Raw genomic sequence first — 138,250 nt, 5'->3', positions numbered from 1 at the left:
GTAGAGCTTCTTGAATTTGGAGCGGCGGTTCTGGAACCAGATTTTCACCTGCGCCAGAGAAGAAAGGGGGAGCGAATTAGCCTCTCAACATGCTGGGTGAAAACCCCCACAGGGAACCCAGCTACAGAGGGCAAGGCCAGCGCCCAATGTCACACAACAAGACCCAGACAAAACCCAGGCATCATGACTTCCAGGCCAGCATCTTTTTGCTATCTGGGATAGAACTGTGGCTAGGATCCTTCAACCACCTGGGTCCAAATTGCACTCTGCCACCTTGGGCGTTACTTAACCTCTCTGGTTCTTGCCTTTCTCATCTGCAAAATGGGGATGATGGCAGCACTATTACCTACCTCCTAAGGTCATTATGACACTCAAAGACTTTAAGACAGCCAAAGAACTTAGAACAGCCTGGTATGTAGTACGCACTCAATAAAAGGCAGCCCAGTGGGGGCTAGGCAGTTTATGGCATTTTGTTCACATTAGAAACCCATAAGCAGAGGCGCCCAGATACACAGAGACAAACACACACCCACATAAGCATCTCCATGCGCAGGAACGTACCCACTCACAGCCTCACACACACACGCTGAACTATAAAGATACATACATGCATGCACAGATACACCCAGATAAACACCCCACAAACATGAGCACCGGCATTCACACACACTAGGGTATGGAGGAGCCCTCCAGGGCTGGCTAATGGGGGTGACCTGGGGACTCAGGAACAGGTGAGCCATGATCCCCAAATTTCCCTTGGGGTATCTCCCCCTCCTCCTGCCACTCCCCATCCCATGACTGGTACAAACAATGAATCAGCTCCTCACCGGCTGACCCAGATTCCCGGCGGACCGGGCCCCACGCAGCCGCAACCCAGGCTTGCCTGTCAACACCTGTGGGGAGCCAGGCGTCCACCACTCCTCCTCTGAGCAGTGACAGGCTGCTGGGGACTTAAGGGACAGGCTGAGGGTGGGAGTGGGGCTCCCACCTCTGAGTCCCTATCCTCCTCTTGGCTGGGGGCAGAGGAAGGGGTGGAGCGTTTGAGTGCTGGGCAGGAATGTGGTGCTTTGATACAGGCACAAATTTGTGTACATGCACCCAAGAGCGTGCAAAGTCACGGACGTGTGCCCCTCCATCTATAAACACAGTGACCTTTGAAAGGTCGCACTCCTTATGTGAGCATTGCCACGTGTCCACAGACCTATTAGCATGTGAACAAACACACATGTGTATACATGTGTGTATACACCTCTACACACACACACGCCTAGCCAGGGCTGGGGGGTGGGGGCGTATGACACGTTGTGGACTTCTACTAAGTGAGTGACCAGCACTGTTGGGGGTCAGTGGGAGTTGGGGACTCTGGGCCAGAGGGAGGAGGACACCTCTCCTTGTGACAGACATACACAGGGGCACGGGTTCACAAATATGCACGCCTGTACACGTGCTAATGCAGAGATTTCCAACAGAAAGGGAGACTTTGGGGTTCCCTGCCCACAGGCAAGGTTTTCAGGGACTTGCAGGGACTTTAAAAGGCCAGCCAGGCTCGGCTCAGCGGCGCCGGGAGAGCCCCGGGGTCCCGCGCGGCCCCCCCACCGCCCCACACTGACCTGCGTCTGCGTGAGGCCCAGCTGCGCGGCCAGCTCGGCGCGCTCGGGCAGCGCCAGGTACTGGGCCTTCTGGAAGCGGCGCTGCAGGGCGGCCAGCTGATAGCTGGAGTAGATCGTGCGCGGCTTTCGGACCTTCTTGGGCTTCCCGTTCACCATGCGCACCTCGGCTTCCGGCTCCTCCTTCACGGAAACTGCGGACAACACACCGGGCGGGGGACGGCTCAGCCTCGGCCTGCGGCTCTGCGCCCCCCAGGGCCCGGCGGGACGTCCCCCACCTCCAGCCCACCGACTCGCCCCTGGATTTCCCGGCTGTGCGCCCGCGGGAGGGAGCCGCGGCGACAGAGCCGGACCGGCGGCGCCCAAGACCCGGCGCTCCCGGCTCCCAGCTCCGCGCCCGGCCCCGGAGCGCGGGCCCCGGCGCCAGCAACCGCCCGGGCGGGGACGGCGGAGGCTCCGCTCACGACGCCTCCCGGGTCACCTCCCAGCCTCGCAGCTCCTCGCCCCCCGGCTGCTGGCCGCCCCCTTCTCACCCCCACCTTGCCCGCAGTCGCTTTTCTCGCTCTTTCCCGTCCGTTCTTCCTTCCCTTTTTTTTTTTAACTTTTTATTTTAGAATAGTTTTACATTTTCAGAAAAGTTGCAAGGATAGTACAGACTCCTTCCCTCCTTCTTTCCTCTTTCCATCCTTCTTTCTTTCCGTCCGTTCCTCTGTTCCTTTCTTCTCTCCTTCCTCTCACTTTGTCCCTCCACATTTCTCTTTTGCTGCGTCTCCACTTTTCTCTTTCAGCTTCTTTACTTCTCAGTCGCTGCTTCCCTGTTTTCCCGTAATTCTGTGGGTCTCTCTCCATGTCGCCCTCACCATTTCCCCCCTCCCCAGCCCAGATCCAGAGGGTCCCTGGAGCTCCCGGTCCCCGCTGCCTACCCGAAAGCCCGGTGCAACCCGATGGAGGCCCCCTTGCTGAAGTGCCCGCGAAAGCACCTCGATTAGGAAGTTCCCTGACAGCCACAGCCCTCTCCTCCCTCGCCCGGTTCACCGCGATCCTCGCCCGAGACCACCGCGCCCCGAACGCGTGCAGTCTCAGGACTGGAAGGTCATCTGTCCCCTCTGGGGGTCATCTAGCCCACCTTCTCTAACTCCACACAGTACTTTTCTTACCCTTGACGCGCCCCTAGATTTCAGCTTCCGTTCCCTGCCTTTCTCTCCCTCGGCATCTTCCAGCGTCTCCCACCCTTCCGCGACCCCGTGGTCCTCACCTGGGTCCTGGGCGGGCAGCGGCTGCTCCCGGTACGCTCCGTATTGCCGGTAGGAGGCTCCATAGGTATATTCCGACTTGGGCGAGTAAGCGCCCGTGCCTGCAAGCCCGTTGAGATTGAACTGGTGGTGGTAGGTGTAGGGGTTCACGGTCTGGCCGTAGGGCTGGCCCGAGTAGTAGTCGTGCTGAGGAGCGCTGTAGTAGCCCAGATCAGTGACCGAAGACTCGGGCAGGGTGGGCGAGTCCTTCGAGCCCGCATGGCAGCTAAGCGAGCTGGAGATATCGGTGAGGATGCTGCTGAGTTTGCGATCGAAGGAGCCACTCATCCTGGCGGGCGCCGGGCCACCCCGGGGTTGGCCTCGGCCGCAGAGCGGAGCGCAGAAGCCGGCAGAAGCGCGGGGGAGGCGGAGGAGACGAGGCAGGGGTGTGTGTCCGGATGGCGAGGGGAGGGCCCGGCAGAGTCTCGGGGGAGGGGAGGCCGACGGGCGCTTAGACCATCGCCGGCCTTCAGGCAGTCGCTGCGCGCCTCTCGTCGCGTCCCAAGCCACAGTCAAATGCTGCCAGCTCCGCCCGGCCAGCCGGTTATAGACTCAATAGTAGAGTCGCCGAGGGAGGCTCCAACGCTCTGATTGGCTGCAAGTCTTGCCTTCGAGGCAAAACATGCTCTTTCGCTCTGTCGTTCTTTCTCTCCCTCTCTCTCTCTCTCCCCCCTCACTCTCCCCCATTCTTTGTTGTTACCCAAAACACACACACACACACACACACACACACACACACCCTCATTCCTCCTCCTGTCGCTCCCTCCCCCAGCCCAGATAAAACCCCCAGTGTCTCCGAAGGAAGGGGATGGGGGAGGGTGGTTTTGCAGAGCCCTCGGGATCTGTCAGTCTGTCTGTCTCCCCGGCTGGGGGTGGGAGGTGGGCTTAGGTGCAATGGGAAAGGAGAGGAATTTGCCATTGGGTGTTTGTGGAGGGAGGTGGTCCATGGTGGGATGTGTGTGTGTGTGAGCCAGCGCTGTGCAAATGACAGGCAGACAAACGTGCCTAACGTGGGGAGGACCCAGGGCCCAGGAAAATGTTTTAATTTCTTTTAAAATCATAAGAAAAGAAATTTTGAAGAAAATATTTGAATATATGATAATCCATTGTCTTTACCTCAATGCACTCATAAAATGTAATTTAAATTATTATTTTTTTTAATAGACGAGGGGGCCCATCAGGCAGAAGTGCCTTGGGCTTATGAAAGTCATAACTGGGTCCACGGAGGGTCCTGTTGGAGGGGGCTGAGGGGGGGCAGATATGTGTGGATTTCCGGGCTTCTGGGGAGGGTAGGGTTGCACTGCCTGCGGGTGGTGATATTGGAGTTGTTTCTGTAACTATGTGTGTGCAGTTTCAGAGATGGCCCAGGCTTGCTGGACGGTGCAGGGGACCTGGGGTCCCCATGGGGTTGGATGGGATACAGCCTGGCTCTCTGACTGTGTGCTTCAGTAAGTTTGGGGCAGAGTCTGTGCTTTGGGGACAGCACTGGGGGATTGTGGGCGTTTTTAAAGATCAGGTATATGGGATGGGTGTGCTAGGGTGTGTGATGTGAGGATTTCCCATGTTGCACAGTATACAGAGATGTACCTGAGTGCAGGAATGCATGTGTGAGAGTGCAGCAGTGTGTGTGGGTGTGTAAGCAGTGTGAGTGGAGGGCCGTGGGACGGTGTGTCTGTGTGTGAATGGGTAGTTGTATGCAGATGTGTGTAAAACTCTCAGGACCTTCCCAATCTCCAGTAGCTGGGAACCATGATGCGCCATTGAACCCTGTCTCCCCAAGAAGGCCCTGAAGAAGAGGTTTCCCTTGCTGGGGACCCCCAGCTCCTAATCCTGTCTGGCTCACAAGGCCAGGCTTCTGGGTCATTCAAGTTGTTCCCAACGTCTAGCCCACTTCACCCTTCTACCACCAATTCTGCTCTCCGCCTTTTCCCTGGGGATCGGGGAGCTCCTTCAAATCTCAGTTCCTAGCTGCATACAACCTTCATACAGGCTGCCGCGTCAATTCTCCTCCTGTCCGCTTCCCCTGCCTGGCGTCCCGGGACACGCAGTGCCAGCGCGCCACCTTGTGGTCACTCCTGGGCTCTGCGGCCTCCCCAAGTCTCGCCAAGCACTGAGCGGGGTCGAGGGCGGGGGTGGAGGGGGGGGTCTCCTTCGTGGACTCTGTCAGGGAGACAAGTGTGCTGGGGGCTCTGTGCCTCTTTCCAAAGTCAGATCCCCGGTGCAGGCTTCCAGCGACTCCAAGGGCTTTGAGAGCTGCAGGTGGTGGAGACAGAGGGCCACGGTTAGCAGGCCGAGGGGCAGGAGTGCCCGCCAAGTCTGAGCGGCTCCGGGGAGGCGAGGTGTGGGAAAGGTGGGGGCGGGGGCCGGGCGAGGGGAGCGCTATCTGTCTGTCTATCTCCGCGTCCCCCCAGCGCCTATCGCCCGCCGCTCCGAGCCCATGGCGGGGCGAGTTGCCACCCGCTCTGGATGCCCTCTGTTCTGTTGCCAAGAGGGCGCCTAGGGAGCCCGCGGCATTGGGGGCAGGAAGGGCACTGGGCGGGCCAGCTCCCCCTCCCAGGATGGGAGCGGGAGAGACCAGCAGGGCCTGCTTTGGAGTACCCAGCTCTCCACAGAGAAGGGACAGCGTCGGGCAAGCCCCTTCTCAGAGGTTCGTTTATTCATTCATCAACCTAGACCCAGAAGGGCCGGGAGATTGAGAGATGGCAGAGAGTCTGTCTTCCTCCTGAGGTCCTCACAGAAGCCTCACTCCTGTCCCTCCTCACCGGCACCGCAACCTGCAGGCTCCTGAGTAAAGAGAATGAGCAAGGGACTGGGAGTCTGGAATCCTGAAATCATGACAATATGGTGGTGGGTTATTTAGGATAATTTCTATGCTCCATTCTGCTCTGAAAAAATCTAAGAGTTTTAGAAACGGACTAAAACTGCAGCATTAGGGACATAAGTTAGTGATTAAACAATTGCTCAGTAATGCGAAGTTAACATCTGGTCCCCCATTGCACTGCATCCTCCAAGACACCGGGAGCTGTATCTGTCCACTTCTCAACCACCTTCCAGATACCTAGGGCCAATCCTGACACACACAACCTCAGTGCTTACTAGATGTTTGTTGAATGAATAAATGAGACTCTGTAATACTGGAGAAGGGCTGGATCATCTTGGCTGAGCACGCTTGCAGGATTAGGAAAAGGGGAGGCATGGAGCAGGCGCCAGCATCGAGGTGTCCCACTCCAGGGTGGGAGCAGGAGCAGCTTTCCAGATGGGGCCATGAGTCGCCTCAGAGGGGCCCGTCAGGCCAGCAGGACTGGTGCCACCAGCTGCTGGGCGGGCACCTGCTGGCTCAGGGTAGTGGGGTTGCCGGAGGATGCAATGGGACCAGTGCCACCCACTGCACCTTGCCTGGGCCAACAAGATGAGCAGGTGTCAGCCTGGCCAGATCCTGCCCCGGGGTGGAGGGGTGATGCAGGCCAGAATGTCAAGAGCCTCTGGGAGGCTGGCAGTGCTGGCCAATGACCAGGTCACAGTCCATTGCTCACCCTCTCCTGGCAGGAGAAAAGGCACCCTGTTGAAGCAAGCTGTTCCCTGGAGCCCGAGTATCATGCCAGCTGAGCACAGCCACAGCCACTGGGCTCACAGAGCGCTGGGTCTGAGGGGAGGAACTGGGAAGGAGGCTGGAACCACAGGGTGAGCCGGGAGCATTTGCTTTCCCCGTTGCCTGGGGAACTGACGCCATCTAGTGGTCAATGTAAGGAGGCCAGAGTCCAGCTCCACTGGGGAGACCTGGGAAGTGGGCCAAGTGCAGGGGCGGGGCCATCATACCCAGAAGGAATATTATCTGTATTATTTTAGGAGCCCTATCAGCACTAAATATTCACTTTTCATCATCACTTACTCTGCAGCTACCATCTCTTCCTCCTCCCACCCATCCTTGTCCAGCCAGTGGCTCCTTCCCTTAGGTTTCTCATTTGTAAATCAGAAAGTGGATTATTAGCTGGCCTCTGAGGTCCCTTCAAGCTCTGATGTTCTGTGATTCTAAATTCTAGGACTCTGGTCCCTCGAGGGGAACTCCCCTCTACCTTCTCGCCAGCTCTCTTGGAGACAAATCCCGGGCGTCCAGCACTTTGCAGCCTGGACAGCTTCTGCAGTCCTTCATCCATCCAAAAAATCTTTCCTGAGCCTCTCCTATACTAGGTGCTTGGGATGGAGTGATGAACAAGACAGGCAGCATGCCTTCCACCATGGAGCCCGAGGTCCAGTGGGGAAGTGGACACCTAAGCAGCCTGTTTCACTATGGTGTGATGTGTATTAGGATGGGGCAGCACATGCTGCTGTGACAGCCCAAGGAGGCCTGGACCCATCACAGAAGCAGGAGGATATCTGAGCCGAGGCCTGAAGGATGTGTGGGTCTTGGCCAGGAAAGGCAGGGATGAGGGGAAGGAGGGGGTTCCCAGCTGTGGCTCATAGGACTGCCTGGGGCAAAGCACTGGGGGAGGGGTGGCTAAGGGTAAAGAAGGAGTGGAGTCTGGGTGGGACCCAGAACACAGAGCCCCTGGAACCCCAAAGCAGGAGAATGAACTTTATCTAGAGGCTATAGGGAACCCCTGAAAGATTTTAATCAGGGGAGAGACGTGAGTGGATTTTCATTCTAGAAGGGTCCCTCTGGCTGCTGTGTGGGGATGAATCAGAGTGGACAAGATTGGAGGCTGGGAGGCTACTGAAGAAGTCCAAGCAAGAGAGGAATTGGGTCTGGGTTGAGAAGAGTCAGCGAGGGTGGAGAGAAGTGAGTGGACTTGAGAGATAGTAAGGAGGTCGGAGTGATAGCATTTGGGAATAGATTGGATGTGAGTGATAAGGAAAGGAGCCCAGTGGGGAAATACCCCCAAGCTTCTGACTTGGGCAACTGAGTGGGAAGTTGAGACTATTCTCTGAGAGAGAAAGAACACCAGGGAGAGGGGGCACTTGATGGGGAAGAGGATGCGTCCTGTTTTGTTTTGTTTTAATTTTTCATTGGAGTATAACATATGGGCAGAAAAGTGCGTAAATCATAATCAATGAATTTGCACAAGCCAAACACAGCTGTGTAACTAGCACCCAGGTGAGAAGCAGGTTGAGAAACAACATCACCAGCACTGAGAAGCCCCCTCATCCTCCCTTCCAGTTACTACTCCCCAAGGGTGAGCACTGTCTTAACTCCTCGCACCACTGTGCAGTTTTGGATATTGTTGACTTTTAAATACGTGGAAGTATACGGGGTGTGCATATGTTCAGCTTTAGAAGATGCCACCGAATAGTTCTCCAAAGTGGTTGTGCCATTGGCTCCATTTTGATCATGTCAAATTTGAGTGTCTTTGAGACATCTAGGAGGAGCTGTCCAGCAGGCAATTGCTACATGGATCTGAAAAGTCAATAAAGAAGCTGGAATTGGAGACGTAAATTGGGGATATTGGCATCTTGTGTTAAGTGAAGCCACAGGTGTGGGTAAGATGGTTCAAGAAGAGAGGGAGAGAAGAGAGGGCCAAGGAGGGCCCCAGGGCAACACCTGTGAGACCCGGGTCAGAGAGGTGTGAGGCAATGCTGAGGGAGGTGGCCCTGAGGTGAGGGGGGCTGGGAGAGCATTTCAAGGAGGAGGGAGCGGTCAACGAGGTCAAATCCTGCTGTGGACGTGTGGTCCGCAAAGGATGAGAACTGAGATATGCCCCCTGGATGACGTCTCAGTGCTATCAGGAAGAGCAGGTTTGGTGGAGGGGAAGCTGAAAGGCTGTTTACAGCCACTGAGGGGTGAGTGGGAGGGGAGGAAATGGAAGGACAAGTGCAGGCAATTCTGTCCTGAAGTTTGGCTATGAAAGGCAGTAGGGAGCAGAGAGGGCGGTAGCTGGAGGGTATCTGGCATATTGAGAGGGGTGTGTGTGTGTTTTAAAAGAGAGCAAGGCTGTTTGATGTCAATTCTAGCAGCCGGTAGAGAGGTGTTAATCAGGAGTGCCATTCCTGAGTAGGTGGGAGGGGAAGAATCTGGAACTCTGCCCAAGGGGTTAACCTTACAGCAGATTCTCTCATCGGCTGAGTCAAGAGGGAAGATGAACCGATAAGAGCTGGCTTTCACTGAGCACTCACTATGTGCCCTGCACAGTGGGAAACATTCTGCACATATGTTCCTTCACTCCCCGGCCCCCACCCTATGGGGTGGGCATCTCATTTCCAGCTTTTGACAGCAGGGGAAACTGAAGCACAGAGAGGATAAGTAAGTGGTGGATTCAAGATTTAATCCCAGGCAGTCTGACCCTTAACTTCTATGGGGTGGGCAGGTATGTTTGCAAGTTTGGGGTCAGAAGGTAATTTGACACCATTAGGTACAGGACACGTGGGTGTTTGCTCTTCCAGTGTCTGTACTTTTCTGGATGTTTGAAACATTTCAGAGTAAAAAGAATTTTTCAGGTATTTGGGGGTTAGTATGAGTGTGTATGGGAAGTAGATGTGAAGTGAATAGCTGGGGGGAGAGGAAGTAATGGGACCAGAGGTTTAAGGAGAGTGGAGAAAGGTGAGCAAGTCTAAAGGGTAGCTGTTGCCGTGGGAACCAGGAAGAACACTGACCAGGGGACATGGAAGAATTTCTGTGGTGGGAGCCCATGAGGTTCTAGGGACCCCAAGAGGCGTGGTGGGGGCCTCCTTGGTGGTGGGCTGCCCTCCAGCCGGGCTCAGCAGCAGGCTTCGGGCAGAGAGTTGGGTTGACCAGGTTGGAGTTTGGCTTGGCAAGCAAGAGAGGAGCAGACACTAGCGAGAGTTGCTCAAGTGGCTTCTAGAGGAATCTAAGTTGAGCAAGGAAAGACTTGAAGAGTGGAGTGATTGGCAGAGAAGTAGAGAAGAAGGCCAGGCTGGAGGTCCCCATAAGGCCAGAGGGAAGGATAAGGGGATCCTGGAGGGAGTGCTTTTGGGGTCAGAGAGTGGGAATTTGAAATTTATTCAAACTGCAGGAAACCAAATAAAAAGAGAAAGTCTTGAATGAAGCTAGAGAGGGGAAAAATACCTTCTTTACAGAGGAACAAATATAAGAATTACATGAGGCTTCTCAGAAACCATGCAAGCAAGAACAGAGTGGAGAGAAATCTTTAACAGTTTGAAAGGAAAAACAAACCCAACACAGAATTCTGTATTCAGTGAAATTATCCTTCAAAAGTGAATATAAATAAGTAAAGACTTTGTCAGAAAAACAAAAACTGAGACAAGTTGTTGCCAGTAGACCTGGCTTGGAGGAAATGTTAAAATAAACTCTTCAGACAGAAGGAAAATGATAAAGATCAAAATCTCAGTTCTATATGAAAAGAGAAGCATCAGAGAAGGAATAAATGAAAGGAAATAAGATATTTTCTTTTTCTTATTCTTAATTGATCTAATAGAAAACTGTTCATATAATAATAGCCATAATGTATTGGGTGATTATAGCTTATGGACCAGTGAAATGAATTACAGCAAAGTTATAAGGGATGGAAGGAAGGAACAGAGAATGCTCTGTTATGAGGTACTTGTCCGAGCTGTGAAGCAGAATAGTGTTATTTAAAAACGGACTTAGACCAGTTTAAATGTATATCATAGACTAGGGCAACCACTAAAAGCATTTTTAAAGAAGTATAATTGATATGCTAAGAGAGAAGAGAGAACAGAATCATAAAATGTTCAACTAAAGCCAGAGAAGGTAGAAAAAGAGGGATGGGTTTTAAAAAAAAAGAAAAAAGAATAAAGACAAGTAAAATAAATAGAAAACAGCCACAGATATGGTAGATGTCAATTCAGCTGTATCAATAATCATTTAAATGTTAATGGTATAAATACACCAATTAAAAGACAGAGACTGACAGAGTGGATAAAAAGCAAATCAAAACTCAACTATATGTTGTCTACAAGAAACCCACTTTAAGTATAAAGTACAATAGATTAAAAGTAAAGGAATGGGGGCCAGCCCAGTGGCATAGCGGTTAAGTGCACACATTCCACTTTAGCAGCCCGGGGTTTGCTGGTTTGGATTCTGGGTGCGGACACAGCACCTCTTGGCAAGCCATCCTGTGGTAGGCATCCCACATATAAAGTAGAGGAAGATGGGCATGGATGTTAGCTCAGGGCCAGCCTTCCTCAGCAAAACGAAAGAGGAAGATTGGCAGCAGATGTTAGCTCAGGGCTAATCTTCCTTGAAAAAAAAAAAGAGGTAAAGCAATGGAGAAAGATATACTATACTAACACTAATCAAAAGAAAGCTGGAATCACTATATTAATTTCAGACAAAACAGACTTCAGAACAAGGAAAATTATCAGGGATAAAGAAGGACAGTATATAATGATAAAGGGGTTAATTCTCCAGGAAGACACAACAATCCTTGATGTGTGTGCACCTAACAAGAGTGTCAAAATATGTGAAGCAAAAAATAATTGAACTACAAGGAGAAATAGACAAATCTACTATTATAGTTGGAGACACACCTCCCATTAGTAATTGAGTTTGAATTAGTAATAGGTTTGAATTACTAATGGGTTTGAAGAGCAGGAAGGAGGCCATTGTGGCTGGAGAGAGAGTGAGGGAGAATGTCAGAGATGAAGTCAGAAAGGTGATGTGGCAGGGGTTAGGGGACTATCTGGGCCTTACAGGGTATCACAAGGACTTTGCATTTTACTCTAAGTGGGATGAGGAGGGATTGCAGAATTTTGAGCAGAGGAGTGACATAGTCTAACTTGTTTTTCATTAGAATGTGCCTCAGTTTGGATTTTTCCAAGTTTACCCTGCTTGGAGTTCTTTGAGCTTCTTGGATGTGTGGATTCGTGTATTTCATCAAATTTGGGACATTTTTGGCTGTTGTTTCTTCAAATATTCTTTCTGTCCCCTTCTCCTCCTGGGACTTCCATAATGCCTATGTTGGTATTTTTGATGGTGTCCCACAGGTCTCTTAGGCTCTGTTCATTTTTCTTTGTTTTTTTCTTTCTGTCCTTCAAGCTGGATAATTTCAACTGACGTTCATTCATGGACTCTTCTGCTTGCTTAAATCTACTGTTGAACCCCTCTAGTGAATTTTTCATTTCAGGTATTGTCCTCAGCTCCAGAATTTCTATTTGGTTCTGTTGTATAATTTCTATCTCTATTGATATTTTCTATTTGTTCAGACATCATTCTCTTGGTTTCCTTTAGTTCTTTGTCCGTTCTTTAGCTCTTTGGGCATATTTTTAAAACAGTTCATTTAAAGTCTTTTTCTGCTAAGTCCAATGTCTATACTTCCTTAGGGATGGTATCTGTCAATTTCTTTTCCTGTGAATGGTGGCCATATTTTTGGTTTCTTTATATGCCTTGTAATTTTTGGGTTGAAAACTAGACATTTTGAATTTTATAATGTGGTGACTCTGGAAATCAGATTTTTCCTCTTCCCCAGGGTTTGCTGTTGTTGCTTGCTGAGGGATGTGGTTATCCATTTTTTTACTGACTTTTCCAAAGTGTTTTTGCCAAGACCATACTCCTTGTCCTGTGTGGTCACTGAGGCTTCTGCTCTAATATCTCAGTGACCAGTCAGTGGCCTGATCTTAAATGTCAAAATTCAGCAGCTCCTTTCTTCATTATGCATTCCTCTGGTAGCTGTAACTTTTTAATTAGATTTCAGAGTTCAAAAAAAGTTGATTCTGTCAATTGCCAGCTTAATGATTGTTCAGTGAAAAAGCTGAATTTTTTTTTTTGAGGAAGATTAGCCCTGAGGTAGCTACTGCCGATCCTCCTCTTTTTGCTGAGGAAACCTGGCCCTGAGCTAACATCTGTGCCCATCTTCCTCTACTTTATATGGGGGACGCCTACCACAGCATGGTGTGCCAAGCAGTGCCATGTCTGCACCTGGCATCTGAACCAGCAAACCCTGGGCCACCAAGAAGCGGAATGTGCAAACTTAACTGCTGCACCACCGGGCCGGCCCATGAAAAAGCTGATTCTTGGAGCATCCAATTCAACCATTTGCCATGATGTCATCCCTGACTTTTTTTGAAGCTCACTCTCTTCAAGATATATTAAGTAAAAAAATCAAGATGGAGAGAAATGTCTATGGTATGTTACCAGTCATCTAAAAAGGGGGATATATTTGCTTATAAACAGTGAAAGGGTAAGCCACAGAATTTAAAAAGAATAGTTACCCAGTACACATCAATTCCTAATGAATATAGATACAAAAATCTTTATCAAAATATTAGCAAATAGAATTCAGCATTACATAAAAACAATTATATACCATGACCAGGTGGGATGTATTCCAAGGATATAAGGATGATTAAATATTTGAAAATCAATGTAGTCCACCATATTAATAGGCTAAAGGAGGAAAATCACATGATCATATCAATTGATGCAGAAAAAGGCATCTGACAAAATTCAATAGATTCATGATGAAAATTCTCAGCAAACTAGGAGTAGAGGAATTTCCTCAACTCGATAAAGAGCATCTACCAAAAATCTGCGGCTGACATCATACTTAATGGTGAAAGACTGCATATCTTATCCTTAAGATCAGGAACAAAGCAAGGAGGTGCCCTCCATCACTGCCACTCGATGTAATGCTGGAAGTCCTAGCCAGCTCAGCAAGGCAAGAAAAGGAATTGAAAATAAGCACAGATCAGAAGGGAAGAAATCAAGCTGTTCTTATACTTCTAGATGCTAGCAATGAGCACATGGAAACTGAAATTTAAAAGTACCGTTTATAATTGCTCAAGAAAAAAAGAAATACTTAACCTGTAAATCTAACAAACATGTACAGGACCGCTGACGCTGTCAGCTGTGATACGGGGTACACACTCATGGAGCATCATCATGGCGGCACCTGAGCGACAGCACCTCAGTGTGCAATTTAAGTGACTTGTAATTTGAGTGTTACCAGCCCTTGACATGGCCTGTGGATCGGGAGGGAAATAGTCTAATCTTTTAACATTGTGAATATTGTGACCATGTTTTCTACGAGTTCAGATCATGAAAAGGAGACTGATTATAATACAATACCAATGGCATCACAGGGGGGAAAAGGCTAAATGACTGTGTTATTTGAATGACAGATGGAAGGATATATAACGACTGGATTGGGGAGGTCAATAACCAAAACAGCGGACTGCATGATGTGCAGAAAAGAATGTGGGCACCTTGAAGAAGGGGCTCTGAAGAATAGGTAGAATCTCACAAATTCGGGATAAGCTAGGCAAGCACTTCTAAATCAATCAAAAGTTTTCCATCATCCAAAAAGACACCAATCCTCAGTTAAAAATAGTGCCTGCTGGATTAGCCAGGGCCTACCGCACGAATGAGCACACATTCTCATTATTCCCTCAATTGCTTTATGAACCTGAGGGAAGATACAGTCCCTGATTCAGACTTACAACTAAAATGTCCTATGGTCGAACAAAAGGGGAAGTTTTGATAACACCTGTCTTGGCCCCTGATAGGGCTGATTTGGTCAATCTTAGCAACGATTGTACTTTCTACAATATATCACATTTGAATCCAGGCAACAAAAAGATTTTCCCCGGGCTGGCCTGGTGGCATAGCAGTTAAGTTCGCACGTTCCACTTCTCGGCGGCCCGGGGTTCGCTGGTTTGGACCCCAGGTGTGGACATGGCACTGCCTGGCATGCCATGCTGTGGCAGGCGTCCCACATATAGAGTGGAGGAAGATGGGCATGGATGTGAGCTCAGGGCCAGTCTTCCTCAGCAAAGAGGAGGATTTGCGGCAGAAGTTAGCTCAGGGCTAATCTTCCTCAAAAAAAAAAAAAAGAAAGAAAGAAAGAAAGAAAGACAGAAAAGAAAAGATCTTACCTGCTAAATGGCCTGCACATCCTGTGCACACTGCTGCTGAAAGGAGTACGACTTACTTATCAGTGGTACTGAGGCTTTTGTAATGAATGTTTTTAGTCACTTTCAGTTTCCTCAAAGTGTGCAGAAGCACTTAATGAGATTATGGACTTGACAGAAATGGAAGGAGATCCTCCTTAGACAGCTGCCTACAAGACGGCTATCAGTGTTGCTGTCCATGGCAGAGATGTAAGAACGCTGACCTGCTGTGAAATCATATTTAAAGGGTGAGATAAAAAGAACATCCTTCTCTAGTTTGGAAGTACGTTAGAGATGAGAATGGAGAAGGGGATTACAGTAAAACAGAAACTTACACGTTATTTCTCCGAAACTGTTTGATGATCTTTGGAGAGGCCATAAGGAACCTAGAAAAGGATGGAGTGCCTGCATCTAAGTTGTTCAATGTCATGTGTAGGCTGTGAAAAAAACTCATACAGCAAAAAAAAAGGCGTATTTTGGAAATAAGACTGCTTCAGAACTCAAGGAAAAAAATATCATCAGAAAAGCACAGCCAAGTTAAACAAGACTTCCTTAATTTCCTTACTAAAACTATAATTTATTTGACATCTGCATCGGTCTGGGTTCCCCAGAGAAACAGAATCAATGGGAGATTAGCTAGATAGACAGATATAGATAGATATGGATATCTATAAATTTCTACCTGTATGTATTTATTACAAGGAATTGGCTTACGTGGTTACGGAGGTTGAAAAATCCCAATATCTGTAGCCAGCAAGCTGAAGGAAGACCCAAGAGAGCTGATGGTATAGTTCCAGTCTGATATTCAGGCCTCCAAAGGATTGGATGAGGCCCCCCCCAACACTGGGGAGGGCGATCGCTTTGCTCAGTCTACAGATCCAGATGTTAATCTCCTTCAGAAACAGCCTCACAGACACATCCAGAATAATGTTTAACTGAATATCTGGGCACCTCATGACACAATCCAGCTGATACATAAAATTAACCATCACAGAATCCAACTTCAATTTCACACGTTCAAATCACCTCTGTGCTTGAAAACCGTTTCTCTGAGAACGTCAAACTTCTGATGACATCCGAGTATTTAAAACTGATGAACGTTTTAGACGTGGATAGTCTATGTGATGAATGTATAGATGCAAAGGACCCGACTGATAAACAGCTGGTCTACCAAAACAAGCTGGTAGGTACAACATAGATGGACATTTTTGAAGAGCTGTAAACTAATGTCCACAAGTCTGAAAACCTGCTGTTGCCAGTAAGTAAAATCCTAAGTATTCCATGCTCAAATATTTCCGCGGAGAGGACATTTGGTTCAATGTCACTGCATTGGGCATGAAGAATCAGTGGGCTTGATAAGGGCAGACGCTAGGTGAAAGTGAATTTTACCTTTGACTGGCTGCAGTTTCACAGCGACGTAAAAGGAGAGAAAGCTGTCTGAAATAAAGGCCACAGGCACTTCAGAGGGTGGCACTGGAACAGAAAACAGAACGAGCCCAATTATCCTACCACGTCACAGGACAGAAAGGAACACGTCATTGCTCTTTTTAAAAATTAAATATGGGTAGTACCTGTTTAATTTGTTCTATTATATTTATGTTCTTTTAAAAAGTCTTACATTTATGTATCTAAGAATACACAATAATACAGTCCACAAATTTAAATATCAATAAAGAGTTTTAAAGAGTTAAAATAAATTTATAAAATTATATCAGAGGACAAAAAGAGATGTTATCAAAATGTTATGATTTTTATCACGCATTATTTGTTTAATTGGTCCTACCATCAATTAGTACTAATTGCCTCTTTTAACTAATCCTATTGTTTTCTTTGTTTAGATAACAGCATTTATGGACCAGAAAAGTAAATAATAAAGAATAACATATACTTTCAAATAAATACCTATTTTCATATTTTTATGTTAGTCATAAAACGTATATATATATATATATATATATTTTTTTTTTTTAGGAAGATCAGCCCTGAGCTAACCACCGCCAATCCTCCTCTTTTTGCTGAGGAAGACTGGCCCTGAGCTCACATCCGTGCCCATCTTCCTCTACTTTGTACGGAGGACGCCCATCACAGCATGGCTTTTCGCCAAGCGGTGCTATGTCCACACCCGGGATCCGAACTGGTGAACCCCAGGCCACTGAGAAGCGGAACGTGCGGACTTAACCGCTGCTCCACTGGGCCGGCCCCTAAAATGTGTATATATTATATATGATATTATTGTTTTTATTTCTTGTCCAATATGGCTGTTTCCCAGGTTGGCCCTCCCAAAAGTGGGTCCCGGCAGGTGAGGGGATTTGCTGCCTTCTGAAAGCCAGGGCCTGGGCAGAGCTCACCTCACAGATCTCAAAAGATGTCACCCGGTCCTCTCTGTCTGCTTTCCATGGTCCCCCCTCCCCAGACTGCACTTCCGTTGTGCTCACTCAGCAATCCCAGCCAGGAAGGCGCTTCCCGGACACATTCCTGGATTGACTCTCAGCAGGTGCCCTTGGGTCTCTAGCCCATCCCTGAACCACTTGCTGTGTCCAAAAGGAGTGGGTCCTAGGTCCTGCGCTCACCCCAGAGTGGGAAGGAGGCTGAAGGGAGCCAGCTCCCTCTCACACAAGCTGAGAGGGTGGAGAAGTGGTTCCCTAAAGGGAAACCGAGGGGTTCTTACCAGAAGAGGGAATAGATGCTGTGCAGGCAGAAGCATCCTCAGCTGCCCATTACTCTGTCGGCAGGGAGCCAAAGTGCTTTCCGCTACGTTGTTTTGGGCCAGATCCCTGGAGCCAAACAAACACGCATCCATTTCATCACTTACCATATGATATTGAGATGGTCTATCCATGTGGCTCTCTCACTGACTGGACGGCGAGTTTCACAAGGACAAAGACCACGTCTGACTCCTGCTGGGTCCCCAGCGCCTCGCACTCAGCCAGGTGCATAATAGGTGCCTTGGGTCCTGCCCTGGGTCCTGCTCTGGCTTCTGTTCTCAGCTCACAGTTCACACATTCCTTGCACCATCTCTTCCACTCCTACAGCCTTCAAATCTCGGGCTCCGGCATGGACCCTTCCCCCGAGTCCAGAGCTGGGCATCCTCCTGTCTTCTGGACGCTCTCACTTGGATGTCCCACAGGCGGCTCCAACTCCCTCTGTTGGAAACTGAACTTGCCATCTTCATCCCTAAGCATTCTCCTCCACTGCTCCCCTTCTAGCAATGGCACCATCAGTTACTCCATTTACTATGCTCTCTGCCGCAATCAGTCGATCCCCAAGTGTTATTGATCCCACCTCCCAAATACCTTCAATCCCCCACCCTCCCCATCCCACTGCCCCACCCTGCCCAGGCCTCAGTGTCCCTCCCCAGGCCTCAGCATCCCTCCCAGGCCTCAGCATCCCTCCCAGGCCTCAGCATCCCTCCCCTGATGCTGATGATGCAACAGGTGCCCCGCACCAGGCCTCCCTCGGTTTGCCCCTCCTCAGTGCTCCAGCTCTCAGCCCTTCGGTGCTTCTCTCTCACCGTCAAGCCCGCAGCAACAGCACTTCGGCCCTGCAGGCTCTGGTCCTGCTGCTCTGCCCATGCTCCGGGGCTCCAGCCCTGCCAGGAGCCGTGCGTTCCTCGGGGGCCTGCCTTGGAGAACACCACTCTCCTAGTGTCTACCCTCCATCTTCAAGTGCTAAATCCTTCTTATCCTTGAAGACCAAGCTTACCTCCAAGAAGCCCTCCATGATACACAGCCCAGTCCCCCAGCTGAGAGCCCCGCCTCTGGGCTCCTGTGGCTCTGTGCTTTTGTCTTCCCTCCCTTGCAGCACCTTGTACTCATTCATTCCTCTTCTCAGTGGTGCCCTTGATTGCGTGTCTACTATCGTACTTGATGGCAATTTGGCATCCTGGGGTAAAGCCTCTGTGCTTAGACAGATGGTCTCTCTACTTGCCAGTCTCTCCCTCTGGACTGGGAGTGTCAAGAGGGTGGGCATGCTGTCCCTGATCTCCGTGACTTTAGCCACAGGGCTGGCCCTTCATAGGTGCTCCTCAATTGTGAAACGAATGACTCGGCAGACCAGCCACAGCAGAGGTGGGCAAACTTTGTAAAGGGCCAGATAGAAAATATTTAGCCTTTGCAGGCCGTGTGGTCTCTGATACACCAAGAAAGCAGCTGTGGATAACATGTAAAATAATTTACTTACAAAATCAGGTGGTTGGCTGGCTGTAGCTGTGGACTGTAGTTTACCAGCTCCTGAACTACAGGAACGAACTTCCCCCAGCACTCAGGGACAACTGCCACCCTCGCTTTCATCCCCAGAGAGACCTGCTCCTGCTTTCGGTTCTGACCAGTCTCCCTTCTCAGCCCAGGCCCCATGGCCCTTCCTCCGCCCTCCAGTCTCACGCTCCCACCCCATTCCCAGGACGCTCTCCATGCCTCGACTCCCCCTTTAGGCTCACAGCTACCATGGATCAGAATCCAGCCTCTTTCATCCCAGCCACGGGGACTCCTCATCACTTCCCAGCCCTTTGGGCCAAGAAACAATAAGAACTTACTAGGAATAGCACTTCCTTAGCAGATCAGAAGCACTTTAGTTTGCAAAACACACTTACCCACATTATTCTACCCGTGTCTGCCCTGCCTCTCTGTAGCTGGGCTCCCTGAGGCCTTTTCCCTAGAGGCTCGGCCCTCCTGGTCCCTGCCCTGGCAGATCCGCCAGGTGTCAATCAGCAGCTTTGGTGCCCTGGAAGATGGACACTTGGAGGAGGTTAATTGCCTCCCCAGAAAACCGGAGAGTGGTGGGTAGAACAAGCATGGGGGGTTTTGTTTCATGATAGGAAGTGGGGAAGAGAGAAGATGATAGCCAAGGTGTTTGCCGCTGCCCAGCCCCAAGGCCAGGGTTTGCGCTCCTGTGGTTAGGCAGGTGGTAGAGCCACTCAGGTGAGAGATTTTGAGCCTCTGAGCCAGGCACAGCTGCTGTGGGGCCCACGTGTCTGAACTGAGCACTGCTCTGGCACCCCAGGCACTGGTGGGGATCACTGGGAGACAGCACCGTGTGAAGGACACTGGCGTACGATGGCCCTTGGCTGGGGGAGAGAGCGGCCTGGGTGCAGCCTGGCACCTGCTGCTAAGGGACAGGCTTGCGGTCGTTCATGAACTTCCCCTTTGAGGGCTCTAGAGACCCCTGCTGCTCCTAATTAAGGTGGGGAGGAATGGGAGAATGGATGTCAGGGGTAGGCAACCAATGATTTTGCCACACCTGGGATGCTCTTTACAGGGACCAAAAGAAGGAGACATCTGAGAAGTCACCATTTGTTCTGTGGCTGGCCCTGGAAGGTGAAGAGGAGGACAGAGGAGTGGAAAGCGTTGAGGCAACTGTGGAAACTGGGCCTATGGGTGGAGGAAAGAAATGCTGTGGACGTCAGCCAGGCATGGAGAGGCAGAACCACAGGCACCCCCAATTATACAGCTGGGGAAACTGAGGCCAAGAGAGGGGCCATGACCTGCCCAACATCACACAGCAAAGACTCCTGCCTCCAGGCCAGACATTTCCCCATATTAGACCTGCTGAGTTCACTGCAGGCCCTGGTGGGTCCCCACAGCATCCTGCTCTGTGGGGTGAATGGGAGAGTGTGGCTCTGGGCCCTGGCGCCCACTGGGGCGGCCCAGGCCCCTGAAAGCAGCCTGGAATCAGCCCTCCTTCCTCTGAAGAGAAAGAGGCCAAGTCTCCTCGTGTGAATTGAGACGCAGGAGCGAACGACCCATCCTGGCACAAAGCAACCAAGTTAGTATATTTAGAAGTAGGGGAAGAGACAGACAGACAGACAGACAGACAGAATTCCTGCCAGTCCAGGGCCTGGCCCCTCCTCAGGCTGACCTTCCTGTCGGGGTGAGGGGAGGGGTGTCCTCTCATCCTCTCTCCGTCTTGAGGACAAGAGGGCGTAGGAAGAAAACAGGAAGGTCAGACCACAGGTAGGATTTTCCAAGGAGCAAAGGTGAGGGAGGACTCTCTTTCCTCAGAGGTTTTTAAAAATAAGAGAAAACTTGCTGAGGGTGCTGGTGTGGCCGCGAGGCAGGAGGAGGGACAAGGTGGCCCCTGGATCAATCTTTTTTTTTTCTTTTTTTAGGAAGATTAGCCCTGAGGTAACATCCGCTGCCAATCCTCCTCTTTTTGCTGAGGAAGACTGGCCCTGAGCTAACATCCGTGCCCATCTTCCTCTAGTTTATATGTGGGATGCCTACCACAGCATGGCTTGCCAAGCAGTGCCATGTCTGCACCTGGGATCCAAACCGGTGAACCCCAGGCCACGGAAGCGGAACGTGCGCACTTAACCGCTGCGCCACCGGGCCGGCGCCTGGATCAGTCTTAACGGTTACATCCAGGGTTCAATCCAGGTCCGTTGTACCAGTGGGTACAATGCAGGCCTTTTGGAGAAGGGCGGTGCTGGGCCCTGACCCTGGGCTGCAGTTACCTCAATTGCCACCAGGTGGCAGGCCCGCCCATTTCTAACAAGGAGGACTCTGGCTGCTGGGAGCTCAGATTGGTTGACAGATTTGTTTATTCATCCATCATTTATCCATTCATGGTTTTTATTCCCCAAGCACTTGGACTCCTCATATGTGCCAGCAGGCACTGTGCTTGGTGTGCAGAGGAAACAAGTGGGCAAGACAAGGTCTGTGTCCTAGGCACCTAGCACAACGCCTGTCTACTCAGATGGAAAGTCCACATTGGCAGCCACGTGTCTGTGGGGCAGGCTGCTGCCTGGGTGGGTTCCCACTGCAGCGACATGGGATGGTGCCCCTTGCCCTCTGTTCTGCAGCACGAGCCAACGGGCAGTGGGCCCTGAGCGAGGTTTGGACCGCCTCCCGCCTCGGTCTCAGGTCACCCGCAGCGGGTCTCAGGTGCAGCCGCACAGTGGCCCTTGGGGCTGAGGTTTTCTCCCTCTCTGTTCCTCCTCCAACCAGGCCCAACCTCAAACCACCAGTCTCTCCCCCTCCCCCTCTTCCTCCCTTCCCTCTGCTCTGTTCTGGCAGCTTTTCTCAGAAATGTCCACCCAGAGAGCACAAAGTAGGTGCCTGGACAGGCCCAGGTCCTGGGGGCCTTGGGGTTGCTGTACCCCTCTGCCTTCCTCAAGCCTTGCTCCTGCCCCTACCCTGGGCTCCCCGTGCCAGTGTTCACCTCCGGAGCACTGGGCTCCCATGTGCTGGAAGCATCGATGTCTTGGCTGCTTACTCTGTCCCCACCTGAGGTACAGCCTCAGAAGGGCAGGGACATTGGCTTGCTCACTGTTGAAGCCCCAGGACCTTGCACAGTGCCTGACACACAGTGGGTCTCAACAAGTGTGGGTGAGTCACTCAGTGCAGGTGAGTGAATACAGCTATGCAAAGACTTTAAGGTCTCTGGAGGGAGGCCCCACAGATCCACGGGAAAGCAGGGCGGTCAGGGGAAAGCTTGGATGCTAAGAACACATCTGAGAGGGGCCATGTGCCCAAGTAACCGCCCTGAATTCGATCAGAGTACCCCCTGGACCCACCTCAAAGAGGACCACAGGAGCCTGTCTGCTCCTTGTGCACTGGGATACCAGACCCAGCCGGGGTGGGTGGGGTAGCATCCACTTTGGTCACTCTTTGTACAGGGCCCCCAGATGGCTTCCTCAGCCATCAGCCATGGAGCACTAGCTGCTGGAGGCATGCCAGCCACTGTTCTGCCTTGCTTCCATCTCCCTTCTCCTCCTCCCCGGCTTCCCTGGCAACTGGGAACCCCCTCCCTCAACCCAGGCCCCGTGCCTTCTGACTCACGGTGCAGCTCAGCTGGAAAGCATCTGGCCATGCTCATGGCCCTGGCATCCGGCCCGTTGGCCCTGCGTGAGGGGCACCCCTCCCTCAGACCTTCCACGCAGTTCCTCCATTAGGATTATATCCGTTGAAAACTTCCCCAGCCCCAAGAAAACCCCCTCTGATAAGTAACCCCACCACCAGTACTCCATGCCAGGTGGAGTGGGAGTCCCGATCTTAGCAGCTCATCACATTCCAAACATTCTCGGGGGCGGGGGGAGGGGGGTGCGAGGGGAGCAGAAGAGGAGAATGCTGCTTGACTTCAATATCCTGTGTCTCATTTGCTCCAGATCCTCTCCCCGCCCCCACCCCTGACCCAGGCTCAGGTCCCCTGTGGACCTCCCAGGCCCTCACACCTTGGACCTCGTGTCTAGTTCCTTATCCTTTCTGGTCTCTTCTGTCCTTATTTTCCCTCCAATTTCCCTTCTCTCTCTCAGCCTCTTCTCTCTGCCATTCCTGGAGTTTGTGGTAGGAGGTGGGGGGACCAGGCCGGGGTTTTCTGCAGGGCCTTTGTTCCTGTTCTCCTAGGCATCCAAGATCTCTGGGTTTGGTCTGGCCCTGGCTCTGCACCATCTCCCTGTGTATTTTGAGTCCAGGACTTGCCCTCTCTGGCCATGGGCGCCTCCCACCCCTCAGAGCACTGGGATCCTGGGGTTCGAGTCCTTGGGCTCTAAAGCACTCCCAGGCTGATGGTCCAGGCCTGCCCTGGCAGGGAGCTCCCCAAAGCCTCCTTCTGACCGCACAGGACTGGAAGCGCGGGCCAGCTCCTCCACTGCCTCCTGCCTCCCCCAGCCCTGGGCCCCCTTCCTCTCTTGCTGGAGGAGGGGCTCTTTGCCCACCTTCTTTAGACGGCATCTGTGGGTGTTGGGCCCAGTACTTGGACAAAGTTGTCCTGTTCCTAAAACACTTACATGCATATCCCTCTGTCCTCTGGCCACCTCCCAAATCCTCACCATACAGCAGCAGCTGGAAGGGGGCTAGAATCCAGGAAACTCGAGTTCTAATTCTGGCTCTGCCACTAACTTGCTGTGTGACCTGAGGCTAGTCAGTAACCTACTCTGAGCTTCAGTTTTCCCGAGGAATGACAGGAATAGACAGGTGGTTCCAGTGACCTTCTAGACTAGACTAAAGTTTTGACCAGGTTTTGCTGGAAGACATGGAGGAGAGTCATCACGGACTTGTTCCCCCTTGGGAGACAAGTCTGTTTTGTTTTTTGAGAGAGGAGCAGACCACAACCAGGTCTTCCCACAGTGTTCCCCACCCCAGGCCCTCAACCATTCTCTTATTAGAAAAATGTGTCCAAAAAAGTAGTACTATAAAGAGAATCTCCAAACACACACACACACACACATAAACAGAGCCAACATCAAACTTACTGGTGAAATACTGAAAGCTTTTCTCCTGAGATCAGGAACCAGAAAAGGTTCTCACTATCACCACTTCCATCCAGTAGTACACCAGAGGTCCTGGACAGAGCAATAAGACAAGAAAAAAAAAAAAAAGAATTGTAAAGGAAGAAATAAAACTGCCAATATTTATATGACATAATAGTACACAGAGAAAATCCAAAAAATATACAAACTATTAGAATAAATGAGTGAATTTAGCCAGGTCACTGCATCCAAGATCTGTATAAGAAATCAGATGTTCTTCAATATACTACCAATGCACAATTAGGGAAAGGAATTAAAAAGACAATACCATTTATATGCCATAAAAATATCAACTACCTACCTAGAAATAAATCTAACCAAAAAAGTACAAGATCACTCAATACACAGAAAACTACAAAACATTTTTGAGAGAAACTTCTTTTTTTTTGGTGAGAAAGATTCACTGTGAGTTAACATCTGCTGCCAATCCTCCTCTCCTTTTGTTTTGCTTGAGGAAGTTTAGCCCTGATCCAACATCTGTACCAATCTTCCTCCATTTTGTATTGTGGGATGCCTCCACAGCATGGCTGATGAGTGGGGTAGGTCTGTACCCAGGATCTGAACCCACGAACCCAGGTAACAAAAGTGGAGCACGTGGAACTTTAACCACTTGGCCACGGGGCCAGTCGTAAGAGAAACTTCAAAATATCTAAATTAATGGAGAGATATACCATGTTCATGGATTGGAAGATTCACTATCGTGAAGGTGTTCATTCTCCCCAATCAATCTATACAGTCAACACAATCCCAATAAAAATCCTAGCAGGAATGTGGTATGTGTGTGTGTGTGTGTGTGTGTGTATGTGTGTGTTTGGAGATTCTCTATATAGCACTACTTTTTTGCTGTTAAAATTTCTATGGAGATGTAAAAGACCAAGAATGGCCAAAACACTCTTGAAGAAGAGCAAACTGGAGAACTTCTAGCATCAGCTATTAAGACAGTGTGGTATTAGCGCAAGGATAGACCAGTAGAACAAAACAGAGAGCCCTGAAACAGAACCACACATAAATGGCTACTTGATTTTTGACACAGATGATACTGCTGTGTTATACTGGGAAAAGGATGGTCCTTTCAACAAGTGGTGCTGGGTCAACTGGACATGCATGTGGAAGAAAAAGTATCTTGATTCCTACTTCACACCATACCAAAAAACAAATTCCAGGAAAATGTAGATCTAAATATAAAAGGTAAAACAACCAGAAAAAAACATAGAATATCCTCATGACTTTGGAGTAGGCAAAGATTTCTTAAACAGGACACAAAAGTACTAGTCATAAAGGAAAAAACTTGATAAATTATTCTCCACTAAAATGAAGAACTTCTGTTTATCAAAAGTCACCATTAAGAAAGTAAAAGGCTACAGAGTTGGAGAAGATATTTGCAATACAAAAGACTTGTATCCATAATATATAAAGAGCTCTTACAAATCAATAGGAATAAGATGGACAACTCAGTAGAAAATAGGCAAGAGACTTGAACAGGCATTTCACAAATAAGGCTTTCCAAATGGCCTACAAACATATGCGAAGGTGTTCAAAACCATCAGTCACCAGGGAAATGCAAAAACCTCGATGAACTGAAATGAAAAAGACTGATGATACTAAATATTGGCAGGGATGTGACACACGTAGCACTTTCGTACCCAGCCAGTGGGAGTGTAAGCTGGAATGGCCACTTTGGAAAACTTTATGGCAGCATCAACTAAAGCTGAACATATTCAGCCCCCTTGGCCCAGCAATGCCACCTCAGGGCATGATCCAACAGAAAAGCAGACATTATGCTCCAAAAGACATGTATGAGAATGTTCACCGCAGCACGGCTGTCAGCAGCCCCAAACCAGAAAAAACAGAGGTCCATCAGCAGAACGGATAAATAAAGCGTGGCACATTCAGAGGATGGTATACTCGGCAGCAACGTGAAGGAAAAAACTATGACCGCAAGAAACCGCACAGATGAGTCTCACAAGCTTAACGTCCAGCGAAAAAAAGGCAGACGCAAAGAACACCTATCATATGATTCTGTTGATAGGAAGTTCAAAAACAGGCAAAACTAATCTATGGTGGTAGAGGTCAGGATGGCAGTTACCTTCAGCGCAAGAGACTGGGTGGAGGCACAAGGGGGTTTGGGGGATGGGGGAAATATCCTATTTCTCCATCTGGGTTCTGGCTACACAGGTGTGTTGATTTTGTGAGAACCCACACACTTTTCTGTCTGTTACACTTCCATAAAACATTCACATTACAATCAATCACACACCTCTTAGACCGGCAGTTAAAAGTCCTAGGTTGTTTTTCTTGCTTTGTTCCTCACTCTGTAAGGCCCTGGGCAAGTCACTTTCTCTCCTGGGGCTCAGCTTCCCCATCTGTATGGAATGAGAAGAAAAAAAAATCACATTTGTTATTGTAAGAGCCAGCAGCAGAATTCCTCCAAGGGAGAGAGCTCTGCCAGGGGGAACACTTTGCTGGGCTCTCTTTGGACACGAAAGGAGGAGAAGTGTGGCTCCAGCTAATGACCTGGAGCACTCTGGCTTTCAGGAGAGAATTCTTGAAGAGAGATGTCGGGGCAGGGGGGCAGAGAGAGAGACAGAGACTGGGAACCAACAAGATAAGTCGATGTGGGGCAGAGCCTGGGTGAGGTGAGAACACGGCTGTGAGAGGGGAGGGCGGCTGCGGCGCTTGACGGCCAGCGTGTCTGATGTTCGGGGATGGGTGGCAAAGTTGACCTCCTCCCTCCTCCGTCACCCCCACCCCTCAGGAATGACCCCCACCTTCACTGCCTTGGGGAATAGTATTTAGGGACAAATGAAAGGGAGAGAGAGACTGCATTCCGCACCTGGGCTGACAAAGTCCAGAGCCGACAGCTCACAGGTGACAGACAGAGAGGATGTGGAGAATTCCACAAAAGCCGAAAGTCAGAGGGAGAGGGGAGCATCCAGGACCCTCGGGGTGGGGGCTCATCCTTAAAACCCCAGGATGGTTTTTAATGCAAGAGGCGAAGGGTGGGCCTGGAAGTTTCGAGAACCCAAGGTCCTGGGTGACTGACACTTGGGTTGCATGTAAAGCGAGCGGGGAGATTGGATGTGGTGCAGGCCCATGCTGCCCAGCGAGCTTCCCCTCAGCCCCTTCATGCTCTGGTGCAGGGCTGCAGAAGGGCAGTCCCTCTCAGCCAGCACGACACAGCCACGTGGAGAAGAGCAGTGGCCAAAGGCCGAGATGGCTGGGGGAGGCCTTGGGGATTCACCTCACTGACGTTTGGAAGCTTGAAGGAGAGACCCCCCCTTCCGAACTCCCCATCTGGGCCTGTCCTTGGGTGGAAGGACACTGACCCCAAAAAACAAGGAGTTAAATGCAGGCCCCAGGGAGAGAGTCAGCCAGTCCTGAGGAGCTGGAAACAAATGACCCGCTCCCTTGCAAATCAGGGGGCAGCTCTGGGGAGGGTGGGCAGTGGCGGGGGAGGACAGTAGCCCCAATATCTCATTTGCCCTCTCAATTTGGACATGCCAATCCTCTGCACTCTTTGCTCTTGCTGCTTCCCCGTGGGGCTGGCGTTTACGGAGGCCCATGGTACAGGACATCACTTATCCCGGAGCTGTCACCAGCATGACCTCAGCCCATCAGCAGGAAACCGCAGCGTTTTACTATCTCTGTTGCACAGATGAGGCTCGGTCACATACCAGGTACGCTCCTGGGAAGTTATGGGGGTGGGGTGTTTGGAAGGTGGCGGCCGCAGAGAAGAGGCAGCACCCTGGTGAGCTGTCAGTTGGGCAAGGAGCATGCCTTGCTTCTGTGGTTAACGGGGCTCCAGGTTGGTGTGGAGGGAGAGGGGAGCAGGGGCGGCCGTAGCCCCCAAGAGATAGGACCCTCCTCATCAAGGCCCATCTCCAAATGCCACCTCCTCCAGCAAGCCTTCCCGGAAGGCTTCATCAGAGAGGCTGTCCCCACCTTCACCCCCGTCCCCCCAACTTCCCAGAACACAGACCACACCAGCCCCCAAACTTGCGTGGGGGGCCTGCTCTGCCTGTCTCCTCACCTAACGCTGACTGACATCTGAGCCGCAGGGGTGGGGGCTCCTCTGGGTCTCCCCCAAGGTGCCAAATGTGGGCTCTGCGTGGGGTAGGTGCTCACCAGCACTGTCTGAGTCAACCAGAGAAGGGTGAGCTCCACCTGGAAGATCACTTGAGGGAGGGAGCCCTGGAGCTCTGGAGAGGCAGGAGGACCTTCCAGAGGTTGGGGGAGAAGACAGGGGAGGAGCGGAGAGCTGGGAAGGGGAGTTCAGATCTCCTATGAGAGCCACACTTCCCACCACACACCTGAATATAGGGCGGGCCCGCCCTTGCTGTCCTGTCTGGGAACCCCTAAAAGGTGTGGAAGGACCAGCTGGCTCCCCTGACCGGTCCCAGCCAGGGAAGCCAGGTCTGGGGGAGGAGGGGCCGTGACTGGGCCGAGGGCCCCTCCTGCACTGGAGCCCTTTGCCCAGGGGGCCCGGAACCTCTCAGGCCCACAGCCCCTCCCACACTGGCCATGAGGCAGAATGGGGCCTCCCCAGGGGCGGGTGGGGCAGCTGGGAAAGGGGGGCCCTGGAGGAAAGGGGAGCAGGTGTTTACCTGGTCCAGAGACGCTTGGCTGAAGTTCAAGTTTAGCTACTTAAACCACACCAAGAGGGAGAGAGATGCTGTTTGTTCCTAGGTTGCCACCTCAAACCTCCTAGGGCACGGGTGGGGACTGGAAGGGACAGGGAAAGCTGAGGGTCTGGGCCCTCAACACTCAGGGAGGATCCACAACCACTTCTGGCATAGCCCCCCTCCTCCCACCAAACCTCTCTTAGGTGGGCAGCACCTGGATTCCTGTTCCAGCCTGTCTGTGCGGAGAAGAGAGAGGAGGAAAGAGGGGCTGGAGAGACAGAGGGAGACAGAACGAGGGGCCGGAAGTGGGGTGATGGAGGCAAAGGAGGGGGCAAGGGAGAAGGCTCCAGAAAGGACTTGGGCAGCGCCCCTGGGAGTGGAGCAGGGCTGCCCCCGTGTCCTGGCCCAGAGGGAGTTTGCTGCCCAGGGCTGGCCCTGTACTCTGCCTAGAAACAGTATGTGAACTTTCTGGGGGCCCGCCCCAGCCTCTCTGCACCATGGGTAGTTCTGGGTGTGTGTCTAAGGGCTGCTGTATGTGATGTGACAGTGCACTCTGGGAGGTGGCTGCTTGTCGTCGACAGGCCCAGGGCAGCACCCCCACCCCTGTCAAGCTCTTTGATTATTTTTTCCTGCCGACTCTGTCTCCAGGGACTGCCTCCCGCCCAGGATGTAAGGCAGGCAGCAGCTTGTCTGACCCAGCCTGGCCCTGGGCGAGTCCCTGCTCTTAGGGGGCTGGATGGTCTGAGCCAGGGAGACAAGAGACACTGCTCCCATTCCCATCCTGGGAGCCGGCGAGGCCCCCTCCCTTCCTCCAGTTTCCCAACCTCTCTGCTGAGAGCAGACCCGGAGCCCTGGGGAAGCAGCCAGATTCCTGCCAGGCGGGTGGGCCGTGGGAGGGATCAGCAGGCAGCGCTACTGTTCTTCTGCAGCTCCCATCCCCCACGCAGGGTGAGCCAGCCTCCCGCCTCCTCCGGCTTCCCCTCGCAGTGTCCAGGGCCTGCTTGTCCGAGTGAGACAAGAGTAATGGACGCAGACACGGCCTGACCAAAGGGCCTTGGCTCTGGGCCCAGCGCTAGGAATACTGTCCATAAATATTTGGGGAGTGAATGGTGCCTGCCCCTCCCCACACAGCCGCCTCCTTCCTGTAGCCACAGAAGGCTTGCGGGAGAAGGAAGCCATGGTGTCCATCCTCTGCCTCCAAGCTGGGATCAGCATCAAAGATCTTGGGGTCCAGCCTACGGGGCCCTCGACCAGGTCTGGTCACAGACAGGAACCCGCCTTCATTACGCAGGGCAGCACCACTTCAGCCAGCCCCCTGTCTCTAGGCTGGCCAGGGTCAGCTGCAGCCCAGAGATACCAAGCCTTCTCTCTTGGGTCCAGAATCCCTTGCTGGTGGATGTTCCTTTTGAAATCTAGCTTCTGTCCTTCAGGGACCCCTGTACTTGGTAATGAGATGGAAATAAACCTTGTCTGGCCTTTGGAAAATTAACTGCAGTCGTCACCCTGCTCTCCTGTGCCCCCTCCTGGAGAGCTGTCTGCCTGCTGTCACGTTGTCTGGAAGGGCTCAGCCCAGGGTGGATGCTCTGAAACTCCTTGGGGGTCCCCTTCCCTGCCCTACCAGGAGCCTGGCGGGGGACACACAGTCCTCAACGCTCCCCCCTCCTATGGCCTCAGATGGAGACAACAAGGACATCTTTTGAAGGAAGTCTCTGAGCAGTTCCCACAACGGGCAGCTGGGAACTGGAGGTGACCGCCGCCTGCCTGCTGCAGGGGGATGGCTGAAGCAGCCTCAGGGTGCTCCCTTCCCCCACTCCCAGGGCCTCAGGGAGGCTGTGACACAGAAAAGCTGGGGTCAGGGCGGGGAAGAAGGCAGCCGTGTGCGCTCTTCCTGCCTTGCTCCCTTGTCAACAACTTCATATCCAACCTCATTTCAGGAGACTCCCTTGGCCCACTGTCTTATTGAGCAATTTGGGGCAAGTTATTGCAATCCTCCAGGCTAGGTTTCCTCATCCGTAAAATGGGAGTAATAATAGTGCTTACTTCACAGGATCGTTTCAAGGATCAGATTAGATAATGCACGCAGGGCACTTAGCACGGAATAGAGTATACAGTAAATACTCAATAAATGTTAACCATCATGACTAAGACTTTTAAACTGAAAGGCCAGGTTCCCCAAGTCCTCTCAGCCCTGAGTTCTGGGGGTGCTTCTCACGGCCTGAGGGAAGGAAGGTTGTGTAGGCAATAATGTACTTGGGGCCCGACAGACCCCTGCTCCAACCTGCCTGGCGCTGGTCAGGCCAACCTGCTCCCACCTGCTGTTGCCCTCCCCGTTGGGTTCTCATGGGTTCCCGGATCTCGTGCCCTCCCCCGACCCCTTCCAGCCTTGCCAGGCTGGTGCCCATCCCACTTCCAGGAAGCGGGACACAAACACAGCTGGGATGGATAAGAGCCCCCAGCATCCTCCCCGGAAGCCCCAAGGTTGTCTGGGCTCCTGTCTGGGTCAGGGAGGGTCTGGGAATCCCTAGGGCTTGGGTTAGGGAGCCCAGGGTATGGAGACGCACCCCTTCCTGGAACTACGGAGAGAGGGGCAGGGTGGTCTCCCAAAGGCCATGATCAGACTCCTGCCACCCCTGCCTGTATACCTAGTGGCTGTGAAGTGTTGTCTCGTGGTTTTGATTTGCATTTCCCTGATGACTAATGATATTGAGCATCTTTTTAAGTACTTCTTGGCCATTTGTATATCTTCTTTGGAGAAATGTCTATTCAAATGCTTTTTGAAGACCTCGCTGGCACCAAGCCACTAGGCTGTCCTCTCCTCTTCCATCCTCCCCACTGCAGCCTTTCCTCCCTCAGTGCAGCTCTAGCCAGGCTCTTCCCCCGCTTGAAACTTCCGTGGCTCCCCATTGCTGGCAGCCAAGCTTGCCAAACTGTGTTCTGTGGAAAGCGTTTTGGGAGAGGTTCCTCTGAAGAGTTCCACGGTCAGAGTTTGGGGCAATGCTGCATGCTCGAACCCACTCCAGGAGTTGCCAACACATGTCGGCCCAGAGACCTCCCAAAGCAAACCATCTCCTCCTTAACCCAGCATTTCCCAAGCGAATTGGATGATAGATTCACATCCCTCCTTGCGTTTTCTTTTTACAGCTTTATTGAGATGCAATTCGCGTATCACACAACTCAGTCATTTAAAGTGTAGAATTCAATGGTTTTTCGTATATTCACAGAATTGTGCAACCATCACCACAGTCAATTTTGGAACATTTTCGTCATCCCCAAAAGAAACCCCATACCCTTTAGTTATTACTCCCAACCTGCCCCCCCTCATTCCTCCTCCTCAACTCTAGGCGGCTACTAATCTAATTTCTGTTTCTATATTTGCCCATTCTGGACATTTCACACAAACAGAATCAGACTATATGCAGCCTTTTGTGACTGGCCTCTTCCACTCAGCAAAATGTTTTTAAGGCTCTTCCATGTTGTAATGTGTGTCAGTACTCCATTCCTTTATCTGGCCAAATAATAGTCCTTCGTGTGCATAGACTACATTTTGTTCATCCATTCATCAGCCAATGGACGTTTGGGTTGCTCTTACTTTGGGGCTGTTATGAATAATGCTGCTACGGACATTCATGTGCAAGTTTTTGTGTGGACATATGTTTTCATTTCTCTTGGGTATACACCTAGGAATGGAATCCTGGGTCAAGTGGGAACTCTATGTTTAACAATTTGAGGAAATTCTGGACTATATTTGGGAGCAATTGCATCATATTACGTTCCCAGTACACGAGGGCTCCAATTTTTCTACCTCTTTGCCAACACTTACTGACTTTTTAGTTCTATCCATCCTTGTGGGGGTGAATTGGTATCTCATTGTGGTTCTGATTTGCATTTCCCTAATGATTAATGATGTTGACTATTTTTCACGTGCTTGTTGGCCATTTGTACATTTTCTTTGGCAAAATGTCCATTCAAATCCTTTGTCCATTTTTAAACTGAATTATTTATCTTTTTATTTTTGAGTTGTAAGTGTTCTATATATATTCTAGATACAAATCCCTTATCAGATATACGATTTACAAATATTTTATTCCATTCTATGGGTTACCTTTTCGCTTTCTTGTAGGTGTCCTTTAAAGCACAAAAGTGTTAAATCTTGATGAAGTTAAATCCACTTGGGCTGCCATAAGAAAATACCACAGGCTGGGTGGCTTATAAACAACAGAAGTTTATGTCTCACAGTTCTGGAGGCTGGACCGCCAAGATGAGGGAGACAGCCTGGTCCGTGAGGGCCCTCTTCTGGGTCGCAGACTTCCTGTTGTATCCTCACATGATGGACAGGGCTAGGGAGCATGTGGGGCTTCTTTTATAAGGACACTAATCCCCATCACGAGGGCTTTGCCCTCAGGGCCTAATAACCTCCCAAAGGCCTCACCTCCTAAAACCATTATCTTGGGGATTAGGATTTCAACATATGAATTGTGGGGGGATACAAACATTCAGACTGTAGCATTCCGTTTATCTACTTTTTCTTTTGTATCTTTTTAAAATTTAATTAATTAATTTATTTTTTGAGGAAGATTAGCCCTGAGCTAACGTCAGCTGCCAGTCCTCCTCTTTTTGCTGAGGAAGACTGGCCCTGAGCTCACATCCGTGCCCATCTTCCTCTACTTTATATGTGGGATGCCTACCACAGCATGGCATGCCAAGCGGTGCCGCCATGTCTGCACCAGGGATCCCAACCGGCGAACCCCGGAACCCCGGGTCGCCGAGAAGCAGAATGTGCGAAGTTAACCGCTGCACCACCCCTTTTCTGTTTCTTGCGCTTTTGGTGTTATATCTGAGGATCCATTACCAAATCCAAGACCACAAAGATTTGCCCTATGTTTTCTTCTAAAAGTTTTATAGGTTTAGCTTCTGTATTTAGGTCTTTGACCCATTTTGAGTTAATTTTTGTATATGATCTGAGGTAGGGATCCAACTTCTTTCTTGCATGTGGCTATCCAGTCCTCCTTCCCATCCTCCCCCCCGCCCAACCTTGTATGTTTACAAAACATAGTAGCGTGCCATGGAACTCTCGTGTTCCAGGGAACATCAATTAGAAAATGCCAACCTACCAGATCAGGTCCAAGTTCCTTAGCCTGGCCCAGGGCTCTCACCATCTGCCTGCAACTCGCCTCTTCCCAATTTATCGGGACTAGCCTCTTGCTGTTCCTTAGACTTGCACCGGGTTTTCCGGCCTGCGTGTCTTGGAATATGCTCTTCTGATGCTTCCTCCCACCATATCCCCCCACACAGAGAGGCATGCACACACACCACACATCTCGCCTACTGAAATTCGCTTATCCTCTAAAAGATAATAACAGCACTATAACAGCACATTTACTGGGTGCTTGCTATGTACCAGACATTTTCTTAAGCACTTTATTTGTATAAACTCATTTAATTCTTACACTCGCTCTAGGAGGTATAGACTCCTATTACCCCCATTTTACAGGTGAGGAAACCAACATAGTTAGGTAACTTGCCCAAAGTTACACAGTTAGCAAGTGATGGAGGGAGAATTTGAACCCAGGCCATCCGACTCCAGAGTCACTGCTCTTCACAAATCACTACCCTCGCGTCACCTTTGCTTATCACCGCCACTCTGCCCACCTCTTCTTTGGTACCAAAATATATTTACTGAGCTCTACGATGCATTTCACTGAAATAACAAGTTAGCCAGTGAGTAAAAGAATTAATAAAACTGCATCGTCAGAGCTGGAAGGGACCAAGCGGCCGTGTCCATTCCAGGATGACATCTTAATCTGCTGGATGGGGAGGCTCTGCGACTTGGTCAGCATCACAAGTTGGGGCAGAGACGGTGTCAGGACCAGTTCCGACTCCCACCGGCAGCTTCGACAGCATGCCTCGCTGCGCCTCCATTCAGCACACGTTCATTCAGTCCTGCTCTGTGCCTGGCCCCAACCTGAGGCAAACAGAACTAGACCCAGGGACCCTGCCCTGTCTCTTTCCCCAGAGACAGTGCCTGGCAGGGCTATTCCTGGGCTTCAAGACCCTCCTGGTCCCCCCCTGCCCCCCACACAGGGCCATCCCCTGGGCTCCGGTCCAGCTTTCTCTGTTCCCTTGGAGGGAGCGCCAGGAATGGGAGGCGGCAGGCGGCCAGGGGCACAGGGCGGGCCGGGAGGAAGGGCCCCAGGTCTGGTTCATTTCCTGGCATCCCTGTTTGCCGTGTGCCCCTGGCTTCTGGTGGCTGTTTCCGGCCCGCCCACAGCCTCCCTGGCTGAGTGGGTAGCTGGCCTGGGACTGGAATTCTCCCACTGTCCTCAGTTTCAGCTGTCTGTCAGCTGGGCCCTCCCCTCAGAGCCCAACAGGTCCAGAGGAGAATCCTGCTCCCCCACCGGCTGCATGACCTTGGGCATGTCACTTTGCCAGTCTGGTCCTTCATTTCTTCTTCTGGAAAGGGGATAATGGGACTGATCTCACAGGCTTGTCATGAAGAATAAAGGACATGGTATACATAAAGGGCCTGGCACAATGAGACGCCCAATAAAAACTATTATCCATTTTCTGAGCCAGCTCTCTCCATTTTCCTCCTCCAGGAAGTCTTCCAGGATGCCCACTTTCCCTTGCCTCCCCATCCCTGTGTTGGGCTCCCAGTCTGAACCCTGGGTAAGGCCAACTGGGCTCTTCTGTAATGGGGACGCTATCACAGGCTTCCCCAGGTGCTGACACCTCCACTAGCTCTTGGGTGTCCATTTCTCTGACATAGACACACCCACGTCCCACAGTGAATGGGGCCCAGGGGACCGTCAGGGAGCCTTGTGAGTTTTTCAACGGATGAGATTCAATTTGATGTACATCATTGACCTCCATTCCAAGCAGAGCAGTGTAGTAGGAGCTATTGGCAGGGTGGAGAGAGAGGGGGGTCTAAGCTTGTTTTTCCTGGAGGACAGGCCTGTTGGGGGAGCGAGAGCCACTGCCACCCCCACCCCCACCCCCATCCGAATCAAAAATAACATGTATTGAGCTATTACTTCATGGCAGGCCGTGCAATTCTTATTTACTGCAATTCTTGTTACAGCAATTCAGACTGTGCAAATTCTTATTTACTGTCCACAATGACCGTATGATTAGGGTGCAATTTTTAATTCAATGTTACAGAGAGAGAAACTGAGGCACAGACAGCTTAAGCAGCTTTGCTCAAGCTAATAAGTGACATCTGACCAAACGTGACAAATGCTCTGTTGGAGGGAGAAACACAGTTATGCTGGGACAGAAAGCATCTGTTGAGACCCAGGGAGCCTGGGAAGGTGGTGGATTTCAGTTGGCCTTGAAGGAAGGGGAGCTGTCATTGGGCAGGAGGAAGCTGGAGCAATACTTGCAGGCAAAAGGCCTTGGAAAAAGGGTTGAGCAGGCATTTGGGGAATTAAGATCCGCCCAGCGGGCTGGGGCTGCGTGGCGAGGATGGGAGCTTGGAAGGCACAGGCCGAAGGTCATGGAGGACCTCAAGCCCCAGACCAAAGATCTGGGCTTTGGGTTTGGTTCTGGAAGGGATCCAAGGTTGTATTTGAGTGGGGTCAGATTGGAGGGAAATAGGAGGACCTCCTAGGCCAGGTGACAATTGTCTAGGGGAGGAGAAGGGAAGGGCACAGTGTGTGGCCCGATGCGAGGTGTTCCCCATGTACGATCTCAGTTAGCCTCCCAACCATCCCCAGCATTGGGCATGATCATGACCTCTTTGCAAATAAACTGAGGCTCAGAGCTGACCAGAGGTGAGTTAGAGGGTCATGTGCATTGGGTGGGGGGCCCCAGTGCTTGGGGTGGGGCCAGGGCCCAATCACGTTTGTACATCGGTGGCGAGGGTGGGTGTACAGTGCTCTGCGGTCTTCTCAGGGTACCTATGGGTGTAGAGAGGAGGGTAGGCCTGGAATGAATGAAGTGGGGCCCCTGAGGTTCAACTGGGGTCACCAAAAGAGCTAGAACAATAAAGGGGCTGGAAGGAAGAAAGGGCAGAGCTGAGGGGCTGGAGCCCAGGGGCAGGTGGTGAGAGGCCTGTGGAAGTTGGGTCCTGGGGGTCTATCTTGGGTGAGCTTGCTGTGGGCCCAGACTGACCACGTGCAGCCAGGCTAACATGGCCTGATGGTCATCAAAGCCATGGCTGGTTCTCCTGGGGAAAGGCCTCAAAGAATTTCCCTCTGCTGGTGGGTTTGAGGAACACCACCTCGGGGGCCTTCCTGCGCTCTGGCCTCCTTGTCTATCTCCATCCCTGTCCTGGGGCCTCGGGTAGATTGCCAGCCAGACCTGCACCTCCACCTCAGAGGCTATAGAGGTCCCACAGACTCACTGGCCATCCTTGCTGCTGACCTCTCCCATGTCTCCTGCATCCCGCAGCCACCAGCTCCTGCCCACATCTTTCGCCCAAATATCTCTCAAGTCCTGCTACATCTCTCCAGTTTAAGGCAGACCCTCACTCCTTCTCATTCCCATCCCCTCATCGGCCCCCAATGGGTCTCCTTGACTCCTAACCAGAGGAAGCTTTTAAATCCACAAAGGTGGTCAGCTCACTCCCAGAGTTGGGGTGGGGGGCACAGGGGAGGGTGGGCGTGAACCCATCAGTTCCCTTCAGTTTTCTGTCAGCAGACTGAAGCCCAAACTCCCGCCCCTGGTGCTTTCCTGAGCGTGTCCCTTCCAGCCAGCTGTGCTTGGGACCCCTGCTCCACTGCCCTGCCTACTGCATCTCACACCCCCTTGTGCCCTCTAATGCATCTGACTGGCCTCCCCCATCCCCACCCCAAGCTCCCTTCTCAAGAGTCAGACGGGCTATGCCATCACTCTGCTTGGGATCCACGCCTGTCAGGGTCTCTGCCCAGAGCAGTTCTGACACTGAGGGAATGGCCTTGACATCTCCCAAGCCCCATCAGACTCCTCCCCTCAGAGGAGTCCCTGATGCCCAGGACAAGGTGGGGAAGGGTACCTCCAGAGGGAAAAGGCCAAGACCCCGGAGGATCATTTCACAGGAAAGTGAAATCTCCTTCTTCGCTGCCCCCTCATGCTAACAGTTCCTGTCTGGAACCCCTGCCCACCCCCCCTACCCCGAGTTATTCTTTGTCCCAGCTCTTTCCCCTCCAGCACCCTTTCCCTCCCTCCCCCAGCATTCATGGCTGCTTGAGTCATTTATACCCCAGGGCCCTGGTTTCTGTGGGCGATGCTGTAACATCCTGCCCCATCTCTGCCAAGGAGCGCATGAGCTACCCCGGCAGGTAGGGCTCCCTGCATTTTAAGAGGAACCTTCAGGAGACAAGGCCTTAAGTCATACGGCGGTTGCCCAATGGTGAGAACTTCTGTGATCTGGGCAGGGAAGGAGAGGGCCATTACGAGGAAGGGAACTTGTGCGGCCTCGCACATCAAACTCCACAAGGACACCCAGCCCTGCCTTCACAGCGGACTCGGGTCCTGACAGCAGGGCTTGTGCCTCCCCCAGTCTGCCCTGTAGTCTACTCCTCAGCTCTCGGAAACGTGCAAGCAGATTTCAAATTGGCAGTGACTGGCTCCACCGCTTTTCTCGCTGCTGGCTTCTCAGGGGTGAAGCCCGCAGTGAGAGGCTGGGCGGCTGGGACAGGGGCGAGAGCTGGGGAGAGGCTACAACCTGTGTTACTCAGGGCTCCGGCCCGTCCAAGGCGGGCGGGGAGGAGGAAGTGAGTCAGTGGGCACAGCGATTCATGCCTCAGAATTCTGACTTTCCTTTTCAAGCCACTGAGCCAACACGTTTGTCCCAACAGGATCCCGCGGTGGGGGAGGGGACGGGAGCAAGTGGATATTTACCAGATGGAGCTGGCCTCTCACTCCCCCCAACTAGGTTTCCTTTTTTAGGGCCACAAAGAGTATGTGGCCAACTGAATTCAGCTGGATACACAGTAGTTGAAGACCTACTGTGTGTGAGGGACTGTCACCCATGCTGGAAATACAGGTGTAATCAACATTGAGCACATCTACCACTTAGCAGGCAACTTCTGGGTCCCAGTTCTGCTATTTTTCACCAAACTTGTGAGTCTAGTATGTTAACGTCCAATTTATAGTGAGAAGCTGAGGCTAAGAGAGGTGAAAGGACTTGTCCAACGTCACAGCCCTGCCAGTCTATAATCACACTGCAAGTCCAGGCTACAAGTCAGCGCAAGGCCTGGAAGATTCAAGAGTGACTACGTGTGTGTGCACACGCAGGGGTGAAGGGGGCAAGGGTGAAGGAAGAAAATTCACGAAAGATTTCGAAGAACAAGTGGATATTTTCCAAATGGACAAGGGGGTAAAGGGCATTCCGGGCAGAGGGACCAGCATGTGCAAAGGTCAAGTGGCATGGACCAGCCCCGGTGTGCCCGTGGAATCCTGCCGGGGTCGAGGCACTGAGACAGAGGCCATTACAGGGGAGCAGGCTATAGGGATGAGGGGGAGATGCTGAGCCCGTTCTGGACACTCGGACTCTGAGGGGCCTGTGGGCGGCCAGCTAGAGGTGGTTCGTGAGAGTTGGACCTCAAGCTTGGAGCCTGGAGGAGCTTGGGCCCATGTTCCCAGCATGCAGGAGAATGCTAATGCACAGGGGGTGGTCTGGAGAGACAGAGGGATGAGGAATGTGAACGGAAGCCCAGGGTGGGCTGAGGAGTCTCACCAAGGGGGCAAGGGTGCTGGGAAGGGACAGTCAGGAAGAAGGACCAGGAGAGGGCGCAGAGGAGTTTACAGAGGGCAGTCCACAAGGTAACTGCTGTCACCCTAGAGAGGCCAGGGCCAAAGGACCAAAGACAGCTATTGGGTCTGCCCATCGGAGGAGGCTGGTGCCCACGGAGAGAAGGCTTAAGTGAGAGGGAGGGGGCTTCAGTCTGGTGGGGGAGCTGGAAGGGGCCAGGATGACCCAAGGATGGGATCCTCACTCCAGGGACAGCAGACAGGTGATCCCACTCAGAGGATGTGACTTGTAAGCTGTGGCATCCTGGAAGAACAGAGGCCAAGATGACTGGGGGCACAGGGTGGGTAGGGGGCACGTAGTGGAGGTTGGTCATCTCAGCATTTTCAGCTGTAAAGTGGGAGACAGCTCCACCTCCTTGGACTGTTAGAAGATAACATACACAAAGGGCCAGGCACACAGTAGGTGCTCAGTAAATACGGCTCCCTTTCCACATTCAGATGTACACAAAGCATTTGGAGACATGTCATCACATAGGCAAACATGTGTGAATGCATGCACAAACACACATTCCAACCCACGTATATGCAGGAGCTCTCCAGGGATAACCACACATGGCCCTCCACCCCCAGCAGAGTCTTTAGGGAGTTAGTATGGGTGGGCGGGGGAGGTAGATGAAGCCCCCAATCTGCCTGGATTTCCCACCTGAGCACAGAACCCTGCCAGTAAGAAGGCATCTCCCTAGGAAATAGCAAGGCCCCTGAGGACTGGGGACTCAGCTCAGCTGGGGCTACCACATGGGCCCCCATAGCCTCTCAACCTTGAAGGGGCCACCTTGGCAAGAGATGGAGAACTCTGTAGAGCCCACCAGAGTCCTAATCTCCCAGCCAGGAGGTTAGGGCATGTGCAGCAAGGCCAGGCCACGGGTGGCAGCGAGGGCACTACAGAGACGGTTGGAGGAACTAGAAAGATGGGGGGTTGGGGGGAGGACTGGCTGGCAGGGAAGTTTCCTGATGTTTGAGGCCTGCCCCCTCTGCTCTTTCCCTCTCCCAGCCCTGGCACACCCCACCACACCTGTACTTGGAGTCCAAGTCAAGTCAGTGGCCTGGCTCCTTCTCACTCACCCTCTCCCTCCCTCCCTCTGCCCCTGTCCCTGCTCAGCATACCTCACCCCTTGCCTAAATTATGGTAGCCAAAATATTCTTTCAAACACCCCCATCCCGTGACCACACAAGCACCAGCCCTAGATACAATGCAATGTGGGTTTAGGCTGTTTGAATTTGAGAGCTTTCAGAATGTGAGGCCAGGATGAAACTCCGGCTTCCTGAAGATGCTCTGGTTCATCTCTGACACCCCTGGCGGTTCTCAGCTCTGTGCTGGTACACAGCAGGTTGTCGATGAATGCTTGAGGCTGACAGATTCTGAGCCAGGGAAGTTGCCGGGACCAGGCGCCTGCCTCCGCTGGCCCCGTATCTGGGTCACAGAAGAAAGGAAATCTGATAAACACATTCACACTTCACTGCTTCCCCCCTCCTCCCTCCCTCCTCAGTCATCTGCATTTTCAATTCAAGTCAGAGATAGAGACCTGAGTCTCACTTCAGTTAGCAGTGTTTTGGTCCACCTAGTTCAACAAATATTAGGAGCCCTGGGACACAGGGATGCCGGTAGAGGAGGAACGATGGATTTCCTCCAGCCATTTCATTTCACAGAAGGGGAAATTGAGGCCTGGAGGAGGAAAGTAACCTGCCCAAGGTGAGAGGGCAGAAGATAGCTTGCATTCAACTCCCCTGACACCACAATTCCACGCCATCGCTCTCTCTCCAGCAGCTGCCTGTGCACATCATGTTCACCCGCTGACCTTCCCGTGAGAAGTGAGTGAGCAAGTGGTGTGGTCTGGGGCTCTGGGAGAGCGAGATGCGGTGTGCACTGGGGGAGGCAGGCAGAGGAAGGCTGGTGCGTCCCCAGCCAGAAATGAATAAATGGAAGCTACCTTTATAGAATATTGATGTTGTCATTGTTGCGACCGGGAAAACTTCACCTCAAACCCGGCCCCAATTCTTCCGCTTTCTTCTCTCCCAAAGCTTCCTCTTGCTAGCTGTTTAGCTCCTCTTCCTCCTCCTCCTTCTCCCTTGTCCAGCTACTCCTCCTCCAGGAAGCCTTCCTGATCCTACAGCAGAACCCATAGTTTGCATGTCATCATGGTCATCTGCGGTTTGGTTCAATATCAAGGCTGATGATGCCACACACACACCAAGAGGGTATGAAACGGTTTATTATTTAGATAATTGAGGTCTCTAGGGGAGCAGGGCTGTCCTCTCAAGTGGGTCCAAAATGGCTTGAGAGAGGAAGGAAAGGAGATTGGCCTGGGTTTTTAATGTAGTTAGGGAGTGAGGTCAGGGTGTACACTTGTGCAGGAAGGGGTTTACACGGTTTGAATCTCTCAGGGATGCCAAAGGAGGGTGCCCAGGCTGTCCTGTCAGCTTGTCCAGGTGTGAGGCACACGGGGAAGAGGGAGAGGTGACAGCTTCAAAGCTGTCAGCCATCAAACATCAAAAAACGGACTCAGACTCCTCATTACACATGTTAGTCACACGCCCTTGTTTCTCTGTGTCTACATTTCTAGGTGGGTCCCTTCTCCATGGGGAAGAGTTGACATGATAAAGTCAACTGAGGGATGAGATGAAGCTGCAGATGATAATGTCACTGAAACCAGAGGATTTTGAACCTTTGGCATTAACTTGAGATTTCTCTTTCGGCATCTCTCCAGCCCAGAGACCCTTCCAGTCTCCACGTCTCCCTCTACCCCCGTTCCAACTCCCCCAGATCTGAAACTCCCCCACATTCCTTAGCTTGGGTCCTCCCCCTACCAGGCGCCCCTGCTCCCGCTCCCACATTCCCTCTGGATACTCCCCTGGAGTGGAAAAACCATCCCCCATCCCTTTCCTGCTCCCAGCCCTGGGATCGGACATGCTGGTCATTCCTGTTTGGGATGGCCATAGAGATAGTGCCTGGCATGGAGCCCATCTGTCATCACAGGACTCTCAAAGCTATTTCAGGCAGGACCCCTGCCCACACTGAGTGTCCACCCCGGCCCCTGAGCTCCTAGCCCTGTCTGTCTTTCCTTCTTCTGGAACAAGGTGGAGGACCCAGCAGCCAGCTAGAAGGAGAGCAAGGTGACTTCCATCCAGGTCAGCATCCTGTTCCTTGACCTCAGACATCACCTAACCCCTGGAGGCTCTGGGCCACAAGGTGGACCACGGAGAGAGGCTAGGTGGCTCTGGGGCCACGGCTTGGGAACAAATGTTGTAAAGGCAGACAGGGATGAGTGTCCTCTCCACAAACACCACAGAAAATGCTGTTATCACAGCTGGTTTTGTTTAGGTACGTCTGACTGTCTGACCAACATCTGCCTGGAGTTTGTCCCTTAAAGACACTGCTGTGGTCAGCAGCTTCCAGTCCTAGCTCTGCCGCCTATGAGCTGCGTGACCTGGAACATCCAGGTTCCCTCATAAGTCAAATGAGGATGATAATCTGGACCTCAAAGGGAGGCCAGGAGGATGAAATGAGAGTCTGCACGTGAAATGATTCATCAGCTGTAAAATTTGGCTCAAGTCCCCTTCCAGGCTCTGAGTCTAATTTTGCATGCCTAGTTCTTTATTCTTTTCCTTAAAGAGGGCTCCAAATTGTACAAGCTTCAGGCCTCACCAAGCCTAGATCTGCCCTGAGAATTGTACAAATGTTAATTATTAGCCTAAGTGGTCAGGAAGGGCCCTGGGCATAGCGGTTAAGTTTGTGCACTCTGCTTTGGCGACCCGGGGTTCACCAGTTCGGATCCCAGGTAGGGACCTACGCGCTGCTTATCAAGCCATGCTGTGGCAGGCGTCCCACCCATAAAGTAGAGGAAGATGGGTATGGATGTTAGCTCAGGGCCAGTCTTCCTCAAAAAAAGAAGGTCGCTCGGATCAGATAACACAGGATTAAAATCTGAGCTGTGTGGCTTTCACCAAGTTGCTAAGTTGCTTAACCTCCCTGAGCTTCAGTTTTCTCACCTTAAAACAGAGATAACATCTCAAAGATTGTTCTGAGGATTTAATTTAACATATTTGTAAAGTGCTTAGCATAATTCCTGCTGCAGAAGCACTTACTAAACCACAGTTTTCTTCTTCTTATAAGCTCTCAGAGTTAGGGGCTCTAAACGGAACTTCAAGGGAGTGAACGCTGAGGGCTGAATTCCTGGACCCAAATAAGAAAGCTCCTTTAGCCTAGAGAAAAGAATGCTCAGGGGAAATGGGTCTTCACGCTGCAATAAGGGAAACTTGAGTGAGACGCAAGTGAGTAAATAGTGACCTCTTGAAGTTCCATCCTTCTGCGGGTAACCAGAACCATGGGCCCTGCCCACCTGCCGCCACCTGGTGCCACCTATTACACACCTGTGGGGGCTGACGTCCCCGCCCAGTCTCCAAACACTCAGTGTGAGCCTGGGCGGGAGGAGTGGACCTTTGGAATTCTGCTGGGCTGGGCCCTGAAGGCAAGATCGGATAAGAAATGGGTACAGTCTGGGCCCAGCTCACTGGGGACGCAGTGCACTCTAAGGAGAAAGGACTCACTTTCACATCAAGGGATACCAGAAGGCGCAGCCCTTTGGGGAAAACAGTGTCGTGTTGCTAATTACAATTAGCGATACTTGGTTATCACCACTGTTAAATATGTGCCTGGCTTTGCTGAGGCACCATTACTAGCTTGGATCAGAGTGGGTAGGGGCGGGTGGGCAAGAGAAGCAAATCTCGACAGGGACAGCAAAGGGGCCAGATGCGAGGAAGAACGCCCAGAGACCGCCAGCCGCGTCTCAGGGACTCACAGCGTGGCAGAGGCGAGTCGGGCATTCCAGCCAGCGGTGCGCGAGTGTCGTTCCCAGCCACATGCGACAACGCCGGGGCTCTCGGGCCGGGCCGGCAGAAGTGGCCGCGCCTGTAATGGCCTTTCCAGCAGCAATAGCAGCCGCAGCAAAGCGGCCCGACAAATCCCACCCACGGCCCCGCCCGTCCAATCCATCTTGCTCGATAGGCAACGCTTCTCCGGAGGAGCAAGGGGCGGGGAGAGGAAATACAAGCTTTTGGGGGCTCCCGACAGGTGTTTGGGGGAGAGGGCGGAGTCGGTTTAGGGAGGATGAGGAGGGAGGGGCGCTGCTGCCCCTTTAAGAGGCGGTGGCGGAGCCGGGACCTTTTCTCTTTCCCCGGAAGGAAAGCGGAGCTTGGGCTGGGCGCGCAAGGTGGGGAGGTGCGGGGCTGGGCGTGGGGAGGCGGGGCGCGCGCTGGGGGGGACCCCTCCCTGCTGTCCTCCTTGCGGTCGACCGGTCTGCCTGCTGAGATCCGCGGCTGAGGCCGGATCGAAGGCGACAGTGCGGCCAAGGGGGCGCGGCCGGGACTAGCTGGAGTGCAGGGTGTCCGGGGCGGTGGGGAGGTGACCCGGCAGCAGGGCAGGAGGGAGAATAGACCTGCAGACCTCCAAGGGGAATCTGAAAGCGCAGACCCGGAGCGGACGTGAAACTGACGGGGACTGGGAGCCAGAAACTGGTCAGCGCGGCAGGGCTCAGCGACGCGGCCGGCCCGAGTGTCCTCCGGCGGCGCGGGGAGCAGGTGAACAGGTCCTCACTCCCAGCTCCACGCCCTCACGTGCTCTCGCCCGGGCCCCCGCTCCCGCCTGCAGCCATGGGCCCCGGCCCCAGCCGCGCCGCCCGCGTCCCGCGCCCGATGCTCTGCGCGCTCGCCTTGATGGTGGCCGCCGGCGGCCGCGTCGCCTCCGCCTTCAACCTGGACACCCGATTCCTGGTGGTGAAGGAGGCCCAGAACCCGGGCAGCCTCTTCGGCTACTCGGTCGCCCTCCATCGGCAGACGGAGCTGCAGCATCGCTACCTGTAAGTGAGGCTGCCAGGGGTGGGGTGGGAGAGAGAGTGTGTGTGCAGGGTGCGGATCTGGAGCTGAGTCCCAGCCCCGGGCCCGCTGGCTTCCAGGTCCGCGGGCCGCCGGCTCTTGTGAACGAGGGTTAAGGGGGCGGGGACGTGGGCAACCCTCCTGCTGCTGAGGCTTGGCGGGAAATGGAGGTATTGGGTGTGGGATGGGGGACAGTAATCACTGGCGAGTGCTGACCTGGGCAGAACCTGTCTAGACGCAGGCCCTCAGCTCTTTAAACCTCTCTTGAGAACAGAAGTGGGGTCTGAGCCCCCTCCCATTCTGTGAACCTAATACCTACGGAACCCCTCTTCTCTCCAGGGCTGGGAGCTGGGGAAAGCTGCAAGATAAACACCTAGCGGGTCCCCCTTCCCCCTTTCCTGGGAAGAACCTATAGGCATATGTATTTAAGCCCATTCCAGCCTTTACACCTCGTATTTAGTCTGCAGCCGTGCCAGCCACACCCCATGCAGAGCCAGACTGGAGGGCCTTCTCAACTGCTTGGCAGTTGCTAGTGAAGTGATGGGTGAGTCTGGGCGTTTGGAGCTGTCCAGGCACTCCCACTGACCTCTTGAGGATGGGGGAGTAGAAGAGAGAGGAGGGACTGTCCCAACTCCTGCTTGGTCTCCTGCCCACCCCCAGCCCCCAGCAGTGCTGCCCTCCCACCAGACATCTTCCCTGCATTCCACAGATTCATGTTGAATCTTCAACCCTGAGTGTGTTTGTTTTGGTTTGAAGAGGGAAATGGTGTTTTTCTCTTTCTTCTGTTCTCCTTCCCCAACAGCTGCAAGGAGAAGGAGGGGGAAGAGTTAGGCATGGGGGGAGAGGAGAAGGAGATTGCATCCAGCTGCTGTGTCACAAACCCCACTCCCCCTACCCCCCACCCGTACACACTCATGCCCAGAGGGGCATGTGCAGGTTTCAGAGGCTTCTCTGCCATGGGCTCAGTGTGTTGAGGTCAGCAGGTAGGGGAAGAGAGCAGCTGGGGGAGGTGAGGCTGCCCCAGGAGGGACGGTGGTTAGGACAGGTTAGGCAGGCTCCATCTACCTCTCTGAGCTGAGTGACCTACCATACATGTGCCCCCACCTGGTGTCTACCCCTGCTGAGCAAGAGGACGTGGTCAGATTAATGGTGTGTTGAAACCTTTCCCAACTCTGGCTGGTGCCTGCAGAAACTTGAGGAAGCTTGGAATGTCCAAAGTCCAAACTCTGCCCCAGCCTTGGCCCCTGCCCCGCTGGCCCAGCCCTTGCCCAGTCTACCTACCTACTTGGCCTCAATTCCATCTAGCTTCTGCAGAGGCCAGGGCCACCACGCTCTTCCCAGCCTGACCCCATCAGCTGGGGTCTGGCCTCGGCCAACCCTCCCTCTTTTGGAGACCCTAAGTGGCCATCAGCACAAGTTTCTATATTGGTGCTCTTTCTGCCCCAGCTGAGAAAAAGATCTGCAGATTTTCAATGCTGAGTCTGCATGATATAAGGCAACATAGTGTAAAGAGATCAGAAAAGCAAGCATGCAATAGAAAGCTGGAGTAAATAATGGATTCTGTAACATCCGCCACCCCCTACCCCCTGCTTTGCTATGCAACCTTAAGCAAAATATACCCCTTCTCTGGACCAGTTTTCCCCAAAGGGTTGGACCTGGATCTATATGCTCCTTCCTGCCTCTGTTGGCCTATAAAAGGCAACTTGGCATCATGGAGAGAGGAGAGGCTCCAGAGTCCCATTGCCAGTCTCCCATCTTGGATCTGTCACTAATACCTGCGTCTTAATCGCCTCATGTGTGAGGGGGAGGGCAACACACCCTCTTCATGGAGGGATAGTGGGGCTTTAATGAGATGATGTGTGTGCAATGCTTTGCGTAGGCCTGCTTCTCCAGGGAGCAGCTGAGGGCTCTCGTGCTGAAGCCAGGACCTGCATCCACCCTTACTACCCATGGCCTCACCCAAGATGGCTGAGCAGAGGGCTTCTACTTTCCTTCCTGGGCAGCTAGAGATGGCATTAGGCCTGCTAAGAGTCCAGAAGGTTCTAAAACTAATGAACCTCAGAGGAGCAGGTAGTTCTAGATAGAGTTCTGGGTCATTGTCTTGGGTATCCTCAGTCTTTCCCAGGGGTGGTTCTGTATCTTGGCTTATCTCCTCCTCTCACTGAATCCTGCCCCTTGGCCCTTTGGGAGAGCCAGCTGGGCCAGCTGGGCTTAGCTGCAGCCAGCTGTGTAGCCAGATGTGAACAGCTGCCTGAGTATACAGCTCAGGGTAACCAGCAAGTCAAGTTGTGGTCTTATATTGTCAGCCTCAAAGTCCCTCTGGAAAAGGGGGAGGGTTCATGGTCCTGAACAAACTCTTAGCCCGGGGTTCATAGAAGGTTGTCAGGAGATGCAGGGACCTCTGAAAGTATACGCAAAACCTTGCGTGTTTGTGCATTGTTCTGGGGGCAGGAGGAGGGGAGAGCAATGCTTTCATCTTATTCTCAAAGAAGGTCTTATTTCAGAAATGGTTAAAAACCCAGATGTGGACCCTCTTTGTTCCCCATCCCACACATCTCTGGACTGGAGTTCCCTGTCCACGACGTTGGAGGCTCACCCCAACCCAGGCCCCAGTGTCCAGTCTCTGGAAGTGAGGGGTGAAGAGCAGGGCAGAGGACCAAGGTGTTTTGGCCTTCTTGGTGAGATGCATGCGGAGCCTGGGGAAACAGAGGGACAGTTCCTCTGGGAGATGGCCACTGACCTTCCGGCCCCCAGCACCTGCTCTGTCATTCCCTCCTGGGAATCCAGGTGTTCTGGTCTGGCCTGACCTTGTGGGCCATGGGAGACACCTTCGGGGCCCTCTCTCCCTTTCGCCCTTTCTTGGAAATAAGAGTGTCTGGAAGCCTGGGGCGGAGGTGGCTGCGGCTCCTGGAAGATGAGGTCATACCTGAGGTGGGCAGGAAGCAGGCCTCCCTGCCGTGCTCTCCTAAAACATGTTTCCCCGGGCAGGGCAGGCTCCTGGCAGCCTCCAAGGGTCACGCCAGAGGAAATGGGCATAGCAGCTGTGGATGCAGGCAGAGGACCTGCGTGCCTAGTGTCCTTTTCCTCTGGCTCTCTCCAATGACCAGTCCAGGCCCAGGAGCTTTCAACTGGGCGGGAGGTAGGGGAAGCCTGATGTTGTAGAAAAAGAAGTGAAGGGGCTTGGTCAGAGCTAAACAAAGGAGGAAGAGGATGTCCATTGCAGCAAGAGGGACTGAAGTTAGATGACATGAAGAATGCCCTAAGGGATCAAATATGGAAAAAATACGAAGGAGCCAGGGAGAGGGAGAAGAAATGAGAGAAACCGCCTTGTTCCTTTTTATCAGAGGCATGGGCCGAGGCCTCTTTCTCTCATCCTCTCTCATTCTCTCGCTTCCTCCAGCTTGTTGCCCTGCTTCTAGGGCTGAGTCACCGAGGGCAGAGGGGGCTGGGTGGGCAGCGTGAGGAGAAGTAGGGAGGATGGGGAGGGCTGCAGTGTCAGCTACCACCACAGCAGCCTCTGGGGAGATGGCTAGTTCGGGCAGCAGGATTGGCACAGAGCTGGGATTCAAGCAGCTGAGAGCTGCCCCCGCTCCACCTGGGGGCTCAGAGCTGGAACAGCCCCTCCCCAACCTGCTTCCCGGCCTGAGGTGGGGGAGTAAGTCATGGGGCCCCCCTGGCCCCCTCCAAGTTAACTGAAATCTTCCCATTGGAGCCCCCCCAGCACCTCCCTGAAGAGTCTGGGACATTGAATCTTACAGGCTATTTCTCTGAGCATTACCCCACCCCAGGGGGGCCTCTTCTCTTTAGGGTGAGCCAGCCTGATGCCCTGACAGCCCTGGGCCCCATTCCCCAGCCTCCTCCGACTCTACTGCTTTCTACTTGGCTGTTCCATTAGCTTTGAACTGCCCCCTGGGAAGAGGGATGGGGCAGGGGTGAGGAAGTGCTTTTCCAGAACTTGGAGCTCAGGGGTCTCCCCAGAGGCCAGGAGGAGCTGTTTGACTGGGGCCAAGAGTGAAGAGGCAGCTGTTTGAAAGCACTTGAGAGGTCATTTAACCCATCCTCTACCTCCCAGAGGGGTTCCCTGCCCCATCCACACCTCTCTGCAGCCCAGCTGCTAGGAGGGTGGGCTCAATGGCAGTCTGGGAGGGGTCAGCTTTTGGACTCTCTGATCTGGACCAGACCCAAAAGCAGGGAGCAGAGGTGCTCATTTGCATATTAATTTACATTTAAATTTGCATATTAACTTACATGTAAATTTGCGTATCATTGCGGTCTCTTCCACCCTCTGGATTCTCCCACACCTGGCCAGTGGCTGGAAGCTGGACCTAACCCTTTGCACACCGGCCTTCCCCCATCCACTCACAGTCCTCTGGCTGTAGACCCATTGGATCCTGGGCTGGGAGCCAGAGGTCCTTAAGGGGCCTCTGAGCAGGCCAAGTAAGAGCTAAAAATACTCCAGGGGGGTGGGGGGGGGGCTCCCTGTGGAATCTCTGGGGAGGGAGGGGCGTGGGACGTGGGGCTGGGATTAGGGCGCTGGCCCTGCCTCACCATCCATCAGTGGGCACGTGTGGGGCGAGGGCCTAGAGGGTATAGATGGGAAGGGTATTTATTGCAATCCAATTGCCATTTATACCCAGCTCTGCCATCTCAGTAGGTACCCCAGGAGGCTAAAAGGAAAGATCCATCAGCTCACTCCCTCTGAGATGAGGCCACCCCGCTCCTCAGCCACCTCTTGCCCTGACAACTCGGGCAGGGCAGCAGCTGGGCAGCCACACCTCCATTGCACTGCGTGCCCTGGAATGCAACCTGGGCTCCCCAGGGACCCCTCGCCCACTGAGGCCTGGACTCGCCCTTCAAGGTCATTGTAGCCAACCCCCAGCCTCCACTGCCAGCCAAATCTGAGCTCCCACCTTAGAATGCCTCTAGCTGCCAGAGCCAGAGGGGGGCCCCACCCTCACTTTAGTGATTGCTTGCTATCCTTAGGCCATGGAAATGCTACTTCTGTCCCATCCTGTGCTGCCTCTGAACACTGAACTAGCCTGCTATTTGCCCTCCGCTCCAGGTTCTCTAACCTCATAGGGCAGAAATTCCTGGAGGGAGGCCTGGCAGTGTGCTAGGGCCAGGCCCGCTGCCACGAGAAATCAGAACGACAGTGGTCAGGTGGGCCGTGGCTTCATAGTCAGAAAGGCCTTTTGAAGAAAAACCCATTTGTTCCCCTAACAACCCTGGAGGTTGGTGGGACAGCGGCTGTCCCCATTTTACAGATGAGGCACTCACGGCTCAGAGAGAGCAAGGAAATTGCCCCTTGAAGCAGAACAAACCCTAGACCCAGGCCCTTAGGCTCACCAGGCAGGCATGCCAGGGACAGGCGTCCACAGGTGGTCAGGCAGCGGACTCACCAAGCACCCTCCCCAGCCCAGACAGAGGGTGACTAACTAGGCCTGGCTGCCACACTGGCCCCCTGCCAGGTCCTGCGGGCACTCCTAGGACTGCTCCACATAGAGAAGCTGCACCCCTGCCCCCAGGAACACTTCCCCAGGGTGAGGTCTGAGCTGAGCTGTGAGGCGCAGGCGGAGGTCCCGCCCCACTCCCGGAACCCTCAGGCAGTGCATTCCTGACATCCAGTGGGCGGAGGCACCCCAAGCCCTGGCATGCCCAGGCTCTACCCTGCCCACTCCCTGCAGCCCTCATCACAGGTCCCAGGCAGGAGCTGCAGGTGGGGCCATTGCTCTACACTTTCAGACTCTGGCAGGAGGCCCAGAGCCCAGGTTCTGAGCTGGGAGCCTCAGGGTGAGAGTGTCGCTGGGACCAGATGGAGGGGTACCTAGGAGGTGCCTGCCACCCAGGAGGCCTGGTCCATCAGCATCCAGGAGGAGTTCTTGGCAGGGAGGCTACAGGGAGATGATGCCAGGAGAGCAAGGGGTGGTAGAGCTGGCTTCTCAAATCAGAATGCACGATATTTGGGGTGCATGTTAAATATTCAGATTCCAGGGCTCCATTCCCCAGATTTGATTCCAATGGTCTGTAATGAGCTGAGGAATTTGCCTTTTTAACAAATATCCTGGGGATTTCTGATGCTGGTGGTATAAGGACTGTCTTTTGAGATATTTCAAGGCTGACACCCTGCCTTCTGGTCCTCTAGTCACCTCTCTGGAATGGGATGGGTTGCCAGGGCACTAAGCACACTTGTAGGATCTTGCATTCCATGTCCCTAAAGATGGGCCGGCCGGAGGCAAGGCGATAATCCTTGCCCACCCCCAATCTGATCCAGAACTCTGCCCGAGGGCTGTATTGTCCAGTGTCAGGTACCCAGCTGTACCTCATTCCTTATGTACCTGTGGTGGCAGGGGGTAAACATCACCCAGGTCACTTAGAGGCCCAGGCCTCCCAGATCTAAGTCCTCAGATGGCTTAGAGAGGAAGGACTCAGGCCCTCAACAACAACTCCACCCCATCCATCCGATGTTCTCCCAGAGCCCCCAGAAGTTGGTCCCCGTGCCAGGATTCCTCCAGTCTTGCTCTCTTCCGGTCTACCTTCATCTCAGAGGCCAAAGCATTCCTTCCAAAACCCAGATCTGACCAAGTCACTCCCTTGCTTCAGATCCCTCCGTGGGTCCCCAAGGCCCTCCCCACCCTGCCCTCTTGTCCCTCCCCGAGTTCCTGGACACCAGCGGTACCGAGGGCTGGCTGATCCCTGAGTCACCCTGCTTGCTCATGCTTCCTGGCCCTTGTACATACCGTATTTTTCCCCAAAGTGCCCTTCCTTTCCTTCTTCACCTGGTGAGCCCTGGTCATCATCCTCAGACTCCGCCTGGGGCCCCCTCTTCTGTGGGCCTCCCTGACTGCCCTCCATGCTGAGTCTGGGCTGGTTTGCTCCCTGCTTTCTTCTCATGAGCCGCTGACTACAGGGGTCCGCTTCCTCACCTGCCTTCCTCTGCACTGGGTACTCCTGGCAGGCAGGGGCTAGGATCCACTCATCATCTCCTGATCCCAGAGCCTGGCACAGAGCAGACGCTCAGTAAATGCATGTTGAACAGCAAGTTGTTTGAAGTGGGCTTTGGGGAGTCTGAGCCCAGGCCCCACTACCTCCTTGCCCCCCAGGCTCCTGGCTGGTGCCCCCCGGGACCTCGCCGTGCCTGATGGCTACACCAACCGGACCGGTGCCGTGTACCTGTGTCCACTCACTGCCCACAAGGACGACTGTGAGCGGATGGACATCAAGGAGAAAAGTGAGGGGAAGGTGCTGGGGCTCAGTGCTGGGTCAGGAGCCTGGTGAAGGGGGTAGCACAGAGAGGACCTGGAGGAGATACCAGGCTTGCCTGGGCAGTGTCTAGTCACTTTTTGTCCAGCTGAGAAGAGGGAGCTGTAGAGTAGAGTGGGACCATATGGGATTCAGGGAGCTCAGATGAACGGTGGGCTAGAGAAGGGGAGAAGGGAGGGCTGCCCTGCTGGAGTGGAGGGTCCAAGGGGGACCAACCCCTGCCCTCTGGAGTATCTGGGCACTGGGAAGATGGGGTGAGATGCCCTGGCTCATGACCCCTCCCATGCCCACAGGTGACCCTACCCATCACATTATTGAGGACATGTGGCTTGGAGTGACTGTGGCCAGCCAGGGCCCTGCAGGCAGAGTCCTGGTAAGTGGGCACTCACTGTTGGCTCCCCCGCCAGCCCTCTCCTTCGTCTCCCAGGAGCTGGGGAGGGAAGCAGAGCGCAGGAGAGGAGTCCTCAGTATGTGAGCTGGGACCTTGCAAATGGCCATTTCTGTGGCTGTCTCCACAGACATGTGTGTCCCTTGGTCCTGCCCTCGGGGGGCAGGGTGTTGTTGTCCTCCCAAGGCCCAGCATGGCCTGGGTCCTGTTGAATCATCCACTTCCTCCTGGCCCCATGCCCCCCTCCTCCTGGCTGCTCACCCTTCGTGGGAACAGCCGAGGGAACTGGAGGAGGAAAGGGCAGAGAGTGCCTCGGGCGGGCGTGCGGCCTGGGCTGCTCCTTCCTGGGAGGCTGGCTGGCGGAAGAGGCGCAGCCCTGCTGACCCCAGCTTACCCGGCTTGGGTTTGGGGGCCACTCCCTGCTGACAATTGTCACTTCCTTCCCACATTTTTCAGTTCTGGCCCCTGGTGTCTCAATTTCTGAGTCCCAGATGGACAATATTTTTAAAAATGTTTTGAATTGATGTAAAATTTACATACAGCAAAATGTACAGATTTTAAATTTCAACAAGTTTTGAGAAATTATACACCTGTGTAGCCAACACCCATTAAAGAAATAGCATATTTGCATCACTCCAGAAAGTGTGCCCGCTTCCAATCAATCGTCACCCCCATGGTCATCACCGTTGTGACTTCTGTTACCTTTGAACACTGTTTTAAGCTCTGGGTTTACACCAGTTCACTGAAACATGTTTTCTAGAGCCCTGTTATGGATGGTACGGGTCTAGGATTCCATTGAAGGCGGTTCTAGATCCTTCCACAGCTCTCTCATTGTTCATTCAAGTTTTTTGTGAGCACCTACTCTGTGCCATGTACCTACTGTGTGCCACACATTTTTTGTGAGCACCTACTATGTGCCACGTACTGTGGTAGCACTAGAAACTTAGCAGTGACTCAGGACAGGCTTGACCCAGGGCTAGTGGGGCTCACAGCTGGAAGGGACACAAAAAGCAATCCAACAAGAACTCAGCCTGGTTCTGGGTTTCACCTGGCCCCTGGCTGTTTTACAAACACCCTATTCTGATGGATTTGCCAACTAACTATTTATCGAGACCTCCCATGTGCTGGAGAAGCTACAAGAGGGAGCGCAGCCTAGTGCTAGAGAGTTCAGACTCTGGAGCCAACAGCCTTGGTTTGAATATTCTTTGCCTCTCTCTAGATGTGAGAGCTTACTCAAAGACAAGGTTCTCTGGGCCTCAGTTTCCTTATCTAAAATGGGGGAAATAATTGTCCCTGCTCCATAGGGTTGCTAAGAGGCTTAAAAGAGTTAGTATGTGAAGAGCTTAGAGCTGTGTCTGGCTAACGGCAAGCACTCAGTGTTAGCTGCTGCTACTGTTATTGCTGTTGTTATTTTAATAACCTCTTCATTATGAGGACAGGGCCTCTGTGAACAGCAGAGGAGCAAGTCCCTTAATCTGCTCTGTATCTAACTCTTTTTAGACTTGAGAGCCTGAACCCTACATCCCCTCCTTCTTTCCTCTTTTCCTTTTGCCAAGATCTCTAAGCCACTCTCGAATCCGGTACTTTCTGGCCTTCCAAAAAGTTCCCAACCTTCAGAGCAGATTTCTGAATTCTGGAAAGGAGAGGCAGGTCCAGCCATCGCTGTGGGAAGATGGAAAGTGGGGAGACCCCTTTCAAGTCCTCTCCCGCAAAGCCAGAGGTGCACAGGGCCAAGGAGACAGCTGGCCCTAAGTCCCTGCAGTGTGCTCAGACTATGTGTGTTGGGGTGGGGTCCCCAGGTCTGTGCCCACCGCTACACCCAGGTCCTGTGGTCGGGGTCGGAGGACCAGCGGCGCATGGTGGGCAAGTGCTATGTGCGGGGCAATGACCTGAAGCTGGACCCCACTGATGACTGGCAGACCTACCACAACGAGATGTGCAACAGCAACACCGACTACCTGGAGACGGGCATGTGCCAGCTGGGCACCAGCGGCGGCTTCACCCAGAACACTGTGTACTTTGGCGCTCCTGGTGCCTACAACTGGAAAGGTGGGGACCATGGGGGAAGGGAGGAGGAGCAAGGACCACCACCCTGGTTAGCCACTGGGACACCCGGCCCAGACCCTCCACACCAGAGGGCAGAAGAGGCAGGACCTCTTTGCCAGAGCCAGCCCTGATGAGCTACCGGTTAAGAGTTGGTGCTCTCATTGCTGTAGCCCAGGTTTGTTTCTGGGTCAGGGAACTACATTACCTGTCTGTCGGTTGTCATACTGTGGCGGCTGCATGTTGCTGTGATGCTGGAAGCTCTGCCACCAGTATTTCAAATACCAGCAGGGTCACCCATGGTGGACAGGTTTCAGCGGAGTTCCAGACTCAGACAGACTAGGAAGAAAGACCTGGCTACCCACTTCCAGAAAAATTGTCCATGATACCCTATGAATAGCAGTGGAGCATTGTCTGATAAAGTGCAGGAAGGTGAGAGAATGGAGCAAAAAGACTGGGCAGGGTTCTGCTCAGCTGCACACAGTGTTGCTAGGAGTCGGAATCAACTTGATGGCAATAACAACAACAAACTATGTGCCGGAGGCTTTACACATATTATCTTAATTAACCTTAAAATACTCTATGAGGCAAGGATTATTATACCCATTTTACCGAAAACTGAGCCTCAGAGAAGTGAAATAAATCGCCCAAGGCCAACAGTAAGTTATGAAACCTGAATTGGTATGCAGGTCCATCTGACTCCAGCGTAACCATTTAAAAACTTACTTGAAAAAAATAAAACGTATTCCTGGTACAACTACAAAATGGCACAGTAGGATTTGGTACAATAAAGAGTAAAAGTGTCCCCCCGACCCATCTCCCTTGTCCCACTTCCCAGGGATTACTACTAAGCGTTTGGTGGATCCTCCTGACTTATTTTAGAATATATAGATATCTTTTTTAAAAATACACGCATGCAGGATCACACTAAACAGGCTGTTCTGCTACTTTCTCTTTTCACTTAGCAATAAATTGTGAGCGTTGTTTCATGTCCATACATATAGGGCAGGCTTTTGAGGGGGCTGCAGAGTATTTTCTTGTATCAAGACCCAAATTTGTAACTACCACGGCTCACACCTCCTCTCAGGGGTCTGATGGCTCACACTCCCTCCGTCTCCGCCTCTCTCCGCCACATAGGTTGTAGCAACAGTGACCTCTCGCCCCTTACCACACACTTACTGTTGCAGAATCAACAGGTGGAGGGAGCCCCAAATCTCCTTCTTTTGACTGACAGGTAGCTTGGGGCATAGTCACAGCTCTGGGCTCACGTGAGGCTGAGGCCTCTGTTCGCTCCTCTGGTCCTGCCTCCCACCCCCTGGTCCTTTAGAACCATGCCAGGGCCGCAGATATTCTCTAGCAGCAGCCCGGGGGAGCAGGGGACAGGTAGGCAGCCCGAGTCTGGGGCCAGGACCAGGAAGAGATGATGACGTGGAGTCTGCCCTCCGTGTCTAGAGTGGGGGAAACATCGTCTAGCATCCAGGAGCCTGGATGACCGATTCCAGCCATGTCTCTACAAGTGGCTTCCCATCCCTGAGCCTCGCTTTTCTCATCTGCAAAACAGAGGCCATCATACTAACTTACACACATGTTAAAGTAAAGAGAAAGTGGTCCACAAATGGCAAAGTGCTCACAAATAAAAAGGGTTATTATTATCCTCATCTGGGGGCCCTGGACATGGTGGAGAAAAGGAGTGGTGACTTATACTCCCTCCCCAAATCCTTGTCAAGGAAACAGCTATATGATTCAGCGGAAGGACTGGGATTTGTCTGAATACAGTTACAAGGAGCCCAAGGACCAAGGAAACCTCTACATTGGTGAGTGCAGTTGTGGTGGCTCATTGGGTGGTAGAGGAGGAAGGGGGTCAGTCCCTGGCACGCTGGCCTTCTCACTCCAGTGCCTGGTGGAAGAGTGAGGCCAGGGTGCAGGTGTGACTAGTGGCATTTAGTTCAACTAGCACACACCTGTTGAGCATCACCTGTATGCATCCAAGATGCAAAGTCTCTACCCTCATGGAGCTCACGGTCTAGTGTGCAGGCAGGACTGGGGGCTGGGCATCCAGGGTCCCCTTTCTTGCCTAACTTGGAATAGAGAAATAGATAATGGGGGGGGGGCGTTGGAGGGATGAGTCCAGAGTAGAATGGGATAGAGTTTACTGGGGCCTCGATTGACCACCTTCCCTCCATCCCAGGGTACACGGTGCAGGTGGGCAGCGCGATCCTGCATCCCACGGACATCACCATTGTGACGGGTGCCCCGCGGCACCAACATATGGGTGCTGTCTTCTTGCTGAGCCAGGAGGCAGGCGGAGACCTGCGGAGGAGGCAGGTGCTGGAGGGCACGCAGGTGGGCGCCTATTTTGGCAGCGCCATTGCCCTGGCAGACCTGAACAATGATGGGTGAGAATCCAGGGACATTCTCTGGGGCCAGGAGAATGGTGAAGCGGGCGGGCTTGCCCAAGCCAGGGCAGAGAAATGGAAGTTTGCAACTGTGCATTTGTTTGCATGCTGTTTGCAGGGATTTGCAAGTCAATTTTGTGTATTGACTTGTAATCAGATTTATGGGATTCTGGGTATTTGCATGTCAATTGCATGACACCTGCATCTCCGTATCTATGCCTGTCATTATGGCTCTAGTGGATGCAGGCTGTTTGGGTGTGATCTGTGCGTGCATGGCTCCTCTATGATATGTGCTTTCTATTAAATGGGTCATGTTGACATTTCCATGTCTTTCCCATAACCTGTGCCCAGAGATACCATTTGTACAGCCGTGTACACTGGCACAATTATGCCTGCTAAACGAGAGCTATGCTGCATATTGGGGGCTGACGCCACACTCCATTTCCCTCTCCTCTCCTGTATAGGTGGCAGGACCTCCTGGTGGGTGCTCCCTACTACTTTGAGCGGAAGGAGGAGGTAGGGGGTGCCATCTATGTCTTCATGAACCAGGCAGGCACTTCCTTTCCTGCCCACCCCTCCCTCCTTCTTCACGGCCCCAGTCGCTCCGCCTTCGGCTTCTCCGTGGCCAGCATTGGTGACATCAACCAGGATGGATTCCAGGGTATGAGCCAGCACTCCTGCCCCAGCACACCCACTGACTGAGTGCCAACTGCATACCAGGCTTGACAGGGCCCGAAGGAGAGACGGGATGAGGCCCAGGCCTGGGGAGCTCACAGTGGGGACAGCACTACCTACCCCAGCCCTCTTGTGAGGGTTAAATGAGATAAGAGCTTGATAACTACCTGGTACTAGAGAGAGGACGTGCAGAGGGAACCACCAGAGGCAAGCTCAGTGGACCTCCTAGAGAAGCAGACGTACCCCTGGGCATTGAAGGCTGGGCTGAGTGTGCACAGTGGAGGGGAACAGAAGGGGTATAACATAAGTGTGGGACACTCACATGGCATGCCCAAATCTAGCAGGTGTGGGGTGTTCATGTCAGAGATGAGGCTGGACAGGTAGTGTGGGGGTGGGGGTGAATGCTTTGAAATCCAGGCAGAAGAACTGAGGCTTGTTATTTGGTTAATGGTAGAGGGATGTTCAGAGGTTTGGGGGCAGGGATATGACATGATAGCTTGGTACCTGGAAAGATGAGCTGGAGGGAGATGTGGGCTGGATGATGGGGAGAAAGGCTGGGGGTGTTAAGATCAAGAATGTCATATATTGGGTGTGGGATGTTAAGAGTTGGGATGAGATGGGAACCCCGGAATAGGGGATGTCACCAGTGCTCTGCAGGACTAGGGGACCAATCAGACCTGGGGTGTCAGGGAGAAGGACAGATCAAGGGGTTGAGCCCGGCTGCCCCGGGAGCACCTGGCTTATCTGGAAGCCACTGGAAGCCTCTGACATCCTCAATTTCCCAGAACACAGCTGAGGACCAAAAGGAAGGCAGAGGAGCCTCTAAAATGCCAAACGAGGTGCTAGAATGTTCCATGAACGTGGCCCTAGCACTTCCTGATAGAAGAGTCGTCTGGTTTCCACTCAGGACCTTTACATACTTGTCCAACAAGCTTGACCTCCTGCTTACCTGGGCCTTATCAGATCCAAAGCAGCACACTAGAAGGAGTTCAGTAAAGTTTAAGAAGATTATAAAACATCTGGGGGTTATTTGTGGAAATAATGGTCAGAACTTTAAAAGTCTTGACATTTGAACAAGTAACGTTCGTTACAGTGTTGTCATTAACATTCCAGCCCCCCGTGTTAGACCTGAGCTCCAATGTCCTCATCTCTACCGGTTGGCTGTGTGTCTGGGGGTTTCCGAGTCTGCCTCCTCATCTATAAAGTGGGGACAGTACCTACCCCAGCACTCTGGTGAGGGTTAAATGAGACGAGAGCCTGATAACTACCTGGTAAAGTCACCAAAGGAGACACCTGCTTTTGTGACCCTGCTGGTCAATGTCATCAGAAGAACCAGGTGTCTCGAGGGGAAGTTGGTGGGGAGATGGAAGGCACTGTAAAAAGGGAAAACAAACACCAGCCTGTTATCAAGAATCTGGAGTTTAGGCCTGCCTGGGATATAAACTTGCTGTGTGACTCTGGATAAGTCACTTCCCTCTCCTGGACTTACTTTCCCACATATAAAAAGAGGCAGTTGGGCTTCCAACGGCCCCAGTTTTCATCCTAAGCTGCACAGCTCTGTTCCCTGATGTCTGAGCACTGCCTGGCAGGGTGAGGTCAATGCCATGCTGGGCTCTGTGGCCTGCAGCACAGGGTGGGAGAGACGTGGGGCCCACAGTACCCGGGGTGACCCCTCCTGCCTCTCTTCCCCAGACATTGCTGTAGGAGCCCCGTTCGAGGGCTTGGGCAAAGTGTACATCTACCACAGCAGCTCCAGGGGGCTCCTCAGACAGCCCCAGCAGGTATGGACGGACAGGGACTGAGGGGCCTTCCCTCCTGTCCCTCACCCACCCCCTCCCTATTCCCCCTGGGCCCCACACCCAGAGCCTGTCCTCACCACTTCCCCTCACCCCCAGGTAATCCACGGAGAGAAGCTGGGACTGCCTGGCTTGGCCACCTTCGGCTATTCCTTGAGTGGGCAGATGGATGTGGATGACAACTTCTACCCAGACCTGCTAGTGGGGAGCCTGTCTGACCGCATCGTGCTGCTGCGGTGAGCCAGGGCCATGGTGAATAGGGGTCTTTCTCTCTCCCAGCCCTGTCTGCGTGGAGCCCCATGTCTGTCTACCTTTGGCACCAGGTCCACACAAACCTGAGCCCCAACCTGGCCTGGGACAAGCAGAAGGTACTGATAGCTGCATGTCTTCTATGCAGGGCCCGGCCTGTCATCAACATCCTCCACAGGACCTTGGTGGCCAGGCCATCTGTGCTGGACCCTGCACTCTGCACGGCCACCTCCTGGTGAGACTCAGACCCTGCTCTGTACACCCGCTCCTCCTTATGTATGGGCAGGCCAGGAGGGGCCCTGCCTCCCAAGCCCCTTCCCTGGCAACTCCTGATATCCCAGCATGAGAGGGCTGATCCTTGGCATAAGCATTGCCCTCCCTACCCAACCTCATTAAAAAGCAAAATTCCTTGCATGAGGTAGTGGATGAACTCGGGACCAGTACGGCATGGTGGTTTGGACCGGGAGCTCTGGATGGCCTGGTTCAAATCCCAGTTATGCCCACTGCAGTGGCAGGGGCGGGCTCTGGGGAGTGAGATCCTAGAGGAGGAGGAGGGAGGGAGACACTTAGGTGGACAGATGTGGGGAAGGAGAGAGAGCCACCTCAAGCAAATTATTAATCTGAGTCTCAAATTCCTTGCCTATAAAACAAAGTTAATAATAATAACCAATTCACAGGGTTGTTGTGAAAATTAAATGAGATAATGTACAAAAAGCCCTTAGCATGGTGCCCTGTACACTCTAAGTGCTCAAAAAATGTTAGTTGCTAGGATGGTGACGATAATGATGGTGATGACCCCAAGATCTCTGTTTGAATGAGGACACTGGATCAGAAGGCAAAGGGAGACAGAGCAGCGAAGCAGAGGAGTGGGTGGTGGAAGGAGAGCTGGACTGGGGATCCTGCATAACACTGGGCTGGGCCAATGACTAAGGACTTCAGGCAACACCTTCTGCTCTCAGGGCCTCAGTTTCCCCATTGGTGACCTCTAACCCTGTTTTCTATGGCTCTAATGGAAGTGGAGAAGGAAGGGGCCAGGGACACCCCAGACCAACTCTGTGGACTCCCCAGTTTTGCCCCTGCCTTTCCCCTAAGGGCCCTGTTTCCCCTTGCGCAGTAAAGGGGCGAGAGCTAGGGCTTGGATACCAGGGTCCCACCGTAACCAGGCCCTCCTGTATGTCCCTCGCCCCCAACAGTGTGCAGGTGGAGCTGTGCTTTGCTTACAACCAGAGTGCTGGGAACCCCAACTACAGGCGAAACATCAGTGAGTGCTGGGGTGCAGGGCGAGGGGGGCATGCTCACCTGGCCACTTGCTGACCCCCCTCCCCCTGCAGCCTTGGCCTACACTCTGGAGGCCGACCGGGACCGCCGTCCACCCCGGCTTCGCTTTGCGCGCAGCCAGTCAGCTGTCTTCCACGGCTTCTTCTCCATGCCCGAGATGCGCTGCCAGACGCTGGAGCTTCTCCTGATGGTGAGGGAGGGGCAAGGGGCGAGACATGGGCTCCACGATTGCTGGAGGAGGTTATCTCCCCAGTTCAAGGGTGAGGGACTGGAGTCTCCCCAGAGACAGAGAAGGGCAAGGTCGGCCTGGAAGGCCACAGGCCTGTAGGGGGTACAGTGCACAGCACCCAGCAGTGGTGGAGGAGAGAGAGAGACCCTCGGAGTGGGGATGGGGGCCAAAGAGCTTGTCATCTCTGAGAAAAGTGATGAGTGTGAGACTCTTGGCTCAGCTCAGCTCTGGGGCAAAGTGATCCATGAGTGGGGGGCATGCTCAGCCCCTCTCTGAGACATCAGGGTAGAAAGGGAGAGCTCAACTTGGGGTGCCCGGGGATGAAGGGAGGCTCACTCCCCCCCAGCCCCCCGCCCCAGGGATCTTTGGAGAGGAGGAGCCCCGGGTCCTAGCTTGTGAATCAAGGTGGTAGGAAGGGGGTCAATTTGGTGGTCGGACCAGAGCGGGTTCAGCCTTACTGCGGGGTTTTCAGGGTGGAGGGGGCTCAGCTCCCCCCGGGGGTTCAACTTGAGGAGGGGGGCAGTGCAGACCTGGGCTCAGCTCGCCCTCCTTCCCAGGACAACGTCCGCGACAAACTCCGTCCCATCATCATCTCCATGAACTACTCTTTACCTTTGCGGATGCCCGAGCGCCCCCGGCTGGGGCCGCGGTCCCTGGACGCCTATCCAGTCCTCAACCAGGCGCAGGCTCTGGAGAACCACACGGAGGTGGGAGGGGCCGGGGGCCAGGAGGGCCGTGGGGCGGGAGGGCGCTGTCGGTGGTGGGCCCCTCACGCCTCTGGCCACCCCTAGGTCCAGTTCCAGAAGGAGTGCGGGCAGGACAACAAGTGCGACAGCAACTTGCAGATGCGAGCGGCCTTCGTGTCGGAGCAGGGACAGCGGCTGAGCAGGTGCGCTGTGGGCCGCGCCAATGGGCCCGGGGTGGGGCTGATTTCATTGGCTAATAGGATTGGAGGGGCGGAGCCTATTGTCAGGGAAATCAGAGAGACCCGGTAAGATCTGAGGGGAGGGGCCTCAGAGAGGCACATCTGAGAGGATGGACTTTAATCGGCTGGGGCGGGTAAAGGGGCTTTTTTCTCCAGGTGAGACTAGAGGGCGGGGCCTGGCTGTCCTGAGATGGGGCTTTCTTCACTTAGTAATCCCAAGGGGTAGGGCCTAATTGATCTGGGGAGTGCCCAAGGGCGCGGCTTTGCGCTCAGTCTGGGGCTCCTCGCCCCCGCAGGCTCCAGTACAGCAGAGATGTCCGGAAACTGCTCCTGAGCATCAATGTGACCAACCCCCAGAGCCAGGAGCGGGCTGGGGAAGACGCCCATGAGGCGCTGCTCACCCTATTGGTGCCTCCCGCCCTGCTGCTGTCCTCCGTGCGCCCTGTGAGTGCCCTCCGCCCGACTGAGAGCCCAATCAGGGCTCCACTGCGTACTTGCATCCTTATATGCATGCCATTTACATGTGTTATTTGCCATGTGTTCCCCCTCCTCTGGGCTGGGCCTCCTCAGGTGCCTGCAGTGTCTTGAGACCCGTCTTGAGAACCCAGTTCTCAAGCCTTTAGGGCTTCTGACCGTGTACCGCACGGGAGGGGTGGGAGAAGCCCTACCCTAACCACCCAGACATGATTCGTCTTCTTTCCTCAGCCTGGGGCCTGCCAGGCCAACGAGACCATCATTTGCGAGCTGGGGAACCCCTTCAAACGGAACCAGAGGGTGAGCGCTGGCCACACTTTCCTGGCTCTGTGGATCCCAGGCTGCTCCTCTGATGAGCTCCTTATCCTTCTTGATTCTGCCTGCCTGCTTCCAGGGCCTCCTTGAAGCAGAGAGCCAGAGTAGGGGAGGAGGAGATACAGTAGAGGGTGGAGAGAGACCCAGAGACTGAGAAAAATGGGGCCACTAGGGAGCTATGCCCAAAGCTAGAGCAGGCAGAGGTGAGGAAACCAGCCAGCATTGACTCTGTGCCAGGCCCCAACCCCAACACTTTGCTTCGTTTATATGATACAATTCTGACAACCTTCTGAGGAGGTAGATGCTGATTTACAGAAAGGAAACACAGGTTTAGAAACTTCTAGTAACTTATTCAAGATCATGACACTCAAAAGTAGCAGAGGTGTCACTGATGGAGGAAAAGGGTAAAGGGAAGTGAAGATGAGGCTAGGAAGGTGAAGGAGTGGAAGTGGATGGGGAGAAAGAAGAGGAGCCAGAGACCCAGCTCTCTAGCCTAGTGTTCAGGGCCTCTGTCCCCCATGGCATCACTCCTCCCCAGCCCCACTCTCTGCCTCCCTGACCCTCTTGGCAGATGGAGCTGCTCATCGCCTTCGAGGTCATCGGGGTGACCCTGCACACAAGGGAGCTCCAGGCACAGCTGCAGCTCTCCACGTGAGTGACCTTGAGAAGCCGGTTGATGTCGGGGTTGAGGTGTCCTGGGGCCTCCCCCAGCCCCAGCCTCAGCTGACACATCTCCCCTACCTCCTGCATTCCCTCTCCAGGTCCAGTCACCAGGACGACCTGTGGCCCGTGACCCTGACTCTGCTAGTGGACTACACGCTCCAGGCCTCGCTCAGCATGTGGGTACCACTCCCCCACCAGCCTGCTGTGGCTGAGCTGGGGTCTCCCTGTCCCCAAGGTGTCTCCCAAGCTCCTCTGACACACCTCTCTTGGCCTGGGATCCTCAGGCCTCCACTTCCTCTGGGTCATCCTTTCCCTGAAAAACAGTAATCACTATCATTATTGTTATTATTATTCCCCCTGCAAACCAGGTGGCAGTGGCGGAATTGGCAACCCTGGGGCTAAGGCGTTGGTGTGGCCCTATCATTTCTTAAGAGCTCATTGTGATAAGGATTTTATATACATCATCTCATTGACTTTTCACAACAGCCCCATGACATAGCAACTGTTATGAGCTCCACTTTACAGAAGAGGAAACTGAGGCTCAGAGAGGATAAAAACTTGCTTGAGGCCACACAGCTAGAACATGGCAGAGCTGGGATTTGTCTCATCTGCCTGATGTCAGAGGAGCTGTAGTTAACCAAGTTCGGTGCCCACCCCCTCTGCCAGGGCCCCTCCTGTCCCCGATGACTCCAGCATTTTTCTTACTCCTAGGGTGAGTCACCGGCTACAAAGCTTCTTTGGGGGGACAGTAATGGGCGAGTCTGGCATGAAAACTGTGGAGGATGTGGGAAGCCCTCTCAAGTATGAGTTCCAGGTAAGGAGGCCTCTAGGATCCTGGGCTGGGGACTCTTGGGAAGGATGATGGGGGATTTCCTTCTGGGTCTGGGGTCCGAGGGTGTGAGGGTTAGGGGTTGGTGAGATGGAGGTGGTTTTGCAGGAGACAATGGCCATGACACCCCTTGTGCCCACAGGTGGGCTCAATGGGGGAAGGGCTGACAGCCCTGGGGACCTTGGTCCTAGGGCTGGAATGGCCCTATGAAGTCATCAATGGCAAATGGCTGCTGTACCCCACTGCGATCACCATCCACGGCAATGGGTCCTGGCCCTGCCAGCCACCTGGAGACCTCGTCAACCCTCTCAACCTCACTCTTTCTGTAAGGACACCATCAGGGATCTTTCTATTGCATCTCATTTGTGTTGCATCTCATTTGCATACCGCAGGGCGGAAAGGCTAGTGTCTTCCCCTCCCTCCCCTCGTGCCCTTTTGGGAGCTTGCCTCTCCCCCTGCCCTTTCTTCCTCTCTCCACCTCTGCTCCCTCTCCTTCCTCCCAGCAAATCTCTTCCTTCTTCAGGTCCTTGGGGACAGACCGCCATTTCCACAGCGCAGGCGGCGACAGCTGGACCCAGGGGGAGGCCAGGGCCCCCCGCCTGTCACTCTGGCTGCTGCCAAAAAAGCCAAGTCTGAGACCCTGCTGGTGAGTGGCCGAGGTGGACTTGGGGAGCATTGTGCCCAGACACCTGGAGGATGCAGGAAGCAAGGGAGATAGGTGCTACTCACCAGGAGACCCCAGTCTGATGAGGTGATGTGGCCCCTGCCCTCAGGAGCCCCGAGTAAGAGGGGGGAGACTCATCTCCTGCCCTCAGAGGACACCCCACTGCCCTTGCCCTTGGGGAGTAGCCAATAGCATGGACCAAAGGAAGACACTGGCTCTATTCCCAGAAGCCCCAACCTGTTGGGGGCGATATAGCTGCTCAGAACCTTAGAGAGGCAGGATGAAGGTGGAGCAGGGAGACGGCATGATGTAGGGTGCCCTCTGTCGGAAGGGAGAGAGACCAGGCCTGGAAAGCAAGTTGAGGCCTAGCTGGGTGGAGAGGCAGGAGGCGGTGTCCCAGGTGGAGGGAGGGGCATGAACAAAGGCTCAGTGTGGGAGGGGGTTGGGACAGGGGTCTGGGGATTGGGCCCCACTTCCATGAGCAGGGATCAGATTTCATGTTATCCACGTCCCTGTATGTGCTTGACCCAGAGAATGTGCCTTAAACATATGAGTGTGTGTGTGGGGGGGGAGTGTGCATGAGTGAAGGGATGAGGTCAGGTCCCTTTGTGTCCGCCATGGGTGGGACAAAGCCAGGGGAGGAGTCGAAGGTAGGGGGTGAAGCGTGGAGAATCTGGAGACCCAGACTGTCTCATGTCTTGTGTTCCATGTCCACCTCAGAGCTGTGGCAGTGACCTCACCCGCTGTGTGTGGCTGGAGTGCCCCATTCCTGAGGCTCCTGTCATCACCAACGTGACCGTGCAGGCACGAGTGTGGAACAGCACCTTCATCGAGGTCAGTGCCTGGGTCTGGAGGTCTCCACTGCCAGTGGCCCGGGCGGGGAGAGCGACAGGGAGAGGGTGAGGCGGGGGTGCATGTGTGTGCATGTGTGTGTGTCAGTGAAGCATCATGTTTTAGGCCTGACAAGTTGTACACCGGTGTCAGTGTTAATTTGTGTTTGTGTGTGGACATGATGTAATGTTTGTCTCCAGCCAAAGTGACCTCTCATGTGTCCGTTATTCTGTCATGGATCCATTACATTCCCACCTCCGTGCCTTGGCTCAGCCGTTCCTTCCCCCTGGAATGGCAGCTCCCCGTCTGTCATCCCTGCGTGGAAACTGCCATTCAGCCTTCTAGATCTCCCTCAGACGCTTCACCAGCAGTGAGGTCTCTCGTGTGCTGGCCTTCTCATGCCACCTAGACCTAACCTTTTCTGTAAAGGACGAGATGAAAAATCTTTTCAGCTTTGTGGGCCATGCAGTTTCTGTTGCAGCTGCTCGGTTCTGCCATTGTAGCACAAAGCTGCCATAGACAATATGTCAATGAATGGGGGTGGCCATGGGCCAGAAATGCTTGGTTTACAAAAGCAGGTGATGGGCCTGATTTAGCTCACAGATCTGACCTGGACCATGACCTTCATTGTCTCTGCTGTCCCCAGCAGCCAGCACAGGACCTGATGCACAAATGAATGAATGACGTGCATCTGTGTGTGGAGGAGAGGCCTGACTGTCAGATCCTCTTGGGTGCTGCTTAAGGATGCTGTGTTGGGGGAGACGGTGCCCTGGGGGGTGCTTAGGGTCAGGAGGGAGGCTCAGAGGGGCTTCTGCTGCTTCTTTTGACCCACCCCTTCCCCACTCTAGGACTACAGAGACTTTGACCGAGTCAGGGTGGCCAGCTGGGCTACCCTGTTCCTCCGAACCAGCGTCCCCACCATCAACATGGAGAACAAGACTGTGGGGGTGAGTGAGCGTGTTAAGGAGCAACAGTGCCTGGCCAGGGCGTGGGAGCGCAGGGCGTCTTTTCAGAGCACTTTCACACACTTTAGCTCTGTGGTTCTCAGTCTTGGCAGCACATGGGAATCCCCTGGAGGACTTCTGGTGCCGGAGTACACCCACGAGCAATGAAACCTGAGTCTGTGGAGGTGGGACCCTGGGGTTGGTGCGTTTAGAAGTCCCCCCACTGGTGATTTTAATGTGCAGCCAGAGTTGAGAATCTCTGCTTTAGCCTGTTTGATCTGCACAACATCTTGGCGAAGATGTTCCATCTCCGTGGAAACTGGAAAAGAAAGTTCCCAAACTTGATTGTGAGTTACATCTGGAAGAAGAAATATGACAAAATTGCTAATAATGTGTTGTGAGAAGGATATAAGTGGAGATATGTAGGAGACACACATAGGAGACGAATGGAGGGTTGGTTAAATATGTTATAGTACATTTTTGAGAATAAATTAAGGTAGCAGAGGAAGGGCCAGGAAGATCAATGGGACAGAATAGACGTTTATTTTATTATACAGATGCCATTTTTAATCCATGGAGAAAGGTAGTTTATTTAAGCAGTGTTGGGAGAACACATTTGGAAAGTAAAGACAAACCCCTACCTCACACCATAAATAAAAATACGTTTGAGTTACATTGAATATTTAAATATAGGAAATAAAACCTAATACACTGAAAGAAAATTCAGAAAGTAATTTCATAATAATCCTTAATTATGGGGAGAGGGAGTTATTTTACTAAACTCAGAAGTCACAAAGGAAAAATTTGACAAATTAGATTATATGAAATTTTAAATCTGTATCCAGCCAAAGAGATGGTGAAGAAACTAAAAGAGCAACTGATACACAGTCATGCATCGCATAACAACAGGAATATGTCTGAGAAAGGCGTCATTAGGCAATTTTGTTGTTGTGTGAATGTCATACCGTGTACCTCCACAAACCCAGATGGTCTAGCCTACTGCACAGCTAGGCTATATGGTACTAATCTCATGGGACTACTCTTGTATACGCAGTCCGTCATTGACCGAAACGTCGTTAGGGCAACACGTGACTATCGCTTTTTAAAAAGTTTACAGCATATATGACAAAGTATTGATGTATATATTTGTAATATGTAAGGGTAAAGGGCAGCATAAAGATAAATAGATGGTGTACATAGGGTGAAATACAAATGTTCAACTCAACAGTAAAGAAATAAAAATTAGAGCAACAAGATTTTTTTTCCTATCAGATTGGAAAACATTGACAAGAATAATGCTGTCTGGTGCTGATGAGGTAGAAGGAAATGCTATTGATTGGAGTATAAATTGATGGATTCTTTTTCAAGATGAATTTGTCAATATCTATTAAAATTTTAAGTGCACATTTCCTTTAATCCAGCACATGATAATATATCTTAAGGAGCTAATAGGACAAGTATGCAAAGATAGATAGATCGTTTTAAAAAATAAAGCATTGTTTATAGTGACATAAAATTGGAAACAATCTAAATGTCTTTCAGCAGGAGATGGGCTCAAGAAATTGTGGCACATTTCCTACAATGCCTCTGCAGTCACCAAAAGAGACTGGTTGATCTTTATTGGTTGACATTGAAAGAGGCTGATATTAAGTGAGAAAGGACGCAGGTCTCAGAAGAGTGTGTGGGGTACATATATATCCCATTTACGTGGAAGAAAAGAATATAGATGTTTCATATATACACTAAAAAATGTGGAAAGAGAGTCACCAAAATGTTGAAGATGGTTATTTCTAGAGGGTAAAATTACTGGGAACCTTTAGTTTTCTTTATATCATCTGTATTTTTAAAAAATAATAATCAAAATAATTTTAAGGAAATAATCAAAGGCCGGCCCAGTGGTGCAGCGGTTAAGTTTGCACATTCCGCTTCGGCAGCCTGGGGTTCGCCAGTTCAGATCCCGGGTGCAGACATGGCACTGCTTGTCAAGCCATGCTGTGGTAGGCGTCCCACATGTAAAGTAGAGGAAGATGGGCACGGATGTTAGCTCAGGGCCAGTCTTCCTCAGCAAAAAAGAGGAGGATTGGTGGCAGATGTTAGCTCAGGGCTAATCTTCCTCAAAAAAAATAAAAGAAAGAATCATATATAGTCAGAAAAAATTTTTTCTATATATAAAAACATATAGTTTTATAATATAAAGATATATAATACATAAAATAATAATATACAAATATATGTATTAAAAATATATATGTATCCATTGTAGGGGAAGAAAAGGAATGGTACTATATGCTATGCATTCTTTGTCTTATTTGTAAATATTTATGGAGTGCTTGCTGTGAACTAGGAATGGCTCAAAGCAATTTAGTCATGTTAAACACATTTTATTCTCCCCAGTAACCTATGAGGTAGGTCTTATTATCATAATCCCCATTTTACAGATGAACAACAGAGAGGTTAAGTAACTTGCCCAAAGTCACACAGCTAGTGAATAGCACAGCTGGGACTTGAACCCAGGTAGTCTGACTCTAGAACCCATGCTTTTGGCCACTCTGCTATACTATGAGGTAGGCATTATGATCCCCTTATCAGAGAGCATGAAATGGAGAGGTGAAATTACTTGTCCAAGGTCACACAGCTCGTCAGAGATGGAGCTGCTTCCTAAGCCCGGATGTGTGGGTCACAAACCCAGACTCCAGGCTGCCTCCAGATCTGAGGCTGCTCCTTTGGAGCCAGATCTACACCAAGGAGAAATCAGAGGATGGGTGACTCTTCTGTCAGTGGCAGGCAGGGGCTTTTTCCGATCCCTGAGTGCCCCCTACTGGCAGTAGGTCAAACAGCAGGGTCCTGGGCCCAGCAGGGACAGGAAGAATGAGCATGGGGCCTATGGGTGCCCACACAAGGCTGAGCCCCTTCTCTCTCCCTCCAGTTCTCCGTGGACATCGACTCTGACCTGGTGGAGGAGCTGCCGGCTGAGATCGAGCTGTGGCTGGTGCTTGTGGCTGTGAGTGCCGGGCTGCTGCTCCTAGGGCTGATCATCCTCTTGCTGTGGAAGGTAGGACGCCCAGCTCGCCACCCACCAGCACTCCCTCTCCACGACCTCCTCCAGCAGACCCTCACCGACTCTCCCTTCATCCCATTCCTTACCTCCATCTCACCCCCACCCTTCTCCCTAGCTTCCAGTCTCACCCCCGCCCCATCCTCACCTCTCCCACCAGGACCAGGATGCTTGGGCCTGGGTTAATGGGGGGACCTGCAAGCTGGAAAGGGGGACCCAGGAGCTCTGGCTTCTGGTCACACTGCCAGGCTGGGGCAGGGACCCAGGCATCCCGGCCCCCAGCCCTAAGCCCCAGTCCATGAGTGCTGCTGGCAAGGACCTCCCAGCTCCCCCTGATGGCCCCTCCCCACCTCCTCCCCTCCGCAGTGCGGCTTCTTCAAGCGAGCCCGCACTCGTGCCCTGTATGAAGCTAAGAGGCAGAAGGCGGAGATGAAGAGCCAGCCATCAGAGACAGAGAGGCTGACCGACGACTACTGAGGGGGGCAGCCCCCCACCCCCGGCCCACCCGGGTAACGCTGCCTCCGGGCCCTCTTCCCTGAGCCCCCCAGCTGGCTGGGGCCTCTGACTCTGTCCTGTCTGCTCCTCTTCCTTTATGGGCCCTCCGTGCCTCACTCTGTCTCCAGCATCACCCCAAAGAGCAGGCCACTCTGTCTGTGTCCCCTCCCTGCCCTGGGAGAGCTTGGGGTGTCTGTTCTCACCAGCCTCCCCACTGAGCCCCTCAAGGACTTGGGACCCCAAGAGGGAGCCCTAAAACCTTCCCCATGACTACTTTGCCTTCTGGGGATTGGAGAAAGGTCAAGACGAAGGTCAGGCCCCATCTCTGTAGGACAAAGACAAGTTTCCGGAGTGATTCTACACCCCATCCCCACCTCCAGGGAAGGAGGGGACTAGGAGAGTCCTTCTTCCGGGGAACCAGCACGTTTCCTCCTGGGAGCCCCCTCGGGGGGGGGACACTGATACCTCCCAACATGACGCTCAGGGTGGACCGCCACCCTTCCTAGCCATTCCGTCAGCAATATCGGCGACTGCCCCTCTGTCTCCATCTGCCTCTCCCTCTCCGCTCTGCCTTCCTCAACTCCTCCTTCCTCTGGGGCCTGGGGTGGGGAACCCCATCCTGTCTCAGCACAGGGAGATGGTGCGTGTTTGGGTCAGGGGTCCTGGCTTTGAGGACCTCTTGGCGGGGGAGGAAGGCGCTGGGCACATCTTCCTGGTGGCTCATAAGCTGGATGCTGATGCCCTTCCTCTTCTGCCCCCAACTCCAGTGTGACTTCTTTAAGCGCACCCGCTATTACCGGATCATGCCCAAGTACCATGCAGTGCGGATCCGGGAGGAAGAGCGCTACCCGCCTCCAGGGAGCACCCCGCCCACCAAGAAGCACTGGGTGACCAGCTGGCAGACTCGGGACCGATACTACTGATGTCCTCCCTGATCTCACCCCTGCTCCCCCAGTGTCCCCTTCTATTTATCATAAGTTATGCCCCAACAGTCCACACGGGCCACTGCCTTTGGCTGGCACCAGCAGGCTCAGGCACACACACCTCTTCAAGCGCATGCACGTACTGCCACGGGCTGCTCCCCAGAGGAGGGCTGGGGCCATGGGCCTTGCAGTGCCGAGCACACCACAGCCATGTGTCCTGGACACATGTGGACACGTGGGTCCCACTGCTGGTGGACTGTGCTTGTGCACTACAGATGGTGCGTGGACACGTGTGTCCTGGCCTCTGCATGTGCCAAAACCAAGCCAAAGGGCTTCCACCAGAGCCATAAGGAAAAGGCCCCCAATGTGGTGACACATCCCTATTCACACTGGACCCATCTTGAGCCATAGTCACTGGATTGACTCCACTCTGGAGATTAAAACTACTGACAGGGAGCAGCCCACCGGGCCCCCAGCTGCAGCTCCGGGCACCCATGCCAGGGAGCAGGGGGCCTGCCTGAGGTTGTTCAAGGGGACGTTTGCTGGACCTGGGCATGCTCAGACCCAAGAGCAGAATGAACTAGAAAGACAGTCCCCGGGATGGCTTGCTTTCATGGATCTCTGCGAAGCCTCTCTCCTTGGCCACAGCCTGCACGAGCGGGAATGCAGCCTGAAGGGACGAAGAAGGACAAGCACTAGACAGCCTGGACACGCGGCACCGGGACTGCGCGGGGAGCACGGTGGAATCCTCAAGAGAGGAGGGGAGCGGTCCCGGGCCAAGGAGATGTTGGAAGGATACAGAGGAGATAGCACTTCTCATCACCACTACCGCGCTGGCCTCTGAAGGCCCAGAGAGACCCCCACAGGACCACAGAGGGAGCGACGCTTGAATGTAGAACAGGGAGGGAGTCCTGACCCTGCCCCATCGGCCAGACCCCACTCTGCCCCCACTGACCATGGGCTGCGGGCCCAGGAGTGGAGGTCTTGGCTGCCCTTGGCTTTCAGAGCCAACTCGGCTCTGCCTCTTCCCCCTTGGGCGGAGTCCTGAGGCCCATTCTAGAATCTGAGGCTGCTTCCAGAAGACCTCTCCTGAGCCCTGCCTGTTGGCAGTCCCCCTTCCCAGCCCCCACAAGTTCCACGGTACTGTAGCAGGGGAGCTCCCTCCCCCCTCGTGCCTTCTTTGTACATAGGCTTCTCACAGCAACCAATAAACAGCTCCCGGTTTGTACAGGCTGCATCTCCCTCAGTCCACCCCCAGCCCCTTACCAAGCCCGGTGCAGTCTGATGGATAATAGTATCATCTAGCTGACCCCTAGAAGGACAAAGCCAGGTGCAGGGGTCTTAGAGGCGGGGAAGGTGAAGACCTATGGAGGAGACACCAGCCCCCGCCCTTAGGATGCCCCAGTCTAAGGAATGGTCATAGACACATAACTGAGCTCCAGAACATAAAGTCAGGGAAGAGATCTGGGTAGACTGGATGGAATCCAAAATGGCTTCTTGGTGGACAGTGCGCTGGCCCTGGGGAGGGAGGATGTGGGTAGAGGTGGTGGTATGTAGGGCCCGGAAGAGGCAGGACCTACTTTGCTGTAGAAACAGGTAGTCCTGGATAATGGTGGAGGGAAGCTGGGTGAGACGGTGGAGAGCTGAGAGCCCTCGTCAGGTGGCTTAATTCAGATAAGAACCTGCTTTTCTGCCTCAGTTTCCCCACCACTACCCTTAGGTACTGTGATGAGTAGATCAGAAGGTGAACCAGTGACCCAAGGCTGGAAAGACTAAAAATCACAGTATCCATTCCCCAGCCTCTGGGCAGGGGTACCTGGAACCCTCATCTCATGGCAGCCCCTCCGGGAGCGCTCCAGTACCGGGCCCACAGCATTGGACCAAGGCCTCCCCCTCCCCCTCCACGCTAAGGCTGTCCCCTCCACACAGGCCTGGGGGAATGAAGCAAGGCTGCTGTCCTCTTGGCTTCTTTGTCCTAAATTGTGACCTAGGTGCTTCTGTTAACTGTCCCCAAGTCTGTGACCTTTGGCAAGACTTCAATGAAGGCCGGAAATTACTATCCAGAGAAGCCTAGAGGCAAATCCTCCTGCTCTGAGAGCCCACAGGCCCAGGCTGTTCTCCCGGGATCTCCTCCTGATGTCTGCCTGGGCATCTCCAGGCTGCCTCACCGTGGCAGCTGACTGCCCTCCACTCCCTCCTCCGGAGCCCACCTCACATGGAGTCCTGGGCCCAGCACCTCCCCCACTCCTCCACCCGTCTTCACTTTCCATGCTGGGGTTTGCCCCTTCCCAGGTTGATTGACAGTGGAATGTTCAATTCCTCAAGGAAAACCCCAGCCCCGACCCAGACTCCCAGAACCAGTAATCAGAGACACCAGTTTATTTTCTAGAATCTGGGTTATTCACTCGGTCAGGAATAACACCACATGTGGATTGGCGAAGCCCAGCTCAGGTTGAGCAGAGTTCAGTCCAGCTTAGCCCTGTGCTTTGCAGCCACTTCCTTCTTCAGAAAAAGGTGGGACCTACACATCCCTCTGGCCAGCTTCCCACACCCAGTCCCCCCTGCCCCGTCATGTGTGAGTGTGTGTGTGAGAGACTCTGTGCTTGGATGGGGACACACAGAAACACACACACACACACTCGAAAATAAGTGATTTTCAGGACTGGTGCAGCTACACTTTTATGAAAGAAACATAATGCCAGAGATGCAGCAATGCCCACTTATCAAAGGACCCTCTGCAGTGCCAAGCTTCTTGAGCTCCCTGGAGGGTCTTGGCTCTTGGATCGCTAACAGGACCCATCAAGGTGATTCTCCCCCTTCTGGGCACATGATTGATTGTACTTCCTGGGCCCTCCTGCTTGGGTGAGGTTGTGTGACTAATTCTGGCCAGGAGTCGTGAGCAGGAGGGAAGTGATCACTTCTGGCCTGAGGCGGTTCGTTGCTGGGCGAGACTCTCCCAGTTCTGCTTTCCCCACCTCTGTGTTAAGGTAAAGCTTCCCACAGTCTGAGTCCCTGAGAGCCCCTCACCAACTGTGATGTACACGCAGTGGGCAATTTGGGGACCTGGGGGTCCTGTTACCTCAACATCACCTAACCAAGCCTGACTGACAGACCACACCACGCCACTCCCGCTACCGCCCAGCAGCAGTCTCTGCAGAAGGGATTTTGGTCAAGCACAGAGCCCACGTTATGAAGTCCAGCTCCAAGGGGAGAATCATGGGAAATCTCTTTCCCTCTCCTATCGCTAGCTTCAGAGCTTATGGCCTTTTCCTTGTTTAACTGCAACGATTATAGTAATAGCTGCCATTTATTGATTATTTACTATGTGCAGGCACAGGGCTAGGCTTTTTACATATAGTATACCATATACTCTTCCAGGCACTCACCAACATCATCAATCGCCTAACTGCTAGTCCGATGGATATTTAGTGATCCTCCCTGATACCTCTGTGGCCTGTCTCCCTACCGACCCCACCCTCTTTTTCCCCCTCTTCTCCTTTCTATGTGCCTGGTGCTGGAGCTAGAGCAGTGAATCAGACTGACACAGCCCTGCCCTCTGGAGCTTAAAGTCTAGTGAGGGAGACAGAGGAGTGGGCAGGCGATCGCCCCTTAGTGTCATAAGAGCTAAAATGATGCTAAGATTAGGAGGTCTACGAACCCTTTGGAGGGAGCCCATAACCCAGCCTGGCAAGGTCAGGGACCTGAAGAACGGGTAGGTGAAGATGAGAAGAAAGAATGATCCAGACTGAAGAGACAGCATTTGCAACGGCTTGGAGATTGGAGGCTGGTTCAAGGCAGTAGATAAGTGGGGCTGGGAGCTGAGCAGAGAATGTGCAGAGACGAGGCTGGAGAGTTAACCCAGAGCAGATCGTGTGAGAACTGAAAAAGCTCCAGCCAGAAGTGGAGTCATTGAAAGGCTGTGAGCCAGGGAACTAATGAGTTCAAATTTGCAACTGAGAATGATCCCTGAGTCTCAGTTCCCTCATGTATAAAATGGGGATAATAATAGCACAATAGAGCTGTCTGGAGAAGTAAATGACATAATGCATGCAAACAGGGCTTGGCACATAGGTTAATATTCATTCAGCCAAGAGTCCCTTCCATCGTGAAGCCTTGCACAGGCTCTGTGTTGGCCATAATCACATTCTGTTAGAACTATTTATTTACTTATGTAGCTATCTCCCAAACTGATAAATGAAATGATCGAGGGGAAAGACCGTGTCTTAATCCTATATATATTCCCTGTTCCCAGCGCAAAACTTGGCACATATTAGGCACTTGGTAAGTGCCAGCCAAGGACCCAACAGCAAAGAGCCAAAACATCAAAGGGGCGAGTCAGAGGACCGGACGTACCTTGTTTGACCACAAGAGGGCGCGCTACGTTCCTACAGGAGAGCCGGGGCTGCTGGGGACCGGCGGGCTCGGCGCCCAGGACAAATCACCTTTTAGAACCTTTCTCTAAGGAAGCCCAGGGCGGAGAAGGTTGCTTTCTCAGGTCCAATGAGCTAGAGAATAATAAAATAAAAGTGTTTTGAAAACTGCACTCGTAGGACGGATGGTAGCGGCGGCCTCCAGCGCCATAAGTCGTTAGTTAGGGTTTTGACTCAGTGTTTGTCAACTGGAAAAGCAAAGTGCCGCCTTTTCCTGAGCGGCTTGGATCCTCGTGAAAGTGGGTGGGCTGCACGTCTCTATGAGGGATTAGCACAGGCTTGCATCTTGATCCCGAAGTTTGCAAGCATTCACAGTCCGAGTCACTATCATCCGGCCTGGGAACCCACCCGACGCCCTGAGCGAGAGCAGGGAGGGATTGTGACAGGTGAAACAGGCCCCTTTGGGAGAAGGAGATTCGTGGAAGGCTCCCCGGCCAGATTCGGGGACCGCAAGTGAAGGAGACTCGGGGAGGAGAGCGGAGAGCAAGGAGTGGGAGAGGCAGAGGCCTAACGGGCCTCCGGGGAGGGAGGGGTTAACCCGGGCTCAGCCCCAGGAGGCGGGGGCGGAGCGACGGCTGGGAGGCGGGCTCTCGGCGCGGCCTCTCGCAAACAACAGGCCGCCGGGGCAAACAAGGGGTTAAGGGGGCGGGCCCGAGGGAAGCCACGTGCCGGGGCGAGGCGCTATTGGCTCTCCCGGAGTTGTTTGTGAGCGGCCATTGGCGACGTCGGTGGCGGCGCGACGAGCCGATTGGCCGGGGCCGGGGAGGGCCGTCGGGGCCGGGGAGGGGAGGAGGCGGCCGGACCGCTTCGCTGGGCCGGGCTGGGCAGGGCCGAGCCGAGCGGCAGCGCTACCCGCGTGGGGACCGGAGCCCGAGCCCGAGCCCGAGCCCGAGCCCGAGCCCGGCCGCCGCCGCCGCCATGCGCTGGGTCCGCGCGCTGCTGAAGAATGCGTCCCTGGCAGGGGCGCCCAAGTACATCGAGCACTTCAGCAAGTTCTCCCCGTCCCCGCTGTCCATGAAGCAGTTTCTGGACTTCGGTACGGCGCGGGCGGGAGGCGGCTGGCCGTGGGGCCCGCGGGGGGCTGGGTGGGGTGAATGAGGGGTCTCTTAAGGAAGGATTAACGCAGAGGAGGAGAGGCCCTGAGTGACAGGGCAGGGGCTTGGAGGGTCCAGGCAGGAACGGGTTAACGGGAGGCAGGGCCGGCAGGGCCTGAAAGGGTTAAGGTATCCCGGTTGGAGAGACTGTCACTGGGCTGTGATGGGAAGTGGGGGCATTGAGAAGGAGGGGTCCAAGGTGTCTTCCTGAGCTTTGCCAGGGGTCTTGGAGAGTAAGGGGCAGGGAGGGACTAGGGTGTCTCCAGGCTTAAAAGGTTAATGGGGCTTGTTCTGGTACCTCTAAGAGTGTGGGACTGAGAGGAAACACGCGGAGGGGGCGGGGCGGGAGTCGGGGTGGGGGGAGGGCGGGGGGGTGGTGGATGCTGGTGGGAGTTACAGTTGGGTTGGGAGGTGCAGCCTCCTGGAAGGAGACCTGATCTGGGCACCAAGGAGTCAGTTGGGGGAGGGGACTCTTTCAGAACATACCAAAAGGAGAGAGGCCCCTGACCAGTGTATGGCCACCCACTGAAGGAGCTGGCCCCCAGCTGTCTTAGTGGACAAGGACACTTGAAGATCAAATCTGCTCCGGCCTGGCCGCCTGTACCCTGCTGGGCAGGGTCTGGGGCACCATGAGGTGGAGTCAGGTGGCTTGTACCCACCCTTGGCTGCCCCTGGGTTCCTGGGCCAGGATCACCAACCACTGGCATTGTGGGGGTGGCTCTAGAGCAGGAGCAAGGCTGTGCCAGCGTGGTGACTGAGACAGGCATTGTGTGGGCCGTGTCTGTCCCCACGATATTTCCATGGTGCCAGCTGGGGATTAGGAGGGGATGTGCAGGTCTCTCTAGAGTAGAGGAGACAGTGGCTGGCTCAGGTTACAGCTGCGTCACTGATGGGAAGGGGCGGGGAGGTGGCAGTCAGGACACAGGGCCGCGTTCCAGGACTCGTTTCCCTGCCCCCTGCCCTGTTTGAGCTGCCTCCATGTAGGAAAGCCTCCTGGGCCCACTCCCAGCCACCAGCAGATGTCCAGTCCAGACTGGACCCCCATTACAGAAATGTCGGAATCGGGTGGGACTCACAGTAGAGTTTGGTCCACTTGCAGTACAGTGGGGGAAACTGACACATGATGGGGACATGCCCTGAGTGACAGCGTTGGAAGCAGAACCTGGCCTAGAAGCTAGGTCTCCCAACTCTGGGCCATGGCCTTGTTCAGTTCTCCACCTCCTCTTCATGTGAAGCCAGACCAGGGACCGAGGTATTTGTGTTCCCATCCTTGGGCCCTGTTTGCCTCACAAGTGGGCATTAATGCAGGGGTGACCCTACAGTGGGCATCAAGACTGGGCTGGGTGAAGAGGGCCTGGGCCAGAGCTGATGCTGGGACCCTGTAACTGTGGTGGTCCAGGCATAGCTCCCCTCAGCCAGAGCCCGGCCTCAGGAAGGGATGGACTCCCCAGGCTCCTCCTCCCACCTGCATCAACCTCCCCAGAGGGAGTGTCTCCTAGGAGGGAAAGAAAGAGAAGTGAGGTAACTTAGGCCAGAGGCAGCTCCATGTGGGCCTGGGAGTCGCCCTGTCCCCTGTGGTTGAAGCCAGGCAGGGTTCAGCTGTCAGCTGGGGATGGGGAGAGGATGCAGCCTCTCAGAGGGTTGGGCGGGGAGTGGTCGGAGCATTGCAGGGCGTTAGGACAGTTGACTTGCTCTGTACCCCTGGTCCCTTCTCTGAGCCCTCAGGAAATGAAGGATTTAGTTGAGCTGCCCCCTGAGATATCCTCTGGCTCTGATGGTTTGTGGCTCTGTGGGCTCACCTCTCTCTCGCCCACCAGGGTCCAGCAATGCCTGTGAGAAAACCTCATTCACCTTCCTCAGGCAGGAGCTGCCTGTGCGCCTGGCCAACATCATGAAGGAGATCAACCTGCTTCCCGACCGAGTGCTCAGCACCCCCTCGGTGCAGCTGGTACAGAGCTGGTGAGCAGGGGCTAGGTCCCCACACCTCTCCCTCCATTGCCAGATGCCTCTGGGCTCAGACATGGAGTCCCCATGCTCCCAGCAGCCTTGAGGGAGGCGAGGACAGAGAGGAAGCACAGGGACTCCGAGGGGCCAGGGAGCTGACAAAGTCAAGAGGAATGCTAGGCAAGAGCAGGGACTAAGACCGAGCTCCTAGCCTCCATGTCTGGGGGACAGCCCTACACTTACCACCGTCCTTTCTCTGGAAACCCAGGATCCACCCAGGAAATTGTTTTCTTAGCCAAAACCCCAAAAGAGACTAATGTCAGCATTCGCCACCAGCCCTGGTCCTGAAAACCCTTCCCCTGTTGGGTACTGTTTACCTGGGGCGAGTTTGTGGGAAACAGAGAGACAGGAAGAAAGAAATCTTCAAATTATATAATCCAAGCTACAAGTCAGACTGTTTTAGGTGTTGGAAAACATTCAAATAGACACAAGGATGGCACAGTCCCCACCCCAAAGTGGAGGGGCAGAGACCAAAAGTTTACCAAAAATGCAGAGCAGCAGTAGCGGAGGGAAAGGCTCAAAGTTCACTGAAGACCTCTGACCCCGGTTAAGTAACTGGATGACGTTAGCCCGTGGCCGGGCACAGGAAGAATAAACAAGAGTTTACTCTGTAACTGGGCACATAAATGGCTAATCGTGGTCTGTCTTCAGTGGCACCTGTGCGGAAATCTTTGCCAGTTCTTTAGCTGTGATAGGTATGGCTGTGGTTTCCTGTCTGGTTCACGAGCTGCATCCACACCTGCTTTTGGCCCAGTGCCATGCTAGGTGCAGGAAAAAAGCAGCTGCCCCGGGGAGCCCGTGATCTTGTGGGGAGAATGGAAGAGGGTGAACTGAGTGCTACAAAGATAGTGGGAGGACTAGTGAGCTGCTGAAGTTTCCTTTTACTTACAGTAAGAATCAAAATATTATTTCAAAGTAACATTGCTTGGGGTTTTGTCCCCTAGTTGCAGAAGTATAACACGCTCACTTCTGTGTTTGGGAAACACAGGAAAGCGGATAGAAGAGAATGCTGACCACTACCCTCCCCCCAGAACCAAACGCTGTTAAGGGTTTATTGGTGCCCTTCCAGCATTTTTTCTATGCATGGATATGCATATGCATGACTTATTCTAATTAAACGAGACATGGGAAGGAAAGTGTTTCACACACAAGGCCAGACACATAGCTGGTGCACAACGAGTGTGTATTGCATCAGAAAGTTGTGGGGAAGTTGCAGTGGACACATAAAGGAGGTGACATGTCCCTCGGCCTTACAGGGTGCCTGTGTGAACCTGGACCTAGAAAGAAGGGAAGGGCATTCCAAACCAAAGGAACTACTTGTGCCAAGATGTCGAGGCAGGTGAGGGCCCGGCTGGGGCGTCCGAGAACTGAGTTTGTGGATATAGTGCTGTTAGTGCAAGCTGTGAAGGTGAGAGGGGGCACGGAGGGCAGAGCCTAATTTCATGTAGCCCAACCAGATCACCCCTTGCTGGGCCCTGTCCTTCAGAGGTCCAGGACCTCTAAGCCAACCAGCAGTTCCTACCATGGGGCGCTGTGGAAGTCATGAGGGGGAGACAGAAGGTGCCATCTGTTCTCCCCACACCTCCTCTGGCTCTCTCCGGCTGATTGACCTGGCTGCCTCTCCAGCTGGTTCCTGACTCCAGGACAGGGCTTCCCAGGCCCCTCCCTGCACATTGTGTTCCTAAGAGAGCCAGGGGATGTGGGGAGGGTGGGCAGGGAGCTGCTGAACTGTCGTGACGCCCCCAGGCGTCCGAAGAGCCTCTCCGAAGATAAGTTACTCGTGTGGGAGCTTGCCCTGACTTAGTCTTCCCTCAAAGCTTGTAAGTAATGTCAAGCAACAACAGAAGGGTGTGAAGTTAGGCAGGAGAGAACATTTCCCAGTGCATGATTCAGCTTAAAGGAGAGCTGGCCAAGGGATTGCCAGAGCGTCCTGACACGCTGAAGGGACAGCCTGCTGAGATCATTTCCACAGAGTGGGCATCGGCTGCAGCAGGAGGGACGGAGGTCTGAAGGCAGGAAGGACTTCCTGACAGGGACGAGGTGGCCACCTGTGAAAGAGTGCAGACCTCCTTCTGCAGGAGAATGCCCCTGCCAGCTTGGATGATGGAGGCGGTGGAGGAGGGCAGGGTTTTACAAGAGGATGGGGACGACCTACCAGGGAGCCTGGCAGGAGAGCCACTAGCCTCAGAGTCTGATGAGTAAGGAGCAAAACCTCCCCTTTGGAAAACGGAGAAGTCCTGAACAGATGCTGTTAGTAGGGGTGGTCATGGTTAATGTGTGGTAATAGCTAATGGGGTTTCTACTCACCTGGGGAGAGGTTCTAGGCAAGAGTCACAGTTGGCAATTCGAGAGTCACTGGTTCTAAATAAAGCTGATGCATTATTTCCATTGGACAGAGTTGGTGGGGCCAGACTCTGTTTTGGAAGTGGCTGGAAGGACTTGGAAAGCCCTGGGTGTGGCATCAGCATGCTTGACTTGAGGCTTGGCTTCACTGCTTGCTAGACAGTTGATCCTTAGCCATCCCTATGGTCTCTCTGAGTCTCAGCCTCCTCTGCTGTACAATGGGAAGCCATTCTGTTTCTAGGTGGCACGTGCCCCTGATAGCTGTGAAATTGTGTGGAACTCTGTAAGCACAAGCGATGTGCCTACGCTTCTGGGCAGCAGCACCTCCAGGCCAAAAGTGATGTGGTTGTGGCCGAGGTTTGCTTTGACACTGTATCCCAATAGTGATGACAATGACGGAGCAGACAGACTTGAAGGGGCTGCTGTGTATCAGGCATTGTTCTCAGTGTGCCCGCATATTAACTCATTTCGCCTTCAGCATGACCTTACGAAGCAGGCCTAGTTACCATCCCCATTTTATAGATGAAGAAACTGACATTTGGAGAGGTTAAGGAACTTATCTGAGGTCACTCAGGAAGTCAGTGGGAGAGCCAGGCTTCCAGCCCAGGCTGTGTGATCTGCAGGCTGCATTCTTGGAGGGAAAGGAAAGTGCTGGGACAGTGGCCTGGCATCAGAGAGTTCACATCTCCCAATGCAGGTCAGTGGGAAAGTGGGATGCACCCTACAGAAATCTGACAGCTGCTGTTGCTGGAGCACAGATGGGGTAACCTCGACTCCTCTCAACAGAGAAAGAGCCTGACGGAGGGTGTAGAGTCGGTGGGATGTGCTTCCAGAAAGCTGGGGGTTGAGTGAGAGTTGCAGAGTAGAATCAAATGACAGCAAGTCCCTCCTGTCACTAAACAGAGTCTTTGCGGGGGTTATAGGGAAGGGGGTGGGAGGCAGGATGGCTGGCCCCTTCTCATGAACCTCCCTTGCTGGTCAGCAAGGTGTGTGGACTCCCCCAGCCTGTGGGCCCCCCACCCCCACAGGAGCCAGTCCTCACCCTGTGAAGAGTGACCACCACCAGGGCAATGGCTCCAGGCACCCAGGGCCTGCTCCGCGCCAGGCACTGGCTGGGGCTTTAGCCCAATGCACCCATTCACTCCCTCAGCCACCCCTGCAGGATCGGAGTAGAGACTTGACCTGCATCCTCTCTTCTAACTGCACCACAGCCCCGCAGAATGCCCACTGCTGTGAGCCCATTTTACAGACGAGGACCTCAGTGGCTCAGGGGCCTCTTTAGGGCACAGCCAGCAATGGGACCTGAGTCTGCCTGGCTCAGGGCTCTTGGCCACCACCCCTCCACAGAGTGGCCTCAGGACACGTCTCTCATCTCTCCCCTTCTCACGTGCCATCACCTTGTTCACACCCCTTGTCTCCAGCGGCTGTCACACTGATGCACACGCCCACAGGTGCACAGACTTACACATACTCCCCACTTGCTCAGCACTCCCTCCTGCTCCCTCACAAGCCTGCACCCCCTCCCCCGTCACCCTCACACTCATTCCAACACACACACATCAGCTGCCTCTCCCCACATTCCACCCCTCCTGCCTCCCAAATCCACAGCTCTGGACTGGCTAGAAAGCCCCAGAAGGCGGGGTTTGGGACCTCCACCTTACCCTGGGCCAGGGGCAGGAAGCTCGAGATCTCACCAAGGGAGTCTTGGGCCGCCTTGCTTACTGCTGTGGTCGGTAGGCCCAGGCCATCCCTCGGGTGTCATGTTGGGCCCCCACTGCCTGTCTAAGGCTAGTTCTTTCTCTGGCCCTGGAAGGAGTGGGCCGCCCAGGAGCCAGCATCACTCGACCCTGTTGTCTCTCCTTTAGGACCAAGATCTGGCCCAGGGTGAGAGTTGGTGTGCCAGGCCTCTGGGGGCTTCAGGCCAGGTCTGGGTCCTCTGGGAAGAGTCCTCCTTGTCTTCCCCTCTCCCTTCCGAGAGTGTGCCCAGACCGCTCCCCTGAAGGAGTGGCTCTGCAAGGGAGACAGGCAGGGATTCCAACCCTGACTCACGGGCCAGGAGCCCGAGGCCTGGGGCGGGCAGCTCTCCCATACCTGTGCTGGCAGGCGCTGTCTGTTGTCAGTCCATCCTGGTGCCCTTTGCTCTGCTTCATTGGCCACGTGCCCAGGCCCCGTTTCTGCCCTCTAGGGTTCGTTAGGCAGCCACAGAGGGCGATGCCAGCAGCTAGAGCACTCACCATACCCCTGGGTGCTGGGATTCTGGCCGTCCCCCACTCCTGGCCAAGCACGGGCCAAGCCTGTCAGGGCCTCCCAGCTCTGCCCTGCTCCCTCCCTGCTTGCCCCTCGGGTCTTGGGAAGGAGTTCCAGGGCCCCTACTCTCCAGCTGGTCTCCTCCTTTTCCTCTCTCTACCTACCTCCTCGCCCCCCGTCCCCTCTCCCTCCAAGAATCGTGTGAGCATGAAGCTGTATCATGGGCGTGGATAGGGGACAAGGGGTTTGGAGTCCCACAGGCCTGCGAGAGAGAACCCCAGCTCTGCACGTTAACTTCCTCGTCTGTAAAACTGGTCTAGCGGTAGTGCCCACCCCACAGGGTAATCGTGGAGGTTAAAGTCAGGGAGGAGGTTAGCACAGAGCAGAGCCCTGGCACAAGGCTGGTACCCAGTAAATGCTGGCTGTTAACACCATCAACATCAGGAGCGTCACTGTTAGGACCAGTGTAGACGGTGAGCAGCTGGCCTTGTGGTATAGACTTGGAATCAGACAGACCTGGGTTAGAATCCCAGCACCACTGCTTACTGTGTGGCCCAGGGTATGTCACCTGCCCTCTCTGAGCTGGTTCCCTTGTCTGCAAAAGGGTAAAATACTGTGTGCTCACCCAGGCTGCTGGGAGAGGGCAGACTCTGTGTAGCCTCAGCACAGGCGGCACTGACGGTCATTGCGTAAGTGCTGGCTGTTATCAGACTCCAGGGAGACTGAGGGGAGGCCTTAGAAGTGCCGCTCTGGTTGTCTGCTGGGGCTGCAGGGATGGGGAGGCAGAGGGGCAGAGCTGATCTCTCCTGCTGTCTCCCCCAAACCCCCATCAGTGATGACGCCACCTCCTGCGGGCGCTGTGCTGGGCCTGGGTGGGGAAGGCAGGCCGGGAGCACCAGGGCTGGGACGGCCCCATTCCTTCCATCCAAATATGGTGTGATCCAGAGCCTACAGCAGTACAACCAGGAGGAGGCTGTCAAGTGCTCCCCGGAGGGCTCAGAGGATGCTCTCAGCTGCTGTCTATGTTGAGCCACTATTCATAACAAAAGCAAGCGTCTGGAGAGTGCTCACTATGTGCCAGGCACTGTGCTAACTGTCACATTAATCCTCACCAAAACACAGTAATAGCAGTAGGTGCAAAAGACCCCCCATTTTCCTGATAAGGAAACTCAGGTCCAGAGAGGTTCCACAGCTTAGCCAGGGCCACCCAGCTTGAAGTGGAGAAGCCAAGACTGGGAGTCGGCAGAGCCGGCTCCCGAGGCAGCTCTCACCCTCTTCTCTACTGTCTTAAGCCAGAGGAGGAAGAGCGGCAGTCGGCAGGTGAAGGGGGGAGGGCGTTCGGGGCAGAGGGCACCTCAGGACTGGTGGGCTGAGCGACTGGAGCAGCCCCAGCCTGTACAGTGGCCTCGCTGGAGACTCCAGTCTTACATTATAGCGCTTCCCAGCTGCGGGCTGCTTCAGGCCTCAGCTGAGGGGCCTGTGCAGTAGGGCTAATTCCTCACCCAGGAATGCTCCTGCTGTGATGGGGCCTGTTCTAGAGCTCCTCAGGGCCCTCAGCAGGCCCGCCTTCCACCAGAGACAGGGCTGGGCATGCCCACCCCACCCCCCCGGGGCCTTTGCACCCACCACTGAAAATCCAGTTCCTTAGGTAGATCACCCAGTCCTGGTGTCCAGCCCGGAACCGCCCAGCCCAGAGTCGGGGGTGTGAGGCTGTCATCTCCAAGCCCCTTCCAAGACTACTATTCTTGCATTCCAAAGCAAAGGTGTTCTAAGGGGACCAACAAATTAGAGATTTTCTTGCATAACTTACTGTGTTGTCAGGGCAACTCAACATACAGATGAAATGGAGTGAGAGAAATTGTGCTACAGCTTGTCGACCGGTGCAGCTCTGTGTGGTGCCCACAGTGGGGGCAGAACAAGAATGAGGGCAGGCGAGTTGAGTGGAAAGGGGGCCTGGCCTGGCGCCGCCTGGAGCTGAGGCGATGTTCCCCCACCCCCACCCCTTGTACACAGGTATGTCCAGAGTCTCCTGGACATCATGGAGTTCCTGGACAAGGACCCCGAGGACCATCGTACCCTGAGCCAGTGAGTAAAGGCCCTGGTTGGGGGCAGGAGGGCAGGTGCAAGCAAGGGGCACCCCGGATCATAGCCCCCAGGGCAGAAATGCCAGTAGGCTGGAAGAAATGACCCCTGCCCTCAGGGATATCCAATCTGAGGGAGGAAACAGACTCTGCTTCAGGGAGCCTAAGTCTGATGGGAGAGGCACAGCCGCCATTCTCAGGGAGGCCCTTGTCCCCAGTGCGCCCTGAGTCTAATGGGGGGAGCCAGGCCCCACCCCTGGGGAGCTCCCAGGCCGCTAGGCAGCAGTGGGAGATTCAGCGTGGTCTTCGGGAGGAGTAGGGAGGGCACTGTGTGTCCATCATCAGGTTGGGAAGGGGTGAGTGGGTGAAGACACGTGGAGAGGAGGTCAGAAGCGGGGGAGAGTCTGAGGGTGTCCCCAGGACTGGGACTGGGTGGGGGCCAACATCTGCCCCTCCTCACAGGTTCGCTGACGCCCTAGTCACCATCCGGAACCGCCACAATGACGTGGTGCCCACCATGGCGCAGGGCGTGCTGGAGTACAAGGACACCTACGGCGATGACCCCGTCTCCAACCAGAACATCCAGTACTTCCTGGACCGCTTCTACCTCAGCCGCATCTCCATCCGCATGCTCATCAACCAGCACAGTGAGCCGGGGCCATGAGGGGCTGTGTAGGGGGGTCAAGGGCAACGCTGAAATGTGTTGTTTTAAATGTCTACAGAATGCCAAATTATGTCACCTTTTTAAAAAGTGTTCAGTGTAGTATTCATAAAACTCATTACGTTCGGAAACAGGTTGTTTAGAGTTTTTTATTCCAGGAGTATTCACTATGCTTGTTGAGAAATCATAGCCAATCGAAAATTAAATGAATTCCTCACACTCAAGTAATTTAAAACATGAGATGGTAAAAATTATGTTTAAACGGTATAGCAAAAGAGAAGGAATGAATGTGATGTGGGATGTGATGTGGGATGAGCCCTCTGAGAAGAAGCAAGCTTCAAGCCTGCAAAGGTCCAAAAGTGGCCTGAGCCAGGGATGGAGGGGTCAGGGGTCAGGTGTCAGGGGAGGGAGGGCACAAGGGTGGGGAGGGGGTGCAGTTTTAGGGCTAGAGGCAATCAATATGGAGGTAGAGAGCTGGAGAGCCCTGGGGAAGAGGGAGAGATGGGGCAGGCCAACAGCCCCCTCCTTCCCGTCCGCCTGCAGCCCTGATCTTTGACGGCAGCACCAACCCAGCCCACCCCAAACACATCGGCAGCATTGACCCCAACTGCAACGTCTCCGAGGTGGTGAAAGGTAAGCATCCCCACGGTGCCTGGCCTATAGAGGGACCCCATGACCCCTCCAAGCTTCCCTGGCCAGAAGGTGACCCATTCCCCAGTGGGTGGGGGCCACATCCCCATGGATTTAATGTTGGTGATGGCCAGTGTCGGTGCCAAGAGCACTGCCTGCTGGGTGTGCCACCCGATTCCCTGCATGGCCCCTCTGTTCCCTCAGATGCCTATGACATGGCCAAGCTCCTGTGTGACAAGTATTACATGGCCTCACCTGACCTGGAGATCCAGGAGATCAATGGTGAGTGAGCGAGACTGTGTGGATGTGTGTGGATGTCTGTCTGTCTAAGGGCTGGGGATATGGGAGAGGAAGACGAGATGGGGAATCAGGAAATGAACTGTTACCTGGATGGGGGAGAAGCAGAGTTATTGTATTGTTATTATTATTATTAATTTGATAAATATTTATTAAGCAGTAAATACAACAGGCAAGGTCCCCATTCCCATGGAGCTTACATTCTTGGTGCTGGGGAGGTTGGGGAATGGGGCCTTTAACCAATGAACAAATAAATATAAACAAGATAATTTCAGATCATGATGAGTGGCAGGAAGGAAATAAAATGTGGTAACGTGACAGTGATGGGGAAGAGTGGTATATTAGATGGGATATCAGTTTGGCTGCCTTCCCAGAATCCAAATAACAGGGGCTTAATTAAGGGAGAGGTTTCCCTCTTTGCAGCCCCTGGGTGGAATGGTCAAAGCTGGCTACCCACCCTCACGTCTCAGTTCCAGCCTGGAGAAGGGGAAAGAGGATATGGAAGGCAGGGCTCAGCAGTAGAACCCATCACTTCCCTAAGTCCTGGCCACCCCAGCTGCAAGGGAGGCTGGGAATTTAGTCTTTGGCTGGGCACCCATGTGTCCAGCTAAAATGTTAGGGGAGGGAGGTGTCCATGACCAAAAGAAGAAGGATGAATGGATACAAGAGAATGGGTACAGGGGTCCTACTTTGGATGGGGTAGTCAAGGACCAGAAAGAGCAGTGTGGTGGATGACAGGTTGGAGAGAGAGGCTGCGGCATCAGGGCCCGTGGGCCGTGGACAGGAATTGGGATTTTGAATGCACTGGGAGCCACTGGAGGGTTTGAAGCACAGTAATGACAGAGTGCGACTTACATTCTAAAGATAATTAGAGGTTGGAGGAGGCAGGAGAGGACACAGGAAGACCACTGGAGGTTACTGTAGGAATCCAGGCAAGGGGAAGGGAAGACAGCAGAGATGGAAAGAAGGGGGTGGGTTTGATAAATGTCTTGGAGGTAGGGATATAAAGGAAAGGAGGATCAGGGACCTGGGAGGTATCTCCATCCTTTCCCTCACCCACCTGCTCCTCAGCCAGCCCCAGCCTGTGTGCTAGAAATCCAAGATGTCTCATGCCTCTGTACCTGGTAGTCACCCTGCCCACATCCTAATTTTCCCTTAAGCCCAGTTTAAGTCCAGCTCCTCCGAAAAGCCTCCCCAGACCTCCCGGACAAGACAGTTAGGCCCCCGTCTGTCCAAGGTATACCTCTGTGTTGCACTGTTTGAATTACTTGGAGGCAGAGACCAAAGGGTGCAGACAGGCCACTTTGCTTCAGTGTCCCCAGAGTCAAGCCCGGGGCCTGGCACACAGCTCTGGGTACAACACCGAATGTGAAAGTCAGTTGTGTGTTTCTCTGTCTGGATTTGAATTTCTGCGAGAATTGAGCTAAATCTTGCTCATCTTTATGTTCCCCTGCCCAGCACCACTCCTGAGATTCGTTCATTCATTGATCCATTGTACATTTATTGAGCTCCTGCTACATGCAAAGCTCTGTGCCAGGCACTAGGAAAAGACACACAGTCCCTACCACCAAGAAAATCTCCAGGCTAGAGTGATTCTTGGGGAGCAGGATGCTGGTGTCAGAATCATCAGGGAAGCATCCCTCTCCCCTCCCCACTAGGTGAAAAGCTCTCCAGGGGATTCTGTATCCAGATGAATGCTAGTAGGCTGGATATAAGATGGATAGATACTATTTGAATGGATGAATGATGGATAGACAAGCAGTGGAAGAATAGAACGGATGGGGTGGATATTGGAGAGATGTACTCTATGAATGAATGGATAGATGAGGATAGATGTTTGAAGAGATGCATAGTTGGATGGTTGAATGGACATTGGATGGATGGTAGAGGAATTAATGGATACAATGGGTAAATGGATGGATGGACAGACGGACATTTGTGTAATTGGATTCTGTATGGATAGATAAGTGGTTGAATGGACACTGAATGAATGGATCAATGGATGAATGAATGCTGGATGAATGGATGAACAGATAGATGGACATAGATGGGTGTTGAATGCTGGGGGCTAGATGCTATATGAATGAATGTTGAATGGTGATGAACTCTTGACAATTTCCTGATTGCTGGTCTTGACTTGCTTGGCAGCAACCAACTCCAAACAGCCAATTCACATGGTCTATGTCCCCTCCCACCTCTACCACATGCTTTTTGAACTCTTCAAGGTGAGGAGGCTGGGAGATGGTCCTTTATAGGGGGTGGGGGGCGGTTAGGGCTAGGCTTCTCTCACTCATCTCTTACCTCTTTCCCTCCCCAGAATGCCATGCGAGCAACTGTGGAAAGCCACGAATCCAGCCTCACTCTCCCACCTATCAAGGTCATGGTGGCTTTGGGCGAGGAAGATCTGTCCATCAAAGTATATGACCCTTAACTTTGGGGGCCAGAGAGCAGTGGGGTGGAGACGTCCCTCCTGTCAGGAGATGGGCTTGGGAAAGACCCTGGGGATGGGGAAGACCATGGGTCAGGGGTGTCAAGGGGTGTGGGGGTGTGGAAAACTGAGGTCTGGAGAGCCCCTGACATGTCCCATCTCCCCCAGATGAGTGACCGAGGCGGGGGTGTCCCCTTGAGGAAGATTGAGCGACTCTTCAGCTACATGTATTCCACAGCACCCACCCCCCAACTCGGCACTGGGGGAACCCCACTGGTGAGATGGCTTCACTCCAGTCCCCCTCCTACTTCCTAAAGGATGCCTGTCTGTCTTTTCCTCTCTTCTCATCAAGTTGTCACTCTTCCCCCTCTCTCGTTTCCTTGTCTCTCGTGGTCTCTCCGTTCTTGGGCGGCTGTGTGTGACATCAGTCACCTCTCCCTGGTCTGGGCCACCCTGCTCCTCTGGTCTCCCCCTAGCCTGTACCCAACCTACTTATCTGTGCCTGTCTGTCTGTCTGTCTGTCACCTTTTCTCAATTCTCCCTCCTCCCAAACTTACCTTTCTCCTTGCGTTGTTCAACCTGCTGACATCTCCCTGCCCATTCCCAGTGGAGTAGTCACGGCTGAGTTTGGGAAATAGAGATTCTGAGGAGCCCAGTGACCTGTCCAGACCCCCTGGCTACCAGGGCCGAGCTCCTCTTCCTGCCCCGCTGACTGTCCGCCACCCCCGTGCCTGCTCAGCCTTCTTCCCTCATCCCACACCCCATCTTGCCTTGGCGCTCTCCCTATCTCACATCCTCTCCTCACCCCAGTTCTGGGAATCCCCCTGCACAACTCCAGCTCAGCACTCCACACTCAGCACATGGGTGCCTGCAGCTCCAGGAGGCCCAGCACCAGCCTCCTAGCACACCCCCTTCCTGTCCCCTTGCAGGCTGGCTTCGGGTACGGGCTCCCCATTTCCCGTCTCTATGCCAAGTACTTCCAGGGGGACCTGCAGCTCTTCTCCATGGAGGGCTTTGGGACGGACGCTGTCATCTATCTCAAGGTGAGGCCCCTGCCTGCAGAGCCCGGCTGCGGGGTTTGCCTACAGGGTGGCAGGACTGGCCTGTTGTTAGGTTTCCTTTCCATCCCTCCAGTCCTTTCCTGATTCCAGACTCAGAGAATCAGAGCAAAGCTACAGTTTCCTACCCTCCAGACACTCCCAGCATGGCAGGCAATGTCAGGGGGTCCATGTCCATGATTAAGACCCCTGTTCTGGGGACCCCTGACTTGTTAGACCCAGAAGGAAGCAGGGAAACTACAGAGATCTTTTCCTTCAGCTCAGGGGGGTACTGAGGCCCAGAGTTAGTGACCTTGTTCAAGGTTACACAGCTTGGCTTCTCCCTCTCCCTCCCTGACCCTGTGAGTGAGCAGCCTTCTTAAGTGGGAGGAACGAGACGTGGAAAGGATGGACCCTTTCATGGGTCTTCCTGGGCCGGGGTTACTTGCCACAGCCAGCGTCTGGCACCTGGCTGGGCTGACTCAGATATGGGGTCAGAGGTGTGGGCCACAATTGGTGGCCACCACAGCCCACCTTGCAGCAAGGGTGGTCTGCTGAGGAGTGAGCAAGGTGCAGGGACGTGGGAGAGGCTGACCCTGCTGCTCTCCAGGCCCTGTCCACGGACTCGGTGGAGCGCCTGCCTGTCTACAACAAGTCAGCCTGGCGCCACTACCAGACCATCCAGGAGGCTGGCGACTGGTGTGTGCCCAGCACAGAGCCCAAGAACACGTCCACGTACCGTGTCAGCTAGGGGCCGCCCCACTCCTCTGCACCTGAGAGGATGGACTGCGGTCTCCGGGACCGGCCACCATGGTGACCCTCCCCAGCATCCCCAGGTTGGGGGAGGCTCTCCCTGATGACCAGCTTCTGTCTGTGAAAATCACTGCGGTGCCCAATCTGTGGTGACCCCTAAGTGCCAATCTCTGTCTCATGGAGACCCCTAGGTGGTCTCCCTGGTGTCCAATCTCTGTGGGCGATGCCTGAGGATTGGGGATGTCTCCACCCTGATGGGGTATCCCAGAGTTATGTCGCCTCTCTGAGACCAGGGCTGCCACTTTTCTGCCAGGGGTCCTAGATCTCCCTCACTGCCCTCCATAGTCCTGGCCTTCCAAGCGGATGTGTTCCTGCTTGCCTTAGTCCCAAGCCTGCACAGGCATCCTGGCCCTGGTCCGGGGTCAGTGTTAGGAAAGGGTCAGATGCCCCTACATCTAGGGTAGTGGGTGGGAAAGGGGATGCACCCTTGGACCCCTGGTTGGGGACCTGGTCTTGCAGCCTCTCCCTCCACTCAGAGCTTTAAGGTCAAGGTTGGGAGGGAGGGAGTTCTCACCAGGGGCTCACCCCTAAAGTGGAGGAACCTGGGAGGACCCAGAGGTTCAAAGCCCTGCAGGCGGCCCCAGCAATGTTTCTGCCGCCTCCCCAGCCCTTCTCCGGCATGTCTTCACGTACACACGCCCACACAGCCCACCTGAGCTCCAGACCCCAGCTCCCACTGTGCCCAACATGTGTGCCAGGGTGGCTCTCCCTAGAATGCTCTGTGTACATAGCTAGTTTTATAGCCCTGAATTCCCCCACCCTGCCCCTTAGCACACAGGGGGTTAAAGTTGTGTGCTCCTCCGAGTGGCTGTGATGGTGACAGTGACATCCACAGTAAAGAGATCGAATGAGACTGCGGCCTGGCTGCTTTCCTGGGGGGAAGAAGATCCACACGTGCAAGTGCATGTAGGCTGCAGTCCCTGTGACCAATGTATGACGCGCTCGGGACACCCACCCAGCTCAGGACACAGCCCGGTGTGTACCACGAGTACCCCACCCCATAAAGCCATCCATTCAGAACACCAGACAGTGCAGCACCTGGTGACAGCCATGTCACCCCACCACACTTGGGGTACGGCAGAGCCTCCTGACCCAGCCCAGCCCCCCACTGGGGCAGACAGAAAGGTCACTGGCACGTCATTAGTGTTTATTGAAGTAAACTGAGTACCGCCTCCCCCCTTCACATGCAGGTGGGCACCCATATAGCCCCTGATAGCTTCAAGGACCTGGGTGCCATCCAGCCTCCCCATCGGTACCCCCACCAGGGCCAGATGCTGCCAGTGCCCCCATACCTGTTTCCCTCTGAAGCCCCTCTCCCAGCCTATATAGCAAGAGAAGTAAAAGGTTGAATCCCAGGGAGACAGGGCCTTGGCTATACCAGGGTGGCCCTCAAGCCCCAGTGCTGGGCAGGAATGAGGGAAATCAGCGTGTGTAGGGTCCTGTCCACCACTCCAGGCAGATGGGGGTGTGTGGTGCTTCTAAGCAGAGATGCCCTGGCCCCATCGGTACCTCTGGCCAATGCTCCCAAAGCTGGACTAGCTGCTGGCCAGTGCCATACCCGAACACTCCCTGCCTACAGTGATAGATGCCGTCTCTCCATGGGCTCCACCCCACCAAGGGGGCTGGCCCCACCCCTCCTTGGGGCCCAGCAAACCAGAGCCTGCACTGTCTGCCAGTTCCAGAGCCCACTGAGGCACCAACGGGAACCAAGGCAGATGGGGGAGGGCCGATGAACCGTTCCAGTCTAGTAGCGTCCAGGGGACCTCCTAGATTTTGCCTCTCTGCCTGGCAGGGGTGGGGAATCACCAGTTCAGTACCACCTAGGCATTGGCAGGGGATGTCCTCTGTCCGTACCAGTTCCCAAACTTGCTCTATCCCCAAGAAGGCTCAGGTGCCCTCTGAGGGAGCAGCAGGAGGAGAAGGGGGCCCTGGGCTGGAGAGTGGGTCAACGGCCAGGCCTTGAATGGGCCCCAGGAGGGGCAGGCCTGTATGGATGTCATCTCACCATTAGGACTCACGGGATGGGAAGGAGAAAGGAGGAGGAGGTTTCCAGCCTCCCTCCCTTCTGAAGGATTGCGTGAGATAACCTGCTGCTCTCTCTGCTCTCCTGCTGAGTGCAGACTGGGAGTCTACCCTGAGTGCAAGTTGCTGCAGTGCCCACCAGCCTGCCTGGGGAGCAGAACAGAGCTCTCCCAACACACAGCCTCCTTGGAGAGCTGGAGAGGAACAACTCTGTCCACCTCCTGCCGAGGTGCTCAGCTACTCTCTGAGCCCTGGGACCCTGGCCCCGTCTCAGGGCCTCTGGAAGGCAGGCGGGCATTCTAGCTCACTGTGGGCCCCAGCACCAGCGGGGCCTGAGGGCAGAGGGTCAGACTGACCCAGGTGCCTCTGGGTTTGCAGACTAGCTTCCGCTCTCTGCCCTCTTCCCATAAGCTGCCACCTCTCCCAGGAACTCTGCCAAACGAGTCCTTGAAATTGGATTTATTACTGGGCCCTCTCCCTGGGGTCTCCCTTTCTTGGGGATCTGGGTCCAGATAGAGTGACAGGGTGAGAGGGCGTCTACCCCCTGAGAGCGTGGGGCCAGGCCAGCCCAAGCTTGGCGTCCAGGCCCCGCATCCCCGTAAGGCCTGTGCCGGCCGAGCCCATGGCCACCCGCGCCTGGGTGCCCGGGTGCCAGTGCCTGCCCCGCCCGCCCCTAGCTCTTCTTGGCCTCCTGCTCCCTGCGCCGGAGCTTCTCTCGCTGCCGCGCGGCCTTCTCCTGCGCCTTGCGCTCCTTCTCAGCAGCCGCCGCCAGCTCCTTCACCTTCCGCTTCACTAGCGCCCGGTCATGTGAGTTGGTGAGCCCCAGGCTCTGGGGGAGGAATGGAGGGTGAGGGAAAGCCGAGAACCGCTGGCCCTGGCCAACCCAAGCCCCGGGTTCTTTGTGCCCCAGGTGAAATCTCTCTGGAGCTCTGTGTGTCCTCCCTCCTTGAACTGTGGCCCACACATCCCAGACTTGTGATGGATGTGACCCTCAAGGCAAGAATTTGCAACGTTAGTGGTTGGGAGAGATCAGGGTGGAGGGTACCAGGCCCCTTGCCACCCCCTCCCCCTTGGTTCCCATTCCTCCATTCAGATTTCAGCCTTGGCACGACCCTGTCCAACACCCTGAGGCCCAGAGATGGGGAGCAACTTGCCCAAGGTCACACAGCTACTCAGTGGCTGAGGCCCCTCCCACTCCAGCGGCTTCCTGGGGGACTGTCCTCATCACCTGTTCCCCACAACTCAGCAGAGGGTGGGAAATGCCAGAAACCTCCCAGCACAGCCATCAGAGGCCCCCCAACAGCCCCGCTATCACCAGTTTCCAAGACTGAGAATCAGACAAGGCGATCAGGGGAGAGGCCTGGCTTCTCATCATACCAGGAGACTCATTAGAGTCAAGAGGCAGGTAATATGGTAGTCCTAGAGGCCAAGGTCAACCTGGAGACTTGGGCTGGAGCTTGAAGGTCAAACCAAAGAATTGGGCGTGAGTTTCAAGTCAGACTGGTGACCCGTGCTAGGGGTGCAAAGACTAGGTCAAGGACCTTGCCTAAAGGTCAGAGGTCAGGGCAGTGGCCTCAGGGAGTGAAAAGGTCAGGATGAGGAGCTCCCAACCCTTGAAGGTTGCCCTAGGCTCCAGCTGGGGCGTGGCCCTTCCACTCTGACCCACCTTCAGTTTGCTTCCATCGAGCTGCAGTAGCTGTGGCCCGTCCACCTGCCGCGCAGCGAACTCAGCAGCATACTGCTCCAGATTGAGGCTGTGCAGCCACTGGCCCACCTGCTGACTGGTCCAGTGGTGGACAGCAGGGAGAGGTTCATCCAGGAACTGGGGCGGAGACCAAGGAGAATGAGGGGTTACACGTGGCCTGTGGCCTGCACAGCCAGCAGAGTCAGAGGCCAGGGCTTGCTCACCTCATCTGAAGACTGGGACAGCGTGTGGTAGGGGTAGGAACACTTGGCCTCCTGCCGGGAACTACTCGGGATCTTGGGGCTGCTGCTGGGGGGTGTGGAGTCATCACTCAGAGTGGATTCCTACACAGTGGGAGGTGCATGCCACTGAGGAGACAGCTCACCCCCAAGCCCAAGGGAGTCTCCCCAACCCACCACCCCTCATTCGGATGGAGATGAGGTCAGGGACTGGGTACCAGGAGTTACACAGTGCACCCTATGCATGAGCCAGGAGCTGGGCAGGCACATGTGACATTGTGACTTGTGTGGGGCATCAGGATCTGAGGCCTCTGGGAGGACATGGGGCTAGAACTCAGTCAAGCAGAATAGTTAGCAGGAATGGAGGAGGTTTCAGACTAGGTGTTGCTTCTTACAGGCAGTCAACCAGGATTCCCCTAGGCTGGATCAGGTGTCCCTGCCTTGTGCCTCCCCACCATAGCCTCTAGCACCCTGGCTTGTAAGTGCCTGGTTAGAGGTCCTTGTCCTCCCTGCACTGTGAGCTCTATGCGGGCCTGGGCTGTGTCTGTTCACTGTGGTATCCCCAGGACCCCAGCACAAGAGAAGGAAGAAAGGGAAGGCATGCCAGGAGGGAGGAAAGAAGGAAGTCTCAGGTCAGAAGGGTCTCCTTCTCCCCTGAATTCCCAGCTTCCTGATCTTCTCTGCCCCAGCTGCACATAAGGAACAGAACCACAGAATGAGCACTGGGCTCAGAGTCATAGAACCTGGCAGCTAACTCCATGCGAGTCTGTGGGCAAGTCCCTTCTCTCTGGGCCTTCATTTGCCCATCTGTGCAGTGGGGGAGAGCATACCTGCCCTCCCTACTTCACTGAGCCTTCATGAGAGGAAAGCAAAAACATGCCTTTGGAGCTTTGTCAACTGTAGGGTGCTGTGTGAGGATAAGCGAACGCTCATTGTTGCTTCTGTGACTCGGTCTCACTTCTCCCAAGGGCTGTGAGCTTTCTGAGCACTAGCTAGGTTGGGGTCCTATTTATCTCTATATCCCACAAGCCTTATGCCACCACACAGGTAGCCCAGCTCATAAGACAGGACATGGGGCCAGAATGGAGCCAGGTAGCATAGTCAGCAGGAACGAGGTGACCTCGGGCTGGGTATACACCAGGGCAATCAGTGGTCAGTGATGTGTGTTGAATGGATGAGGCAGGGAATGAATCAACTACTCAGAACATGAATGAGTGACCGAGTGAGTGCAGGAACTCAGAGAATGGATGAATGAATGAATCACTGAATGGCTCCATCGATGGACAAATGGATGCCCAGAATGCCTGGAGCCCAGCCCAAGCCAAGGTCAAGTATGACGTCATGCCACCTCAGTCTGGGGGCGAGATGGCAATGGACTCACCTGGGAAGCTGACTTCTTAGGGCTGAATCCCTCATGTTTAGGGGAGCAAGTGGGGGAGGTGGTGCTGCCGGAGGACGCCGAGCCCTTGCCGCTGTCTGTGAACCAGGAAAAGGGCAGAAACGGGGAGCCCCCTGACCTGCCGGACGCCTCCACCGACTCCCTGTGGAGAGAGCGCCCTGCATGGGTAGGGGCACTGAGGGAAGGGCCGGGACCCACAGGGAGATAGGGGCGGAAGCTGTGCTGAGGCGCTGTGGGTGCCTCTTACCTGCTGCCCATGGACAGGCGGTTGCTGCCCTTCTCCTTCCGGCTCTTGCTAGTGGATGCTCGGCGTAAGGTGACCCTGTGGTGAGGGCGGGGGGAGTGGGGCGGTGCTGCCCCTGTGCTGCCCCTGACCCCCACAGCTCCACACCTTTGTTCTGGTCCCTCCTCCACTCACCCCAGGTCCAGGAACTTTCGGCGAGTCTTCTTATCCAGGCCAATGGTGGGGCTGGCAGGCTCAGGTGGGCTGGCATCCCGGCTGTCATCTTTCGGGGAAGAGAGGGAAAGAATGTATGTACGGTGGCTTGCCTGCCTCCTTCAGGTGCCAGTACGAAGTGGTAGAAATTCTCTTGACTTAGAATCAGGCGACCTGGCTCTGGTGCCCGTCACTAGCTGTGTGACCTTGGACACGTCACTTTACCTGAGTTTCCTTCATCTCAAATATGGAATAATAACACCTGCTTATTTCATGGGGCCTAATGGGATGTTTATGAAAGCCGTATACAAACCGTAAACCACTCTGAAAAAGTAGGAACCACTACTATTTACTGTTAATTTTATCTTGGCCAACTTCTAGCCCTTCCAATCTTGGCTTCCAATCTGTGACTTCCTCAGAGAAGCCTTCCAGCATGCTCCCAACCTGGGTCCTTTCACCCTGGTATATGCTCTCCTGCCACCGTGCACGTTTCCCTGATAGCACTTCTTACAGCTTGTAACTACACATTTAATTAAGGGATGCTCTGCTGGCTTCCCCTTAAACTATAAGGAATTATTTGATTGTTTCTCCCTGAAGCTACAAGCCCCATGAGGACAAGGGCCGCATCTGTTTGCTCACCTATGTGTCCCAGTGCACAACAGTGTCTGGCACATAGTAGGTGCTCAGTTGATGAATGAATGAGCCGCGGTGATTACTCTCCACCTCCCCGCAAGCCACCCGGTCCCTCTTGGTCCAGTCCTGCCCCTCGGCGCCCACCCTGCGGGAAGGATCGGAGGGGCCGCTGCGCTCCCGGCGCGCACCAGCAGGGGGCGCCGCGCCGGCTGCTGCTCACCTTCGCTGTGCGGCTCTGCGCGCGGGTGGCGGCGCACGAAGCTAGGCGAGCTGTCCGAGGAGGGTGCGGAGCGCGGCGGTGAGCCGGAGGCGGCGGCCAGGCCCTCGTGCGAGGCGGCGTTGTGCAGGGGCCGATAGCGTGTGAGCGGCGAGGGCGGCGCCTCGTCCTCGTCCAGGCTGCGCCGCAACCCCGGGGGATCCAGGCAGAAAGAGCCCCCGGCCGGGGACCCCGGGCCCGAGTGCAAAGGTGAGCGCAGCCGGTGCAGGGGGCTCCCGCAGCCGTCGTTCACCTGGGGGAGGGGGCAGCCGCTCACCGCCAACCCTCCTCCCCGCTTCCCGGAGCGTCTGGGAACAGGTTCACCCTATAAACTGCATGGGAGCCTCCAAGGCAGGGAGCCTGGAGGGAGGGTTTCCCGGTGCCCGTGGGCCGTGGGGTGCCCGGGCTTTCAGTCACACAAACTGGGGTTGAATCCCGCCTGCTTCACTAACTGTATGACTGCTACTGAACCGATGGGGGTGATAACACCTTCCTTGAAAGGATGAAATGAGCCAGAAGTGAATGCAGCTAATATTTGTGCGCATTATTATGTCAGAAGCCTGGGGGTGTGGTTTCCCTGGAAGAGCGATTTGGAGGGATTATCCAGGGGCCAGAAGGGTGGGTGGGGATATGTGATTGGGTGGGTTGCCCCAACCTTGCCTCCGGGCCCATCGGAGCCTTCACCATCCTCTGCAGAGCTGGCACTGTCCCGAAGCCTTGAGCGAGAGGGCCGGTGTCTCCGGCCCTTGGCCAGTAGTTGGGCCCGGGCCTTGTGTAAACTGCTGTCCAGTCTGACGGTCTCTGGCACAGCCAAGTCCAAGTCTGCGAACCAGGTAGAGGGGGCAGAGACCAGACACATGAAGACAGCAAGCCCAGAGGGTCGCCTCAGGCGGCCACCTGCACTCACACCCCAGACATTCAACAAATGTTTCCCAGTGCCAGGCACTGGGAATACAGATGAGGTGGAAAACAGGGTCTCTCGGTCTCCGGGGGAGCCAGACACGAGAGCATGTAAATACAGCAGTGTGATGGAAGCTCTCCCAGGCACACACAGCAGGACATGGGTTTGGATGGGTCTGAAGAGGAAATACCAACGCTGGGTCTTGGGTCTGGGTGGCAAGCTTGGTACATGCAATGATGGGAAGTACGGAAGTTGGTGGGGGCGGGGTGCACCTCTAGGGCAATTGAAGACTAGGTTTGTGGAGGGGAGGGCTGGGGCATGAAGCTGGGGAGACCATGGTAATAATGGCTACCACGGAAGAAGGGCCTACTACGCACCAGAATGTACATACGGCACCTCATCTACTCAGAGCAAACCAGTGAGCCAGGGACAGCTATTATGCACATTTTACAGCTGAGCAAAGGTAGCAATGGTCCAGGATTTGAGCCTGGCTAGTCTGACTCGAAGACTGGCCCTGCTGGGGACTTGCTGTGCCATGCTCAGCGCTGCACTCAGAGACAGCACTGCGGAGCATCTGGAGGGCTTGCAGTTGAAGTGGAGCAGAAGGAACCCCCTACAAGTTGGTGGCAGCAGCAGGGAGGAAAGCTCGCTGGCCCCTGAAGCCTGTCCTGTCCTGGGGTCAGTGGCACAGAGCTGGGTCCCGGATGAGGACATGGAGGAAGAGCAGGCAAACCCAATGTATCCTGCATAAACTCTATTGCTCCTAGTTTCACTTTTCATTCGCTCCACCTGAGCATGCATCCCTCACTCTGCAGCATCTCTGGGTTTGGTACTGGGGTCTCCTGGCAGAAGAGGTTCCTTCCAGACCTCAGGCTGGGTTAAGACCTCTCTTCCCGACTCCCCCCTGCCCCAACCATGATCTCGGGAACCCCCATCGCCTGCTCCTCTTTCTCTTGTCTGCACACTTCCCCTAAGCCACCCCAGTGGCTCTCCTGGCTTAACTATCACCTATGTCTTTTCCAGCCCTGACCCCTCCCCTGAATTCCAAGCCCAGGCACCTTAGCACCTGCTGGGGAACTTGCCATGTCAGAGACCCAGGCACTCAAACTCAACCCATCAAAATGAACCCACCACCTTGCCTCAAACTGGCTTCTCCTTGTTCCCTGGCTCAGTGAAAGGCCCCGTCGTCCACCCAGTCACCCCATTCAGACAGCTCCAAGCTGCCCGTCCTCCTAAGCTCCAGACCCAGTTGGTAATTCATGTGTCCAGCTGCCTACTTGACACCTCCACTTGGAGGTCCAACAGGCATCTTCAATGTATGTGTCAAAACTGGACTCCCGACTTCCTCACCCCCCAAGGCTGCTCCTCCCAGTCTGCCCATCTCGGTGAATGGCAGCTCCATCCTCCAGCTGCTCAGGCCAGACCCCTGGAGTCATCCCTGACTCCTCTCTTTCCCTCCCACCCCACAAAGCGATCCAGTCACAATTCTTGTTAGCTCTACTTTTGAAATATATCTAGACGTACTGAAATATTTATGGTGAGATGATATGATGTTTTGGATTAGGTTCAAAACAATACTGGGGAATAGGAGTGGAGGGTGGAAGGGGATACAGAGGAAACAAGACTGGCCACGAGTTGATGATTGCTGAGGCTGAGTGATAAGTACGCGAGCACGTGATAGAAAACACTGAGATTCCCTCCACTTTTGATTTCCAAAAACTGTCTGTGTGCACACATACGGAGAGAAAGGAGAGAGAGACAGCAGAAGAGTAAAGGAGAAGAGGAGAGGAGAGGAAGGAAGGAGAGGGGAGAGGATGGGAGGGCAGGGAAGGGGAGAGGAGAGAAAGAACTCACAGCTTCCCGGGTCTAGGTCACCATCGCCTCAACTCTTGCCTCGATTATTACAGAAGCCTCCCAGCTGGTCTCCCTCCCTTTCCCATTTACAGTCTATTTTCAACACAGCAGCCAGAGTGATCCTGATAAAACGTGTCAGCTCATGTCACTCCTCTGCTCAGAGCCCTCTGGTGATTCCATCGCACACAGAAAAGAGCCAAAGTTCCCCCAGTGGCCTTCCAGACTCAGTCTGCGCTCCCCTACCACTGAGCTTCTATTTCTCTCTCGCTTTCTCTGCTCCAGCCACCCTGGCTGCCTGCTCTTCCTCACACAAGCCTAGCCTGCACCACAGGGCCTTTGCACTCCCTCTTCGCTTTTCCTGCAAGGCTCTTGCCACAGGTTTCTGTCTGGTTCTCTCCCTCATCTCCTTCATGTCTTTGGTTAAATGCTTTCTCTCACTGAGGCCTTCCCTGACCACCCAATTTATCATACCCCAGAGCCCCTCCCCTATTTATTGCCTGTATCATTTATAATTCTCTGGCATACTATTTTTTTGGTATTTTACTTTCTTAGTTTACTGTCTGTCTCCACCCATTAGAATGTCGGCTCCATGACGGCAGATGTTTCTCTATTCTGTTCACTGTGCTCACACAGGCATCACATGGTGCCTGGCACATAGTAGGTGCTTAGTAAATATTATTTTAAGAACACAGTTCTATTGATCTACCTTCTTCATCCCTGGGGACCTGGCCTCTCCTCTCGGTTGGGACTGAACTGCCTTAGCTCAGGCCTTCACCAGTGGCCCACCGCCGCCCCCACCCTCCCAGAGCATGGCCTCAGTATCCGTCCATCCCTAGCTCCCTGCCTCTGGTCTGCCTTCCTCCCCACTTTGCACAAGCTGGAAGAAACTTTCTAGAACACATTTCTGACTGTGTCCCATACTCTCCTGCTTTTGATACCCAGTTGGGGGAGGGGGTCCCAAAGCCAACAACATGAAGTCCATGCCCCTCAGCCCTCCATTCAAGGTCTGAGGGGCCCAGCGCACCGCTCCATGTTCCCACACTCCCTCCTCCGTGCAGCACAGCAGAGCACAGCATGCTCTTACACAACACCGGTTCCGCGGGGTGGAGCGTAGGCCCTGCAGCCAAACGGCCCGGGCTGACTCCAGTTCCTTGGACAAGTTACTCACATTTAGGTACTGGCTTCCTCATCTGTAACATGGGGTCCAGATGGCATATTTTCCTTATAGGGCTGTCGTGAGCACTAAACAAGATCATGTATATGAAGTGCTTCACCATCATGCCTGAGACTTGTAAGTGCTCAGAAGCACTACTCTTGTGGGAACAGTAGTGACCTGCTTATACCCATACCCAGCTACCTGGAGACCTGCCTCTGCCTTCGTTCCCCGCCTCCAGCCCCGCGCTCATGCTGCTCTCTCTGCTCCATCGCTCGCCACCCCTCCTTGGCCTGGCTGTCAGCGCCGGTACATCACCTCCCGGCACTCTGGACAGCTGCGCCTCTTCAGCCTCAGCACTATGATCTGGTCGGCAACGCGTGTCACCTGTGGGTCTGCACAAGGCAGAGGGGGAGGCCTTGCACTGTCCACTGGGTACCATGAGAGCCTGGTGCAAGGCTTGGCAGAGAGCAGGTGCTCAGTCATATTTGATGAACTGAAGGACCGGTGCACAGGTGGGCAGAGATGGACTCAAGACACACGCAGTGCTGATGCCCCCATTCCGTCACACCCGGATCTTAATCCTCTCCTCGCCGTCTGATATGTTCCTTCTTTAGTTATGTGCACTTTATTATCCATCCCCCTGCTTGCCCCTGCACTAGAAGTCAAGCTCCACAAGGACAGTGACTTTATCTGGCTTGTTCTGTGCTGTCTCCCCAGGGTTTAGACTAGAGCCTGGCACAGAGCCGGAGCTCAGGAATATTGCGGAATGGACAAAAGAGACAGGGAGTGGTGGGGGGGCTACCACTTTAGAGGAGGTGGCCAGGCTGAAGTCTGGGTGGCCATAAAGACCCAAGGTTGTAGAAAGAACAAGAGAGAGCTTTCTAAGGAGAGGGGATGGTGTGGCCTTGGGCGGGGAGTGTCTGAGGATTACCAGGGACCAGTGCATCCTGTAAGGAAAGGGAATAGTCAAGCTGAAGGGGGAGGGTGGACTCAGAGAGGCTGTTGCAGTCATCCAGGGACCGTGGGTGGTGGCTTGGAGAGGCAAGAGGTCCTGTCAGAGGACTGCTATCTTGGACCCCAGGCTCGACACCGCTGCTCTGCTGCCTTAACTGCCCCTGCTTCACTTCTAGAGTTTCCAGGCCTGGGGCTGAGCTGGGCGAGGGAGCCCTCTGCCCCCTGCTCCCTGACACTAAGGACTGGGGACTGAAACACAGAATAATGATAGCTAGCACTTAGGGGGCTCTCACTGTGCCAGGCACTGTTCTAAGTGCTCTACAATTACTAGCTCATTTAAAACTCCCCACAACCCTGGAGGAAGAGACTCCAGGAATCCCCAGGGTAGCCTTAATTTGCCTGTAGGCATACGGCTGGTGAAAAGCGGGCCAGGGTTACAAGCAGTCTGGCTCCTGGCTCTGGAGGCTCAGTTTGTAACTACCAAGCCCGCTATACTTCCTCTGAGGCAGAGATGGGAGCGACTTGTGAGTCCAACCCCTCGTTTTATATGTGGGGAAACTGAGGCTCAGAAGGTTTGGCCCAGGGTGCAGAGGGGGAGCTGATGAGCATTCTCTACCCCTCTGGCACTCAGCTGGAGCCCAGCCACCCTGGGCCAGGGGGCCCTTTGCTCCTGACTCTGGGCCACATCAAGGCTGTGGTCATCTTACCTTGGAGGGTCTAGGGAGCAAAGGGATTCCTAAGGGGTCTGTGGGTTTTTGAGGCAAGGTGAGGCCAGCCTCTCCTCCAATGCTTCACTCTACCAGGCTCTCTCACCTCCTTCTATGCCTCCCTCCATCTCTCTCTCTTCCTCTCTGCCTCTCTCCCTTTCTCCCTCTCTCTCCCCTCTGCGGGAGTTAGCCCAGCCCTGGGCATTGGGAAGTCATGAATATTTAATTGCCTTTTGCATCTGGAAGCAGGCAAGGCAGCCAGCTACCTCAGCAGGTCTGGGAGAAGGAAAACAGGAAGGGTGGGGGAGTGGAGGCTGAGAAGCCGGGGAAGGGGGAGCTCATCTCTGTCAGGCCAGGGGTCGGGCCTCCTGAGTGGAGATGGAGATGCTCAGAGTCTGAGGCCCAGATGCAGTCCAGGGCTGGGGGCATCCTGGAGGCAAACCCTCCACTTCACAGGTCCTAGGGAGGCCAGGGCAGGAAGTAGTTCCTGGCAGTGCCAGGGCATGTGCGGTGGCAGGGGAGAGTGAGGTGCCCAGGGGAGGGGGGGAGGAGAGGGGAAGGAAGGTAGAGATGAGGAGAAGGCAGGGAGGAGAGACTGGAAGCCCCTTGAGGCCATAGGCACAAATGTGACCGCCCTGAAGGCGGCACATATTACAGGCTTCAGACAGCTTCTTCTTTCTGTCTCCACCTCTTCCTTCCTGTTCCTCCATGGCCTTTGCTCACTGACTCCTCCACCAAATCCAGCTGGGAAACAGCTTTTCCACCCAGTGCATGCTGGGAGCTCTGCCCAGTCAGGTGGAGTGGTCTTTCTCCAGTCCACACAATAGAAAGATTACAGGGGGTAAATGATGGTGCAGCCGGTGTGTGCATGCACCCCAGCGTGTATCTGCACCCCAGCGTGCATGGACGGGCCGGCCTGGGAGTACTGAGGCTGAGAGTGTGTTATGCCTTTGATTTCCATGCACATCCATGCAGGGTGAGGTTCCTTATTTATGTGACTTGGAGGTAATGTGTGTCACCTGTGCTGGGGGATACAGCTCTACGGATAGTGACTGAGAGCAAGGAGTTGGGCAGTCTGGAGTTCTAGTCCCAGCTCTGCCACCAACCTGCCGTGTGATCTTTAAAGCAAGTCACTTTACCACTCTGTACCACAGGCTCCTTGTCTGTAAAATGCGCACTCTTCTTAGCATTATTGCAAGGGTTAAATGATACAGTGCATGTGAGGTGGGGATGCTAGCCGAGTACCTGGCAGGGAGACAAGCACTTAGCGAGGACGCTTATTATTATTTTTGTTGTAAATGGCACGTCCACTCAGATAGTAGTGACAAAGAATCAGGCTGGAAGGTCACAATACACACACACACATACACACACTGAAGTCCCCAAGGGAACCCCTTCCCCCCACCACATGCCAGGTGGCCTTGGCTAGAGAAAGAGCCAAACAGAACTTACCGAAAACTTCATCCGCGGGTTCTCGGAGCTTTGAAGAAGCCATGACTCAAGAGAGCTGGGGAGGACAAGCGAGGAGAGAGAGAGAAAAAGACTGTGGATGAAAGGTTCAGGTTGGTGGAAGCAAGGGAGCCGCCAATGGCTACCTGCTCTGGGCCTTCTGGCCCCTCACCTCCCCTTAGAACTCTTCTTCCGGGCCCCCTGGAAGAGAAGTCATCTGAACCACACCTCTCCCTGGCGGGGGAGGGCGTTGGGGCAGGAGGCCGGAGCAGAAGGGTAGGGGCAGAAGCACATCCAGGCTGTAGACCCAGGCTGTGTCCTGCGGTCTTGCTCTGGGCTGATCTGCTGTGCGCCTCCACATGGGTCACTGAACTTCTCCCCTTCACTGTCTTGGGCCTTTCCATCATTAGCATTCCCTAAAAACTTGAATCATCATAAATTGTCCAACATCAAATCTGGGAGAAATCTTGGAGATTATTAAATCCAATCCTCTGATTTTACAAATAAACAGAGGGCAGAATGACTGGCCTAAGATCACAGAACAACTTAACGGCAAAATCAGGACCAGAACCCAGGTTCTTCCATCCACCCACCTCCCTCCCTCCCTACTTATCCATCCACCTGCTTGCCCATCCGTCCATTCATTCACTCACCCATCCATCCAACATCCACCCCCATCCATAACCCATCCATCTTCCCATCCATCACCCAGTTCTGCCTCCCCCACCCCCCATCACGGGTGTGCTCACCACCTGTCTTCCTGAACACGAGCTGTTCAGGAAGCTGGCACCATCAGCAGGGCCACTGTTTTTGACAAACTCACAGTTCTCACAGTTCTAGAGAGACTCACAGATGCAGGAGGGTATGAGGAGTACTCAGCAGAACAGTGGACAGCCAGATCTCTATGATGCATCAAGTATGTTCTGGGAAGAAGTGTGGATGGGTAGGGGTTTGGTTTGCTTTTGTGGGAAGCAAGAAGGGAGGGCGGGTCGGGAAGCTGGATCTATGAAGCTGAAACAATTGGGGCAGGCTTCCTAGCAGATGTAGGATAGCAGCAGCCCTAGACCAAGGCCTGGGGGTCAGAGGGGCAGGGAAGCTCAGGGGCAGGAGCATACAGCATGGCTGAGACCTGATCTCCAGTTACTTCTAACACTCAGGTCCCCACGAAAAAGGCAGGGCACTGGGCCAGACCACACATTTGACAGGTGTAGGAAAGCTAGGGTTTGGGGTTTTTTTTTCCCCCTGCTGGGGTCTTTTCCAACTCTCCTCTTTTGTTATTACATAGACATCATCTCACTGTGAGCTGGCCTGGCCTGGGAGTCTCAGTATCCCCACTTTACAGATGGGAAAACGGATGCAGGAGATAAGAGGTAGAACTCAAACTTGACTCCAGTCTCCTGCCCCTCGGCCCTATCCTGGGTGATGATCGGCAGTTGTGTGGGGTGCTCATGAGGAAAGGGCCGAGGGAGGGGGCTGGTTGGAGAAGCTTCAAAACCAGCTCCACCCAGGCTCCACGGATGCTTGCCTCTGAAAGCAGGAAATGAGGTGTGAAAAGGGGCCAGGGATATGGGCCTTCAAGAACCCTCCTGCCATTCTTGAACTCTGGGTGCTAGTAGCAAAGAAGTTCTAGAACCTCTCTTCCTATCCCGGAGGGCCAGATGGGAAGGGAGGCTGCCCCTAAGAATGAACTAAAGTCCCTCATTCAACCACAAAGCCTCAGCCAACCAGGACCCAGCTGCTACCTCCTCCAGACAGCCGCCTTGGATAGCCCTCTCTCCTCCCATTCGTCCACGTAATTTCTAAATCCACTCTTCCCCAACCACTGGGAAATGCGGGATTTTTCATACTTCATTGATTCCCTATCTGGGCCATGTCTCCCTGACATCAGATGGGAGCTCCCTGAGGAGAGGGGCCAGTATTCCCCATGAGGGGAGGGACTCTCTGAAGATAAGTACTGCCTCTGCCATCAGAATGGAGGTTCTCTGAGGACAGTAGTGGTGCCTCCTCTCTTAGACTACCTGAGAATAGAGATCCCATGTCTTCTTTATTTAAGGTCCCAGGCCAGGGTGGAGACCCTCATATGAATGGAGTCCTCATTCAGGTTCCCTCTGGGGTAGGCTGGGGCTTCCAGCTCCCACCAGCACCCAATCCATCCTGATTCAGCACAAGCTGGTTTCTTTTCCTCTCTTCAACAACTAAGTCCCTGGGGTGTGTATGGGCGATCCTTGCTACACTGTCCGAAGCACATTATCCAGGAGGTCACCAGGTCCCTCCCACCCAACCCCCTCCTTCCAAAGCTGAGCCTTGGAAAATGAGACACCGAATTCTCCCCACCATTTACACTCCTACACACACACACAAACACACACACACACACACATACTCATACATGCACATTCAACCAGGCAACTGCCACAAGGCGGAAATGAACCTGTTCCTCTGGACACACACAGTCTGGGCTCTGACTACCAGGCCACTCCTTCCTCCCAAAGCTTCCAATTCCCAGACAGGAGCACCTTTGACCCTTCTCTGGGAGAATGGGAAGCGGTGAGCTCAAAGCTTCCTGGGACCCAGGGGAAGGAGAAGGAGAAAGAAAGGACACACAAGCCCTGGAGTGGAAGTGGGGAGTAGGAAAAGAGAGAGACAGGTTGGTGGAGAGTCAGTCCACAGAGCTGCAGAGAGAAGGAAGAAAGAGATGAGACAGAGAGTGGGGCCAGGGCAAGTAGTCCTGGGGACAGGGCTCCAGCAGCCCTGACTGAGGCCCAAGGGATGCAGGCCAGGAGGGAAGGAGAATCCGCGGGCAGGGAGAGGGGAGGCCCCCAGCCGGGCAGGCAGGAGGAAAGGGGCCCTGGAAGAGGAGAAAGAGACCAAGAGAGAAATGCAACCGGGAAAGGCGGGGAAGGAAAGGAATGGACGGGAGAGGGGGCTGGGGGTAGGAGGAGGCCGTTGTGGGGCTAGAGAAAGCAGTGCCCCCTCCCATAAGGCCCAGGCTTGAGGCAGCCGGCAAGAGTCGGATCCCCCCTCCAAGCGCCGCTGGAGACGGGGTAGGGGCGCAGGACAGGGCACCCACTGCACTCCCAGGGCCCCTATCCCCCAGTCAGAGCCGGGTGGCTAGTTTCTCTCCAATCCATCCATCCAACTCTGCGCCGGGCAAGAAGGAGTTAAGTCCTCTCCCCCTCCCCCCACAGCAGTTTTTTTAAATTAATTTCTCCAGGCGGCAGGCAGGAGGGAGAGGATTAGGGACACAATCCTATCTCGCCCCCCTCCCCTGACAGCCCAACACCCTAGTTCCGTGCGGTCCCCCTTGGGATAGGGGAAGAAAGGCCCTTGTCGACTTCGTCCCATCCAACCGCACTCGGGGGTCCCACCACGAGCCCTAGTGACGCCCAGCTCCGCTTCCCCATCCACCTCAGGGTCCTTGGGGTCCCGGCCCCTCACCTCCAGCATCACTCATCTTCAGCGTCCGGCGCCTCGGGAACCCCTCAGGCCCATGGTGCTCGGGGCGGGGGCCAGGCGGGAGAGGGGCGGGGGACCGTCACCCCGGCCGCGGGGGGCTCCAGGCTGGCTCGATCCGCTTCATCCCGGGAGTGGGGGTGGGGGTCGGCGAGGAGGGTCCTGGAGCTAGAGGGAATGGGGCGGGGGGTGGAGTGTGGGGAGAGAAGGAGAAGGTTTGCAGGAAGCAGGAGGCGCGGGCGGGGCTGGACAAGGAGACCTGACGGGAGGATGCTGCGTGCGCGCGCGCGCGCGCGTGTATGTGTGTGTGTGTGTGTGTGTGTGTGTGTGTGTGCTGGACAAGGAGACCTGACGGGAGGATGCTGCGTGCGCGCGCGCGCGCGCGTGTATGTGTGTGTGTGTGTGTGTGTGTGTGAGAGAGAGAGAGAGAGAGAGAGAGAGAGAGAGAGATAACCCCACCTCCCCGCCCCGCCTACAGGCCCGGAGGACTCGGGGCCCCCTCCTGGCAGGCCGATATGCTTAGCGTCGCGTCCGCAGGGGTCCGCGGGCGTCCCCTGGGAGGGGCGATGCGGGGGGCGCGTGGCGGGGAGGCTAGGCGCCAGGGAGACAAAGAGCGGGAGGGAGGGATGGAGGGAGGGAGGGGGCGGAGGCGGCAGGAGCACCGAGGAGGGAGGGGGCGGCCCCGCGCCGCTGCCAGGCGAGGGGATTCTGAGTTGCCGCTACTTCTTCGGCTCGCGGGAGTCACAGTGGGTGGGAACGGCCGGCGGGGCGGCCCCGCCTCAGGACCCACGGGCCTTCCGCCTCCTCTGCAAGGTCTGTGAAGGCTCCCCCCGATTCATCGATTCCACAGACATCCACCGAGCCGTCGGGTGCGCCGAGGCCTGAGGGGGCCGCAGGGAACAGAACCCACCCGGTCCAGGCCATCGGGACTCGCGGCATTGTCCGGGGGACAGACGAGGGGGAGGCCCTCATAAGCCCGAGTGCCGTGAGCCCTGGTTCACAGAGGACACTTCAGCGCGAGGAGAGCGCACCGGAGGGCGCCCGCCGCCGGGGGGCGGGACGAGGGAGGTGGGGGCGATCTGGGAGGATTCCGGAGGAGGTAATGTGTTGGCTACTCACGCAGGCCACGGCAGGGTACAAATGCTAGTGGGGCTTGGCGGGGTGCGTGGGCAAGGGAGGAAGATGAGCGAGGCTGCGGAGGGGCCGGGGGTGGAGGGAAGGCTTGCAGTTTATCCTAAGAGCCGTGGGGGAAAAGTAACAGAGGAGGGAGGAGCTCAGAATTGCATTTTAGGAAGAACCCCTTGGCTCCTCTGTGGAGAATGGACTGGAGAGGGCCCCCTGAAGGAAGGGAGACTCCTCATGAGGCTGCGGACAGATGTTGGCGGTGGGCATGAGGATCAAAGATCAAGTTGAGAACTATTCAGGATGTAGAACTGAAGAAACTGACACGATCTGGGGACTGGCTGGACACGGAGGGAGAAGGAGGGGTCTAGGATGACCTAGGTCTTGGCTTGAGGCCAGGAGCCCTGGAGGTGGAGCCTGCAGGGATGGGGGAGCAATGAGATCAGACTTGGACCTGGTAAGCTGGAGGTGATGGCAGGCCAGCCAGGGAAGATGACCTAATAACAACTAGCTACCATACCCTGATGGCTTAGGAGGTGCTAGGCACTGTACTGAGCACTTTTCTCACATTAGTGTCACCCTCACAATAAACCCACGAGGTAGGTGTTTCTATTACCCCCATTTTAAGACAGGAAAACAGAGACTTAGAAGAATGAAGTGGTTTGTTCAAGAGTAGGTGGTGAGGTTGGATCAGGGGGTCTAGAGCTCAGGAGAGAGGTATGCAGTCTGTAGGGATCGAGTTCCCTGATGGCCTGCCTAAGTCTGTGGTCCCAGGTCTCTGAGGGACTGTGAGAGGTGGCACATTGAGCCAGGATGGTCTTTAGGGGCTGAAGGTATACGAGGAGATCTGTGGGAGTTTTGAGGTCTCCAGGTATCTTCAGACTCTTCTGGCACCCATGGGTGCTGTTAGATTGTGGGGATCTGGGGATGGGTGGTGTCTCTGGGTGACAGCCAGTCAGGGCTGTGTCTGGGGTCTTTAAAGAGGATGTGGTTTTCAGGCATCTGGTGAGATCTGGGTGGTAGGCTGGAGTCGGGGGGATTGATTATATAGTCCGGTAGGGAGTGGGGAGAAGATGGGTATGTAATGTCAGTGCGGGGGGCAGGTTCTGTGGGAGGGTGTCTGCTAGGCCATAGGACCTGGGAGGACCCCTGTTCCTCGTGATGCTCAAGCTCTGGGTGTTGAGAAACCCCCCTCATCTGATTTCCCTTCCCTATGGGAAGTGTCAGGATTGTGGCAAACCTGCTCAAGCTTCTAAGAACTGGGCATGTGACAGAGCAGGGCTGAGGTGACAAGCCTCACAGAGGCCTGCTCAGAGCCACTTGACACAGCCCCAAACATGGACATATCCTATGGATGAGTCACATCTCAGGCTTCAGAAACTTACAGCAAAGTCCCCTTAATACACTCAGGCGTGAACCTGGGTGGCTACTTGGCCCGCCTTTTGGAAATACAATGTACAGGCCCCTCACCTAATACACAGGACAGACGAGGGCAGCAGGACCCCAACATGGCTGTTTACCCCGTCAGACCAGCAGAAACCCTCAACACCCCCCATGTCTGACTCCCCACCCAGAAAGGTCTGGCCACTTTGCTTCCTGGGACTTTTTGGCGAGGTTTCCTGCACAGGGCCTCAGTGATGTCTAACTCTGGAGCCATGATCTGTGACCCTGTGGTTTGGTGGTTTCTGATCTTGGGATTCACCCACTTGGCTCTGTCTTCCTTGAAGTGTCCCAAGGATGATCCACTTGGAAAAGATGCCTTAAGAGGCATGGTCACCATCCCCAGGTTTCCAGGTGACCCTCAGGTGGGTAGCAGGACTGGATGGGTCCTATGTGGCCGAGGTGTAGACTATGATTTTTGAGGGGAAGCTATGGGAAGCCAGAATTTGGCTCTACAAGAATGAGACTGTGTGACAGAGCCATCCACAAGGGAGGGGCTGCCTCAGGAGCTGACGGTCACTGGAGTTCTGGTACAGGCCACTCATCTTGGGTGTTGTCAGGTACCCACCAAGGTGACCTTCAAGGCCCTGATGTTGGGACTCCCATTCCTTAGGGCAAGAGGAAGGAAGGGGAAGGGGAAGATAAGAATCCCCTTGGGGGCCAGGCCACGGAACACAAGTGCCTGGTGCTTCAGTTCTCTCACACAGACGCACATCAGCACCCAAAGCAAGGAAAGGCTGCTGGTAGGGATGACCATAAGCCCTGGCCCCACTACCCCCACCCACCCCGCTCTAGAACTTCCTCAAAGCTTGTCCCTGGAGCCCACGCATCTGGACTCCCAAACCCTTCCGTATTAGAGCTGATGAGTTTGCAACCAGACCTGCTTGCACAAAGCAGGGGGGCTAGGACTATTTAAGGCTTCTTGGGCCACCCTCAGAGGAATTGTCTAGAACGGAACAGATCCTGTAGGACCCTGGGGACAAAACTGCTCTGACATGACTCCTCTTGCCCCAGCTGCCACCTCCAGGAAATCTTTGATCATTTCTGTACCTCATAGAGGGTGCCTTGTGAGACTAGGGGCTGGGTATCCCCATCAGGTTATAGGATTTCTCAGGGGAGGGACTTGCGGTTCACCTTACCATAGTTAACCCATCCACTGAATTCCATCAGATGCCTCGAGAGAAAGAGGAATGTGATGGGCCCAAGGAACTCTCTAAACTCCGGCCCTGCCCAGGAGCACCGGATAAAAGAGCATGGGTGCTGATGGGAGTTATGGTGGCAGAGAGGGAGTTTGCTGGAACCGGGAACCGAGTTCTGTTGAAAGCCCCTCAGGGTCAGAGGCAGCATGGGTGGGAGGGGAACACTAGGCTCAGATCGGCATCTCTGCTCTTCCCCCAACTCCCCTCTCCCGCGAATCAAGAAACCAGGCAGCGAGGCTCTGGGGGCTGCTTTTATGGGGGCGACCTGACAGAGGGCATGGTCCGTACAAAACCGGGAACAATACATACATATATATATTATATACAGAGACGCGGTCCTGCGGAGGGCGGGGCAGGGGCGGCCACCGGCCGAGAAACAGGAAGCGCCCCGCGGACCCGCCCCCTCCATCTGCCGGGGCGCAGGAGGCTAAGCGCGTGGGCCCGGCACTGTGACAGCCAGCTCTTCAGGGGGTGGGGGCACGTCTGGGGGCTGGAAGAGGGGCTGAGAAATACTGATTGATGGCATGGTCTATTTACAGGGGACAAGGAGAAGCCAAACGGATGGGCTAGGGGTTGTCTGTTGTTAAAAAATGAACAAAAACCCAGTCTGGGGCAGGGGCATGAGAAAGAGGCAAAATGAGAGATGGATTCTGAAAGGGGAGGGGACCTGGGGGGGGTCTCACCTCCCTTGGTCCAAGCCCCAATTTGGGGTTACAGTGGGGAAACGGAGTCAATTTCACTTAGGAAGCAGGCTGCCAGCAGGGCAGCCCTGGTCTCCAAAAAGATGCGAAGTAGTAAAATTTTGCCCTCCAGTCAAAACATTGGAAAACAGTGTGGGTGGGGGAGGCTGAGTCTCTGCGATGTTAGTACAAGGCTTCCAGGTGTGGCCCTGGGCAGGGCAGGGCAGGGCCTGGCTCTCCAGCGAGAAATGTCCCCCTTGCCTGAGGCCAGGGTCTTGCAGCCAGGCCTCCTAAGCTGACCTCCTCTCTCTCTGGCATTCCCAGCTTTGGCCAGGAAACCAGGACCCCAGAGGGCACAGAACAGTTCCAGGAGGAGGTTATGGCTATTTGGCACCTGGGGGAAGGGAGGCACAAGGAGAAATTGAGGGCTGCTGCCCCAGGAAAGGGGGAGCTGGGGCCCAGATGCCCTGGACTCTCCCCCTTTCCTGAAGAATATGTGAGAAATCAGTGCAGGGCCAGGCCCAGCCTCCAGGCTCTGGGGTGGACTCTCCCTCCAGGAGGAGGGACAGGGACGGGAGGAGGTGTGGAGGCAACCTCTCCCCAGCGGGAGGGTCAGAATGCAACAGAGACAGCACAATGATGGGGGGAGGGGGAAGGGCCAAGAAGGTAGAATCTCAAGTCAAGAGGCCCAGGGGCCACCCAGGAGCCCCATGGGCAGGAAGCAGCCTCCAGGTGGTGAGATGCTGGGAAAGCCCCCAGCCCCATTCCAGTCCAGAGACAAAGGCTGGAGGTTGTAAAGTCTGGCAGTTTCGTCTGCAGGTCCTTGTGTCCATCCACCACCCAGGCCCACCCTTGACATCCCTTGGCCTCTGTGCCTCAGCCCCATGGGGCAAGGAGGCCGTCCTTCCAGCCACCTCTGTCTGCCTGGGCCACCTTAAGGGGGCCTGTGATATGGGCCCTCTGGTCCCTGAAGCTGGGGGAGGTGGGGTGGAGGGGTGGGGGAGTCGGGGCACCTGTCCCCAGGCTGGTAGGGGGCGGGGTGGAGTTTTGAGGACAGGGGAGGGAGGACAATGGGAGGGGATTAATTATTGTCCGGTTAGGAATGATTCCTGTTAAGTGGAATTGGAATTCCTCAGTGTTTGCAGGTTTCCTTCCAGTTCTGAGATCTAGAAAACAAGGAGGAGAGGGGATCAGGCCTGGGCACCAGGCATGGGTGCTGCCCTGGCTGTCCCCGTGGTAGGCACATGATGACTCCCCCTTGCTCCCTCCATAGGGCCTGGCCCAGGGCACCCCTGGTCCTACCTTGTCCAGGAGCTTGTCCATCTCCTCCTTCCTAGCCAGCTCCGACTCCTCCAGAACCCGGCGCTGTGCAGTCTCCTTTTTCAGGAACTCGATCTCCCTGGGGATGGGCAGGGGACAGACGGGGGCGGGGGGGTGAGGGTGTGTGGTCTGGTTTCCATCCAGGGAGTCTCAGGGGCCTCAGCTCCACCTGGGCAGCTCTGCCCCTCTCCCTGCTCTCACGGCGGGAGGCCCCAGGTCTCCCTAAAGCCTGTGGGGCCTGGCTAAGCTGGCTCTGGCACCCAGTCATTCCGAACCCAGGTATCCCCACCATGGGGCCCCCCAACTTCTGTGCTCCTCCCCTCCCTACTCAGCTGGGGGCAAGGAGGGACTGCCACCAGGCTTCTCAGTCCTCCCTGGGCCCAGGACCCCCAGCCGCCAGCCTGGCCACGCACTTCTGCTGGTAGTCCTTGATGAGGCGCTTGGCCTTGCTGTATTTGCGCTCCAGGGCCTGGTACTGGGCCTGGGTCTCCCGCAGGTGCTCATCCACAGCCTGGCACAGGCTCTGGGCCTCGCCCCAGTAGCCCTCCAGCTTCTCCATGCGCTCCTTGTTCTCCTCCACACTCTGCTCCAGCTGGGCCTTCTCCACCCGCCACCGGCCCTTCTCCTGCTCCAGGCTCTGCAGCTGAGAGAGGAAGGAGGAGCCCTGGATTGATGGGGGCCAGAGGGAGCCAAGGAGGACCCCATCCCGGCACCAGGGCCCGAGTCTCGAGATGATTCCTGCAGATATGGAGCCCAGTGCCCCCCAACTACTAACTCTCCTTGGCTGAGCCTGAGAAGTGAAACCCAGAGAGGGAGGAGGTGGCACCTCAGAGCTCCTAGCCAGGGTCCCTGACAACGTACCACACTCCTAGAAGGCAGGAGGCCTGGGTTAGTCACCGACTAGCTCTGTGACTTAGGCAAGGCAACTTCTGTCTTAAGCCTCAGTCTTCCAATCTGTAAAATGGGAGTGATTCCTGCCTTGCCAAGCTCACAAAGGCTACAGTGAGATGGTAAATGTGGAAGATGAAAGAGCAGGGCAGGTGAGGATCACCATTGCCCTCTGGCCCCTCTCTGCAGCTCTGGCCCTGCTGACTAGTCCCTGCTTCTGTGGCTTCCTGAACAATCCTGGCTCCTCTCCCAGCTCCCAGGCCAGAGTGCAGACCTCCCAGCCCAAGAGCGCAGTCCTGGAGCCTCTGTTCTCTCTATACTCACCTCCCACACCACCTCTATGCACTCAGAGCCCCAACTCTCCAGCTCCAACCCAGCCTTGCTCCCAACTCCAGCCTCGTCTCCCAGCTGCTCATAGGCACCAGGCCCCAAACACAACCCCCACCTGCACAAACTTATTCCTCCTTTCCAGACCAGCCCACCTGTTAGAAGGTGCCAGCATCTCATTGCCACTCCAGTGCTCAGCCTCACCCCTGCCTGCCCCTCCAGCCTTAGTGGCTGCAAACGCCACTTGCTCCCTGTGCCTCGGCCACAGGGGCTTTCCTACAGACACGCAGACTCACCACGTTCCCTCTTGCCAAGGGCCTTTGGCGTGCTGTCCCTCTGCCTGGAATGCCCCCATCGACCCTCCCCCTTGCCACGTCATTTCCCACTAGCTCACCCTTCAGCTCTCTGCTCAGGGTATCACTTCCCCAGAGAAGTCTCCTGTGATTCCCTCCAACAGCACAGCCCCACACACTCCCCACCTGGATTAGGTTCCGTCTGCTCTAGGAGCTCAGTAACCCCGTCCTCTCCTGCAGAGCCCCGTGTCAGTTTGCAATGGAACAGTCATCGGTGTGCGGACTCTAAGCTGCGCAAGGGCAAGGATCAAGTCTGCTTTTGCCCGTCACAGGGACTGGAGTGGTGCCAGGCACCTAGAGGCCACCCAGGAGACGCTTACGACCTCTGGATCACCCCTCCCCTTCAGGCTCTGCATCCACCCAGGAATGCAGTCTGTCATCTCGGCCTCAGAAATGCAGCTCTAAGCCGCCCCTCCCAGCCATACCCTTGGCCTGTACTCTGGGCAGCCCTCGCTCGCCCCTGCCAGGACACCACCGGGCCTCTAACCTCCAAGTCCTGCCCACCCTCATGCCCTCCTCCTTTGTAGACAGTGACCTTCCCACTTATGGCCACCATATGGCCACAGGGCCTAGGCTAGAGTCCTTCGGGGAGTCAGGATGCTGCAAGCCACAGCCCACCCTGCCAGACGAGCTCTGCCTCCGGCTTCTCCCCTGCAGGAATGGCTGCCACAGGCAGCGGGCCTCCTCCCAAAGCCAGCCTCCAAGCTCACGCGTGTCTCCCTGCCAGGAACGCCCTTCTTCTGCCTCAGTCACCTAAACCCTACCCTCCCTGCAAGGCTCAGCTTTACCCTCTTCTCTCTCTGTGCATGGGTGTAAACCCACAGGTGGGAGTGCACACACGCCTGTACCTGGAGGCACCATGTCTGCACGGCCCGTGTCCCCTTGCCTCTCTCCACCACAGTGGAAGCCCCGCAGGAGTTGGGACTCCTAATGTGCAGGCCCGGCAGGGGCCCAGGACAGGCTTCTAATATGGCGTCTGTGTATCTACACGCCTGTGAGTGTGTTGGCACCCAACCTGCTTGTGTGGGTGTCTGTGCATGGCCCATATGCGTGTTTGTGTATGTCATGTGTGTCACCATCTGGTAGCATCAGCACCAGCCCCTCTGTGAGAATGCACGTCCCGTGACACTCTTCCTTTGTGGCGGTCACGCCTGTGTGTCTCACAACAGACGAACGCAGAGGGGTCTGCACATCCAGGCTGAGGCAACTGGGTGTAGTGTCACGAGAAACGTGGGTCCAGTGTCTCTGTGGTATGTCTGCCTGGAGGGGATGTCCCTTGGTGTCTGGTGAGTGGGTCTGTGGGTACTATGTGCCTGGGGTTCAGGCGGGTGTGGGCCAGTGTGTACCTCTGGGGAGTGTGCATTTATCACTGGGCCTGTATGTAGAGGACGTGTGTGGGACAGTGTGAACACGAAGACATCTGGAGTGTGACTTGGTGTGCTTCAGGGTAACAGCTGATAGCTCAACTATGCATTGAGCACCTAGTGTGTGTCAGACACTATGCTAAGGACTTTACGTGGATTCTCTTGTTTAATCCTCACAACAACCCCACGGAGCTGGCACTGTTATTAGCCCATATTATAGGGAAGGAGGCTGAGGCAAAGAGCAGCGAGTGATGGAGCAGATGGGTCCAGAGCGCAAGCTCCCTTGCCTAGAGTGGCTTGTTCTGTATGTGCCTCTGGTGGTAGGTGGTGGCCAAGTGTCGGCATGTGCCAGTGTGAGGGTGGGAGTCGCCCCCACTCTTACCTTTCTCTTCAGCTGCTGGATCTCGGCCTCAGTCACAGCATGCTTGATCTGGAGCTGTGGGGCAGAGGAGCAGGTGCTCAGCTCCGCCGCGGGCAGACAGTCCTGCAGGGCAGGACGCTGGCCTGCCTTTGCCCTCCACCGCCCCAGGACCCCCCTCCTCTCACCTCCTTGAACTTGTGCACCAGCTTCTCGGGCTCCATGTCCACAGGGGACAAGGCATCCTCATTCTCTGCCAGCTCGAACACCTCGATGGCCATCTCACCACCTGGGAACGTGGGGCTCAGCTCCTCATCCTCGTCAGTGGCATACTCTCCAGTCTGCGAGGGGAGAACGGAGGCCATGTGCCCTGCCCTCCCCAGCCTCCCTGAGCCATGATGGCTAAGGCTTGGACCGGCAGGAGTCTGCCTGTTTCAGTCTGGGTGTTACCCAGGGTGTGGTTCATGCCTTGCCCATCAGACTGGGGGTCCCCTAAAGGCACAGGTAGTTCTGCCACAAGACTAGGACCCCTGAAGAAACAGCCCAAGCTTTCCCCCTCACGCTACGGGGTCCCCTGAGGTCTGGAGCTGTCTCCTTCCTCAGATTAGGTCCCTTGAGGTTAGGGGCTATGCCTTCCCCTCAGAAGGGGGACTCCTTGAGGGAACTGTGTTTTCCTTGTAGGACCAGGAAGGCTCTCTGAAGACAGAGGGTGTGACTCCTCCCTCGGACTAGGGGCTCTTTGAAGGAAGGGCCTGCATCGCCTCCCTCAGACTGAGGGCTCCCCCAGGATAGGGACTGGTGCTCTGGGCTTCTTTACCAGACCTGGGAAAGTGGCAGAGGCAGGGGATGGCTGTAACGTTCCATCTAGCCACCAGGGGGCGATGATGCTGCCAACCAGGCCAGGAGTTCCTACCTCCTCGTCATCCTCCCCATACTGGGCATATCTCTGCTCCATCATCTCCCGCTGCCATCGCTCCTGTTCCAGGGTCTGCTGAATTAGCTGGGCCACCTCACTCTGCTCGCCTGGCCGCTCCCGGCCAATCATAAACCTGCAGGGGCACCATCGTCATCCCCCTGCCTCCGTCCTCAGCTTGGGTAATGCCACCATCCTCCCACTGGTGCTCCCCTCTCCACACCCAGGCCCTCCCAAGGGAGGTGAAACGAGAGGGCTGAGTCCAGAGGCTACAGAGTGTTAATAATGAATGGGGGAGCTGGGGGCCCTTATTGTGTTTCCTTCCCAGGAGAGTAGAGGCCCACTAGCCCTCAGGGCCAGTTTCGGGGGAGGGGCGATGTCAGCCAAACTTCAGGCTGGGCTGCAGGAGACATGAGTTCAGGAGCTGCCAGAGTAGGGGCTCTTCCCTCACCACGTGGGAGAAGACAAGGCAGCAATGGTGAAGCTGACCCATCCCAGCAGGGCTGGGGCTGTGGAGGGGTGTCTCATGTGCGCTCCAAGGCTCTGAGCTTCAGGAAGGGGCAGGATGATGGTGACTGGAGATTAGGATGGAGAGGAAATAGTGGAACTTCCAGGCACCAGCCCCTCCTCTCCGTGGCCACCCACATCCTGTTTCTCTCTACCACCCTTTCCGGGGGGCAGTGCCCCTCTTGGAGGGGGACAGGGAGTGGTCCCTGAATGTTAGGCCGGAGAGGGACACAGGGCACTTCAAACCCAACCCCCTTGACAGGCCCAGGGAGGAGAGTCCTCCTGGGATTACACAGGGCTGGTGAGGAGGGAGGGATGAAGTGCCCGGTGGGGGAACCCCAACTTGGATGGTATTCTCCCTGCACAGCTTGGTTCTTCAATGAATGAATTGGGAACAGGAAGAGGGAAGGAGAAAAAGCCCAAGAGGCCAGTTTGGAGGCAGGGTGGACGGTGGGCCTTGAAGCCCAAGTGCAGGTGGGGGCCCAGCAGCAGTCAGGGGCTCCGGGTGGGAAGGCAGGCACCAGGCAGGGACACACACAGAGCAATTCCTTCCAGCCGGGAGGCAGTGGAACCTCCTCTATAAACTGGGCCACCCAGAAGCTTAACTGGGTGTGGGCAGGTGGGCAGAGTAGCCAGATGAGGACCGAGCCTCCTGCCTGCTCCCACTCCCCACCCGCCCCACCCTCCCAGCCCTCACCGCACGCGGCCCTTGGTGTTCCGGAGCACGGAGGCTGCAAAGCTCTGGGTCACTCCCACCAGACTCGTTCCATCCACCTCCACCAGGAGATCGTTCACCTGGATCCTAGGGGAAGCGACACTGGTTAGGGGGTCACCAGGGGAACTGTGGCTGGAGTAGAGGTGGCCCCCCTCCCATCAGAAACTCAAGGCTCAGTCCCCACAGGGACCTGGTATTTTGTCTACCTGCACGAAATGCATGAGCCGGAGGATCAGCTATCAGCCAGACCCACCTGTGGACTTTGAGACTCAGGCAAGCAAAGCAGACACAGGCAGCCTCCAGGACCAGGAGTGGTGGCAGAGACACTTCCTGTGACAATCACACTCTTGTCCCCTCCTCCATCACATCCAACAGATTGGTGTGACATCCACAAAGCTCATCACGGCCATGCACACCAGCAAGGGCCCGCAGCACACATGTGACACACAGCCCTCTTACACACACACTTCTGTACAGACCTGAGCTCACAGATTTCCTCCCAAATGCCTGAGACCCACGTAACACACTTTCTCATGTTCACAAGCAGTCCCACTGGGTCACCTCACCCTGACATGGGGGCATAGCTCCCCACACGTTGCAGCTGTGGCTCCAGAAGCCCTTGTTCTCCACACAGGGGGATGAAGGGGCGGGAGGGATGCTTGGCCGCCTCCTTCCTCCACTCCCACTTCCCCCGGGGTTGCAGGCCTTCTCTCAGAGCTCCCCCACGGAAGTGGAGGAAATGGCTTATTGTGAACAGCTCACCCCCACATGCCCCGCATGTGGGCATAAGCTTGTGGACACGCTCTCTCACATGCACACACACTCCCCCAACTGCTGCCAGGCGACCGTGGGAGAGGCTCTGGAAAGTTCAAATGAGGGCTAAGGGAGAGAGCAGGGGCAGTCGCCATCCTTTTCTCTGCCCCCCATGCCACTAGGGCTGCAGCGGGCAGAAGCCCCCTGAATGAGGCCATCTCACCTCTAGCAACATGACCCTAAAGTCACTCAGCCCTTACAAGGACACCCACTCACTTCGGTCACATAGAGTGGGGCTGGGTTTGGAGAGACCACGGCAAGGTTGCCCCAATGTCCAACTTACAACAACCTGGGAGGTGCCCTAAAGCCCTTCCCACTTGTCTGCTGCAATACACACAGTAGAGCAGCCCACAGAGGGGACACTGGGCTGCCCAGGACTCCAGGAAGCCCTCCTAGAATACTCTGACCTACAGAACTCATGCCCTCCAGGCTTAGATGCCAAACACAGGCACGCATGCAAGGAGCAGCCTCATCTCCGGGCAACCCCCACCAAATTCTCTAGCCACACCACACACCTGGATCCCCCTTGCTCTCTGGGCTCCAGCCATACCTGCCTACTTTCGGTGCCCTACCTGGGACATCTTGCGCACCCACTCCCTCAGCCTCTCTAACTCCTGTTCATCCTACAGGTCTCAGCTCCAACGTCACTTCCTTCAGGAAGCCTTCCCTGATACCCAGAGAGGTCAGGCCCTCCTGTTTTATTCCTTCGTGGCACCTGTACTTTTTCTCCATTTCACCATTTTCTGTGTGTCCACTTGAATGTTTGTCTGCCTCACTATGCAACACTCTCCCTGAGACTAAGGCCCTCATCACTGACTCTCCAGGGCCTGGCACCAGCCCTACAACAGTCAGGGACTTGATATTTGCTAAGGAAAAACAAATTCTCAAAAGCACTCCACCAGGCACACAGCCTCCACACGCGTGCTCTGCCTACTATGACCCAACACACCCCCAAAACCAGGACACACAATGCCTACAGACAGCCCGCACCCTCGGACCCCAGAATGCAAACACCATAAGGGTGGGGTTTCCATCTGTTTTGTTCACTGCTGTACCCCAGGAACAACTGACCCCGACACCGGGAGTGGCGGATCCTGGCTTGGTGGCCCACCCCAGATGACGGTCGCTCGGGGACAGGGGAGGCGGTACCTGCCATCCCGATGGGCTGCGCCACCCTCAGTCACGGTCTTGACGAAGATGCCCAGCTTCTCCAGGCCCATGTCTGCCCCGGCCCCCATGCCAATGATGCTGATGCCCAGGCCCTCGGAGTCTGTGGAACAGAGGGTAGTGAGATGCCAGTAGGCGGTCGGGAGCACCAGCCGGGGGCTTGCAGGCAACAGAGAAACCTCCCCATCCCCAACCTTCACTCTGGGCACAGCCCCACCTCAAAAAGCAGTCCCTATGATTAGGGAATGTCCCATACCTGGGGACAGGACATCATTCTGTCCATCTCCTCTTGGCCAAGCCAACTAGGATGCCCTTGGGTCACTCACTGTCCTTTGCCCCGCCCAAAGAACAAATGGGTAGCTGAGGGAGGCAGGGGCAGGAGACTATTTGTATGCAGATGAGCGGGAATGGTGGCCTTGGGGATGGGGTGGGGTGGGGGTGGGGCGGCCACAATGGGCTTGGTTTTCTCCCTCTCTAAGCAGTCTCATCCATACTCACAGCCTCAATGACCAAAGCCCTCCTGCTTTTCTTTCCCGAGGCCCACTCCCCTCTCCATGGCGGCCCCCACCTGTCTCATGGGCCTCTGACATCCAAACTCCTGATGTTCCCCCACAAACAGGCTTTTCCCGTCTGCCACTCCCTCAGGGGGGGATGGCACTGTCACTGGCTGCCATGCCTGGGAGTCACCTGGATTCCCCCCTGCTCCTCACAGCCTCTGCCAGAGCCAAATAACCACCAGAGCCTGCCGATTCTACCTCCCAAGGATCTGTCAAGGCCACCCACTTCTGGCATGGCCATCATCTTGTCCAAACCACAGTGGTCTCCCTCCATCCACTTAAGACCCTTCTCCCCACATGGCAGCCTGGTGTGGTCTTTCTAGAATACTTTTCCCCTGCCTTGCAATGGTCTCCAGCTACGAGGCCTTATGTGCACACCCTACTTCCCCTCACTGTCCAAATCTAGCCAAGCCTGTCTTCTCTCTTTCCCACATACTCCCCTGAATTCCTCTTCAGAGCTCAAGTATCTCTTCCTTGGGGAACCCCCACCCCACGTCTGGTCAGGTCTCCTGTTAAATGCTGTTATAGCACACCCCCCCCCCCATCCCTTCCCAGCACCTATTACAGAGCTTAAGGACGTAGTTAGATGTGACTGTTCCATTGACGTCTGCCTCCCCCATAGGTCTCCCCTCACGATATGGCCAACATAACCCCCAGGATGCAGCCCACAGTGCTCCTCAGGGACCTGGTAACTGAAGAAGCACAGAGAGCTGCATGACAGGGTTGCAGCCCGTGTGGCTGTAGGGCGCTGACTGGGGCCCAGTGAGAGGTAGAAGCTGATCATGCCTGTGGAAGACCCTGAGGGTCCAGGGCAGAAGCTGGCACAGAAAGGAGCCCCGCTCAGCCTGGTCCCGGTCTCTCACCCTTCTCCAGCTCCACGGGAAACAGCTCCAACCTCTCCACTCGCTTCTCCAGCTCGTACTCAGCTGAGGCCGCCATGGGATCCACGTCCTCGTTGCGACGATCGTAGTCCTCGTTGGAGTAGGTGCTGAACACCTGGGGAGGGGCCGCTTATCAGAACTGGTATGGGGAGGTCGTCAGGGCAGGCTGCGCCACCCACGGCTGCTCCACTCCTGCCATAGGCCTCCCCCGGTCCCGCAATGACCCCAGCTCAGAGCGAAGGCCCTTCTCATTCTGGAGTCCGTGGTGCAAGAGAGAAGGGGATGCAGCCTTGCCCAGTTCATGCCATTACTCTCTCTTGCAGCCCCAACTTGCATGGGCACGGCTAGCTGCAGAAGGAAAGGAAGAGCAATCCTGGGGAAACTGTCAGACTCAGCAACCCAGGTCCTCAGGTCAGAGAGAGACCAACAGTCAGGGACAGAGAGACAGTGAGAGACGAGGACCCAGAGGGCAAGACAGAGGCGAGGGTGGACACGGACACAGACGGCAGGAGAGTGGAAGGAACAGGCTGAGCAGGAGAAGAGGGGAAGATGAGGAGGGGAGAAAGAATGGAGGAGACGGCTAGGATGCCAGATGGGGAGAGAGGGGGGAGCGGGTGTGAGATGCAGGGAGGGGGAGGGGAGAGCGATGGATGGAGAGAGGCAGAGGGGCACCCAGGACCCAGTGCAACCTGAATGTGAAGTTGAGGCCGGGGTAGAGGAGGGAGGAGGGCAGGACCGGGCAGGACCACCTCCACCTCAATGGAGAAAGGGCAGGCCCTCTACCTGAGGTGGCCCTCAGCTGGCAGGAGCGGGGAGAATGCCAGGCCCCCGTGGCCTTGCCTGCATGGCCAGGCCTCTGCCTCCCTCCAGAACTGCAGCTCTCTGAGGTCTGCCTCTTATTCCCAGCGTACTAGGAGGCCCATCTGGCAGGAGCAAGGAGGTGGCAGCCTCTCTGACACTGTCCACAGTGAACCCAGACTCTGTGGGGACCCTAAGGCCAGCCCTGCCTTGTTGTCCCCCGGACCCCTCTCCTGTCTCCCTCTTCCTGTTTCTCAGCACAAAGGGGAATTCCCCAGCCTGACCCTCTTCCAGAAAGAGAGAAGGCAGGGCAGGGCCCTAATTCTGGGCCCAGGCAGGGGTGCCCCCAGTGGGAGGTTAATGAGCACCATTTGGGGTCCCATGACGTGTTCGTGCTTCACTGCCTGCAGCGACAGGTGGGCACCATTTGGAGCCAAGTGGGGGCGAGGAAGGGTGGGAGCAGCTCTCTCAGACGGCTGGGCCTGAGGCCTGAGGAGCTGGAGTGGGGCACCGTCTCCCCCGAGGCCCCTGCCAGGGCCCCCTCTCCTCCAGGAACAGGCCCCATGGGCATCCCAGCGGACAGCGGCACTCCTGTGTCCCAGCCTTTGTTTGGGCTCGCTCCATGTCACCCCCCAGCCCCCACCACAGAGGCTCACTCCCACGGTGGGGGGTTCCTAGGATTAGAAGCACAGCTGGGAGAAGCCTATGTGGTCACTTAATTCACTGCCCTCAATTTCACAGCATCAGAGAAACTGGAGCTCAGGCCCTTAAAGCTCATCGTCAATTGTGCAGTGGTGGGACTGTTCTCCTGACACCTGGCCAGCGGCCTCCAAGCCCCCCTGGAGGGACGGGCCACCCAGGCTGCACATAGTGCAAGACGCCAGGTCTGCTGCCAAGGTCACGTGGGTTAGCCAGTGGCAGAGCAGGATGAGACTGGGCCCAGCTGGGCCCTCGTGGGGGGGGGGGTCACCCGTGACTTTGTTCCTATTGCACACAGGCCCCAGGCCCTAGGTCAGAGGCTGGCATGAGCCTGGACCTGGCAAGCGAGGTTTGGCCCACTTTTGCATGAGTCCCCTGATCCTCACCCTCTGCTCTGGCAGACAGGGTCCCTTCATCCCTCAGGCTTTGTGGTGGCGCACACTGACACACACACTGTGACCTCCAAACACCCTCACAGCCTGTCCTGAGCTTTGCCCTCCTCTCTTTTCTCAGTCTGTCAAATCCCGCCCTCTGCAGCAAACCCAGGCCTCAGGCTCAGAGGCCCCAGATCACCCCTCACATTGCCCACCCCTATGTGCCCAACCTATCAGAGGGCCGTGGGCCCAGCCCCCCGACCCCAGGTGACAATCTGAAGTTGGGTTCTCTGTCCTCAGCAGAAGCCTCCATAAAGGCAACAACTGGGTCATCGGCAGGGCACAAGCCCCTGGACTTGGTATCAATGCAGGGCAGGGGCAGGGAGAGGGAAAAACTGGGACCCACCGCCAGGGTGGGGAGGAGGAAATCCCCAGCAAGGTCAAAAGTCAGACACACCAAGGCAGCACCACACACCACTGGCTTCCACACTTTGCGAGCAGCGGTCACCAGGGAGTCGGGGAGCACTGCTCCAAATCATGTGCTATTTTTTACACAAAAATCAGGATAAGGTGTCAAATATAGACAGTCAGAGGCCCAGGACTGAAGGACCAAACTCTACCTCTGAGGGGATCATCTCTGGTGGTGGTGGTGGAGGTGGGGTTCCTGACTCCCTCAGGGGTCCCCACCTGCTTCCTCAACATCCTAAGAAACACCATAATCCTCCATTCCCGCCAGGATCCCATCCTCTTCAGGAGGGGAGGGGGTAAGAAAGGACTTGTAAGGTCATAGCCCGATGAAGGGGCTGGCCTGGCAGCAACAAGCATGGTTCAGGCCTCTGGCTGGGGCAGGAGGTGGGAGAGGGCCAGAGGTTAAGATACCAGGGCAGGGGAGAGGAAACTTGGGCAGCTTCAGTGTCTGGGAGTAGTTATGGAAACTGCCAGCAAACAGATGAGGGTTTGGCTGGGGAGAGCTAAAGGCAGGGTCCAGGCCAGGGAAAGTCCAGGCGCCTGGACACCGCCATGCAGCGGACCTGGCGCTGGGCACAGCTGAGCCTGGGGCGCTAAGAAAGGCCATTGAGGCTGAATGTGCCAGCCAAGAGTTGGGGGGGGGTGGTCTGGGGTTCTTATTTCTTCCCAGGGGATGTCCCCTGGCCCATCAGCACCCCTCTGTGGTTCTCACCCCTGAGGATCTCAGGCACTGGCACAACCCACAAAACAATCACCAAGAGTGGAGGTAGGTGGGGGGGCAAACTGAGACCCCAAAATGGACAGTTCTCATTCCTCTTTCAGGGGACCCAGAGAATGTGGCAAGAGCACTTGAAACCTGCCAAGGCCACGGGGGGCTGTCCTATTGAGTGGCCAAGAGCAAAGGCTGGCAGGTGCTGCCAGGAACTCTGGGGGGGTTCCCAACCCCACCCCCTCCTCCTCTGAGCCCTGGGGAAGGCCCAGCCTGGTCAAGGGCCACACAAAGTGCCTGCTCCCTTTGGAACCCAACATCTCCACCTTGGGGAGCTGGCCAGCACAGACCCGACGGAACAGGGCCCCAGCCCAGGCTTTTCCCCCACCCCAGTCACATGGCCCCAGCCCAGCTCACCCTCACAGACCTGCTTCCCTCTTTCACTTCTGCAAAGTTGGGGTGGGGGTACACACAGGATGGAGGAAGGGCTGCGGTCCACTGCACGGTCCCCTGCACCTTCGTTTTGGGAAGTTGCTGCCTTCTCCCTCCCTCCCCCTAAGCAGCTCCAATACGGGGAAAGCAGGGGGTGTTTCTAAGCTCCGCTGACCCCTCCCGCCCAGAATGGAGTAAGGACCAATGTGGGGAGACTTTCCTGAGGACACACACACACACACCCCTTCCCACCACCCATTCCAGTTTCTGGAGGAAGAATGTCTGGGAAAGGACGAGAAAGCAGGTGCCCCAGGACTTGCGTGGGGCAGGGCGGGTGGGGCCCTAACGCTGGGCGGGGCAGCAGGCAGGGGAACCTGAGGGCAGGTCAGGGCAGGCCACCCCCTGTCTCAGGTCTGAAAATCTTCCCCCTCTGACAAACAGCTGGAACTCCCCCACACCCCTCTCAGGGTGGTAACTTCTGGGAAGGGGGCTGGGTGGCAGGGGCTGACTCAGCCTGCCAAACCCGGCTGGCTGGCGAGGCGGGGGCGACGGCGCGCACGTGGCAGGGGCGGCGCGGGGGCGGGAGGGGGGCTCACTTACTTGGATGGGCGCCGTGCTGAAATGGATCTTCCGGCTCGGGGCCGGGTCCTCTTCCTCCGAGAGCCCTGGGATCTCCACGCACCCCGACTCGGGCTCGTAGGGGGGCTCCCCATCCTCCTCATCTTCGTCGTCGTCCTCCTCTAGGGCACTGCCCCCAGAGTCGTCCCCCAGCCCACTATAGGCGCTCACGTCCACCAAGTCCGCCTCCGAGAAGTCCTCCTTCTTGGACTCATCTGCCTCCTCGGGGGCCACGTCCGGGGCCCGTCCATTGCCCACCCCTCTCTCAGGCGCCGCCAAGGTCGCCGCCGCCGCCGCCGCCTCCTCGAGGGCGGCTTGGGCCTTCTGCTCCTCCGGCGCGGGGCTGGCTGTGGTTGCCAAGGTGCTGCCATTCTCCAGGGCCGCGTGGACCGTCACCTCCGCCTGGATCACCTCCCCGGGCGCCGCCTCGGCCTCCGACTCCCCGCTCTCCTCCACCTCCACCGGCTTAATCTTGCGCACCTCCCGGGGCTTGGGGGGCGGCCGGGCGGGGGCCACTCGGTGCTGCGGGGGCTGCTGCCCTCCGGGGCCACGCTCCTTCTCGGCTGGGGCATCCCCCGACGGGGCGGGCGGTGGCGGTGGCGGCTGGAACACGCGGGAGCGCTTACTGACCAGCTTCGAGTTGACTTGGGGAACCCCGGCGGCCGCGGCCCGGGGGATCCCGGGCCCACGGTGGAGGCCGGTCCTCGAGTCGGCCTTCTCAAAGACGGCGCTGAGCTGGCTGACCGTCGGCGACACGGCGTCGGCGTCCAGCTTGTCCAGCGCCTCGGTGCTGCCGTTGAAGCGCACCACGACGTCCAGCTTCCGGTCCTGCAGGCCGGCGCGCTCCTGCCTCAGCAGCCGCCGCGCCGCGGCCTCCTTGTCGCCGCCCGCGGCCGCCGGGGCGCTCCGCTCGAACAGCTTCCGCGTCTCCTGCAGCCGGGACGGCGGGTGCGGCGGCGGCACGGGCTGCGCGGAGGGCGCGGGCTTGGAGTCGAAGCGGCTCACGCGCTCCGACACGCTGGTGCCCAGCTTGAGCAGGGCGCTGTGGTCCACGTTCTCGTTCAGGCTGCTGGCCCGCGGCAGCGACAGGCGCACGCCGCGCTCGGGCGCCCGCGGGGCCTCGCTGGGGCCCGCGCCGCCGCCCGCCTCGCCCGGCGGCCCCGCCGTCGTGCCCATCTGCAGGAACATACTTTTGATGCGGTGGACGTTGGAGCCATATTTCTTGTGGTGGGCCGCCTTGGGTGCCTCGTCGGGCCCGGGCGCGTCGGGCGGCTTCAACGCCTGGATGCCCGCCTCGTAGGCGCTGCGGTGCGGGGAGGCGCTCCGGAGGGGACCCCCGGGCCCCCGCGGCTCCGTCTTCATCATGATGGGGGGAGCCGGGTTCGCATCCCCCCGCTTCCCGCTCCCCCCCTCCAACAGGCGGCTCGCCAAGTCGGGACCACCGCCCCCTCCCCCCGAAAAAAGAAACCCCGAAAGGCCTTTTTAGGCTCCCCCCAAACCAAGCTGCCAAAAACAGTTAACCCTGCTTTAAAAAAGAAAAGAAAAGAAAAAAAAACCCTCCCAGCGCCCTGTGTGGGTCGCCTCCCCCAATCAAGCTGCCAAAGACAGCCAGCCCCTCTTCCAAAGCCCGAGCGGCCTGTACGGTCGCCCCCACCCAAAGGAGAAAAGCGGCGGCCGGGCCGGTGGGACCGCGCGCCCTGCCCGCGAAGCAGCGGCGGAGGCGCCGGCTCACATAGTCCGAGGCGGTGTCAGCGGGGCTGGCAGCCCGGGCGCCCCCCACCCCGGCCGGGGGCCTTGGCTCTCGGGGGGCCCGGCACCCCGGTGCCCATGGCTGCTCGGCTGGCCCGGGCCGCTCTGCCGCCGCGCCACCCTCCCTCCCTCCCTCCCCCCCGCGCCCCGAGCCTCGGTCTTTCTCTGGCTCTGCCGGAGCGGCGGCTGCCCGAGACCGAGCGGCTGCCCTTCTCGCCGCCGCCGCTGGGGGACTGGCACCTCTGGGTCCTAAAGGGATCGGATTTCCGGGCCGGAGTCTGAGCCCTCCCCTTCCCCTCCACCGAATGTATCCCCTCCCCTGCCCTGCCCTCGCTGACAGCCTTCCGCTGACCTCGACCCGGGCCGATTCTCTTCAGCCCTTCCATCCTGACCTCTGAAGGCGGCTATCACAACCCACATAACCGCACCCCGTTTCAAACTGGGGAGAGGCAACCCAGCCACAGTGGTCTGAGGGCGGCCCCTCTCCACCCCAACGTGAAGGGACATTAGTGGGAGGGGCAAAGGGTCGTTTCCTTGAAGGTCTTTTGAGCTCCCTAGTGTGGTTCAAGGCCATCAGCATCAAAATCTGGGTGCTTCAAAAATTTTAGAAATTCCAATTTCTGGGCCCTCCCCAAACTTTGGGAAGCAGAATCTCAGAGGCAAGGCTGGGAATCTGCATTTAACACTTTCCCATTGGGAACTTTTTGCACCCTTTAAGGTGTGAAACCTTGGCCCAGGGTTGCTGGCCTTGTGCTGGAGGAGGAAAGGCGATGGAGAAAGATGGTCCTTAGCACCCAAGTGGCAGCCCAGAGCTGGCCTTTGCCCTTTAAATCTGAAGAGGGTGTCCTGTCACCTGCCTGTTCTGCACCAGGCTGGAAGAAGGGGCGGAAACTCTGTCTTCATGCCCCTACTAGAGCACTCTTGCTTCTCAAACAGGAAGAAGGAGTTTTGGAGGAGGAATTCTGGAGGCCTGGGGCCAAAGTCTGACCAGGGAGAGCTCTAGCTTGGGTCTCATCCGAGAAAAAAAGATCCTGGCCACCGTGTGCAAGTGTGTGTAAGGAGGGAGGGGGAAGGGAGGCAGTGACCTGCACTTCCCGGCCGCGCAACCCAGAAAGCTGTTTTGATGATCCCCGCCCGCCCCCTACACACACACCCAGAGCCTGGGGTTGCCCTCTACCTCGCCCCAGCTGCCAGGGGCTGGGAGTGAAAGTCCACCCTCTAGACCATGACAGGTCCAGATGCTCTGCTTCACTCCACAGATCCCAGAAAATGGTGAACATTGTGGACCCTAGGACCCAGAGAACAACTCAGGCACAAAGCCTCCCCCCCACTCCCAGCTGCTTCCTGCATCTCGGGCCTTCCTGCGGCCTCTGCCTCCTCCCCCGCCCTCTTCCCTTCCATCCCCTTCCTCTTCCCAATCTCCCACTCTCTCCCCTACCCGTGGCCTAGAAGGGCTGTCGAAGGGAATCCTCCCACCCCTCCACTGTACCGGTGTGTGTGCGTTTTGTGGGATATAAACCGGTTAGCACGTGCAAAAGAGCATGGGGGATGGGGTGCGGGAAGCCGCCTGGGAATCCTGAATATTGGGGCAAGGAGGGGCCGGGAACCACTGGATCCTGAGGCTAGTGATTCGACGCTAAGGGAGAGGCAAGGGTTAGGTTCTGAGCAGGAGCCGGAAATGAACCCAGACCTCAGACTTTCCAGTGCCACCTGCCTCTCCTTTGCCCAGATGCCCAGGGAACTTACCCCTCTCCAATTTTATGCGGTGGGGCAGAGTAAAGAAGCCAGCCTCAATCCCCCCCTCCCTCCTAACCCTTCTTAGAAGACCACTTTCAAGAAGAAGCTTTGGGAAGGCTGGGGCTTGAGCACAACCCCCCCTCCCTCCCAGACCCCTCAACCCTGCTTGCAAGTTGGGTGAGACAGAAATCTCACCTAGCTGGGGTTGGGGGTTTGGGCAGTGTCCTCAGAAGCTCTTGTGCGCATTGGAGGAGGGCGCAGGCCCCTGAGTGTTCTGCCCAGAATCTCCCACACCCTTTGGTGAGTCATCTTAACTAGTCCCAGCCCAAGGGGTCCGTGCCCACGCTTCTGGCCAGGTGGGGAAGCCGGCTTCTAAGGGTGGGAGGAGGCGCTTAGAACCAGCTGTGAGGCCCAGCGACCCTGGGACCCCCAACAACACCTCCAGTAGCAGCTTGGAGTTAATGAGAATTATTGGGGTGCTCGGGTCTCCCTTTCCTGAGACTCCAAGAGTGAAACCCCTTTAAGTGTTTTGGGGTGCAGGAGGGGGGAGCCAGCCTAGAGCTTGGAGGGCTGAGACTAAGGAATGGGAGTATTATTTCACGGGCTCCCGGTTAGCTCAGCGACACCCCCAGCCAGAATTCCCGAAGAAGATTTTTGGAGCAATAAGCGCTTTACCATCTGTCCCTCCTTCCCTGGGGTCAGGCACCCAGCCGGGCTGGCCTGTGAGACCGGTAGGGAAGAGGGTGTTATCTCCTCCATCCCCTCCCTGCCTGCCTGGAGCAGTAATCCCACCTGGGAGGGCCAGGAGGGTGGTTACGTTTGGGAGGGTTCGTTCCCATCCAAAGGGAAGGATTTAAACTTAGTTTATTCCTCAGGCTGCGGCCTCACCTAGCTCCTCCTGTTCAGTACTCCAGGGTAATTTAACCATTCTTTCTCGTGCCACTGTCCCTTGTGGAGGAGGCCTGGATGCCCAAGTTGCCTGGTGGTCTTTGAATGGAAGTTCTTTTCTTACCTTTGCCCTGGAAGTGAGGGTAGAGTGGTTCACAAAGTTGACCCAGAAGCCGGACTGCCGGAGTTCAAATCCTACCTCCCATGACTTACTAGCTGTGTGACCGTGGACAAGTCAGGTAACCTCTCTGTGCTCTGAGAGGATGAACTGAGGTGAAAGTGGCTGGAACACAGAAGATAGGGTTTGTGGGAAAGGAAATGCCTTTCCCAGTCCTTGCTAAAAAAAACTGGAGGTCCTTTATTAAAGCCCCTCCCTGTTTTCCCACCCACCCGCAAACTTGATGAGGGCCCTCTGGGACTCTTCCTTAAGGCTTGCTGTTTTTAAACGCCAGGTGTAACTGCAAAGACAGGTGATGAAGCCAGAGAGAGACCTGATTTGTGATAAATCCAAGCCCTCAGCACCCTGGGCTCAGGCCCGGGCTGGGAGCCAAGGCTGGCTTCTCTTCCCAGCCCTGGGGCTTTGAAACTCAGCCTCTGAAAGTGGTGTTTCCGTGGCCACGGTCATCTGAGCAGAGGCTGGCCTAGACCCTGCCCTTCGGCCATTTTGTGATGAGCCAGTGGTCCCTGCCCCCATCACTCTCCTTCATCTGTCCTTCTCTGCCAGGAACTTGGGTTGATATGAGGATGCTGGAAAGGCATGCGTGTGTGTACACACTTACACAGAGGAGAACTCAAATCCAGGATGTCAGTGTTGGAGGGCCTTTAGTGGCCCTTGGCTGACCCCTTCCCAGGGGGAATGAGGAAGGCTGAGACATGAAGAGGGAAGTGGCTTACCTAGTCTTGGAGGAAAGAGACCAGGCTAAGGGTCACAAGGTCTGAATCGAGTCCTAGTTCCATTCATTTGCTGCGTGATCTTGGGCCAGTCATTTCCCCTCCCTAAGCCTAATTTCCTCAAAATGCTCAGTTTGAATGTCTGATTGTGTCTCCTGAGCGTGAGCGATCCTGATCTCCCCTGCTCTGTGTGCAGCAGAGCAGAACGTGGGCTCTGAAGCCAGACAATCTTTCTTAGAATCTCCAACCTGCTGCTTCCCAGCTAAGAGACTTCAACAAGTTCCTTCATCTGTGAAACGGAGATAATGTGCCAGCCTCATAGCGTTGTGAAGATTAAACGAGTTCTAAACGCATAAAGCATTAACAACAGCTCCTGGCCAAAGTAGGAGCTTGGTGCGTTGGCTGTTATTGATTACATGTATGGGTGTGCACGCATGTGTGCACATGTGTGGGCAGGTGTGGCCAAAAACGGACATCAGTGTTTGCATCTCTATGTGTGTCTTCATGGGACCTTGGGCCTCTTGTTTCCTTCTATGGCCTATTATGTGGAATTCTGAAGTTTAAGCATCCCTTGCCTGTGGCTCCTCCAGATCTTTTGGGATGATCCCTAGAGTAAAGGTGACCTCCCTTCTCTTCCTTCCCAGGGATTTTTTCATTCCTGCCTCTTAGTGTCCCAAATCCCCCATTGCCACTGCAGGGAGAGGGGTCCCTTGGGGTCCTCCCGCAGCTGGCAGACTGCCTTGCTGCCTGCGCCCCTCTGCTCTGCCCCCTTTCTGTCATTCACCCTCCATACTTCACTCTAGTGCCACTTGGAAAGGGAGACCAAGCAGGAGTCAGTGTGTGTGTGTGTGTGTTGGAGGGGGAGAGGGTAGGACAGAGGAAAGATTTCTCCAAATCATCATTTGCTTTAAAAGAAAGCCTATATTTAGCCAGGCTTAGAGGGCCTGTAAATATGTATTTTGCAATGCAGACAGCCATAGCTGTGAGAGCTCCAAAGATATGCAGGGAGGTCAAAGAAAAAAAAAATAACCGGAAAGATTGGGCAATGTATTTTGTCATCAGCAGATTCGAAGAACTCTTTCTACTGTCTGTTCCAACTGCTAATAATACACATTCCTATGTTTTGATGACGGTTTCTAATTTTCATCTGCTCTCCGGGTCTTGTGCAGTGGGTGCCTGAGGAGGAGACTGGCTCTCAGACTCACCTTCCTCCACCAGCCTTTGCCTCACCTGTGCTGGGTCAAGGAAAAGAGCATCCTGCCCCTGCCTGCTCCCCTCCCCACAGGCACCGCCAGGCTCTGCCAGGCTGGCCTGGCACCTGGCACACATACAGCCTCCATAAGGCCAGCTCTCCAGTCTCCCACACTCGACCCCTTGCATTTCAGGTGACCTTGGGGGTGAGGGTTGGGGGGACAACTTCTGCCACTTCAGGGCAGCTCTACTTCAGAAAACTTTTTTCTTTTAGTTTGAAAAGATTCTTTAAGAATAAGTTCAGAGAATCACATAAAACAGAGTTTACAAATGCTACCATTGTGCCATTTTGGCTTCAAGTTCTTTCATATAAAAAAAATAGAACATGAGGGGCCGGCCCCGTGGCTGAGTGGTTAAGTTCACGTGCTCCGCTGCAGGCGGCCCAGTGTTTCGTCAGTTCGGGCGTGGACATGGCACCACTCATTGAGCCATGCTGAGGCGGCGTCCCACATGCCACAACTAGAAGGACCCACAACTAAGAATATACAAGTATGTACCGGGGGGCTTTGGGGACAAAAAGGAAAAAAATAAAATCTTTGAAAAAAAAAATAGAACATGAGAGTCTGCACTGCAGCCCTTCTTTTGCCCCAATCCCGTTGCCTGCCACACCCACTCTCACAAATTTGAGATGCATCCTGTATAGTCTATAATTTTGTATTATTATTTTTAATTGTAAAACATTTATAACATGAAATGGGCTATTTTAACCATTTTAAGCACACAGTTCATTGGCATTAGTACATTCACGTTGTTGTGCAACCATCACCACTATCGGTCTCCAGAACTTTTTTCATCTCCCAAAACTGGAACTCTGTACCCATTAAACCAGAGCTCCCCATGTCCTCCTCTCCCCAGCCCCCTGCAACTACCCTTCTACTTCCTGTTTCTATGAATTTGACTGCTCTAGGGACCTCGTGTAAGTGGAATCATACAGAATTTGTCCTTTTGTGACTGGCTTCCTTCACTTAGCATAATATCTTCAAGGTTCATTCATGTTGTAGCATTGGCAGAACTTCCTTCCTTTTTAAAGTCTACCCCATAATTTCATATTTTCCCTACATATTTAAATATTCATAAAGCAACACATAGCAATGCTTTCTCTATCATTCATATGTATATAACCACCATCATCTTGCGTGTATCATTTTGTGTCTTTTTTTCACTTGACACGGTTTTTGGTTTTTCGCAGTGGGGCCACGTTGATACATATGGCTTTGATTCCTTCTGTTTATTATTTCATCATGTGAATTTCATCATATTTATTTATCAGTTCCTCTACTGGCTGGCATTTGAGTTGTGGCTATGTTTTGCTATAATAAGCAGGGCTGCCACGAACACCGTTGTACTTGTCTGAACCCATCCTTAGAGTGTATATTTAGGAGCAGAAGACCAGAGCTGTCGGGTAGGCGCACTTTCAACTTGACTAGTACTGCCAAGCTGCTCTCTATGGAGACTGCACCAACTGATGCTCTCGCCACCAGCATTTGTACAAGACGTCTTGCCTGACCACATCCTTGCCAACATCTGCTCTTGTCAGACTTTTTATTTTTGCCAATCTGCTGGGTGTGAAGTGGTATCTCATCTGAATCTGCATTCCCTGCCTATGAGGTGAAGCATCTTACCATGTTCCTTGGTCATCTGGGTCTGCTCCAGGCAAATCGCTTATGTCCACATCCTTTGCCATCTATTGCAGCTTTGGATACAAATTATAGAAAACCCAACTAGATGTGGTTTAAGCAAAAAAAAAAAAGGAATTTTACTATCTCACATCACAAGAAGTCCTAGGGTTGGTTAATTTGGAGACTCCAACTGTGACATCAAGGACCAAGTTCTTTCCATCACCTTGTCATCATGTTGGCTTGCCTCTTAGGCTAGCCCCCTCATGGTCCAAGACAGCTGGCTGCCTCAGCTCTGGGTGTCTCATGCAGACAACAATGTCCAGAGGCAGAAGAAAGTGGATGCTTCCTTCTCAGTGTCTCTTTCCCAAAGGCCATACAGGAGATCCCCCTTCTCATCTTGGTGACCAGAATTGCATACATGTCCATACCTAAACCAATTATGGACCAGAGGAACCGAATTATCATGCTATATTTAGACCAATCACCATTCACCTGAGGGGGCTGGGAAAGGTCGCACCTCCCCCAAAGCCTAGACCCCTGATTCCTGAGTCAGAACAATGTTCCATTAGCAAGGAAGAGGGGAAAGCGCGCCATCTGGCACTCAAAAGGTCGGCGCTTTCCTTATTGATTTGTAGGAGGTCTTTACATATCCTGGATACTAACCTTTTATCTGTTTCATGTGCTGCCAACATTGACACCTAGGCTGTCGCTTGTCTTTTAGCTGTGTTTATAATGTCATTTTTAAAGCAGAAAGCTTTTTTTTTGGGGGGGGGGCGTAATGTAGTAAAATCAATCAGTCTTTTGTGGCTTATCTAGGAAATCTTTTCCTACCCTGAGATCGCCTACATTTTCTTCTAATTATTTTAAAGTTTTGTTTTTCCCTTTTAGTTCTTTAATCCATCTGGAATTAATATTTATGGATGGGGTGAAGATTTTTCATATGAAAAGCCAATTGTCACACCACTTCTTATTAAATAGTCTATTCGCTCTCACCGAGTTACAATGCCACTGCCGTCGTAAATCAAATTCCCACTTATGCCTAGATCTGTTCTGGGCACTCTATTCTATTGATCTCTTTGTCTGGCCCGGCACTAATACCACATTGTTTTAATTACTGTTGCTTTCAAATAAGTCTTGGTATCTGTTACGGGCTTATTCTTTTTCAGAATTGTCTAGTCTCTCCTCGGTCCTTTGCTCTTCCATGTGAATTTTAGAATCAGTTTGCCTAGCTCTCTGAAAACTCCTCTTGGGATATTTATTGGACTTGCATTGGATCGCTAGATTCATATGAAGAGAGCTGTCTTTATGACATTGAGGCTGCTCATTCCTAAACTTAAGACATCTCTCCATTTATTCCTTTTATAGCCTATAGTTTTTACAGTTTTATAGCCTATAGTTTTTCTTCATAAATATCTTTTGCAAGTTTTTTTCTGGGTTCTGTACGATTTTAATTTTATTGTGAATAATTTCTTTTTAAAAAGATATTACAATTTCCAATAAATTATTGCTAGGGTATGGAAACACTGTGGAATTTTGGAGTTTATTTGTATCTGGATGTTAATCGTTGTTCAGCAACCTTACTGATAACTCTGAAAAACTCTAATAGCATGCTTGTAGAATCTCTTGGATTTTCTATATAAATAATCTCCATCTGCAAAAAATGTCAGAGATTTTGTTTCTTTTATTTTCCTCGTCCTTCTATCACTGAGTGGTGGCCTCTGAATCTGACTTCTCCCAGCTCTGCTGTGCCAGTGGGCTGGCCCTGGGCAGCTACCGCCTTGCACTGTCAGTTATAAATAAATAAAAGACCCCTTACTTTCTCCAGAGCTTTACAGTTTACAAAGCACTTTCACTTCCATTATCTCATTGATCTTTATTACCCCCACTTTACAGAAAGGGAGTCTCTCGGTGGAAAGCGCTCTGGCTCCACATCCAGAGATCTAGCTGTGCAGAATACTGTGCTGTGGGACCTCAGACAGTCCCTCCCCGTCTCTGTTTCTCCCGCAAGCTACGAAGTTTGGCGAGGGATTGTCTCCGGCATTCTCAGATTCATGTTTGACGGCTTTGGGCGGGCACGAGGCTCCAGGAAGCTCTTTGAAGGCTGAAGTTCACCGATAAAAAAGGCGGGGGAGGCGTCTGGGTACACTTAGGTCCTCAGGCTGGTGCCCCTAAATTTCGTGGTGGGTGGGGAAATAATGGAAATATCCTTGGAAGTCGGAGGGTTGATATAGATGATGGGAAGAGACTGTGTCCAGCCCGCTGTTTCCACGCGGGTTCTCCTGCCCGTTTAGAAGAACATCTTCTAGACCCGGAAAAAGAGGACGAGGTGGAGCTATAGATCGTGGGTTCCCTCCTCCGTCGCCCTCCTCCAGCCGCCGCGCTCAGTACGCACTTCGGACGCGTATGTGCAACCCCGGGCGGGGCGCTCCACGGCCAGACCGCCCCTCCACCCCCGGCTCCGCCCCAATATTGCGCATGCGCAGGTCCTGGCTGGAGCCGGCGAACGCGCCCTCTTGTGGCGGACTGACAGATCGCACTCTTTGTTGTTGCGCTGGGGGCGGGCGAAGAGGATGGAGGAGAAAGATGTGG

The 138,250-nt window shown here is 54.8% G+C and overlaps 5 protein-coding genes and 2 long non-coding RNA genes across 9 annotated transcripts in view; 2 read left to right on the top strand and 5 right to left on the bottom strand.

The window, feature by feature from the left end:
- The window catches only part of DLX3 (distal-less homeobox 3), a 4,515-nt gene extending 1,092 nt beyond the window's left edge, over positions 1–3,423 (bottom strand). Inside the window, exons 1-3 of the mRNA XM_014833912.3 lie at positions 2,863–3,423; positions 1,611–1,801; positions 1–48 (exon numbers count right to left, since the gene is read on the bottom strand). The exon at positions 1–48 is cut by the window's left edge and continues 1,092 nt beyond it. Coding sequence (XP_014689398.1) covers positions 1–48; positions 1,611–1,801; positions 2,863–3,187 — 564 coding nt within the window. The 5' untranslated portion in view covers positions 3,188–3,423. The remainder of the gene's footprint in view (positions 49–1,610; positions 1,802–2,862) is intronic.
- Positions 3,424–39,721: 36,298 nt separating this feature from the next.
- On the bottom strand, positions 39,722–44,289 carry LOC106826436 (uncharacterized). The gene is made up of 3 exons (XR_006512253.2): positions 44,113–44,289; positions 41,245–41,421; positions 39,722–40,727 (listed from the first exon to the last, which is right to left on the bottom strand). It is a non-coding gene; the product is annotated as an uncharacterized lncRNA (long non-coding RNA).
- Positions 44,283–72,849, top strand: ITGA3 (integrin subunit alpha 3). Of its 2 annotated transcripts, XM_014833770.3 has the most exons (27): positions 44,285–44,523; positions 44,961–45,168; positions 52,285–52,412; positions 52,738–52,817; positions 54,632–54,881; positions 56,603–56,689; positions 57,064–57,271; positions 57,736–57,932; positions 59,639–59,727; positions 59,842–59,978; positions 60,140–60,226; positions 61,185–61,252; positions 61,323–61,459; positions 62,056–62,205; positions 62,290–62,387; positions 62,720–62,867; positions 63,129–63,197; positions 63,784–63,863; positions 63,974–64,051; positions 64,587–64,689; positions 64,847–65,029; positions 65,228–65,350; positions 66,089–66,202; positions 67,048–67,146; positions 70,070–70,195; positions 70,565–70,707; positions 71,461–72,849. In XM_014833770.3, the coding sequence occupies exons 1-26, from the start codon at positions 44,421–44,423 to the stop codon at positions 70,673–70,675; spliced, it is 3,261 nt and encodes a 1,086-aa protein (XP_014689256.1). In that variant the 5' UTR covers positions 44,285–44,420; the 3' UTR covers positions 70,676–70,707; positions 71,461–72,849. The 2 variants fall into 2 exon arrangements, with proteins under 2 accessions (XP_070339147.1, XP_014689256.1); XM_070483046.1 differs by lacking the exon at positions 70,565–70,707 and having other exon boundaries at positions 44,283–44,523; positions 71,461–72,839.
- LOC139040039 (uncharacterized) lies at positions 45,849–55,223 on the bottom strand. 2 transcript variants are annotated; one of them, XR_011493795.1, is made up of 4 exons: positions 55,084–55,223; positions 54,758–54,873; positions 52,108–52,180; positions 45,862–45,986 (listed from the first exon to the last, which is right to left on the bottom strand). It is a non-coding gene; the product is annotated as an uncharacterized lncRNA (long non-coding RNA). The 2 variants fall into 2 exon arrangements; XR_011493796.1 differs by lacking the exon at positions 52,108–52,180 and having other exon boundaries at positions 45,849–45,986.
- Positions 72,850–76,814: 3,965 nt separating the features above from the next.
- Positions 76,815–92,534, top strand: PDK2 (pyruvate dehydrogenase kinase 2). The gene is made up of 11 exons (XM_014833790.3): positions 76,815–77,082; positions 78,958–79,099; positions 85,748–85,819; positions 86,278–86,462; positions 87,020–87,109; positions 87,311–87,388; positions 89,552–89,628; positions 89,721–89,819; positions 90,000–90,107; positions 90,761–90,874; positions 91,479–92,534. Exons 1-11 carry the CDS (start codon positions 76,965–76,967, stop codon positions 91,617–91,619), a joined length of 1,224 nt encoding a protein of 407 aa, XP_014689276.1. The 5' UTR covers positions 76,815–76,964; the 3' UTR covers positions 91,620–92,534.
- A 274-nt stretch (positions 92,535–92,808) lies between these two features.
- SAMD14 (sterile alpha motif domain containing 14) lies at positions 92,809–109,218 on the bottom strand. The gene is made up of 10 exons (XM_014833717.3): positions 108,810–109,218; positions 105,375–105,429; positions 99,006–99,172; positions 98,315–98,603; positions 97,444–97,531; positions 97,273–97,347; positions 97,008–97,167; positions 95,612–95,731; positions 95,370–95,525; positions 92,809–94,532 (listed from the first exon to the last, which is right to left on the bottom strand). Exons 2-10 carry the CDS (start codon positions 105,415–105,417, stop codon positions 94,377–94,379), a joined length of 1,254 nt encoding a protein of 417 aa, XP_014689203.3. The 5' UTR covers positions 105,418–105,429; positions 108,810–109,218; the 3' UTR covers positions 92,809–94,376.
- A 3,605-nt stretch (positions 109,219–112,823) lies between these two features.
- PPP1R9B (protein phosphatase 1 regulatory subunit 9B) lies at positions 112,824–129,016 on the bottom strand. The gene is made up of 10 exons (XM_044746255.2): positions 127,509–129,016; positions 123,411–123,543; positions 121,973–122,093; positions 119,993–120,097; positions 118,789–118,924; positions 118,064–118,216; positions 117,900–117,953; positions 114,999–115,228; positions 114,568–114,664; positions 112,824–114,431 (listed from the first exon to the last, which is right to left on the bottom strand). The coding sequence occupies exons 1-10, from the start codon at positions 128,889–128,891 to the stop codon at positions 114,378–114,380; spliced, it is 2,466 nt and encodes an 821-aa protein (XP_044602190.1). The 5' UTR covers positions 128,892–129,016; the 3' UTR covers positions 112,824–114,377.
- Positions 129,017–138,250: the final 9,234 nt, after the last annotated feature.

The sequence above is a fragment of the Equus asinus genome, chromosome 13 (genome assembly GCF_041296235.1).
Source record: "Equus asinus isolate D_3611 breed Donkey chromosome 13, EquAss-T2T_v2, whole genome shotgun sequence".
NCBI lineage: Eukaryota > Metazoa > Chordata > Mammalia > Perissodactyla > Equidae > Equus > Equus asinus.
This window is presented reverse-complemented; position numbering and strand designations above follow the sequence as displayed.

Excerpts from the sequence above, each read along its gene's own strand:
- PPP1R9B (XM_044746255.2), bottom strand. The coding sequence starts at position 128,891 with ATGATGAAGACGGAGCCGCGGGGGCCCGGGGGTCCCCTCCGGAGCGCC. Across the intron at positions 118,925-119,992 it reads AACACCAAGGGCCGCGTGCG|GTTTATGATTGGCCGGGAGC; the intron begins GTGAGGGCTGGG and ends GTGCCCCTGCAG. Across the intron at positions 114,432-114,567 it reads TGGACAAGCTCCTGGACAAG|ATCTCAGAACTGGAAGGAAA; the intron begins GTAGGACCAGGG and ends CTTGTTTTCTAG.
- SAMD14 (XM_014833717.3), bottom strand. The coding sequence starts at position 105,417 with ATGGCTTCTTCAAAGCTCCGAGAACCCGCGGATGAAGTTTTCG. Across the intron at positions 95,526-95,611 it reads TGTCCCAGTCTTCAGATGAG|TTCCTGGATGAACCTCTCCC; the intron begins GTGAGCAAGCCC and ends TCTCCGCCCCAG. Across the intron at positions 94,533-95,369 it reads TCGATGGAAGCAAACTGAAG|AGCCTGGGGCTCACCAACTC; the intron begins GTGGGTCAGAGT and ends TTCCTCCCCCAG.
- PDK2 (XM_014833790.3), top strand. The coding sequence starts at position 76,965 with ATGCGCTGGGTCCGCGCGCTGCTGAAGAATGCGTCCCTGGCAGGGGCG. Across the intron at positions 77,083-78,957 it reads GAAGCAGTTTCTGGACTTCG|GGTCCAGCAATGCCTGTGAG; the intron begins GTACGGCGCGGG and ends CTCGCCCACCAG. Across the intron at positions 90,108-90,760 it reads GCACTGGGGGAACCCCACTG|GCTGGCTTCGGGTACGGGCT; the intron begins GTGAGATGGCTT and ends GTCCCCTTGCAG.
- ITGA3 (XM_070483046.1), top strand. The coding sequence starts at position 44,421 with ATGAGGAGGGAGGGGCGCTGCTGCCCCTTTAAGAGGCGGTGGCGGAGC. Across the intron at positions 52,818-54,631 it reads GCCCTGCAGGCAGAGTCCTG|GTCTGTGCCCACCGCTACAC; the intron begins GTAAGTGGGCAC and ends TGGGGTCCCCAG. Across the intron at positions 65,351-66,088 it reads CCAAGTCTGAGACCCTGCTG|AGCTGTGGCAGTGACCTCAC; the intron begins GTGAGTGGCCGA and ends TGTCCACCTCAG.